This window comes from Oryza glaberrima, chromosome 6, assembly GCF_000147395.1.
Source record: "Oryza glaberrima chromosome 6, OglaRS2, whole genome shotgun sequence".
Taxonomy (NCBI): Eukaryota; Viridiplantae; Streptophyta; class Magnoliopsida; order Poales; family Poaceae; genus Oryza; species Oryza glaberrima.
In genome coordinates, this window is record NC_068331.1 from 2,185,092 (window position 1) to 2,301,794 (window position 116,703).

Sequence of the window (116,703 nt, forward strand, 5' to 3'; positions counted from 1 at the left end):
CCGACTTTCACTCGATCATCAATTCATCACTCGTGATGAATCTTACTCCTACGAAATAGGGGTTGTCAAATCTAACTAAATCAAGGGACTTTTTATTCGTCATGCATATATGATCATATGGCCTACTTTTACCTTTGTTGGAGCAATATAAGTCTTAGAATTAGGCCTAGCTTATAGTATATCATCCGCTATTAAATTTTAAATTTTGAAAATTAATTTTAAAAATTTTGTATCTTAGTTTATTTTGTAATTTTTCACTTAACCAATCGATAAAATTCAACTAGGGAAGAAACGAAGAACCAGTGGTATGATGGTGGAGTCGTGGGTGTATGATTCTACCCACCATGGTTTAAATCATGGTGCCCACGAATATTACGTACATGCGTAGACTTTAAACATGACTTTAGTGAGATCAAAGATGTGCTGTTAGTTTCCGTCTCTTAAAGCATGTGTTAGGGATGCATTTCATGTGATCCGGGGTGAGAGATTTGTTTCACTCTAGTGCAGCTCCACTTGTGAGCTAGGCCAAAGCGAGGCAGGCCGAGCGAAGAGAGGTAGGAGGGAACGAACTGTGCTAGGGCTAAAAAGAAGGAGGGAAGGAGCTTTTGGCCCAAAACTAAGGAAGGATATTGATTATTTTTTTCAATTATATTGTAATATAGCGACCTCAATGTTTCAATTGATTGCTCAGCTCATAATAGCCATTGCACCCCTGAAAAAAATGGCTTTACTTGTTGCAACGCATGGTTTTTTTCTATTAAATAAAATATATGATAGTTAAGTATTTCTTGGTTTTGTTGAAAAAACTTATATAATGATGAATATGTAATGAAGAGAGTATTTAATATAATCAGCCTTATTTTTTAAAAAATAAGTACTGCTCTCTTGTTTTTAATATAATCAGCCTGAGTAGTAGTATAGCATTTCTTCTTTTTTAACAATCCAACCACTGAATTGTTGACCATATGCATGCTGGCTTGCTAGACCGCGAGAGACGTGGAATGGGGGTTTGACCGGCAAACTAGCCGGCCGGCACGTGCACGTGCGAGCGGGCCGCGGCCGTACGGCCGGCCGCGCTGGCGTTTGCCGCGCGCGCGATTCCCCGGACACGGCCACATGCTCGCGCGTGCAACCTCACACATTGCACGTACCCTGCTGTACCCACCACTTTCCTCCTAGCTAGACTAGCTAATTCTATACTCCCTCCATCCAAAAATACCCTAACCTATTATGAGATTGGACATAATCTAATACAACAAATCTAGATAGGAGTCCGTCCATATTCGTTGCACTAAATTATATCGTATCTCATATTAGGTTGAGTTTTTTTAGGACGAAGGGAGTACTCTCCTGTTAAAAAAACTAATATAGAATCAAAGACGATATTTTCTAACAGTACGATAAATAACAGCCTCTTGTCCAAATTCGTTGTATAGACAATGTGATTCTCTATATTTATTGTAGTAGAAAATATCGTTTCTAATACTTAGATTAGTTTTTTATAGGACAAAAGAAGTACATTAAACATCTCAAAATGCAAATGATTTACACATCAGCAGGCAGCAATGAGAGCAAAGACTCCCCAATGATTAGAGCAAAATAGCATGTCGTCCCCCTTGCATCCTTAATTGGCTGTGTCTCGCCCGGCCTGAATGCCCCTGCATTCTGTCCCCCCTTCCTCTTCCATACACAGCTTAGATCTGGAATGAGTACTAGTTGTACATTTAAATAATTACAACTCCTCCAATAATCCGTTAATCATTTGGTCCATTAATTTTAGAGTATTTCGATGCAATTATATATTACATACTCCCTCCTGTTTTGTGAATGATCATTTGTCTTATTTAAAAACTTTATGTAAATATTTCAGAAAATAAATATTTACACAAATTACAACAAAATAAATGATGATTACATAATTTTTTTAAAATAAAACAAATAATTAAACTTATGTTAAAAAAATCAATAACATCATGCATTAGAATACAAATGGTGTACGTAATGAGTAAGCTTGCACGTACTCCTGTAATATAATGCCGACTGGCGGCCAGCTAGTTGCAGTGTTAAGGAGTACTTACTTAGGTTTTAAACCATAATTTAATCTCCAATTACAGGAGGGATTAACTTAACATGGCAGGGCATATGCAAGCGTGAGTGACAGCTGATCGAGGAAGATCATAGGAGGGTAGGCCATGTGAGGCCGGTCGGTCGCACACAATGATTCGACAGTTACGTTAGTCGCCCACTGATGAATGATCCATGATGATCATCGATGACTATTAATTAATTAAAGCTGGCCTTAATTCGATCGATCTCATCTGAGCTGGTTAATTAGACCGGTCGTATCATGGGTCGATGGACCGGTAGTATATATAACACACTGCACGCACGTACCAACATAATTAAGCCCTTTAATTCATTAGTTAGTTAGTTAATTAATCACACTGCAGCAGGAATGATTACCACAACATGGCGTTGTCGGGCGCGATTATGTATCTAGCTACTCACTCAACTACACACATATGAATGCATCCATCTTGATTAACGTATAGTAACCACATTATATATGTGTATATGATGTGTCAAGGGTAGATTAAGGGTATGTTCAGATTGATACCAAAATAAACCTTACCAAAACATGGCAATGCCAAAATTTTGGCAAATTGGTAATATTGCCAAAACTTTGGTAGGATTGGTTTAATAATGTTACCAAAATTCTATACACTTAACAAAAAGACACGAACATTAGGGAAGAACCTAATATCAAATCATTTGAATGTATGATGCATGCTTCGAACCCAGGACGTCTAGCCCACCATCTTGTGGAGCTAGCCGGAAAACCCTGGGTGTTTCTCAATATTTGTTAACAAAAAAAAACGTAGCTATATAATTGTCAATTTTACTTAAATAATGGTATAGTTGAAAATGTCATCAATCTTAACCGGCTCTAGTTTCTCCTCTCTGCACACATGCATGGTAATACTGTAAGCAATGTATATACTGTAGTCATGTGACACTAATGACATCTTCAGAAAGCAAGAAAATTCTCTGATGCATCTGAAGTTTTGGTTAATTAATCCTTCCTATGCTTCTGAGTTTGTTGTCAACTTCATTGTATACCCCGAATTTTAGAAGAGTCAATTTGTTGGAATGGTCTAGCCAGTTAATTTTGTTGGTTTTGTTAGTTATGTCGTTTCTGCTAGATACTATATGTAGTACATTCTTCTGTTTTTTTCTTAATGATGAGTACAAGTGTATATTATCTTCATTCACACTATTTCTTTTCAACAAACACAACACCATGATAGTTAATCCACCTCAAAAAAATGCAGTACGTACGGATTATATGATGTGCACATGATGTCTACCATTATTCAACTAACTGACTATAATCAACCAACATCTGACATGAAATGCATGACTAATATAGGAGTGCGCGCACACACAACATCACATTAATTAAATCATCACTACTGATTGCTTAATTAGGATTATGCACTATATACGGTTCATATCTATCATGCAAAGAGCTTAGTCTCTGCAACTTGCACACTGATCACAAATTGGCTCCTCTCTGTCTCCAGATTCCTTTTCAAGTACAACTACTGTGCAATGAGTACTACCTAAGCAGCTATATAGCATCTTATAATTCAGACACAAAGCTGGCAATATAGTCCATGAAGGGGTTAAGGACCATGTAGTAAGCTGTCTCATGGGGTCGATCCATCATTAGAACCATGATGAAATTGATGAGTTGAGTCGAAAATGATGAGCTAGCCAGCCATGCCACTGTACCATCATTTGATCGATCTGCTGCTTAACCCAAACCGATCGATCGACCGACCGACCGAGCCATGAGACCAGCAGGGCTCCACCCAGCAGCAGCCATCCCGACATGCCCAAACTGGATTGTCTCTCAATTTTCACCCGGGACCAACAATAATGTCGGCATGATTAAGGCCCCCGTTTGGTTTTAGAATGGATTTTTAGGAGTAATTATGTTTATTTGTAATTTTAGATGTGAGAGATCGAGTTAGTGCAGTGGAAAGGGGTGTACGATTCCAACTCCAAGATTCCGTGTTCAATTCCTAACACGCTTATAATTATTTCTTAAACAAATGTTTGGAGGGACGTAGCGCCCTCCAAATCTCTTTTTTTTTCTAGACAACAATTTTCTCACAAAACAAAATTACAACAGTTTGCAAATCTATTCGAGGTTGATTTTTATGAACGATGCTAATGCTTTGTAATAATGAATAGTTGAATGCATGTACACCTTATGCAAAAGCTGGAATATTTCTTTATCCAAAAATACGAATTCATGCTATTACTCTAACATACCAAAGATTGAAATAGGTAGATAGCGTAGGATTTTTCAAAGGAATTGAATTAAATCGTATGAAAATCCTGCAAAATTCCTCCAAATACCGTCAGTAAAGCTTCTTGCACTGTGGCTAGCTTCAAGCTCAAAACTGAAGCTCAAAAATTCCTAGATTGGCACAACTACACAACATCTGAAATCGTGCAGCCGCACTCCATATATTTCTTACACAGATCGATAGCGACTCACCCAAGCACACGTACACAGCAACAAATATTTTGGATGAAGAAAAATATTCTCCCTTGACTGGACTAGTTTAATTAGCTGCTAATCTCACCTGGGACGAAGAATCCCCAATTATTATTATTCAGATGATTGATTACACTCGCAAGCATGCAGCTGCAGTTCTACTACCTTCGTCTTCTTCTCATCAAGCTCTATAGCTGTATTCTGTAATGGTGGCCGGTCAGGTCAAAGCAGCAGCCTCGATCGCAAACTGCAGGATCGTCGCTGGCTGGGCCTCAAGAATCTCCAAAGCAGATCCACCCACGCGCCACCAGCTCATCATTGTCGACCAATCTTCTTTTCTTGATTTCAATCCATGATCTTCTCATCTATTTATACCCCTCGTCTTCTTCTCCTCCTCTCTTCATCGTCTCCGACGCCGACGAACTCCCACTCACTTGTAGCACTTACTTGTAGCTATTGATCTAGAGCACTTAAGACATGGAGAGGCAAGGCTTGGATCTTGGCCTGAGCCTCGGGCTAGGCTTGACGACGGCGGCGACATGGCCGGCTGCTGGGTTCTGTCTGAACTCCGGCATGGCGGAGCAGGAAGTGATCAGGCGTGATGATGTGGTTGCGGCGGCGGCGGCGGAGGATGAGAGGTTCGCGTGCTCACCCGGCAGCCCGGTGTCGAGCGGCAGCGGGAAGCGAGGCAGCGGCAGCGGCAGCGGCGACGAGGTCGACGACGCCGGCTGCGACGTCGGCGGCGGCGGCGGCGGCGGCGCGCGCAAGAAGCTGCGGTTGTCCAAGGACCAGGCCGCCGTCCTCGAGGAGTGCTTCAAGACGCACCACACCCTCACTCCGGTAAGCTTCTTCTCCTACCCATCGCCAATGGTGGATTGGATTGGAGATGGGATTGTATCCGAGAGAATGGCATGGCTGAATTTTCTTCCTCTGATCCATGGATGATGTGCAGAAGCAGAAGGTGGCGCTGGCGAAGAGCTTGAACCTGCGGCCGCGGCAGGTGGAGGTGTGGTTCCAGAACCGCCGCGCGAGGACGAAGCTGAAGCAGACGGAGGTGGACTGCGAGCACCTCAAGCGGTGGTGCGACCAGCTCGCCGACGACAACCGCCGCCTCCACAAGGAGCTCGCCGAGCTCAGGGCGCTCAAGGCCACGCCCACACCGCCCGCCGCCGCGCCGCCATTGACCACCCTCACAATGTGCCTCTCCTGCAAGCGCGTCGCCAATGCCGGCGTGCCCTCGCCGGCGGCGGCGATGTTCCCCGGCCACCCCCAGTTCTTGTGCGGATTCAGAGATCACGCCGGAGCAGCGTCGTCGTCGTACGGCGGCGCATCATCTGGACTCGCGAAGGGGGTCAGGGCGGCGAGGTAGATCGATCGATGCGCGCGCCGCCATGATCGACATGACCAAGCTAGCGATCTCTAGCTAGAAGATGATGACATTGAGCAAGACGCAATAGTAGAACAGAGTTGAATTGATCTCTCGTTTTCCTGTGTATTTTTAAGGATCAAGTGCAAAGTTAATTTAGTTTTTGACAAATGTAGGATGGATCCATGTATGCACATGAAAAGTTGATGAAATAACATGAGAAGAACTAATTAATTGACCTTCTTTTTTAAAATTCGTAATTTAGTATACTCACTGTTTTGAGCTGAATTCTTTTCCCTCTACCAGGCATAGCCTCTTTTTTTTTTCTTTTAAAAATTAAAAATGTAGCTGTTGAATCTTTGGTAGTTAGCAAGCACAAGTGGGAATTGAAGCAACTTTTGACAGTTCATTTAGATTGGGAGTTGGTCTATCGTTTGGTTAGTTACGTCAATTAGATGTGCACACTTGCACTAATGTAGTAGTATCATCTACGTCAGTTTTGAGCAGACAAACAAACTGCAACTTCAAGGTGTGACTTTCGATTTTAGTTACTCTGTTGTAGACTTATGATTTAATTATTAGCGTATTGCGCCAGCGATTTTTGGCCTTACACGACACCTATCTTACATAATGAAGTGTTAATGGGAGTGAGGAAGTGTATACTTGTCAACAATTTTCAGGGCCGGCTCAACAATTTTGAGAGCTCTAGAACACACTTGTCACCAGAGTGTCGGAGGTGGACTAGTACAGTGGAGTTGTTGTGCAGTTGGATGGTCGCACCGTGAACCATCGCAGTGATCGCTCATAGTACGCGCGGAGGTCAAAATGGTACACGAAACATACGACACCTTGTGTATACATGGACCTAGGCCCCTAATCGAGCACGGGCCTAGGCCGTCATACCCTGATCTATCCACTTGAATCGGGTCTAACAATTGTTACTCTCTCCGTCTCAAAATATAAATATTTTTATCTGCGTGTCCAAATTAATAGCTAAAAATTGCTATATTTTGGAATGGAAATAGTAAATAAGAGTAGTACCTCCATAATCTCTACTACTTAAAAGTAAAGTCATCCGTTCTTCCATCCCTCACATCATAGTGCATGCGCTCCTCTTCCCACAAGGTCTTAATGAAAAAAAAAGCTCTGTCCAAGAGAAAAAAAAAGAAAAAGAAAACTGTTGCTAAAAAAGCGCATGCTTTAAAATAGATCACACATTCCATTCTAAGTGGAATGGCCCCTATTCTCATTCTCACAATCTCAGAGATATGGATCCGTTTTAACGTATGAACATATTACTTTTAATGTTATGGCATTGAGAAAACATCTCGTTCGACACTTAGAAACTATACATGCAAGTTCATTTTTCTTGGCTCACACGTTCGATGCTCTTAAAAACATTTTAATTTCCTCCCCCGAGTCAGGCTCACTCATTTTATCCGTGCTAGCTAGTTCATTAGAAAACCGGCACTACTAAAACAATATCATGTGCTGGTTTGTAACAACAAACGACACTAAATATATGACATACGATGTTATCAATATCTTATTTTTATAAACCGGCATCGATGTAGTCTCATCAATGTAGGTTTTTGTCCGTTTGGGATGCATGGTGGGAAACCTTTTATCAATATCGGTTTTTATCGACCTGATGCTGAATGGGTTTAACTATTTGCCATTTTCAAGATGTGATAATTATGGATTTACCACTCATAGTCTATAACATATGGGTCCTCATATATCTATGACATGTGAGTTCAGTGATGAATCTTAATTACCGCTTGTAAGAGTGGCAAAAAGTTAAATATGTCGATGATGATAATTGATAGGGTACCTTTGAGCAGTTGTATGGTATAGTGGCTGTACATACATATATGGGCCTAATTATTCTCTGGCAACACTTCTCTCCAGGCCGGTCGGCCGGTCAATCCGGCCATGGGAGCTAGCTTAGAGCAAGTTTAATAGTATAGTCAACTACTAGCTCCAATTCATCTATAGCCAATTTAATAGCTCATTCGTACAATAGTTATATACTACACTATTAATACCTGGTCCCACCTGTCATACACACTGTGTCTTAGAGTCCGTGCTACAGCTGGCTATAAATTTGTAGCCCACTACTCTTCTCTCTCATCATTTATCTCCTTAAAATATATTTGCAGCTGGCTTATAGCCTGCTATTGTACCTGCTCTTAGAGCAAGTTTAATAGTAGAGCTCACTGCTAGCTTCAATTCATCTATAGTCAATCTAATAGCCAATTTATACAATAGTTGCTTACTATACTATTAATATATGGTCCCATCTGTCATACACACAATATGTCTTAAAGCCCGCGCGCACTGCAGCTGGCTACAGATCTGTAGCCCGCTGTTTTTCTCTCTCATCTTTTATCTCATTAAAATATGTTTACAGCTGGCTAATAGCCTGCCCCTGGTACTGTACCTGCTCTTAGCTCTAGCCGGCTGACTTGTGCATGTATGCATGCACCTGATGGATGGATGGATCTACGGCAGTTTAGAAGCTGGCAATACAATGTGGAAATTCCAGTGGCACGTGCCGTGCGAATCAGATGCCCGTGGACGGACAGGAGAGCGAGCGCACACCTGCAACACGACGACGAAAGTGCCAGGAAAGCGCGATCACACACACACGCACACACACGGCCGATCGATGAATTCGAACGATTTTTATAAACGAAAGGCATCCATTTGGTCATATTCAAATCAAAAAGAGAGAAGAAAAAGCAGAGAGGAATTGAAGCTAGAGCAGAGCAGAGAGAGACAGAGAGAGAGTATAAAATATAGAGTCGGTTGGGGTGGTGATGCGGGCGAATGTTGACCGGGGCAATGCATGTGCACGTGTGGGCGACATGCCCGTACGCCTCGGCCTCGCTGGCCGCCTTGGGATTCCACGCACACGCCACCGCATCGCACATGCTGCGGCAACGACGCCACCATAGCCATTGCCCTTCCTCGGATGCAGGTCGTCTTCAGAGTTATACTCGCTCCGTTCCATAAAAAATCAACCTAGTACTAAATATGACACATCCTAGTATTATGAATCTAGACATACATATGTCTAAATTCATCGTACATCCGGTCCTACTTCATCCGTTTCACAATATAAATCATTCTAACATTTCCTACATTCATGTTGATGTTAATGAATCTTAGATAGATATATATGTAAATATGCGAAATGTTAGAATGACTTACATTGTAAAATGAAGGGAGTAGATTTATTTTTTATGGGACGGAGGGAGTTCGTATTGAGCTACTCACTGACATGTAGGCTCCATAGCCCTCAGACCCATATGTCAGTGAGCAGGAGGATCTCAATTGACCCCCTTCTTCTTCGCTTCCTCCGCCTCGTCGTCTTCCTCCTAGCTTCATCGTGTTTGCACTGCACATTTGCACGATCATCGAGGCATGCACTTATATGCCGCTAAATATAATTGATTATCTTACTTAACTAGGAAGGTAGCCCGCGCGTACGCGCGGGCATGTTGTTAAATCTTGTTTGAACTTTTATTACAAATGTTTATGTGTGGATGATATTTTTGAAATATTTTTTGACTCTATTTTAAACGTATGCTCGTTAATAACTGGTTTGGGCTTATTACTTGAAATTGTATATCTTCAAATTTATTAGAAAAAAATGTGTCACCATAACGAAGTTAGTTCATATCTATTTGTATTATGTGTGATTCTTTTTTAAAAATTTTTGGAGTTTCCAAACTTTATATAACATTTTTTATTTTATACGCCATAGACTACTTTAAGTAGCATTTTAATTTTATTATATATTAATGAAATATATTGTCTATTAAAAATATAGCTAGTGATACTACTTCATCTAATCAAAGATGACTTATATTACTTATATTCCCTCTGTCACATAAATCGAAGGAGTTGAATTTTATCCCAAAACAATAGAAAAATTTATATGTAACTGGGACAAAGTGATTTTTTTTAAAATAACACCACATTAATCTCCAAAGTAACGTATCATATTTTGACAAATATCTATAATATCTATAGTGTAGTGCATGTTAGTTCAATGTCCAGATTGTTTTCAACACCTATTGTTTCTAATCATATGAGACGCCATTGGTAATTTGGAGAATACATATGTACATTTAAATCAGCGTTGTGTATTCCTCAAGTGTTCTTTACACCTAAAATATGATGTGAAATTATTATCATAACATTAATTATTACATGTCGGCTCCATATTTGTGATGTATTTTGGGCTATAGATATTTAGTAGTTTATTTATTTAAAGGAATACAACCGGATCACAAATTGGATATATAATTTTAAAATAATTTAAAAGATAAAACGCTTAAAAGCATTGATTGGGTATTTCATATTTACATTTGCGTAAATTTGAAGATTATAATATTTTATCCTTAAATTGTAGAAAATTTTTTTTTAAGGACTGCCGATTTTTTTGGCTTTATCATAAGTACATTTTCTGTTCTTCCAGCAAATGATATGTAAGCAATATTGTTCTTTTCAATCATATCTATATACGGAGTACTTTTTCTGGTCAACAGTTACATATTTCTCATGTATCCGTATATAGGAGAAATGTATTATTTTTAAACAATAAATAAAATCTAATGGTGTAAAATGAAACAACTAAATTGTGTTGTTTTCATTTATGCAAATGTAGATTTAAATTAGCGTTGTGTATTCATCAAGACACTCTAGAATATGATGTAAAATAAAAAATTATCATAGCATTAAATATTATATATATCAGCCTCGTATGTTAAGATAGAACGAATAAAGATCATTGATGGGATATTTCATATTTATAATATAAATTTAGTTTAACTACGTATATTTATGTAAATTTGTAGAGTAATATATTTATCTTTAAATAGTAGATAATACTATTCATAAGACCATCGATCCTTTTCGAATGATACACATTTTTTGTTTTATTGTTTTTATAGTAAGGATTTTGAAAATAGTATTTCAAAAGACCACCGTGCATAGATTTTTCTTTGTTCCGATAGACAGTAGGTAAGCTTCATTTCTTTTTTTCAAGTCGTATGTACGTACGAACTACTTATGTATTTTTTAGCTTAACAGTTATATAGGTCTCCCGTATACCTACACTGGGTATTAGTTTTTAAAATAAAATACATCTAATATAATGGTCTAAAATATTGAGTTCACCAATTTAAATGAAAATCGATGGTGACATTTACTTAAATTTATAGAGAGCAATAGATTTTATTTTTAAATAGTAGAAAGGATAATCAATTTTTTAATGGTCCTACGTATGTTTTGTTCGCTTTATTGTTTTTTATAGTACTAAGTCTGTGCGTAATTTTTTTTCTTTCGATAAACAGTAGGTAAGATTCATTGTTTTTTAGTCTTACATATGAACATACTTGTGTTTTTGTTTTCTTTTTCCGGTGAACAATAAGATAAACGGTAATAAGATTCATTGTTTTTTAAGTCTCACGTACGTACATACCTACGGAGTACTTGTGTGTTTTTTTTTCTTTTTCCGGTGAACAGGAAGGTATTAGTTTCCTTTTAAATAAAATACATCTAATCTAATCTAATGGTCTAAATTATCGGGTCCACCGATTTAAGTGAAAATCGACGGTGAGATTAGACATTACCACGTGGCAATATATGAGCGTTTGTAGAAGTGCCATGTGGCGGCTTGAGAGCGTTTATAGGAAGTTTAATGGACTTTTAGTATATAATAGATAGATAATAGATTAGCCCGGCCACTGGCATTACCATAATCCGCATGTTGTCGCCCACTTTAATCACACTTAGCTAGCTAGCCTAGCTACCTATTACTACCAGTTTTGTTGCGAAACCGGACCCGGATTTGCTGCACTTAAACTTGCTGTCAATGGCCTGATTGCACGCATGCATGTATGGCCTGTAGCGCGCTGCTTTTCTTTTCTTAAAGCAATACAGTAATAATCTAGGTTACGTAGAATGCCTAGGTAAATTATAACATGCATTTTCGATCCCTAGCTATACATAGCTAGCGTCTAATGCAATGTCATTGTAACTCCCTATTTTTTATATTATAAATTGCTTTGATTTTTTTTACTTATCAATTTTTTTTGTTTGAACAAGTTTACAAAGAAATTTAGCAAAACATCTAAGATACTAAATTAACTTTATTAAATTTTACATTGAATATATTTTGATGGTATGTTTGTTTTTTCTTTTAAAAATATTATTATATTTTCCTACAAATTTGATAAAACTTAAAAAGTTAATTTGATCAGAAAAAAGTCAAAACAATTTATAATATAAAATGAAGGGAGTAGATATATGCTCGTTTTTACTCTCAAACCGTATCTTTTTAAAATATATTTATCATCTACATTATTTTAATAAACTATTTTTAATTTCTTCACCTTTTTACTCTTTAACCGTATGTATTTGTTCATGGCAATCAAGGTCGATGAACGTTGATTAGAATTAATCATTATTTCGAAGCATACATTATACTATTAAGGATGGTATTTATTAACTAGCAAACAAACAAATTAACTAAGACAGCCACGCATGTAGCTAGCGTCCCACGTACACAATTATTGATAAATATATTTGCTGATCGATCTACTATCTCTCTCGCTGCAGGATCATCATGATGCAGGAAATGATTACGAGCAGAGCCACATCCATGTGCAACTCCAGATCAATCCTACTAATAATAATTTAGCAGCAGCAGTTACCGACCGATCGATCCATCCAGCTAGCTAAGCTGCTTGTTACGAATGAAAAAGCAGGCAGGCATGCATGCAGCTTCCCTCCTGTACATGTCAGCCTGTCTGCCACACTATAGGCTATTCAAGAAAACTTTTAACAGCGGCAGCTTCTTAATTGCTCCATCCGTCCAAAAATATAAGAAGTTTTAGAGTTGAACATAGTTATTAAGAAAGTAGATAGAAGTGAGTGGTGAAGAGTTATAATTGAATAAGTAGTGAAGATAGATAAGAAAAGTGAATGGTGGAGGGCTGTGATTGGTTGGAAAAAGAATGTTAGCGGAAAAGTTGTTATATTTTAGGACAAATCATGAAAGCTAAAAGTTGTTATATTTTGGGAAGGATGGAGTATATAATATCCACCTTCTCTAATCTAAACAGTCAAAATTCTAAAAATTTAGAGAATAAATTAGAAATAAATAAACTAAGTGAAAAATCTAACATTTTTATATACTCACAAGTTGATATATAGTGGAGTACATATCAAATACCTTCACTTCTCAAACAAGGACCTACATTACTCAATAATTAACCATCAGCTAGGCCGGCTAGGCTCACACGGCCGGTGTCGTACATGCATGTGTGTGTGTGTGTGTGTTTTGACAGCATGGAGATGTCGGCTAACTGCAGGGTCAAACTAAACCAGCATATGTACTACTCTGCTAAATTAGCTAGCGGCAGTGATAAGGTACAAATGCAACTATATATTCATGCAAATACAAGGCATGCAGCTGCTAGTATTATTGGCACATGTGACAAGTGGCCTATGTGGAATGTGGTGGATATATACCACAATGGAGTAAGTAGACAGGTTCAGTTTGCTGTCGTTACTTGTGGGTTGCTTGTTTGTGAATTTGCTCTGGAGAAAATGGCGGAAAATTAAACATATTAATATGAGTCAATGGAAATGACTTGCAAGCAATTGCTAAACGAGAAATATCGGTTACATGACGATATATATATATGGTCCCTTGATATCATCCATCGCATCCAATTGACCGTTAGTTATACATACCTTTTCATGCACATACGACTCTTCCCAAAATGTTGTCACTTTCTGAAGTTTTTCACAAGGTAAAAAGACTAGAATGTCATTCATCAATTATAAGACTAGAATTTCATTCATCAATTATCAATACCTTGAAGGTACTATCGGTGGAAGGTGTGTGCATGGGTTGTAGAGATGATGGTATTTTAGACGTTTCATTATTACAAACGCGGGCTACTTGAAACATAAACGCACCATGTGTACACAAGTTTTCACGTGTACACACCGTGCACAACAACTAACAAATATCATAAAAAAATTTAGAAACATTTGTATATGTACTTCAATAATATCCTTAAAAAATTTAGAAAAGATTTGTACATGTACTTTTAATAGTATTACATTTATTTGTAAAGTTCCATCTTCAAATTCATCATACACAGCAATAAAAAAGAGAAAATTTTGACAAATTTATATTCTTAAAACTATTATTTTTGTAATTGCTAAAATATAATGAATTTGACTTTAAGACTTTACATGTAGGTATAATACTATTAAAAGTATATGCATTATTTTTTTCTTGAGTCTTTTTATGATATTAATTAGTTGGTGTGTATAGAGTGTGCACGTAGAACTTGTATACATAGGGTATATATGCTGCCGCTTTGGATTTAGCTATAGTTTGGAACAAACTTTGAACAATAGAGGTAATTAACTACATTCTAGAATATACTAGGAAGTATACATATGTATGCATTGATTGGTGGATCCATATATGTCCACAAAAAGTGCAATAATTCGTTCAGTCGTTTAATGTGTGCGCATTCCACCAATCATTCGATTCATCGATCGATCGATCGGCCCAGAGAGAATGAGACCCAATGTAATGGGTGTGTACATGCATTCAAGCTTCGATCCCGTACGTTAATGCGCTTCGATCGATCGATCATTCATTGTTGGCAACGGAAAGCTAACAAACGCCGAGCTGGCCGTCACGCTGCATGCCGGCCACCGTTTTGTACCGTACGCTTCTTGTACTATCATCTACCTATATATACGTAGCTAATTAACTTCTTATATTGCACACACATTTTCACTCTCCAATTAGTTTATAGGGAGTACTATATATAGTACTAATACGTACGTACTGCAAATAATTTTATGTGCATTGCAACATGCAAGTAAATTATTAACTGCAAATAATAATTAACAGAAGTAGTAGACGAGAATTGAAGCGTACATGTATATGTGTAGTACATATGGTGGCGTCTGACTTAGGTAGCTTTCAACTTCCACCATCATTTGAGACCAATAATTCCCTGACTAGCTATCCAATTCTCATCATCATCGATCGATCAACATTTCAACAACAATTAATCTCACCAATCGATCTCCAGCTAATCCCTTGTACCATTAACTATACATGCATTATTACCGGCCAAGTTCTTGTGCCAATTACACAATGCAGCTATGATTATATAAGCAATAATATATTGTCAGTAATAATCAAGCAACCGTCCAAGCAAGTTGCATGCGCAACGACTGAAGAACAAGGCATGATTAGTTGGAGGGGATCTGGGATCCAATGACGAAATTAATCATAAGCTAAGTTGAGAGAAGCTACAGAAATGTATGCATGCTCGATCAAGTGGACACAGAAAAATAAATTAATGTGAAGTAAGCACAGCTTAACTCGTCAAGGTTTTATGATAGAGCTAATCCACCTGAATTTAAATCCTACAACTTATATAGATTCTCACATTTTCGTAGGCGGTGTACTCATGGGGCATGTTCTTGTATTTACGGTTAAAATTATTTTATCAGTTATAGATGATCTATTTTTCGATATGTGAATGTGCGTGCGTTATGAAAGTCTGTGTTTACACTATATTTTTTTTAAAAAAAATAAATAATTGGGAGCGATGTGATGAACGACCAGCGGGCTGGCGGCCACGAGGGAGGCACATGGGGAGTCCCCGGCTGCCTCGTACAAGTGGGCCCGGCCCGGTCGGGGCCCTCACTCGGTGTGCGCATGATTGGGCGCACGTGAGCGACAGCTAGCTACCCACAAGTAACCACCCACCATTTCAGCCACCCCCAAGTGCCAATTGTACTACGACTACTCTACCCCATGCATTGGGGTTTGCACTCCCCAAGGGTAAACAAACTAACCAAATTGTTACATCCACACATACACCTTATAGGAATATACTACTTCCTCCGTTTCACAGTGTAAGTCATTCTAGCATTTCCCACATTCATATCGATGTTAATGAATCTAGATAGAAATATATGTCTAGATTCATTAACATCGATATGAATATGAGAAATGCTAGAATGACTTATATTGTGAAACGGAGGAAATAGTATAGTATGCGGTATACTATGTCACCAAGCAAAATTAATTTCATCAAAAGAAAACCAAGCAAAAGTTCATTGCAAATTAAGGGTCTTATTGTGAATTTGAAGTTGATTTTTTTGTTTTTTTATCGTAGTTTATTTTACAACCTTTGTTTTTGAGTTGCTAAGATAAGGACACGTGTATAGAAGTTTTACTCACAAATGGTCTTTTATTTGCTAATAAGAGATTTAGATAAGCATATGAACAAGCGAAAAAATAATGGGGTTGTAAGTTGATCCTAGCCTTGCATGCTGCGCGATGAATTTGAAGACAAGCTAGCGACAGCGGGATGTTTGTATACACGATACATCAGGGATGGAAGGTCGATTTTTTTTAAAAAAAAACATGATGGAAGGTCGTTTGATCATGTATATATGTGTTTGAGGGGTTTCACGAGGAACGAGTGTCAATTAAGGAAAGTGAATGTTGTGTGGTGGGGTCTATTTTAATTTACATTTGTTTCTTTGATTTATTGGGCTCTAATTGGTCGAGCAAATCCGATCAAATCACTCGCTTTCAGAAGAAAGACAATGGAGCAAGAGCATTAACGAGGAAACGTCAAAAGTATATATCACGGTGGAGATTATGGATATGTATGAATCTCTTATCCCTTTTTCCTCCAATTGATGGAGACATTAGCCACTGAATCACAAGCCAATTATTTGGTACTCCTACCTGATGATACTCTTTCCTTTTCTAATAACCCTGTGACACCTTCTTCATTAGTACTTTTGTTCTGAATAAAATTCTCTCAAATAGTATCAACAACTAAACCATTTCATAATCAAGAGCACATCCACATATATATTTATCTCCTTTTAAAATCCTCGAAATGGTGCTAATCTTTCTTAATGATCACATTCCAATTAGGACATAAACAAATGTGCACTAGTACTCATCAAGTAGCTACTACCATATGCCTTGAAATGTGTAGGGTCAGCTCTAGTGGCCGTTCATCACTGGCTAGCTATAGCTTGTGCATGTAGTGATTAATAATTTGTTCATAAAATTTTAAAAAAAATAGTAGAAAAGAAATCACCACTTGACCCGACAACAACATCTAGGGGACTTGAACGCCACCCTAAGTGGACATCCTATAACCATTATTCAAACACCCCATCTGCTTAATGCAGCTTTCAGCACAAGATTGGTCCTGTAGTCCTCTCTGTCATGTCAAGATACATAAACATGGGACCTATCATTGCATTGCATGCTGCCCATCACCAGTTTCCCTCTGCACAAAGGCAAAAAGTCCCCAAAAGATAATCATATGCATACATAGAAAAAAAAAACCAGCTAGCTGAAGATAAAAAAAAGGAACTTTCTATAACCTTTATAGCTAGCTAGGGACTGTTAAATTGGAAGTCTAATCAGCTTGTGTGAATTGGTTAATTGGTAAAACTATATTATTGGTTAATTGTGGAATGGACAAAAATTTTAGTCAAGGATTAAATTCTCTAATTAATCTCTAGCTAATCCTTTGTTTCCTGGAAGATCCACTCCACCTTAATGATATTTGTGTGGCTTCTAACTGATAGCTCAACTTGTAACTCGAAATTTTGTTCGTTTACTCCCAAAATCCCCCTTACTATGATTATGTCTGGTCAGATTCCACAAGATTAATTATCTCTTCACATTTCTTTATCATTCATGCCTAGTCAAATTGAATAAAACGGCCGGTGAGGAAAAGTGCAGATTTTTTTAGAGCAAAAGCAGAAGTTATCAGGGAAGAGAGAATAAGAAAGAAACTGAGGATGCAATGCAATGATAGAGTGCATCAGGGCAAAAGTTGATGGCCGCACAATCCAGAGGATGGAGGAACAAGAACCACCATTGAGTTGGGAGGCAGGCATGGCCCAGCCAATAATTCCTCCAACCTGGGGTGAGGTTAGTTTTGGTTGGAGTACTAATAGAGTTGGAGAGATAACATGCTAAAGGTTGGAAATTAAATGAATAATGCTTCAAAAGCTGTGGAAATGCGACCGACCATTATGCGAAAAATGAACACACTATCTTGTGTGGATAGTCATCACCAACTACAAGCAACCCCAACAAAATGGCATGCATACTAACAACCTCGGTGACATCGATCGCTACTTTCACAACAAAATATACATACAGAATTCCGTTACGTTTATACACTAAATTGATATTGATATGTTTTAAACGTCAAAATAGTTGTTTCGTGTGAAATTCTCTGCTCCAACATCTGGACTAGAAATCTTACGCGTTCTTTTATAAGAAAAAAATAATGTTGGATAATTATATGCATTTGGACCCCAAGCTTTCAGGTGGTGTAATTTTCGCAATTTTTTCTATACATGAATTCTTTGGAAACTATTTTTTAAATCTATATTTTACAACTTTATACTAATATTTAATTAATCTATTCTTATCTTGTAAATCATTAAGCTATTTAGCACAAAATAATAAACTTTACTAATATATAATAGTGGTAGTATCTAGCCTTGATTCAAAAGCCCTGAGATTATTTATGCTGTAGTAGTAGTGGTGGAGTATATTTCTCTTTTGTTTGGTGTTCAAGATGAAAAAGATTTTTTTTTGGAGGAGTCCAGTATAATTTAGGGGGGTGGTAATGATGAAGGAATGAATAGTTTAAGTACAGCAGTTGGACTGGAGGCCCCCAATGATTGCGGGGAGGTTGTGGGGGTGTCAGGAAAAGTACCGGCAAAGCGAGCCGCACGGCCGGGCCTGTGGGCCCACCCTGTCTTCTCCCCATGTGGGCCCCACTCCTCAGGGGCCGCAGCCCAGCTGGGTGATGATGAGGAGGAGAAAATCATGGCCCTTGCTTTGCTTTGTTGTCTGCCAAGCCGGCTCCTCGAGCCGATACGGCATCGGCTCGAGATCGGCTCGGTTTATTATAGTAAAGCTGATGGAGTGATTTTGTGAGGAGTGAGTTCTAGAATGTTTGCTTCGACTGTCATGCATGGTTCACGAGCACAGCTGGAGAAAAAGGATGGACAATGCTGCAAGAAGAAGATCCCATGATGATGTCGTACGTTGTTGGTTAATCTCCAGCTTAATTCTGATTCTACTCGTCAATAAGTATACAGATGTGTTATCTGATATGATACACTTGGATATTCTTTTTTTTTTGTTTTTTTGGTGTGTTCTTGAGTGTTAGAACAGTTCACTTAGTTTTTTACAAGAAAAAAATCATGGCAATGGCATTCCTTTTTATCTGGATTTTCTTCTAATTATTTAGTATTCATGTGCTAGTAGTAGTACTTAGCTAGCTGACAAACCTGGCTTTGAGTAATTAGGAGGCAGGCAGGCCGTCCTGTTGCTGCTTAAATTGCTAGGCAGGCTAGCTAACCCAAAAATGCAGGATTCATGCCTGTTGCAGCTGTACTATTTCGATCAGTTTAATTAAGCTGGAGTGATTAACAATTTCGTCAGTTATTATTGCCATCCAAATTAACGCGACATCCATGGATTGGAAGGTAAACCAGTGTTGTTTTGCCAGGGGACATCAGCAACCTACCGTCCCAGGAATTCAGACTTAACAGTTAATTAATTAAACCAAATTCATATGCATGCATGCACGATCAGACATTGACCTCTTCCTAGCTCCATCCGTGTTTTGGATGATATGATCCATCCATGTTTCCATGCAGTCTTGTCAGCTAATCCCGGTCCATCGATCGATCTGTTTCCTGCTCCGAGATCGATCCTTCGTTGTTTGCAGGTTTTGCTCCTTGGAATCTGCGTCACTGCTCGATCGTCAGAGGAGAGAGATGCAGCTGATGAGCTACTACAGTAAGTAGGTCGTCTGAATTAGTCTGAACCATTCGTGTGTTTCTTTTCTTTTTTTTCTTCTCTGTCAGATCGATGAACTGGTCAGCAGTAAGATCCAATATTCTTGTAGACGATACCAATGCAAAACATAGCCTGCCTCCTCAAACAGTTCCTGGCCAGCAGCGCCGATCGGCGGTCTGAATTTATTTGTCCCAGGAGTACCTTCACAGCTGCACTTTCAGATTTTATTAAATTCACTGGTGGTAATATATCCCAGTAAATGCTGGAATATCTGAAAACACAAGTGCATATATATGCTACGATTCAAAGGTTTCACCTGCATGCAGTGCTGTGGATTTAAGATATAAAGAAGTACAACATATGTACAAAGTACAAGACCGTCAAATCTTTCTGATGAAATTGAACTGTTTCATGTGAAATTCCTACATTTCAAACAAATCACCACGATTTTAAGCCAGTCGTTTTTCACTTGTTACTAAACTCTTATGCATGCATTCAAATAATTCACCGTGGAACATGAACGGTTAGGCTCCCTTGGATTGTAAGGAAAACATATGAAATTTAAAGCATTTTAATTCTATAAAAAACATACTACGAAAACCTTAAAACAAGAAATGTTGAATCCTACCCTTTCCTTAAAAATTTCTATGGAATGAACATTCCCACAAAGATTTTAAAGAAAAGTTAGCAAGAGCTTAAACCACTTGGAAAATTTTTTTTAAGTCTATCTCATTTGAAGTATGTGTTTTTTCTCTGGCCTAGTTGAACAATCATTCCCATATAATTTTAGTGTTGTGCAACCTCTATTTTGTACATGTATTTCTGTTTAAATCATGTGTTTTTTTTATATTTGTTCATTTTATTAATCATGTGTTTTAAACAAGCCCCTTAGCGTACAACGATGATCGATGCTGCTAATGTTATCGTCAGATCAAACTTAAAGCAAAGCAAAGCCAAGCCGGCAAGATCGAAAATAAACCAAGTTCCAACGCGCACACACACACAACGAGCCAAGCCCGAGGCATTCAGCCTCGGCTCGACTCGGCTCAATCACTCAGCTCAGCTCAGATCGAGCCGAGCTGGGGCCCCACCCCACCCCGCGTCGCAATTAATAATTGGTCGCGACTCGCGACGAGATCCACTCGCACCAGCTCATCATTTGCTCCTCCACTCCACCACTATTTATAACCCCCCTTCGCCTCCTCCACCCCCACTCATCTCCTCCACCTCCTCCACCTCGCCGCCATTTGATCGAACACCTGATCGCCATGATGGATCTCGGCCTCAGCCTCGGCCTCGGCCTCGCCTCGCAGGGCAGCCTCACCTCCTCCACCACCACCACCTCCTCCCCCGGCGCCGGATCATCCTCCCCGTGGGCCGCCGCGCTCAACTCCATCGTCGGCGACGTGAGGCGGGATCAGGCCGCGGCGCATGCTGCCGCGGCGGTGGGGGTTGGGGTTGGGGGCGAGGAGATGTACCAGGGGAGGGCGTCCACGTCGCCGGACAGCGCGGCGGCGCTGTCGAGCGCGAGCGGGAAGAGGGAGAGGGAGCTGGAGCGGTCGGGATCCGGGGTTGACGACGACGACGGCGCGGACGGCGCCGGCGGGCGGAAGAAGCTCAGGCTGTCCAAGGACCAGGCCGCCGTGCTCGAGGAGTGCTTCAAGACGCACTCCACTCTCAACCCCGTAAGCATCCGCCTCCTCCTCCTCACCTTCCATTATTTCCGGTTCTTGCGTGATCTGGAAGGTGTTCGTCCGATCCATGGCGTGCGCTGATCGGCGGTGTTGGTGATGATGCAGAAGCAGAAGGTGGCGCTGGCGAACAGGCTGGGGCTGCGGCCGCGGCAGGTGGAGGTGTGGTTCCAGAACCGGAGGGCGAGGACGAAGCTGAAGCAGACGGAGGTGGACTGCGAGTACCTGAAGCGGTGGTGCGAGCGCCTCGCCGACGAGAACAAGCGCCTCGAGAAGGAGCTCGCCGACCTCAGGGCGCTCAAGGCCGCGCCCTCGCCGGCGTCCGCGTCCGCGATGCAGCCCTCCTCCTCCGCCGCCGCCACGCTCACCATGTGCCCCTCCTGCCGCCGCGTCGCCACCGCCGGCGCGCCGCACCAGCCTAACCACCAACAATGCCATCCCAAATCTAACACCACCATCTCCTCCTCCACCGCCGCCGCCGCCGCCGCCGTCGCCGTCGCCGGCGGCAACGTGCTGCCCAGCCACTGCCAGTTCTTCCCGGCCGCCGCCGCCGCCGCCGACCGGACAAGCCAGAGCACGTGGAACGCCGCCGCGCCGCTCGTCACCAGAGAGCTCTTCTAGAAACAATCCATCCATCGCCATGACAAACTTGGGAAAGGATCAAGCTTTGATTGGTCAAGACAGTGTTTTTACCAGGTGGTGATTTGGTTAATTAATTAATTATAATTAATCACTCAAGAGGAGGGGATTAATTGCCTTGATTTGGTACCTAATTACTAGTATGATTAGCAGTAGTAGTAGTAGCAAATTTGGTTTGGATTAATTCAGTTTGATTCCATGATATGAACAAAGGAACAAAGCAACAACAAAATGGCCGTCTGCTTTTTCTTGGACGGCATTCTTATATGTACCAATTCACCAAATCTGCTGGTTGGTGGATTAACAGCTTGATAATTGGTATATTGATTGTACTACTACCACTAATTGATTGAATTATGAGAAAAGTTAATGAAATCTTTTCTAATTCTTCAGCAACAAGAGTATTATCTGGAGCCATGTCCATTTTGATCAACCAATCAATCAATCATTTGTACTACTATGCTCCCCCTTTTCTGCTGCAATGCTTGCAGGTGACCTAACATTTTGCGACTTCTTTAATCGCAAGGAAATCTTGTAAACAGCGACACCTGATGAAAGTTGGTGATGTTGATCCACACTATTTCATCATAGTACTATTTATTCAGTTCCTTTCTTGGATGGAAAAAGAGAAAAATGGTTGTTGATCTTTAATAAAAATAAAGATAATCTGCAGAGACAGGTGACAGGTTAAAGTCATGGTCATCAGATCTTTATAGGAGATGATGATGTGATTAGATTATAATTAATCCTCTCAGTGATTAGTTTTTTTTTTCTCCTGGGCCAAGTTGTTTTCAACCGACAATTGTATCTTTACGCGATTCGCAGAGATCAAAGTTAATTGAAAGTTTGCTTCCAGCTTTTCAGCTATGCTCACACACAACAACAACTTGCAAAATCAATCAATGGAAGAGGGAGAGCTAACCTAACTCATCATGGCAAAGAGATAAGATATAGATAGATAGCTGCATAAAACAGCAGCAAACTTATTTTGCTTATTGACTTTCCTGTCTAATGAAAAAGCAATCTGCTTTGCAAATGAGCCTGAGCCCAGTGCTTCATCATTATGTCCTATACTTTGCGCTGCAGATTGATATATTAAGGGGGTGTTTGGGAACTAGGGACTAAACTTTAGTCCCTCTCACAAAAGCATAAGTCCCTACCCTAGGGACTTATGTTTTTGAGAGAGGGGCTAAAGTTTAGCCCCTCTCTCCCAAACACCCCCTAAGTCATCTGATTTCCATAAGATCATCAATAGCTGAGATTGTTTTAATTGGTTGCAACTTCTGCTTTTTCACTGAGGATGAGACAGCCCAACAGTATACAAAAATGACAGCATAGAACAACAACCCTATACAAAGCTTCATACTGAATTTTCATTAAGATTTCCTACAATCAGATCAAATGTTGAGAGCACTAATTACAAGCTTACAACACATCATTATGAATGGCAAAGGAGAAAAAAATAATTGTTCACCATTCACTAAGACAGTGAGGTGGAAGGTGTTTGCCTATGAGCTAGTAGGAAACAATTTCTACTACTACTATTTGATAAAGCTGCACAACTTGAACCTCTTTATGAACACCACTTATTTTATTTTATTTTTTATTTTTGGAACCAACATGAAGACTACTTCTACATGAGATCTGCAAAAAATTTACACCTTGAGAAGAAAATCAATCATCAACTGCTACATTCTGGAGAATGCAGGCCAGAATGTGTACCAGCTACTAACTCTTTGTTCTCCAGTCGATGATTGCAGAACGAAGCGAGTGATTTGGTATCAGGCTCTTGTGAGGCAATCTCAGATTTGTCATAGGGGACTTGTCATTCATACTTAGCCACAGCTCGATCGCCTTCCGGTCATATGTGTACCCATCCGATGCGACATATGGATCAGCCATCACTTCCTGAAACATTATTAAGAACATCATCAGCAAAGTTACTGTGATTCTCTTTTTCAAAGGGAAAAGGAGTAATTTTTGCTGTGAGACTGTCACTATCATGATAAGTGTTGATACAAACCTGAAGTATGGGGCAAATGAAGTGACTTGGAGGTGCTGTTTGGTGGCCATTAAAAGCCATTTCTCTGGCCTTGGTTGCAACATCCTTCAGCCGCTCCAATGCTGGAAGAACATGATCGCTCAAGTCGGGCCGGTCTCTGCGCCTCATTTCGGCACACTTTAGGGCTAGGAAAGCCAATTCTTGTGCCTCATTCAAAGGCCACTGCCCAGCAGCTGCATCCAGAATGTCCACGAAGTGTCCATCTTCTAGTGCAGTCTCCACAACATGGGCAATCCCCATTGGTGACTTCGCTGTCAGCAATTGCAAGATCACGATCCCTAGAGCATAAACATCGGACTTCATGGAGACCACGCCACTTCTCTGATACTCTGGGTCTATGTAACAGAAAGTGCCCACTGGAGCAGTGTTCTTGATCATTGTGGACAGGTACTGATCCATACTTGGAAGCAAAGTTGATAGACCTACATCACCTATCTTGCTAACCAAGTTCCTGTCAAGCAATATGTTTGCGGGCTTCAGATCCCGGTGTATGATAGGCTCTGGTTTGGAACTGTGAAGGAACATAAGAGCAGTTGCAACCTCCCAAGCAATTCTGAAACGGTCAAACCAGGTCAATGGCGGTGTATTATTTCTCCGTTGCAGCATGTCATCCAAGCTGCCATTTTCCATGAATTCGTAGACCAAGCAACCATGCTCAGGGCATGCACCTAGCATCAGGAGCAAGTGAGGGTGCCGGATTTTACCTAGGACCTCAAGCTGACAAAAAAAAAAAAGATGAGTTGCATCGTTTAGACTGAAGATGTTATTGTACTTTGAATAAGGATGATCAGAGGATGATTTTGCACTATATCTGCATAAATAGTTTGTGAACTCCTATTAAGACAGTTCAGAGGGTTCAAGAATTTTGTCTTAGCAAAAGAGAAGATTCTGCTGTTTGCTTTTGCACATCACAAAATAAAGGTGTACCACTGGAGAATGCTTTTTATTTTGTCAAATTTGATTGATGAAACCATTGCACTTCGTCCGGGGTTGTTTAATGGTGGTTAGATCTTGCCTTAGAGTACAGTGTACTGAACAGCTAAAAAGGTGAGTGTTGGGGAGAAAATGACAGTACCTCCTGTTGTAATTGCTGAGTTCCACAGCCTTCAGGGGAGTTCAGAACTTTTACTGCTGCAACTGTATGATGAAACTTAGCCTTGTACACTGTACCATATGATCCCCTGCCAATCATAAGATCCTCAGACAGTGACGAAGTCGATGCTTTTATCTCCTCCCAGGTATACCTGTTATACTCGTCAAAACAGCGCACGAAAATCCTCTCTCCTGTCTTATTCTCATCACCTTCCTGATTGCCATTACTCTGTTTTGTTGCTTCACTTTCAGCATTTTCATTTCTTAATTGATCTTCTCTTCTGGCAACTTCCTGTTCTTCTCTCTCTTTTTTCCTTATCAATCTCCTTACCTTTTCTTCTGTCAGTTCTGTCTCTTTAAGCTTAATTTCATCCTCAATGTCCTGGATGCCCAACTTATGTAACTAATAACAAACATTCAACTGGAAAAAGTTAGACATTGTAGGCTATGCCCAAATTTATTGTATAGCTCCTACCATTAAAATGTGAACTTACTTTCTGATTGGCGTCCAATGATTCTTTCTGAGCTAACTCATTAAGCTTCTGAAGATGCCGTAGTTTAACCCTCAGCCTCTCAATCTCAAGCTTTAGATACTCCTGCTTAACAGAAGTTACATATAAGGGTATGAGAAACATGAAATTTTCAGTCATGTGCATATTACTTTGAAAAAGAATATGTTTCATCTTGTTTTCTTGAATGGATTTAATACCTGGTCATGAGAATGTTTCAGATTTGTTGCCATATCTGACACGGATGCCTGATCAGAGTTATCAAATGAACGATCTCTATTGAAGCTCTTATAGATAGAATTCCCACTGCTGCTGCTACTGAACCGTGTTTCTGAATTGATCGAGTGTGAACTTGTCAGGACTGTATCATCATGGTTGGAGATCTCACTCCCACCACTGCCTGAAGGGCTAGCTCTCCTGTTGGATAACTTATTCATGTTTGCAATTGCTTGGTCACGCTGAGATGACAGAGATGGCTGGTGGAATGACACATTTGCTGACCCATATGTGTCTCCCCATTCTGCAGTATTCAACATATTTAGTACACTGACAAAGAGAAAAAGGCATAAATGATCAAATACACAGTTCCTAAAAGGTTGCTACATCTAATCAAATGCATTAAATAGTCTAGGGTGGTAAATATGTTTATAAACCAGATGTTATCTTACATGTTACGCCAACATTCGGTCATTGATTATAAAAAATATATATATTCGGCCATTGAATTTAAAGAGAAATAACATGGCAAGTGCATGAATTGATGAACCTCAAAACATTCACGTGAAAATGATTGACAGTACTCTTCATTGACTTTTTTGCCGGTTCGGCTGAAAGGTTCGGTCGACCAATTTTATTAAGATTGGGAGAAATACAAAGTGAAAAAACATTGACTCTTCATTGACTTAGCTCTCAAGAAGTCGAATTCATTGTATTCAGTTGAAAGGTGTACCAACAAATACACAAGGCAAAAACATACAGACTTGTGTATTACCTGAGGGTACACTGGATGAAAAGCTTCTAGAGCTTGGGGATGAAACAGTTGAAGAAGAAATGGATTCAGGTGTTCCGATGGCATCAGATGTAGCTGAGTGCACAGATGATAGTTTTCCTTTTGAGACAACGTATGCTGTGCAGAAGCTTGGAATGCACTCACAGATTTTGGTCGCAGTCTTACTTCCTTTGTTTTTCCTGATATAGTAGTTAAAATTGTTAGCGATGTGACCAACATTGTACACATATAAAACACATTTTCTAACTCTAGAATGCACATGCTGTGAATTCTCAATAGAGCAGTTTTAAAAGGTCTATCGATTTAGAACGTACATAATGGTGAGTTGATGACCATTGTAAGTTGTATTAAAAAATGATCTACTGAAGAATTGCCCTGAACAAATGAATGTGAAACGTTGGATATGAGAGGAAGGGCTCTCATATCAAAATTTATTAAGAGAGTGGTGAGGCTCAAACCCGGGTCGGCTAGCCCACACCTCGTGGTGCTAGCCGGAAGACCCCCCGGGCCTTTCTCAAATGAATGTGAAACGACTACTCACTACATCCCAAAATATAACAACTTATAGCATTCAAAATTAGTCCCAAAATATAAAAACTTATACCATTCAAAATTTATCCCAAAATAAGTTCACTTTTATACATGAATTTGGATATAGGATAAGTCCATATTCATGTATAAAAGTAAACTTATTTTGAGACGGATGTATCTGCCCCTGCAGTACGCAATGCCTTTTTTGCTGTATAATTGTTCAGTTTGGATTGTTTGTCCACTTCTATTACTAACAAAACTTGCAATCAAGTAGTTGCATTGCAAACCTCAGTGGTAGGCTGGAACGTGGGGCATTAAATGATCAAGGATGATCATTGTACTGAAATCTTAGGTTTCCTTATGATCAATTATAATAGACCAGCTATCTGCCCAAAAGTTTATCGCCATTTGCACTAACTTGCCCAACTAATGCATGCCACTAGAATGGCATTTGTCCACAACTACACAGTGCAGCAACACTGTAGTGTTGAAACTTCCAATGATAGGTATTTTCTGGAAGTAGTAAGTAAGAATTCGAAAGGTTCCTGATAGATTACTGAATATAAATATATATAATTGTTAATTCTGATTTGTGGATCAGAAGACAAATTTTAGTACCCCTACAATTTGCAGTTAGTAATAGAAACATTGAGTAGCATGAGTATATGAATGTTTTTCAAACATTCAGTGATCATGTATATAGATTTATATTTGGTAATATAAATAAATGCTCAAATAAATTAGGTAACGAATAACAGGGAGAATTAACCTTCGGAATATGCTGCTAGAAGAACCTAAAACTAACTTGCAGACACTGAATTTGCTGATTTCTTCGCTTATAGCAGTAGGCACATCGTCAGATTCGAGTAAAACAGCTTCAGCTTCTACCTGTACATCAGATAGAGTAAAGATGCTATTTTAGTCATCAGTTACACCAACCACCGCAATCAGCGCACTTAGACAAATTGTAGGATAACCTTTCTCTGAGCACACATCTTCTTGTAAGGAAGCAACATATTGTTTGCTTGCCATTCCACTTCTTTCTTGTATGCAGTTGCTACGTCTTCACGCACTTGTGTGATTGGAATGAAATTGCCCACTTAAAGGAGTAGGGAGAAAAGAAAAGCTCCGTATTAAATGGTTGAAATGGTAACTAGCAGAAAAACGCACTCCTAAATAGAAATTATCCACAATTAGTACACAAAAGTTATGGGATTCGTACTCTCCCTAATTATCCACAATTAGTACAATCAAACAACCTCATATTGCAGCACCCCAAACTATTTTAGTTGGTACTCGGTAGTTGTGACATTACAATCACAACTTTGTTCATAGATGATTAGATGGTACTATTGAACAGATCTAGATCAATTATTGAAAATTTGGAACTGATAAAAAGCACTTCAATTTCCTGCCTCCCCGTTTAGTTGAAGCTAGGAGTATATTCCTATATGACATCAAAAGATACCACATAGATACCTTGGGTACAGAGCATAATACGTATATATCTTTCCACTAGTTGCAGTGAGCAAAATATTTGTTTATCATCCATTAGTCCCTTCTCGCAAATCAGATTTTTTTTTAAAAAAAAATAATCAAGAGCTCAAGTTTCACACTCATCAATTGGGTTGGGTAGTAGTAGGCAACAACGACAATGTGCATTGTATTTGGCTAGTCTATGCAGCTTTGTGAAACGAATTCCACATTTGGTGGCAATGACCAAGTAAAACCTCTCATTTTAATTCCCCTCTCTGATGTATCAAATGACACCTCCTCCGATCAAAACTTCCTAAACAACAAACCATAGTATTTGATATTCCCCTCTTTAAGAAAAAGGAAATTAAAAAAAAAAAAACTCATCCAAGAGACTAGTCACTTCACAACAAGGTTCATTGCCTCCAAAGACTGCATATTTTTCCCCCCATCCCTGTAAACTGCAAGAACTGAAAATTCAGAGAATCAAGAGGAAGAAATGTCTCACTTGGAGTTGGCACCATCTTGATGGTGGGGCGGACATGCAAGATCTGGAAGAGGACCTTCCCTTCGGGGACGAACTTGTCGAGAGCCCACTTGAGTGCGTGCTTGCTGTTCCTGCTCCCGTTCACCGCAATCGCCACCGTGCTCACGCTCGGAGCCTCCATTTCCAGCTCATCCTCCCCGGCGCCGCCCGCCTCCTCGATCTCCATCTCCCTCACCCTCTCCCTCGATTCTTGATTCCTCCTCTCAACTAATCACTGTCCCAAGAAAAAAAGAGCCAAATGATTAGAACAAAAAACAAATCGCCCTGTCCGTGATTCTTCCCCCAAAATTCCTCGCAACACAATGCATAAACAGTCATGGGAAATAATCTCAGAAACGCAAAGGAAAATCCCTGTCCGTGATTCTTCCCCCAAATTTCTCGCAACACAATGCACAAACAGTCATGTGAAATCTCAGGAACGCAAAGGAAAATCCCAGGTAAAAAAACCCACAATCCATATGGCGAAAAAGGAAGAAAAAACCGGTACGACAAGATCCCCCCTCCAAAAAAAAAAAAAAACAAAAGGCGACAGCTTTCAGCCGGGGTTGATGTTTCGGATGAAACAAGAACTCGCGAGGGGCAGAGAGATTGCCTTGTCCGTACCTCTGAGGCATGGAGGAGACGAGGAGAGTGGCGATGAGAGGGGAGGAGGAGACTGAAGACGACGGGTATAGAGTCAAGCTAGAGGTGCCGACATGGAAGGAGAGCCAGAGAGGCGTCTCCAGTTAAATCAGTTGGGAAGGTAATAATTGCAATAAAGAAGAAATTTGTGTACAAGAGAAAAATACACACCTGTGCTAATGTGCTATGCACACAAACAAATCTACCACATATACAATCAAATACTCCCTTCGTTTTATATTATAAGTCGTTTTAACTTTTTACTAAATCAAGCCTTTTAAGTTTGACCTAGCTTATACTACATCCAACCTAAAATATAGCAATTTTAGCTATGAATCTGGACACATATTTGTCCAGATTCATAACTAAAAATGCTAAAAAAATAGCAACATTTTCGATACAAAACAAACATACCATCAACATATATTCGATACTAAAATTAATGAAAATAATTTGGTATAGTAAATATTGTTATATTCGATCAAAACGACTTATAATTTAAAACGGTGAGAGTTCAAACAAAAGTACATATGATGGAGACCACATATTCTTTTTTCCAAATAAAAAGTATATTCAACCTTTTTTAGCAAGCCGTGGTAGGATTTCCAATAAGATATTTTGGTGACTAGTGATCGATGGTGAGTTGCGAAAGATTTTGTTGGAAAGATTTTCTTATGTCTTGTTTGGGATGCATGGAATTTTTGGAATTATTGAACATGCGTAAATTCTTTTGCCTTATAAGTGTAGTACTATGTATGTTATTACTTCCTAATGTATTGGTGTGTGTGTTTACACTTCTTGTTGCACATACTAATAAATGTGGAAATAGTTTATAATTTCCCCACATCCAAACCATATTATTAACACAAAATACTACTCCCACTATCAATAAATATAAGCATTTCAAAGTACTAGTTGTCTCATTAAATACCACCCTCTCGTCTGCAACTCTGCATCAATCCCTCATTTAACAAGGGACACCAAGTATTTTCTTTTTAATCTTAATCCATACTTAAAATATTTTAGAAATATTTATATTTGTGGATGGAGGGAGTAATTTCTTTGTGGCCAACAGATTTCCCCAAAGACTTTAATTTTGGCTTGTTCTTTACTACATGCAACATGAAAAATATTGTTCTCTACTATACAACATGAGTACGAAATTCCTGGGTCATAGTCTCATTTGCTTTGTAGACATTTCCTGTGTGACCATAGCATTGCTCAACACGAGTACACATGATATGATTGGCAAGTTGATCTTAATGAATTTTAGTAGGAGTAAGCAACTGCTTTGACCAGTGCCCTGAGGGCATCCTACATACAAGTCCATGGCCCAAGCAGGATGTAAACACCATGGAAATGCAGACATTTCTTGACAGCGGCATAAATACCGTGGTCAGTGCAATTGCTTGGAAGCCTGGGACTCTGAATGTGGCTGAGCCATTTTGACCTGATTGCGACTTGAAGGTCGCTGCCTGCCATGGCCAGCTCATCGATCAATTGCTCTTCTGGTCCTAATAACTGGATCGTATGAGAGTAGTTTTACGTGAATTGTCTGTCCTTTCGTTAATACATGAATAAAATCCCCTATATTTTAAAATAAAGATAGTAATTAGTACTACTACCTCAATCTAAAAAAGTCTTTATTTCAGTCTAAACAAAACACTGACGGTAGGACTCAAAGTTGTGATCCGTAACTGTCATACAAGTTGCTCTCATACTCCTAGCTCATAAATAAACATCTCATTTATTTGGTTAATTTCTCGTTTAATTTGACATCGTTTTTGGACCAATTTTCCTGATACCATCATAAAAAAACGCAAGATTTAAAAAATACCATGTCATTGACACGTGGGTCCAAAGCCTCACATATTATTTTCACATACGATAATATTTTACAACTCAAGTATCGTCTCTACTATGCAATATATTTTTTTCATCAAATGTTCTCAAAATTCACTGGCCCCAAGCTATACATATCCATTTTCCCTCAGCTCATGACTCATTTTCAGGTTGCATCGATCTGCATGGCTGAAACGGTCTGAGATCCGGTAGTTCAGTTGCAACTGTAAACTGTCAACGGAGTGGACGGCCGGCGGCGTAGGCGACGCCGGGATAATATCCGGTCGTGGTTAGTTACGGCGGTTGTTGAAAAGAAACCGCCACTGCAGGGTGGGTCCGTCCGTGTTTTCTGGTGGGTTTTCGTTTCGCGCCACGCGACGTGGTCGGGCGCGCGAAACCGCCGGTGGATCCGAGAAAGGTGGATGGGCCGGATTTTGTTGGGCCGTACTTGAGTGGGTGGGTGGGTGGATGGGTTAGATTAGTGGGCCCAATGTGTTTGAAGAATCTGGGCCAGTTTGTTTGGTGGGTTGGTTGGAGCACCAAGAAGCGAAGGGCCGAATGGCACCGTAAAGGGTTCAAATTCTGTGTCACTGACCCTTGGGGCCCACCCAACCACATCACGGAAAACATTTTCTTTTAAGTTTGTTTCACAAAACTATGGTTCCATTACTGGTGCCAAAATAAACCTTACTAAAATTTTGGTAGGATTGACTTAATAATATTGTCAAAATTCTATACACATTACCAATATTTGGTAATAAATTAAACGTAGCCACATAATTTTTAATTTTATCAAATAATGATATAGTTGAAAATATCATCAATCTGAACAAGCCCTATAATTATTTAGTCAATATCATCTTACTACTTCCTCCGTTTCACAATGTAAGTCATTTTAGCATTTCCCACATTCATGTAGATGTTAATGAATCAAGACATATATATGCATAGATTCATTAACATCTATATGAATGTGAAAAATGCTAAAATGACTTGCATTATGAAACGGAGGGAGTACGTTTTAAGATATTCACATTGTCCCATAATAAGATTATTTTTAGCTCCTTCCATTTGTTCTGAAATAAGTTTATATTTTATCAATTATTGCATAGGAGTTTTTGAAATTAGTGGATAAATTAATACATTGGATGTAGATAAAGAGAGAAATAATTGCATTTGGATTTGATAAAGTGAAGGTATTTTGGTTTTTGGTTTTGTATGCACGTGTTGGGATGTATGAAAAATGAATTTATTTTATAATGGAGGGAATAATTTTATAAAACTGTAACAATAGCAAACGATTTTATCATAAAAAATACAATTTTGCTCCCTACGTGTGTATGACATGTAGACGGTAGACCCGATTTATAAGATCATGAGTAGATTTGTAAGATCATGAGTATTTGATGTGTATGTATGACATGTAGATCCAAGGATATTAGAAATATAAAGTCGCAGCTTATGATAAAGTTATATATGTCAATATTGCAGTTCTCTTCAACACTTGACTACAGTTGTAGCATACTAATATTTTTAACGAAATAGCTATAGTTGTCTAAAATTGACTCATCATTTTTTCTCCCTCTCCGGACCATTATCTGCCGTTCCTGCCACATTACACCGACGATCATGGTTTCAGCTTGCAAATTTTGTTCACGGCATACATAAACTCGGAAGAGTTAAGCGTTGGCAATATGCACAGTGTGATTGTATTATTGTGTCCAACTGAACTGGAAGTTTTTTTTTTTTGAAGGAAAAACTGAACTGGAAGTAGAGCATTTGATTCATTCCACACACCAACTATGCATTCTGCAAATTTCTAAAAGGCACAATAATGTACTATTATTATGTGTCCAACTAAACTGGAAAGCAACATTTGATTCCATACACCAACTCTGCATTCTGCAAATTTCTAAAAAGCACAATAATGCGACATATAATTTGACAAAGGAAATATATATGTGGTTTCGTGCATATGATTCATGCTCTAGCTCTCAACTTGTTTTCATTTTAGCAAAAGTGAATGTATTAGTAGTACTTTATTAGTCCTGATAACCTGCTGGTGGACACATTTTGTTATTACATGATTCTGTCTGCATCTTTGAGATTAGCTGGTTAGGTCTTTTTTTTTTTTTTTCTGGGAAGGAAACACAATTGGTACTTTCCTTAAAGAATTGCATATTGCTTTGGTAGTTTGGCTCGTTTGGACATTGGAATGAGAAAAATGAGAAAATAATTCCTCTTTTTCACTTTGATACTTTTCATTCCTCTTGATAATTTCATTGTGATGTACAATTGCATTCGTATTTCTATATTGGCTCTTTTCTCAATATTATTTATTTTTACTATGAATTTCATATATTTCTAAATAAATGGACTATTATCTCAATATTATTTATTTTAATCCAAACTTTATATTGTATTTATAAAAGGACTCTTTTTGATTCCTATGTTTTTATTCCGACCTTCAAATATTTTAAATTGTATTTTGACTTGGATTCTTTGGTTTAAACTACACCATTATAGTTTAGATTCACATTATAATCAATGGCTTAGAATTTTTATTTTTTTCCTGATTAACGTGAAAATTTCTAAATCATGAGAGCGAACGTGTACAGAGACCATCAATAAACCTGTGGTCTCACAAATTATTTTTGCTCACAACATAAGCTTGGAACAGTTAATGATTAGCAATACGTGCTGTATATTATTATGATGACTCACTAAATTGTGGCACCAGCTCTTTGAGTTTCCAAAAGACATAATGATGTGATATATAATTAGAGTAAATCAAATAGAGAGAACGGTATTCCGTTGGAACGGTATAGGTATGATACCTAGATATCAGGCATGATACATAGTATCATCTGTACCATTCCAACGGTATTACCGTTCCCTAGTCTCCCTCAGAAAATTATTCTCCCTCAGAAAATTATTTTTCCTGAGAGAAATTCGTAGCCATGTGCAGTTGCATTTTATTCTACACCAACCTGCCCTACATTTCTAGAAGGGCACAATAATGCCAGATAGAAAATTAAAGAAATTATAGGCCCCAGGTAATGATGTATGTTCTCTGAACTTGATTTTTTTTTACTAGCTAATATGTACATATCACCCCTTCAGCCTTTTTTAAGTAGTCCTGACATACATGTGAATATACAAATTTGACGTTACAGATTCTGACAGCTTCAATAAGATTATGCAGCAGCTTTATTGGTTGAGAAGGAAACAAAAAACTGGAACTATCCTAAAAAAGAATGTTGGACAGAAAGCAAAAGAAACACATTGTTTGACCTGGCATCATCTACCTAGATGCTAGCAATCCTGCAATCTCTTCAGGAAAATTCAGAAAGAAACCATTCACATAATCCGGATCTCCAAATCATTCAGAGAAAGAAATGAGCTCCAAATTAATTATGAATCATCAGCATAAACTGAAGAACAAAGGAACCTTTTCTCTCTATACAACAGAGAACACTTCTTCATTCATCCTATGAATACTTGTTCATCAATACTCTTTTTTTTAGACTGGTGTTCATCAATAATCTTATGCAGGGAGCTGGATAAAACTTAATTTCAGCCCCATATATACAAAAACCGTACATACATAATTACAGATACATGCAAGTGCTTGCATGTACCAAAAACTGAAGATCACAGAGCAAAAGATTCAGAAGAGAGCATCCTTTCTTGAAGAACTAAAACGCACTTAATTCGGATTCAGAAATTTACATCAAGAAGAACTGAAGAAGAAGATGGCAGAGGAATTGAAGCAACTTAATTACAGCTTACAGGATGCTGATCAATCGATCATCGTTCAGACGATGACGGTGGCGGAGTCGAGGCGGTCGAGGCGGCTCAAGACCTCGCCGAACGTCGGCGGCCGGCCGCCGCGGCGGCTCCGGTCGCAGGCGACGACGAGCATGATCCGCTGCAGCTCCTGCACCAGCCTCACCATCCTCCTCACCGGCGCCACCAGCAGCGTGAACGGCAGCAACCAGATGCCCACCTCCAAGATCAGCATGATCGATCGATCGATTGGTTTCTCGCTTTCTTCCTCCTCCTCCGATCCTGTCTCCTCTTGGATTCTTGCTTTCTTATTGGCTATGATAATGATGAACAGCAACAGCAACAAGAACCTTCAGTTTGCTAGCTTCCAACAACCAGAAGATGCATGATTGATCACTATGTCTCGAATTCTCGATTGATTCCTCCTCTCTCTCTCCTTGTAAATAAGATATATATGAATTGTCGTGGTGATCGATCGATCGACTAACAAGTAGCCTGATGGCTGGCCCAATGCATGATTGGCAGGTTGGACCCCAGTTGGCCACACAACATGTCTCCACGTAGGCATCCATATGAAAACTCACCAGATTCTTTCAGATAATAAATACCACTCACCAAATAGTTGTTGCTGTGAGCTTCTTGTGACGTGTGTTTTTGCTTCGCTTGGAGGATTGGATTGGATACGCCTAATTTGGTCGCTTTTTCATGAAAGTTTGCTTTCTACCATGGTTTGTCTATCTTCACCGACGACGACGTTCTTGTAGGCTCCACGACACCTGGAGTGCTGCTATTAGGTTAACGTCCCAACGTGAGCTAAACTCTAAGATGACTAGATGAGTGGCCGACATGTGGTCCAATAAGTGATATTTACCTGAGAAATTTTACGGTATTTGAGAGGTATTAAAATTTATGCTAAATTAATCAAAAGTACGGTACTTTTTAAGTATTATAAAATCACTATATTTGCGTCCTTTGAAGCGAGGTAATTATGAAGGAATTTGATAAATTTTATTTGAAATGCGGGAATTTTGTATGAATTATTTTTCTCATATAAGATCACTCAGAGACAAGTGTATATACCTAGTTGTTGCTTGTTCCAATCCAACCAGACGAGCACATGGATAATTACTAGAGAGTAGATGCATGGAGTGATGTGTGTATATCTACAAGGCAACATGGACAGGTGCGAGAGGTATCAATCACACAAGCCCCAATAATTCAGGCTCCATAACACTAAGACAATGCAGCACAAACCGGTCCAAATACTGTCCCTCACTGCACTTGTACTGCTGCTCCCTGTTCAGTCTATTCTCCTTATCCTGTTCTAATAATTCTGCCCGTAATTCCGATCAAGGAGGAGAAAGAAGCGTTCTTGCACATCTACACTGACTTTTTTTTATCTTGCCCCCAATTAGTGGTAGATGCTGACCTGCTGGGCAGAGGAGATGATCATGATGTCTCGTACAGTAATTATTCTGAACCTTGCAAACTGTTTGTTACTAATCTCGTCAGATCTAGCCACGTGTGATACTAGCTAGTACATTTATGGTGCCTCATGCATGATTGTTCATGTACCTTGATAACTGTTGTTGATGTGATTTTCCAACAGTTTTTGCACATGAGTTTTACGGCCTGAAATCAAAACGATTGGTTTCAGAGTACAGGTTACACCAACTGCATGTTTTATACACTGAAATTAAGCATAGGGACACTCTGTTGGTACTGTATAAGCTACACCTGGAATCTGAAGGTAGTACATGTTCTGACCTAGAAAACATTCCTAGTTCAGAGCGCACCACACAGGCCGAGTTTAGATCCAAAGTTTTTTTTTATACTTTCAACTTTTCCATTACATCAAAACTTTTCTATACATACAAACTTTCAATTTTTTCCGTCACATCGTTCCAATTTCAACCGAACTTCCAATTTTGGTATGAACTAAATACACCCGGGTTCAAAAAAAAAAAGCTCTGAATCTTGGACCCCGTTCGAGATAGATACAGAGAAAAATTAAGTATAAGCGCACACAAAAAAAAAACATTAACACATGATTAATTAAGTTTTATTTTGTTACAAACTTAAAAACATATATTTATTTGATATTTTAAGACAATTTCTATATAAAAAGTTTTTGCATAAAACACATGGTTTAGCAAAAACATGCCAACAAACAACCGAGATAAAATATGTATCTTAATCATAAAACAACGGGGCCTTGATGTGTTGAAAGCTCCGAATCTTGATTTATCTGAAAACGCTTAATCTTGTAGTAGCATACTAACTCCATCTCTTCTGGTCATATATCTACTACTCTGAAAAAAAAAAGAAAAAAAAATCAAACCCTAGATTTCAGACCTAGGGTTTGATTTTTTTTTTTTTTGACGGAGGAGGGGTAGATAACACTAGCTTTTGATAATGTGTATATATATATTTTTTTATATTTTCGTACGGAGGAAGTACAACATTAACTACTCCCTCCTGTTTGAGATTAAGTGACGTTTTGGACATCATGTCAAATACCAATGACAGTATTAATTAGATCCATATTTCCTGTTATACCCCTCATTAATACTCCAAGCAGTAGTTACTTTTTTCTGTTTGCATGCATGCATGAGGGGTATTCTGGAGAAATAGAAGGGAGAGAGTAGTGGAGAAAGCTAAAACAACCCATAATGTCAATTAATCTCAAACCGGAGGGAGTATGTTCTTAAGCCTTGATGTGTCTGAAAACTCTGAATCTGTAGGTGTGTTCTGTTTTCTGAACAAGGTAGCATAGAAACGGAGGGGGGGAGATGCGCGTCAAGATTCGTGCAACGCACTTTGGATATTGCGCGCGCGCGTTGTTTCAGTCAAAGCTTCCCGCCATTATTGCGCTCCTCCTCCTCGCCGTCGCCGCCGACGACCCTGGACCAGAACCAGTGGCCCCGCCACACGCCGGCGACCTCCTCGATGGGCACCCCCTTGGTCTCCGGCAGGAGGAGGTACACGAACGCGGTCATGGCGGCGAGCCACGCGGCGAAGAAGAAGAAGATCCCGGCCCTCATGCGGCAGAGCATGGCGAGGAACGCCTGCGCCACGAACACGGTGAACACGAAGCTCGTCGCCACCGTCACGCTCTGCCCCGCCGACCTCACCTCCAGCGGGAACACCTCGCTGGGGACGAGCCAGCCCAGCGGCCCCCACGACCACCCGAATCCGGCGACGTACGCCGCGATCAGGAGGATCAGCGCCGCCGCCCACGCCCTGCTCACGCCGCCGTCGTCGCCCAGCTTCGCCGCCATGATGCCGCCGATCAGCACCTGCGACGCGAGCATCTGGGCGCCGCCGGCGAGGAACAGCGTGCGGCGGCCGAAGCGGTCGACGGCGAACATGGAGAGGAGCGTCGCGCCCACGCCGACGACCCCCGTCACCACCGCAGACAGCAGCGACGCGCTCTCGCCCATGCCGATGGTGCGGAGGAGCACCGGCGCGTAGAACGCGATCGCGTTGATCCCGGTCACCTGCTGGAAGAAGGGTATCATCACGGCCATGGCGAGCTGCGGCCTGTACCGTCGCTGGGTGAGAAGCATCTGCAGGCCGCCGCCGCCGACTCCGGCCGTGGCGCTGTTCGCCGCGACGATGGTGTCGAGCTCGTCGGCGACGTCGTCGGCGCCGCGGATCTTCTTGAGCAGCTGCTCGACGTCGCAGCGTTCGACCTTGCCCTGCTGGATGAGGCTGTTGGGCGTCTCCGGGAGGAAGAGCGCGCCGAGGGTGAGGAGCCCGGCGGGGACGGCGGCGAGCGCCAGCGAGACGCGCCATCCCCACCCGCCCCTGATCTTCTCCGTGCCGTAGTTGATCACGTTGGCGGCGAGCGCGCCGACGCCGACGCTGAGCTGGAAGCCGTTGCTGAACGCGCCGCGCCACCGCGACGGCGCCATCTCCGACAGGTAGAGCGGCACGGCCTGGTTGGCGAAGCCGAGGCCGACGCCGAGGAGGACGCGGCCGAGGATGACCATGTAGATGTCCACCGACGCGCCGCCGACGGCCGCGCCGGCGAGGAAGGCGGCGCCGCCGAGGAGCATGGACGGGCGGCGCCCCCTCCCCGCCGTGACCCGCGACGCGGCGAACGTGGTGAGGAGCCCGGCGACGTAGAGCGAGGAGGTGAACGCCGTGAGCAGCTGGCTGTCGAACTTGCAGTAGTTGCTGACCCGCACGTCGCCCTCCATCCGCCGGTGCACCTCCGGGAAGAACTTCCTCAAGAACGGCTCCATCGACGACACGCCACCTGCACCACCGCCGCCGCCGCCGCCATTAACGAAGCTTCACTTCTCTCGATGTCTCATGCTACATTGTGTTACACTGTACCTGCGATCCCGATGTCGTAGCCGAAGATGACGCCGCCCATGCCGGCGGTGACGCACGACAGCACGACGAACGCGGTGACCCTTCCGGTTCCGGCGCCGCCGCCGCGGCGCTCCTGGCTCTCGACGCCGGCGACGACGCCGACCGCCATGGCTGATCAGATCAGTTCCAAGCTGCAAGTGATTCAAGTGTTGCATTGCTACTGCTGCTTATTACTCTATCCATGTCTCCATCTCGTTGCGGCTGTGCACCGTGGAAAAATCTGGCCCGCAACAAAGACAGTGGTAGTCAACGGTTTGACTAGCTTGTGTTGACTAGTCAACGGTTGACTAGCTGTGCAGCTGATTGGATGGTTTGCTTCTTGCTTCTTCGGCTGCAATTAGAGCTTGATACGTTTCGTCTAATGACAATTTTGCACATGTTGCTGTGACCACCTCTCTTGTGCTTGAATCAAGTCACTGTGAATCAACATAAAACGTGTCACAAAGTGCAAAATTAGTACTCCTAATTAATTAAGTACTACCTAGAGAGGAACAGCAATTAATTAAGTGCTCCTAGCATATAGTAGTACTGTATATGAGGCTACACCTAATCAGAGTTCCTGCCTTTGTTCTGAACTTGAAAAACTGACGAGAATTCTTTGTCAGTAGTTGGATGAAAGCATAAAAAAAATTAGTACAAGGTGCTGTGGTGTTGCTGTCCAACAGTAGATTTTATGTTGACCAGTTGAAGATTGATGCGGGTTAATTATTGTTTTTGTGCAACAGATTAGTCAAAGATGTCATGTGGTTGCTTGTTTCAAGGAGAAGCTTCAATTATGATTAGCAACAAAAGTCCAGGCACATCACTCTCTACATTCATTTCATACCCCTATACACTGAATAATCAACCCCTGCACAAGAATTCTTGATTCACTTGCATGACAAACAGATGTACTCATGTGGAAAATTAACTTGAATATTCCAGTTTTCTCCAAGCAGAACTATACCAGTCAACATGTAAAAGATTGTCCTCAACTTGTAACAAACCTGGCAAAATTTCACACTTGATGCCAGCTCTTTGAATATGGAAGATACAAACATCAGCACATCTGTGCTGCATCTATACACTGTTACAAATTGTATGCTAAAATATTACACTTGCTCTGTAATCTGTACTCCCCCCAAATCCTCCAGTGAACGTGATGTACTTTTCTTAACCTTTTATTACAACCGGCAATGGACACATTTCACATCTACACTAACAAGAAACTAAGGCATACATGATACATGGGACTAAAATTTTTTATTCCCTATCTCCTGTTGTTGTGTTGTTTAGTGAAAATGAATAACAGGATCAAGGCTCATAGGTTGGAGAAGGAGCTAGGTGCCTTTGGTGCTCCTTCAAAAGCCCATGATGATATGAGGTGGTGAGCAATCGCATAGGGCCCAGGAACGAACATTGGAGCAGGCTCCTCACTTTCGATTTTGAGGTCAGCAGAGATGCTCTGCCTTTTCTCAACACCCTTGCATATTTGATTGACCTTGAGCGCATTTGTTCTCTGAGCTTTCTCGTATTCTGCAAATGTTAGTGCTTTCTTGACATCCTCACGGCTGTGCCATTGGGCATCTACATTGGTAAAAGAATGGCATTCGAGAGATGAGAACTAAAAGGTCTGCGCAGAACTATTATGAAGTTCATTGTAGAAAAGTATCTTCGATGTATTACAGATCACCAATTTAACAATTAGATAAGTTTTACTCAGTTAGTATCTAAATATTCTTGTAAGATTGCATAAGAAAAATAACAGAAGACCGACTGAAACGTAGGATTATATGGATGGACCAGGCCAATCAGTTGCAAAAAAGAGTAGGAAAAAAAATAACATTTCATACTGACAAACCTTCAAGCTCTTTCTTGTCAACATGTATCTCCAATGATTTAGCGTAAGCAAAGAATCCCACCATCAGTTGGCATGGCATAGTACTCGGCCCAACTGAAAAAAGCATCGGAAGCAACATGGATACTATCAGAGTGGGTTAGGGAGATTGTCACTGATTCTATTAAGACTTTTCTCTACAACTCAAGAAAAAGACGATAACAGCTCATAATATATCCCAAAGCACAAATAATTTTGTTTTGAGAATACACTCTAATGCCAAAGGGAGCCCTAATACATGTCTCTTCGTATGCATGTACACCACCACCACCGCCCAAGTCCTCTACCTATTTCTTCTTATTACTTTAATTTGATATAGTTCTTGCCTAGTATCTTTCATTATAAGTACTTCTGTATTTTGATACGATAATTAGAAAGGTTAAAACATATTTCTTATCTTCTAGTGTTATCCTTTCCTGTGTTTTTCATTCGAAAGATATATGGTAAGAACAATTCATTACCAGGCCACGGTTGAGAACTGTGATAAATGACTTCCCCAACTTGAATACCAGTCTCTTCCCACGTTTCCCTTCTCACTGCCTCTTCCAAGCTTTCTCCTGGCTACAAAAAGAACAGTTGCAGCATGTGTAAGCTTCTTTCAGTGCACGGCAAGATGATAATGAAATGAACTTGCTAGTACCACAGAAAGTTGAAGTTAGCATAAGCATAGGACAAAACTTAAACAAGAAAACAAGTTACTTTTCAGTATTTGGAATGAATTCATCATAGTTAGGATAGTGAAGTGCTCTAAATAATCTCCTACAAATTACAAGCATGGCTAATGAGGATATGGTAACTCTTTTTTTTAAAAAATAAATAAAATGAGGATACCCACGGGGGAAGATGAATCCAAGTTAGCCCTAGAGGATCCAAACTTGTGTGGTGGGTGTGTACATACACTCCTCCGGTCCTCCCACCAACTAACAAATAAGATCTAACCATCCCACCAACTCACAAATAAGATCTAACCAGGATTGTGCAGTATGCAGTAACAATGGGTGTAATACAACCAAGTTATCTATAGCATCCTTCTGTTTCATCCAAACCAAAACCAGCATAAGAAAATTACAAGTGAAAGGAATGGAACTAAGCACATATTATTATGAAGAAAAGATCTGAACATTAAACATAAGAAATCATGAAAACTAAGAGCTAATTTGCACCTCTATAAAACCAGCAAGACAGCTCCACATTCGAGGCACAAATCTCGACTGGCGGCTTAAGAGCGCACGATCGTTTTCCTTATCTATGACCAACATAATCACAACCTGCAATACACCAAATAGGGATAACAAAACGTCAAATTCAACAGGTGCCATCTCCAACTGCAAGATAGGTCAGGAATTGAGCACAAATCATACGGGATCAACTCGAGGGTATATCCTCTTCTTGCAGGATTCATTGCTGCACTGCTTCCGTCTTCCGGCTTCAGCAGGAACAGCCCTTGATCCACAAGCTCCGCAGAATTTTGCTGTGCTATGCCATTCTAGCAGCGCCCGAGCCTGCTCGAATCAGAAATCCAATCAACCACAAAAAATGTAGTAATTCGAATGTCTCTGATAACAACAAAAGAATCGCCACGCACGTGGCCCGCGATGGCGAGGTCTCCCATGGCGTCCTTGTCCCTCCAGTCCGTGGCCACCATGAGCGTCCTCAAATCCACAAACGCCGACCCATCCCCGGCGCCCTCCCCGTCGCGCTCGCTCACATCGACGGCCCAGTACGCCGCGGCCTCCTTCCCCTCCTCCTCGCCGTGCGCGCCCAGGAACACGAAGGCGTCCGAGGGCACGTCGGGGACGCGCGCGGGCGGGAGCCACGCGAGGCGCCAGGCGGGAGGAGGCGGCGGCGCCGCGGCCGCGGCAGCGGGGGGAGGAGGAGAGTCGTGGGAGCGCGCGAGGGGGCGGCCGCGGCGGAAGGGGAGGATCTTGGAGAGGTGCGGGTGCGGGTGCGGGTGCGGGTGCGCGGCGTCGGCTGCCCCGGCCCCCGCGTCGAGGAGGGAGCGGAGGGCGTCGGCCGCGGCCGACGGGGAGACGGCGGTGGTGGAGGCGGAGAGGCCGCGCAGAGGGCTCGCCGCGAAGGCGTGGGCGCGGAGGTGGATGGACATGGCGGCGGCGGCGAGTGTGCAGTTGCAGCTTCCCGGCAAGGTGGGGGTAGTAGGTGGTTGGATTGGTAGGAGAAAGCGTAGGGAGGTTGTGTCACTGACATGTGGGCCCTCGTGTTCAGTGTTGCAGTTGCAGGAGGCCTATTGGTCGGGCCGGCCCAATTCTCGTAGTTGCCTAAAAGTTTCAGCCCATCATGAAATAGCACAGGGTAGTGCGCATCAGCCTTTTTTTTCTTTTTTACTTTTATCTTTTTATATAAAATTTACTATTGTGTTCGGGAGCTGGCACGCAAAACGAAGTACCGTTTAGTATATGATTAATTAAGTATTAGCTAAAATAAATTTGAAAGATGGATTAATATGTTTTTTAAAGAAACTATCATATAGAAATTTTTTTTTTGAAAAAACGCATCGTTCATGGTTTGAAAAACGTGCGTGCGGAAACGATGAAGGTGAGTTGGGAAAGTAGAGAAAAGAGCACGGAAAGTTTCATCCACGGCGGTAGAAGTGGAAAGGCCATGGAGAGGGTTCGCCATGAAGACGTGGGCTTGTAGATGGAAGGACATGGCGACAATGACGATGACTGGCGCGAGTGGGTAGTTACAACTTCCCGACAAGGTAGGGGTAGGTAGGGCTTGAAGGTTGGATTGGTAGGACAAAGCGGTAGACTGACATCTGGGCCCATGTGTTTAGTGTTGCACTTGTATGAGGTCATCATTTAGTTGGCCCAGTCCTATGGTCCAATTGTTATTGTTGCCGAAATATAACAACATAGTGTATAAGTAAATGTTCTTTTTATACTTATTTTTTTTTTAAAATATGGCATGATTTTTTTTTTCGAAACACGTTACAAATGCAAGCATTCATATATATGCGTGCATGCTTACCCCTATAAATACGTGCACATGCACATACTTACCCCTATAACACCTCCAAAATATTGGTCGGCATATTTGATATACGAAATTACCATATGCGTTTCATTATCGATATGTACACATTGCCTAAAATTATTAGCCGTAAAAGTGAGCACCCATATCAAGTATAGACTTAATTTGAGTAGGTTTGTTTCACTGTAAGAAACCTAACAAGTTCATCTACATTTACAAATGTATTCTACGACCTGACTTTGAACCTTTTATCTCCATCGAGGATATGATAATAAAGTTGTGATACTGTAGAAGCATCTTTATATGTACTGTAGAAGTACATATATATAAAGATTCAATTTTATATGACAAATATAGGCAATAGGACAATAGGAGAATCTTCTAAAACATCGAGCCTTGGAGATAAACACCTGAGCTGAGAATACATTCTCTCCACACTCGATTAGTGGCCCACTGTGGGCTAGTGTAGATCACCACTTTGGTCCCTAGCTACATCTACGTGCCCTCTTATCTTGTAGAGCTACCACTACACATTTATGTTTGTTTTCAAAATACTACTTATGTCCCAGAAAACTCGTTGTCACGTCCCGAACTAGTCCCGAGCAGAACTAGCCCATGACGCTCTAAATTAACCTGTTAATTGATACCAGTCCCAGGAAACAGTGCTGGTATCACAGGAAGACAGAATATCGCAGCAACAGAGGTCTCTTTATTATAGAGTAGGAGTACAGTCATGTTGGGCTGCGGACAGATCCCGAGCTCACAACTGCATTACAAAAGGGAAGCGGAAGCCAAGACTTGACCAAACATCACAGGCGCGACTTGGGAACTAGGCCGAAACCCTAAAACTCATCGTAGCCGGCTTGCTCCTGGAAGAACTCCTCGTCAGCGGGATCCGCTTCATCTTCTTCAGCAACTAGGGGGGGTTATTTATATAGAGCAAGGATGAGTACGGGAGTACTCAGCAAGCCATGGGAAATAAGTGTTTAATACAGGCTTCAAGGAAAGGCTGATGTTTTTGCAATTGATTTTATTTTGAACTCCTTTCTGAAACGACTAAGTGGGTGCTTCTCAAACGACACGGAAGAGACATTGCGTCTCGTCCGGTCGGAGTATGTGCAATGTATCAGTCTTTTGAATTGATCAAGATTGGCACCCGGCCAACAGCTTTCAAACGGCCACCCGGGCCTGGCTGATCCCATCAGCCGCAGATTTTCCAAACATCAAACCCATTTCACAACAGCAAATTTCACAAGGCAGTAGTCAAACAAAACTACGCTAGGAATCACCTCACATCCGCCCATGACCGTGGGCACGGCTGTTCGAACAGTTTAATAACCTCTGCAGAGGGGGTACACTTTACCCACACGACATTACTAACCCAGATCATCCAGCCCGTGTAGAACGGCCATGATTAGAGACCTTAAGGCTTTCATGACAAGGCATTTCGAAAGCCGACACAGGTTCACCATATGCCAACGAGAGGGGTCCCAGACCAACACCAGATTAGGTCCCAGACCATACTGTGCCAGGAAGCCCAGGGGTCCTCCCCGACACCACCCCGGCGAATCCACATGTCTCTTGGCATCAAGGCTCCCCCGATTAGCTAATTACTCAGCCAGGGGTGTCCCATTCCACCCATGTGGTCGTACTTGTCTTATGTTCGGATGAAATTCCAAGGAAACGGTCCTTAAGTGCAAGAGCGGGAAACCGTACACCCGGTACGTTCCCCGGTCCGCGATTTGGAAATTCATTTAGTTCGCAAGCACCGACCCAAGTGTCGGGTTTTCCAAGTCTTTTGTAAAACCCAAGTTTTACCCAAGATGTTTCTCAGATTTTAAGTTTGAAGGCGACCGTCGATACCTGTGCAGAGTGCACGATTACCGAGGCACAACTAGGTGGTTACAAGGGAACATGGTATAACAATTACAATGGAAGGATCAGATGCAACAAGTTAGGTAGGCACACCGGTCTGCCTTGCAGACGGTGTAAACAAATTAAGTGCAATCCTATCAATGCATAATATTTTTCAAGCAACATAATTAAGTTCAAATATAGGCTCAAGATGTTCAAAGGTGGCTTGCCTTGCTCGAGATCTTGAGCTTGATCCTCGAAATCCTCGCACTGCGGGTCTTCGGGCTCCGAAACTACACACGAAACGGGACAACTCAACAAACGGCGAAAATAAAGCCCTATTATTGACCTCTAAGTGTGCCATTAGATAGATCTCGAGATTTGAGGAATTTTGGAAGTTGAACGGAGTCAAACGGACTTACGGTTGGGAAGATATTGAATTTCTAAGATTATTGGATTTTTGGTCTAAAGGAAAAGGATTTATTTAAATCCTTTTTGAAAAAGAAAAGAAAAGAAGGAGGGAGGGAAATTAGACTTTCCTCGGGCGGCTAGGGCGCGGCCAGAGAGAAATGGGCGGCTTGGTCAAGCTTAATGGGCCGGCCGGCCCAAGAAGGCGGCCCAAGGCGCGCGCGGGCGGGGAGGGGAGAGAGAGAGCCGGTGGGCCGGGTCCATCCCGCGTGGTCCCGGGTGGGACCCGCTTGTCGGCGACTCGGCTCACCGTGAGCGAGGTGCACGCGGGGCGTGCTAAGGTTTAGGGAGGGAGGCGCGGCGCATGCGCGCGATTCGCGGAGGACGTGGTGCGGCGGGCCCACGCGCAGCCTCACGGCTCGCGGTGGACCACGCGCACGGGGAGGGAAACAGAGGGGGCGGCTGGCCGGGTCGGTCGGTCCAGTTGCGGCCGAGGTGGCGCCGACGTGGTGCCTACGTGGCAGCCACGCGGGCCGGCGGGAGGTAGACGACGATGGCGGCCGGAACGGACGGCAGACGGCGGTGGCGATCGGCGGAGCGAACCACGGCGATACAAGTGAAAGCGAGCACACCGGGAGGTTGCACGGGACGAGGGGAGACGAGCCAACGGCTCGGATTCGCCGGGGGATGCTCGACGGCGGCGGATTGCGGCGGCGGCAACCGGCGGCGGGAGAAGGGGGAAACGGCGATGAGGTCACGGGGGGCCGATTCCTGGCGGTGAGAGCATCTACACAGCTACGGGAATCCGTTGCTAGCATCGGATTGGGCGGAGCTACGCCGAGCGAGGCCGGCGACGAGCGGGCGCTACGGAGCTCGGGCGGCAACGGCGGCGAGCACACAGCGGGCGGCGGCAACGGTCGAGGCGGCGCCAGCTAGCTACGGGGAGGCTACTCGTGCTACTACCCGAGTCTAAGGGGAGGAGATGGAACGAGAAGGGAGAACGGAGGGAGACACTACCGTGCGGGGAAGGGGCGCAGTGACGAGAAACCGACGGCACGGGAGTGGTCTCTCCAGCCTCGGGCCGGAGAAGAGGAAGAAGAGGGCGCGCCCGGAGTCCCCTTCCGCGTCCTTGCTCGTGCCGGCTCCTCCAGCACACGCGACGGCGGCGGTCGGCGAGAGGGACGGCAATGGCGCAGGCGAAAATGGGGAAGGTTTGGGAGGGGAAAAGGAAGGGAGGGTGTCTGGGTTTATAGGACGGCCATGTCGGTTTGGAAACCGACCTTGGGGCGGTCAAGGAGATGAGGCGGGTTGCGCGAGCGGTCAAGCGGCGCAGAGGTGGGGGAAGGGTGACGCCGGCGGGGAGAGAAAAGGGGAAAAGGAGGAGGGGAAAGGGGACTTGCCCCCTTGCCACTTTGGGAAAAGGAGGAGGGAGAGAGAGGGCGACGCGGTAGAGGGGGGCGGAGGGCTCTGCCTCCGTCCCTTGGAAGCTAGCGCGCGAAGTGGCGGGGCCAGGTTGTGACGACGGCGATGACGGCGGACCGGCTTGGAGCGGAGCGGCGACACGGGCGGCAGGCGCGGCAGAGGCTGACGGCGGCGGCGACCAGGCGGTCGGCCACCACGGCGCGCGCGCGCGCGGGAAGCAACGGGCGGCGCGGCGATTTGGGCGGCGTCGGCGGGAGGCGGCAGCGAGGGCAGGGCGCTCGGCTCGGCGCGCCTCGCGCGCACGCGTGCGCAGCGCACGGGCAGAGCGGGGAGAGGGAGAGAGAGAGAGAGAGAAAGAGAGAGAGAGAGAGAGAGAGCCGGGGAGGGAGGGGGAGATGGGCCGAGAGGGATTTGGCCCATCGAACCCTAGGGAGGCGAATTAGACTTTTGCGGAGGGATTGATTTGGGGAGGATTTTGTATTCGGGATTGAATTTGACGATAGATCGGGGCTTCGAGATCTGAGAAGGCACGGACACTAGACAACAAGCAAATAAACGGATTTCGCAACTAGGGTTTTTAAGAGATAATTTTCCCGCTAAGTGCCACGACGGAACGGGCGTTACACTCGTCGCTTTGAGTTTTTTTTTGTAACTTTTATCTTTCATCTTATTTAAAAAATTATGAAATTATTATTTATTTTATTTATGATTTGCTTTATTATCAAAAGTACTTTAAGTATAACTTCTCCGTTTTCATATTTGCACTAATTTTTCAAATAAGACGAATGGTCAAACGTTACAAGAAAAAAAGTTAAAGCGACTACTAGTACAACATAAGCTCCGAAGCTTATGTACATACACGTGCATTTACCAACTACAAATACACATATATCCTACCTCTAGAAGACCGAAGTGGTATATCTTGAAATTGACGTCGTCACCACAAACACCTCACTATGGACATATACATATATGCATTTTTGTTCTTATGCAAGCTATGATCTTATACAGCTCATTTACGATGGAGGAATTCTGAAGGATTTTTTTTAGAAGTTGAACTAAATTCTGTCAAATACTGTAAACTTCTTGCTTAATTTTCAAAGGAGTCCTTACTGAATGAATTAGTTCGTGCACCTTTCTTTAACAAAGAAACATGCCCGCTAAAACTTTGCAAACGTTCAACAACAGATAATAATAATGCATAAGCAGTATATAGCAGACTCTAAATAATGACATGAGTAACATACACTATGTAAGAATAACAAATAAAGCCTTCAAACCCAACCAGCTGTAGCTAAGAGCAGTAAGGCACGAATTATTGCATAATTATATTGGATGCTTAAGATTATAATGGATAATGCAAGTACATTACCCCGTACAATCCTGCAATCACTAGACTTATTACTTAAAACGCCAAAATTAAACTCACACATTACAACGATCTTGGAAGCTAAGGTACTTCTACCACCCTTGCAACCATGCAGTAGTAACACTTAGCAATAATATATCAGCACGTTACTACATAGTCCCATCCATAGTTTCTGGATCGCAGCCTGTGAATGTGACAACTGACAGCAGTCACTTTATTCATCCTCGGCCAGCTCGTCACGTCTCACGATCTTTGGTCGCGTCAGTCCTTTCTTACTTCACATTACCTGATATACAGCAGAAAAAATCCTCTTAGGACGTAAAGCATCGGAAGAGGTTAGAACTTAATTGAAGGATCATCTCATAATTATTTTAGAACTTGTAGGAAGCAATTTCATTGCTCAGGTAAGAGTCAGAAAGAAAGAAAGAAATGATCAGATAACTAATTTGACTGCTAGTAGATTTGGCTAGAACTAATCAAGTATTGTTAGCTCTTTAGCATCAGGTATTTGCATGTAGATTTAAATCAGGAGCATATGCCTCTGATAAAAAGAAAACATTCGTGGTGATTTTTCACCACATTAATGTACAATGTGCCCCAGGCGATCTGTTGTCTGTGAATTTGTAATTTGTAAACCTTTTATTCCCTAACCTTAATAAGATTTGGTTGGCCGTGTCTTTCGGCCAACCTAGCTAAAAAAAGGGAACCATCTGCAAGGCAATGTCTATCAAGATTTTTTTTTAGACTGGTCATGTCTAAAGGAATTTGATCGAGTCAGAAAGAAAAATGATCAGATAGCTGCCGTTTGCTCTTTAGCATCAAGTACCGCATGTACATTTAAATCAGGGAGCATGTATCTGATCAAAAAGGCATAGTAAAGGACACCAAAGCACCATTATCTACAAATCTTAGAAGACATGTACCTGCTTCCCTAGGTGCATTGCACCTATAGCACTCAATCCTACTTGCAAAGTTGTGGACGTTGCAACCAGGCCTGGTGAAAAAAAGAACACTGATAGTAAACTTTCATGTTTAAAACAACTCCATAAGATTAACTTCTAAAGATGCTGTCGTTTTATAAACGTTCTGTCTAGCATGCATGACATTGTTTCGGTCCATACATCCGCAGACATAGATGATTGAAATGAATAGCATAGCTTAGCTAACCTTGTGCAAATCCAGTCGCCCGCCTTCCACCCAGCACGAACTGCGCTGCTGTCGAGGGCACGGGCAAAGTCACCGTTGGCAACACCACCACCTTGGCCTGCTGGAAGGTCCTTCACAATGGCGCCACATTTGAAGCAGCTTGCTCGGCTAGCAAAGTTGTGATAGCCGCAGTTGCAGTACCAGTCGCCCGGGCGAATGTCCAGGGAGGTCAGCACACCACCTGGGACATAACCATCGCCAAGCGGCAGGTCCTGGCGTGGGGTATGGCAGCGCTGGCAGTAGTCCCGGCGGCTGAAGTTGAGATGCTGGCACGATTTGCAGTTCCAGTCTCCTGGCTTCCTCTGGATGTTCATTCGCAGTTAAGCCCTGCATGCCATGTATGAAGCGTCAAGAAGCTGTGGTATTGAATGAATACAACATAACACAACAAAAGTTATATGCTAAGTACTCTTAAGTCTTAACTAATCATTGTCTCATTTATTAGTATATTTGTATACTGATCAAAAGACCATGCTACGACCTTGCAGTTTAGGAATATATCCAGGAACCAATGTGAATATGGTCCAGCTAGCCCAGATCTATAAGACCAAGAATAATAAACGTGTGTGCACAAGTCTTTTGCTTCTTTTAGTATACATGCACTAGCCATGCATGTAATCACGTGCAAACTAAAAAGAAAGAACAACGCTAGCTAGACGCCTAGATATGACATGCATAGAGAAATCACAAAAGCTGCCTCAACTAAACTAGGTAGATACATACGATTAAAAATATTTCTAGGTAGAGTGTCAAAATGGAAACAAAACTAAAATGAAAGGCCTTGCAGGAGAAATTCAGTTTTATCCATCTAGGACAGAATTAAACGGGAGTCAGTGGGCCATCACTTAAATCAAACTAGCATGCAAAACATGCAGAAACACTCATCCTTGCAGATAGTATTCTTTTGAGAACTTTGTAGTATATCAACAGCCAGAATGATTGCATATGACCTTTTTCAAGAATACAAAAACCAATGAAATCATCCCAGTTCATAGAGGGGCCACAAGAACAAACGAGGAACACGAAGGGACACATACCCTGCGAACTTGTAAAGCTTTCAGAGGTGGTTGCTGTTCTTAGTACTAGGGCTTTCAGTTCCTGTCTTGTCCTTGTTGTGAGCTTGCTTTCTTGGTGTGTTCTTACTTCTTGTGGATGGTTCGCTTTTTATAGTGGAGTTGCCCCCAATAATTGCGAATCCAGGGTGTGCTGTGGAGGCGCGGAGATGCTCTGTTCTGATCTTAGCCTTTCTAGCTGAGCTATCCAAATTAAACAAGAGGATGAAATGAAAGAAAATTTTGGGAGGGAAAAGATGAAAAAGACGATTTCACAGTGTTAGAATTAAGGTCTATGCCATGGAATATTACTTCTGAATATGTACGTTGACTGATTCTTTCAAAATCAAATGCATTAATATCCATAAGAAACTACACCAAAATTAAACAGTTGGTTCCAGTAGCATAATTTGAACATGATATATATGATATAGAGTTAAATGCTAGCTGATAAGCAGTTAATATATTTAATTGAATACCCAAATATCGTTTGCATTATAGGTGAGTCACTAGTTTCATAACCATGAGTCCATGACATGAATATCAAGTTAGGGCAGTTGTCTAGTTGTGAATGTACAGGCAGGTTACATGATATCAATTAATATGTACAGTGGTGACAAGTCAGAATGATACCAGTGGCCAGTGGGGTGTGCTAGACATGCACAACAGATGCTAAAGTAGTTAAAAGTAAGAACTGCTTGTTATATTCGCAATTATCTAATTCACATACATGTATTAAATTGCTTCAAGACTTAAAACCAACTCCAAGTAACAAGCGATCTGGAAGCAACAAAACAAAAAGGGCTCAAATCAGTCTTCTTGCTCATTCATTGCTCGGGAAATCTGGAAGGAAAGGAACACAAGAATCTTCAGAGGGAAGGAGGTGACAGTACACTAGATAATCAGTTGCATCCAAGAGGAGTTGGGTTGGTGGGGTATGGCCGGCACAAAACACATTGGGAGAATGTTGCCATGAGGAGTAAGGAGAGCTGACGTGTAAGTTTGTTTGCATGCAGGCATGTACAGTCTTTTTATTTTTCTTTGGCCTTTGGCTGTTTGTACTTGAACCCTCTTCTATCAATATAACGCCAGTCAAATCTGATTGGCTGTTTGAAAAAAAAAAAACTCCATAGATATCGCTACAGTGAAGAGTAACAGTTTGCCACAATGACATGACCAGATCAACGAGAAGTTATTTTTTATTCCTCTTAGGAGAAACTTTTTTAGCTTAGGAAGATTTTTCTTTAAGTTATTCGTGGACAACAGCTTTAATAATTTCCATAAGACATGGATGCAAGGAACTATGGATCGAAGGATATATCACTTTATACTTTGATTCTCCCCCAAATATGTACCTGGGGAAGTGCAGAACTAGCAATAATGCACACTCCGTGTGGCTAATAGAAACCCTAATGTTACACAGTTTTGAGCATAGTGCCGCATCACCTACAGAATTCTAGGAACAAAAGAAAAATGAAGAACAAAAAAGGAGACAAATATTAGAGTTAAGCAGAAAGTTGTGAGCGAATCTGTATTCATTCAGAATGTAGATAAAGTTCTGAGTCACACAAGATGCTAAAGGCAAGTCTCAACTTCACTTGGTTAAATCAGTCTTTCTTTTCAGTATATCTCCCATATTATGCAGGCTGTAAGTACAAACTGAACTTATTTCAGATTGTAAATGTTCAAATCTTAAATCAGTAAATGTATTCTCATTTCACAATCACATCCCTTTATGGACACTTAGGATAAAGAAACTAAGGGAACTAAATTTCATGATGCTATATGCAAGTCATCATAACTATTAGGGAACCACATATTAGAGAACTTTGTTCACAGAACTTCGCAGATAAAAAAGAATGTGCAGTTACGCGTTTAAGATGAGCCATCATACGCTACAGCTTTTGATAGCTTCAACCACTTGCCTATCTCTCATAAGTCATAATCAATATGAGAAGGGTGAGATATCAGTTATGAGAGAGGCTTGCAGGTGTGCCAATGGCGTAGGAAGTGGAAGTACATGATAGTAGGTTATATTGTAATATAGCTCACTAATATGGAACCAATTTAAATATGTGGTTCTGCGAAATTGTTTATTAAATAGTATTTCCTACAAAATTATGACATCTTACATACAGTTATCTGAAATTTACTCAACTATGTATGACCTATTGGGTTGGATCGTTGTCAACACTCAACAGCAGTTCAGTAGTGCACAAGGGCGATGAATCTAAAATAATCATTAGGTGGAGCAAAATAGGATATGCACAGACTTGACGGTACTTAATGACAAGATTATGGTGATCAAATCAACAGTTCAATGAAGAACAAGTGCTCAGAACTTTGTAAGCTTATTACTTAAGTAAAAGGAATTGTAAGCTTATTAAATAAAGGGCAAAAGGAGATAGAGAAAATAGGTAAAGCTACTTTACTTCAATTAATCTCTCCACTTTTACTAATTTAATAGCGATTTGCATCTCTTGTCAATTCTAGATGCTTAGTTGCCTCCCAAAGATGGTACTAAAGTTGGCTAAATGTTCGCGTTATATGCCAAGGGCAGATGGGCACAACTACAGAGATTGTATTATTGGAGTTAAATATATATAGCCTTTTGAGAATCAATTCTCCACATACGTGCGTGATCTATAGACATTCACAAAACCTATTCTGATCTACATATATTCTCCAAAATCACACCTTTCCACAATAATTCAAGAGGTTCCATGTTCACTTCTAGTCAGCCATCCGTACTGTTTTGTTTGAAAGAAAAGCATCTATTGTCACTGCCTGTTTTAGTTAGTATTTATGTTCATCTGCCATGCAGAAGTGAAAACCAAGTAGAAATATAACATGAACACATTTGCTCCGGATAGGCAATTTCTTTTCATACCTTCATATGGAGTAATGTAACAGTAGGGTTATCACTTATCAGCAACGTCTCTCTTAAGAAAACTAATTTTGAATTAATATACTTCTATGGGTTCCAACATATTTATTTTGAATAAAACTAACATATCTATGTGACATCCCATAGGCCATAGGTGATGACCTATTAAATACTTAACTTAAAGTCGTGTGATTATGGCATGCATGTGCAGACCATTGGATAAAACCTAACTTTTCAGATTGACTGCCATGGAGACGGATATATCAATTCTTCAGCACCGCATGCTAAAGAATTGCATATATGATGAAGTTCATCTTTTTTAGATAATATATGATGCAATTTATCTTTTTTAGATAATATATGATGGAAGTCCATAGTGCCTATCTTTGGAGGGGCAACCAACCAATAGACCCTATGCCTTTCCCTCCAACCTTGAATAGACACATCAGTAGAGCACTACTCCTGTAGAAATGAGATCGCTCACATAGCATTTATCATACAACTTTTCCCTGTGACTTGGATGCTTTAGCCCCCATCTTTAAATGGTAGAGCAAGTTTATGTCGATGCTTCTGGCCTGCTGACTTGAGGAGGAATCAATTCCACGCGGAAGAGCAAAGGGGAAGAGATTACAGACATTATCAGTTGCAAATACTGTTTCCACTAAATAATGCTGGTTCATGATTCATGGAATGTCGATCCGACGCAGCAAATAAAAGACCAACTTGTGGAGATCAAATAATTCCTTCCTATGAATGGATACTGATTTGATGAAGGTGAAATTCAGTCCAAATTGCAGCTGAATGATACTCAGCTTTCATAAAAAAGTAAAAGATCCGAAGGTATTAATTCTAATTTAATTATGATTTGCAAAGATTGTTCCCTGTGTCCCCTGAAGAATTTCCGTTCTCTGCTCCCTCAGAGGGAGCTCCAGTGTTGAGACTCGTCATTGCCAATTTAGATTTTTCATCTCGTGCTGCCGAAATATCATAGCTGTAGTTTTTTTTTTTTTGTCTCCTACGTATTCTAGTTGGTGATTGGTAATTCAAAACAGCATGAAGTAAGATACCTTAAAGCTTGGGCACAAATGTGAACTAGATAATTATATTGAGATGACAAATTGACAATGACAAAGCTAGTCTTCATCTATGAAGCTCTAAGTTAAAAAAAGTGCAAATCAAAAGCACAAAATCCCCCATTCCCTTTCATCACTATGAATATAATCTACTCGATCCAATATTAAATTGGAAAGCAGCAACACTCCCCCCAAAAAGGGAAAAAGTTAACAAACTAGATCAGTTCATCTTTTGATCTCTTGTTACAGTTAAACAATCTGACTTAAAGTATTAGCAGCTCAACTTTTAATATTCATGGTGATTGAAAGTGATAAAGGAGGCCAAGGGTAAGGGGGGAGGGACCAAATCGGTAGGGTACCTGGAGCAAATTTGGTAGGGTTTGCGACTGCGAGCCGCGCGATGGAAGCGGAGGTCTCGCGGCTACTCGCTTTGCCTCCTCCGCTCCTCCGCCTGCCCGGGCGGCCCTCGACGATCGCCGGAGCGCGAACCAATCACCGGCGAGGTCGTCGACGGCGCCGGCATTCAGGCAGCGTGCGCCTCCTCCGGCGGCGCGATCACGAGTTGGGCTATTTGGGCCGACGACGTTCTCAGTGGTTTTCACTTGGAAAGAAATATGAAAAAATTTCCCCAAAATGGAGAAATACGAATTTACAGTTTCGAAAAAAAATCTAAAGTGAAACAAACTAACAAAGAAAGTTTAACCGGTCTAAAGTGAAAACATGAGTTAAACGGTGATCAAAAGTGAAACATCAGTAAAAAAAAATTATGATCTAAAAAAAATATGATCTAAAGTGAAATTTACTTTAAATTTTTTCCACTCAATTTTCATGTACCAAAAGTTGATGAGGCGAGAAAAGAGAGATTATACCGGAAGGAGGTCATAAAATAAAGGCCACTGTTTTTTCTTCTTTGCTAGAATTAGTCTCTTTCCTCATACTATATGTTGCATTTTCAGATGAATTTTTGGGGAATCTTGATTAGTTATCACCATATCTATTTTTTTTTCAAAAATTGTCATAGCCATTTGAATTATTTTCTAGAAGCTTTTGCAAGTGTTTCTTATGTGGGCCAACTGATGGGCCATATGACTATCTGGGCTACGCCAAATATTATTCGGGCTAGAATTCTACATGGGGTTTCCTGGATTAATATTTCATGGATGACAATTTAAGCCTGCATCACAATTGACAAACAACAATATGCAGATTTCCCCGGGATATTTAACTATTTGCTACTTTTAAGATGTGGCAACTAAGAATTTGTCACTCGCAGTCTATGATATGTGAGTCCAATAAAATATCCTTAATTGTCACTTGCAATAGTGGTAAATAGTTAAAATATCCTTAATTGTCACTTGCAATAGTGGTAAATAGTTAAATATCTCGATTTTTTTCTCTATCTATATCTATATGGACCTTTCTTAGGTTCTATTTAGGGGAGCTTCTAATTGCTGTAGCTTCTTCGAGAATCAGAAGCTCCCCTTCTTCGAGAATTAGAAGCTCCCCCAAATAATCTATCTTTTGCTACAAATCCTAAGAAGCTATAAGAAAATAAATTAGAAGCCAGAAGCTAGGAAACTCAGCTTTTCTAGATGTTGGCTATCAATCAGCTGCTTATCGGAATTTTAAGCTCCTCCAAACAGGCTATTAGTTGACCTCTTTCTTTCATATCCTAGTTGAAGGAATATGCGGTTTTAATCTAAGCTTCAGTATACTCCCTCTAACTTAAAATGGAGTAATCTGGTATGAAATATGATATATTTTGATACTACGAATCCTAATATTATTAGGTTGCTATATTTTAAGATGAAATGACGAGGGAGTATCTGCTAGCATTAACATCATGATCAGTAGCCAGTTATCCACAACAGAGCGAGATAAGATATCCATGAAGGAAGCTCCTGCTCATATGCATAGCTTTTATTAGCACCCACACCTTAATTAATTGCACTTAGGCATATCATCTCACAATTTTCACTGCATATAACACAGTGAACACACACATGCATGCAAGAACACAGAAGAGACAACACTGGTAGTATTCTCTCTGGGATAAAAAGGGCATGTCATTGATGCCATATTGCTGCAAATCTAGTTCGATTTTGTGAGAGTATATTCAGATTTAGCCCTGGCCTTTGCAGCCTCGAGGGAGTGCTTCCTGGACAGCTCCACCACCTTCTTCTCCCCGGCGATGAAGTAGGCCATGCCAGCAGCTGCATCATTAACCAAATCAACCATGAATTAATTTCCCAGAGCTCTTAATTATCAGTTGCTGATCTTTTTCAAGCACTATTATCTGTTGTAGTAATTAGCTAGCATCAAACATTTTTACCGTAGGTGATGATGACTGTCTTGGCGACTGGGTTGCCCAGATTGGCCTTTGCCCACTTGGACATACGAACACTGGCAAACTGCAAGGGATCATATCAAAAGTTGCATTGGTTCAGAATAATTCAGATGTTGTTCGCATCCATGATAAATGTGCATTGCTCTGACAAGAACGAGCACATTGTATTTTTTGTCACAAGAGTAGTTAATTATGATCCTGCTAATTAAATTAATTAATTAATCTGCTTGCACTCACGGTGGGGATCGCGGTGCAGACAGCAGTGACGGCCGCTGCTTTCAGCCCGGCAATGGCCGCCTCTGAAGTCAAAACAAAAACCATCCATATACAACATCAAACAACATCACATTGTTAGAATCTAACATGCAACGATCAAACATACAATCTTAGCAATAATAATCAGATATCGTGTTAATAGCTAGCTAAGCTAGGCAGCAGGAGAAGAAATCACCATGGGAGCTCTGCTTGGCCATGGCGAACTTCTGCTCGATGAGCTGGGAAGAATTCGTAGCCTTGTTCGACATCTCGATCAAAACACACCAGATCGACACACACTATCACACTAACCAACTAGCTAATTCAAGCTACTGAATGCGAGATCGATCGATGGATGGATGATTTGTGTGTAAAGCAGCCATCAAATCCTCCAATTTATAGGCTTTTCAGACAGCAGCAGAAGCAGGAGGAGGAGGAGTGCACCACCTGACGACACATTTCGTCAGGCAAAGAAAGAACAGCGAACCCCCGGTTTTGCCATGGCGGCCGCGACGAAGCCGCGGGCTCCTGGAGCCCGGACACGCCGGTTTCGCAGGATCACGCCGGCGGCGGAGGCGCAAACCACGTCCTCGGGCGCCGGGTGCAACAAGAACTCGGTGTGTTTGCTTGCTGAACTTTTGGCTGCATGCAGTGGCGTTTCTTGCCCTTTTGGTCGTGTGCACACTTCTGTTGATCTCTTTGAGTGTGAGAATGGGATGGATTAATATCCATTACTAATGAGACATATTTGGAACTGAATTCTTTGGATAAAGATTTTGGAAATGATGGCTTTGTAATTTTGGATTAACAGCTTTTTTCTGGTAGCTATTTATGCCGGCCAAGAAACCTACATTGTCCTGTGGGCTTAATTAAGGGGTTCACATGTTTATGTATAGTAAGGAGAACAATGTGCTACTGGTAAGTATAAACAAAAATGAAATGTGGAGATTTTTTTTTTAATTTACCTCACACAATTTAACCGAGCCAATACTGCACTTGTTATTTGTCCACTCGTTTAAAAGGAAAATAGCACCAGCCAGGAGGATTTACATGCTCAAAATGTATTTAGATTACTTACTTGCAGAAGCACAAATATATACACGTGTCATCACCAGCCTAATTAATTGGTAGCAAAATTATGACGAATCTAGAAAAAAGAATTACTAGTGTCCCATATGGTGCTACCAATAGTCCAATACATGTGTGATGAACTAACGCTACAAGTATCAACTAGAAACATTGAGATTGCAAATTTTGCATGCTATTCCTGGGCACCCCCCCCCCCCCCCCAAAAAAAAAAAAAAAAAAAAACACCATCCCCCGCCATACCCTGCCCTCCAAAAAAAAATAAAAAGGAAAAACCCACCTCTAATAGTAGTATCAAAGGCAAATGAAAGAAAGAAGATGTAGCTAGAGGGGAAACAAATTGATCATGCAAGTGTTTGAACTTCAATTGAGTAATCATGTTACCGGATACAGATCGCCTCAACCTTAGAGTCCAACAAATCAATATGGCGATGCCGCAATATTGGTGGCACCCGTTGGAGATGGATTTGATTCTATGGCCTCATGGGTGGGGCAAAATACAACTAGAAAACCAAGGCAACGAAAAATTGAAGTTAGGAACATTGATGGTGGATAAGTGGTGAAGACGAGGTACCATGAAGGAAAGACGAGGTAGCAAACTGGAGGAGAAAGATAAGGGAGAGGAGGATCACCGACAAGGGCGAAGGAGGCTAGGAGCATGCTCGGGGCTAGTCTTGTATAGCGTGTACACGCGCATAGGTATGTATGCACATGCGGCACGAGGGGCGTGAGGTGCACCTGTTGGCGGTCTCAAATAAAGCGGTTGTGGGAACAAAAATAATCCCAATAGGAATTATTTCTAGGTGTGGAAGAAAATCAATATTGCAGCCAGCTTTAGGTAACAAAAAAAAAATATGCCAACATTTCATAAATAGCTTATCTCGAAGAAAAATTTTAAGAATAAAAGCCATAGTTTTTTGCCATCAATTCTAGATCTCGTATACTGCCCAAAATGATGAAAGCAAACATGGTTTGCTGTCCTACTGATTTTATTTTTCAAACACGTGTGCATTTCTTTTTTGTTTGAAAAATATAGAAGCAAAAAGAAAAGATAATACATCAGTATTTTTTTATACAACTTGCATCTATGAATGTCTATGTTGCAACTACAAAATAAAATTGAACTACTTTTTATTCAACAAGTGTTAATACATGTTAGTAGAAAAAAATAATGTAGCACCACATCATACATGTGTATTTATCTTGGCTTTACAACCGTTGTTCAATTTACTTACAGATTATTTATAAGTATCAAACAAACTATCATGCAAGTTAAAGCGACCAGCAAAATTTACTTGACTATTAACCTAAAGGAAAATTAAGTAATTTATTTTTTAAACAACAAGGCTATATGGATATCAACTGCCTAATTATTTTTTCTCTTAATATTTTTTTTCTTTGGGATAGAGGAAGGTTCAGACTTCAGAGAGATGGTTGTCTACCGCTTTACAAATTACAAGGTGAGATCCGCCCTCGTGTTTAGAACGCTGAATCGCGGTTTTCTGGGCCCAAGCTAACCAGCCATAAGTGGGCCTACATGATCTCGGCCCGCAATAGTAGGCCTATTCAGTTACCTTGCAGACTGGGCTAGGAACGAGATTGCCAATCAAATGGGCTGGCCACTTTGGCCCATTATCCGCAAAAGAAAAGCAGTGTGTTACAGGGGTACGGGCCGAACGCTCGGCGGCCCGCATGGAGTGCGGCCTATCCGCTAAGGAATAAGTTCATCCAAGGTCCCTTAACTTGTCAACAAATCCAATTTTCATCCCTTAACCACAAAACCAGATACAACGGGTCCCTCAACTATCAAAACCGGTGCAATATAGGTCCCATGGCAGTTTGGAAGGCGGTTTTGGCTTACGTGGCGCCTACGTGTCTAAATTGACCTGGTCTTCATCTAACGTGGCATAGATGTGGCATTGACGTGACAATTTGATTTGGAAATTAATAAAAAGAGTGACCCCACATGTCAGCTACACCAAAAGAATTAATTAAAAATGGTATGGTCTACATGGGCCCCACTTGTCATTCACTCTCCTCATCTTCTTCCTCCTCTCTCCCCATCTCCCCTCTCCTCTCTCCAGGAGCTGGCAGTTCGGCGACGCGGCCGGCTGGTCGGCGGCGGTGGAGCCAAGGATGACCTCGGAGACGAGGATGCCGGGGAGCTGCGCCTGGACGGGGACGCCGACGGTGAGCGCCTGGGTGTAGACGATGAGGAAGGCGAAGAGGAGGTTGGCGGCGACGCCGGCGGAGACGACGAGGAGCCAGTCGGGGACGAGGTGGTTGCGCAGGAGGTCCGGGTCGTCGGGCGAGAAGCCGGAGTCCGGTTCGTCGTCAGGGAAAGCCGACGGAGAACTTGGAGACGTGGATGCCGCGGGAGGTGGCGGAGGTGACCGACTCGACGCTGGCGAGGAGGTCGGACGGGGGGTCGCCGCGGCGTCGCCGGCCGCCGAACCTCCCTTGACGCCGCATCGCCGAAAGGGCAAAAGAAGAGATAAACAAAAACACCATATTTTGATCTGATCTGATATGATCAAATGCACCTCAAGCTCGATCCCATCAGCAGCAATGGCGATATCGTTGATTTTCACGACCTGCTCACTGAGGAATGGAGGTCCAGTTGCCGGTGCCATGGGTGGAGGTGTACGCTAGCAGCTTGGCGCGCGTCCTCCTCCGCCGTCCATGGCCCCTTCTTCACGTTTGCCTTGTCGCAGCACGGCGGCCGCCCCATCTCTCCCTCTCCCCCTCTCAGCTCCTACCACGGTGAGCTCAACAACAACAACACCAACTCTGAGTCCAGTAACAACAATCACCATCGGCGTCCCCGTCCAGGCGCAGCTCCCCGGCGTCCTCGTCTCCGAGGTCATCCCTGGCTCCGCCGCCGCTGGCCGGCCGCGTCGCCGAACCGCCAGCTCCTGGAGAGAGGAGAGGGGAGATGGGGAGAGAGAGAGGAGGAAGAAGATTAGGGGAGTGAATGACAAGCGGAGCCCACGTGGGTCCCACCATTTTTAATTAATTCTTTTGGTGTAGCTGACATGTGGGGTCACTCTTTTTATTAATTTCCAAATCAAATTGCCACGTCAATGCCACATCGATGCCACGTCAGATGAAGACCGGGTCAATTTAGCCACATAGGCGCCACGTAAGTCAAAACCGCCTTCCAAACCACCATGGGACTTATATTGCACCGGTTTTGATAGTTGAGGGACCCGTTGTATCTGGTTTTGTGGTTGAAGGATGAAAATCGAATTCGTTGACAAGTTAAGGGACCTTGGATGAACTTATTCCATCCGCTAATTTGTACGCGGGGTGGGACCGGAGGAGTGTATTTATGGGCTGAGAACTTCTTGGCCCATTAGAGCGGCGCCCTTTCAGCGGCTCTGAACAGTGAGCTTGTACAGTGATAAGGCCTATGGGCCACATGTTTTCCTCTTGAGGATACGGACCATGTGATTGTAGTACAGTACCTTAATTTGTTGCGGAGTTTTAAAATTCATCCATAAACCAAAATATCAGATATAATAAGGTACATCAATTTATAAAACTAGATCACCTGAGAACCTAAGCAGCAGTATACCTAATTTTAGCTGACGTGGCAAACCAGTCAGCATGAACCCTACATGCATTTCAGTGACCTTTATCTCTCTCCTCCTCCCATTTGTTCCCATCTCACCAGGATGGCGGCCGATGGCGGCCGGTGAGGAGGACGGTGGTCAGCAGGAAGAAGCTAGCTCGACCATTCTCCCCAAACCTACGCTGACGGCCGCGGGGCCATAGGGTGTGGGGCACGGCGACAAGCGACGGACGGTGAGAAGGACCGCATTCGTCTCCCTCCTCACCACACCCCTCCCTTGACATCCTTCCGCATCATTGACCTCCTCGGCGATCGTGGACTTTGCAATGGTGAGGTCGGCATCCGCAAGGAGTTTGCCTCCGGCTTCCTCGCCGTGCCACTATCCGCTACAACTACCACTTCTTAGGATGAGCCCGCAGAGGCGCCATCACTGAATGGTGTGGATCCGGACACGTTTGAGAAGGAGATGATGGGGCTCACTCGCATATTCCCTAGCGGAATCATGACAGTGGAGTAGGCGAGGGCACCGGAGATGGTGGTGCTCGTCAAGAACCCCAAAACCGCCTACCACATGTACTGCGGGATCGTGCAGCGCATCACCGAGATGTTGTCGCCGCCTGTCGTTGGTGTCATCCTCCTCACCGGTCATCGCTGGCTGCCGCTCCTCACCGTCCACCGCCAAGCGCCGCCCTGGTGAGATGGGAACAAAGGGGGAGGGAGAGAGAGAGAGGTGAAGGGAGATAAGAGTCATTGACATGTTGGGTTCATGTGTCCCACGCTAACTCAACTTACAACATCAGTGAAAACTGAATATAATACTGCTTAGGACCACTGGTGATCCGGTTTTATAAATTGAAAGACCCGTTACTTGTGATTTATGAACATTATTACTGCAGCAGCGTTACACATGCAGTTAGTACAAGATAGGAGTACATGCATGTATTCATATTCAGGTGTGGCTAAATAATGCCTAATGGGAAGAGGCCGGGCTGAGCACACTGCACACCACTACTCTACAGAAGCAGCTGTTGTAAACGGTTCGATCTCTGCAGGGGATTAGTACTTGTATTGTATTATTGCTGCTACTACATGATACAGATACTACTCTGATCATGCAGCTACCCAGGTACTAGTATATATAGCATATGTTGTGTTCTAGTAGTAAATTATTCAGGGCCTGAAGAAGGCCGGGTGAGGGCGGCCGGTGCCCTGGAAGGAGGTGTTCTTGAGGTGCTCAGGTGCGTTCTCGAAGGAGTGCCTCCTCGCCAGCGAGAGGATCTTCTTGTCGGCGGCGACGAAGTATGCCATCCCGGCCGCCGTGCAGATGATCAGCGCCTGACCCGTCGGGTTGATGTTGGCCTTCGCCCATGGCAGCATCCTCACGCTCGCCAACTGAAATAAACAACACACACAAACATATGCAGCTAAGTTAGAAAACCTACTCTTCTGATAAAGAATACAAGAAAGAAGAAGCATTTGAGAAAGAAGAGAGAGTACTGACGGTTGGAACGGCAGAGGCGATGGTCGCAACAGCAGCTGCCTTAATACCTGCAAGGTTCGCCTCTGCAGATTGACGAAGCATATATACATCAGTTTGCATATATTCAGTTACCGCCATGGAATGCAAGAAGCTAGAGATCATGAATGTTATTACTGTAGTAGTACCAGTTTTCTTTTGTAAAACACGCAATTAACGTACGTACCCCTGGAGCAGCGCTTGGCGAGGGCAAGCCTCTGGTCCAGGTGTGCACGAGTCACCGTCGTTGCCATCCTAATTCAATCCCTAACTATGATCCAAATCAATATAATTTTCAGTTAACCGCTCTCCACGCGATGAGCAGCAGTGAATGCGTGAGCAGATGATGGAGTGATGGATGGGTTTTGGAGCTAGCTAGGCCTGCGAATTTATAGGCGAGACGAAGCCGATGAAATCGGTGGACGATCGAACTAGGTAGATAGCGCCGGAGGAGCGGCGGGACGTGGTTTTTGGGCGAAACCATGTGTGCACGTGTGGCCGTTGCTTGCCTCGATGATGTGCTTAGAGCAGGTACAGCTATAAACATATTTTAAAAAAAATAAACGGTGAGAGACAATAGCAGTAGGCTATAGATTTATAGCCAGCTACAGCACAGACTCTAAGACACAGTATGTGTGTATGATAGGTAGGATCAGACATTAATAGTGTAGTATGTAACTATTGTATGAATTAGTTATTAGATTGACTATAGATGATTTAGAGTTAGTAGTTGGCTATACTATTAAACTTGCTCTTAATTGATTCCATTCCATATGCCTCGCTCGATGTATTCCTATCCGTCCACGCGTCCAGGGATGGTTTGCTGATCGATGCAACTACAGGTCGGTGCATGGGGCTCTGCCAAAGCTAGGCTAAGTTAATCTAATCTATTGCTGCTACTCAAACCTCAACAATTGATATAGATGGAATCCATAGCATCTCGATCGATAACTACTGGAGTAGTACTAGCTAGCAAAAGAGTAGATATGAAATTTCAAAATCGATGTGAATTTTTGAGCTATCTTGGGCTTAACCATCATATGCATCCATGCACGCATGTAGGTTCCTGGCAAATGCAGTAGTAGGGGTGGTGAGGAAAGTGCTACTACCTCTATTTTTAATAAATGACGCTGTTATTTGATCATTCATATTATTAAAGAATATATAATTAACATTTATTTTTGTGGTGAGTTGTTTTATCACTAATAGTATTTTAAGCACAATTTATATTTCATGCATTTGCATAAAATTTCTTTAATAAAATGAATGTTAAACGTGTGTCTAAAAGTCAACAGCGGACATCTATCTAAAAAAAGAAAGTAGTTAATTAGGAGTAAGCACCACATTAGTAGTTAATCTACTGCTCCGTTTACTGGATGGTCAATTGCTAATCATGTGGGCGGTCAGGTTCAACGTTTCCTGTGGTAAGATGCTGCTACCAAATAGCCACAGAGACACATGTCAACAAAATCAAGCCTAGCTACTCTCAGTACTCACTGTGTTGCGGCTTCTTTCAATTTATTATTTTTATTTTTTTTAAGGAGCCTCACTGTTGCAGCAGCAATGCATGTGCAGCAGACACACAAGTCATGCATCTTCTTCAACTCTAATTAAACATTTGCAAATGACTATTGTAAATAAATACTGGAGTACAATCATTTTTCTGCTTGCTAGTGTTAATCACTTAATTAATAATTTAGCAATTAACCCATGTGGAGATGAAGGGCAATTAGCAATTGCTAGTAGGTTTTTTTTTTCTTTTCTGAAACTGACGGTGCATGGGCTAGATTGGTGCCTTTGCCGTCAGTTTTGGGCATTTTTCGGGCGGCGGAAAACTGTGTGGCGCTCCCAGTTTTCGGCTGGGGTGTTTAGCCGTTGGCCGACGTCACTCAGGCCAGTTTCGCTCTGTGGCCCGGGCTACCACCCTCTTTTCTGCATGCCTTGCCGCAGCCCATTGCTCTAGGGATCGCCTATCCCCATTTCTGATGCTATCTATTTCCGTCCCAATATATAATATTTTAGAATCACATTAGATTCATTTTAGATTCGTAGTTTCAGGATGGGTCTAATCTTATTCTAAATTGCTACATATTGGGATGAAAATTAAGATTAAGTCATATAAAGCAAGAAAGTTATTAGTACATAATTAATTGAGTTTTAATTATTATAAACTTAAAAATGGATTTATTCGATAGTTTAGAACAACTTTTGTAAAGAAAATTTTCGCATAATATGTACCATTTTTAGTAGTTTGAAAAACATGCTAATAAAAACTGAGATAAAATCAGTATCTTAATTAGAAAAGAACGAGACCAGGATACAACCAACTTTGCTTTACTGAAAACTCCTCTCTTTTTTTTTTGTGTTCTCAATTAATAACAACCAGCGGGGTTCACAAAACCGATCAGTTTTCGTGAAACTGCTAGATCTCGATTTGTGAAAACCGATCTGCATTAGCTAGTTTCCATAAGTCGTTGATAGAAAGTCATCGGTTTTTTATATCTGTTTTTGATAAATAAGTGAGGAGCGGTTTTCACCTCGAAAACAAATAAGTAGGAGAAAACTGTACAGTAGTTGTCGATCCAGTTCGGTTAGTAGGGATTAGCAAAGGGTAGCAAGAAGCTAGCTACATGATTAGATCAATCAATCACTGGCTGCCCATGGTATAGATCACCATCCTCCTCCCTGTTTTTCACTGTATCCATGGCTGCTGCTGCTGCTATACAGTTGATGCATACTCTCTTCCTCTATCTGTCACTCAGCATCGATGTACATAGACGGATGAAATGCTGGCTAAAATTAAGCTATAGATATCTCATCAGCGACCAAACCAGCAGCAGTTAGCAGCTTGATTTGGGCAAACAGAACTTCCATTCGTACATCAATGATCAATCAATTTGTTCTCTTTTGGCCGTATTGAGCTGCGATGATAAGGCAATAAGCTGTACCGTCGAGGTGATGTGACGCGTATCAGATTGTTATACCGTTTTTCTGTACGTAGATACTACTACCAGCACTACATTTTCTGAAGGTTCACATCACCTTTGCTCTGCATTAGTGCACAATTGCACATAATGCATACTAAGGCTGTGTTTAGTTGGATCCAAAGTTTAGATTTTGGTTGAAATTAGAGATGACGTGACTGAAAAGTTGTGTGTGTATGACAGGTTGATGTGATGGAAAAGGACTGAAGTTTGGATCCAAACTTTGAATCTAAACACAGCCTAAGTATCTGCTATATTTACAAATCTTTATAAGTATAGCATTGGCCTTCAAAGTTCACACCAACTAGCTAGGGGATGCATCATGCATGCATACAGTCATTAGTAATTTGTAATGCGCTATCACGTGTTGTCAACGTTCATACATAGCATTATGCTGTTTTTATCTTTTTCACCTTTTTCCCTTTGTCCCGGCAAAAAAATGTTCATAGAATGTTCTGAAGAAGGGGAAGACAAGACAGCAAGGAAATTTCAGAGGAAGTTCAGAACCGAGTGAAAAAAAATAAATCAGAGTGCTAGTTCTCATTGATTTTCATCATCATCAAAACTAATTAATTACATTACAACTTATAGAACCATTACACAGCAAGCACAGCTATATTGTAGTAGCAGCAGTTTATTCAGGCTTCCATCAGTCACTGTGAAAGTTCAGTGTTCCTCGTGGCCTGAAGAAGGCAGGGTGAGGACGGCCGGTGCCCTGGAAGGAGGTGTTCTTGAGATGCTCCGGTGCGTTCTCGAACGAGTGCCTCCTCGCCAGCGAGAGGATCTTCTTGTCGGCGGCGACGAAGTAGGCCATCCCGGCCGCCGTGCAGATGATCAGCGCCTGCCCCGTCGGGTTGATGTTCGCCTTCGCCCACGGCAGCATCCTCACGCTCGCCAACTGAATTTTTTACAGCAGCAGCACAGTTCATCGAAAGATCAGTACACAGTGTCAGGAAAAAAAAAGTCTGAATGTCTGAATGTTTCGTCGTCGGTTTAGCTCACCGTTGGGACGGCGGATGCCACCGTCGCCACCGCCGCCGCCTTGGCTCCGGCGAGCGTCGCCTCTGCAACAATTTCAACCACCAATGTAAGAACCAAGATACACTATACATTTTTTATCAAACTGAATGTTAATTAGCATGCTTAGCTCGCAACAAGGAGCAGGAATTCTCACCTCTGGAGCAGCGTTTTGCGAGGGCGAGCTTCTGGTCGAGGTAGGCACGAGTCACCTGTCGACATCAGCTTCTTCTTCTACAACAACAACGACAAGCAGAGAGAGGATCTAGCTACCAACACTTGCAGTAGCAGTCTAGCAGAAACACCAGTCTGAATCTGTATCTGTTCTTGAGAGTGGGTTCAGTTGGCTTGCATCGCCGAGAGAGCAAGAAGCCGTGTATGATTTTATAGGCGTACGAGGAGAGGAGTGGATGAGATGAACTTGGTGGCGCACGGCCACGGTTTTGGGCAGAAACCCACGAGACGGGTAGGTTCAATGGACCTCTTCTTCCGGAGTTCTGGGTGTGTTTAATTCAACGTCAAAATTTAAAGTTTGGTTGAAATTAGAACGATGTGATGGAAAAATTAGAAATTTGTGTGTAGAAAAGTTTTGATGTGATAGAAAAAGTTAAAAGTTTAAAGAAAAATTTTGGATCTAAACCCTTTACTTCTTTTGGAAGTTGGTGGCCAACCTGCGCACGCTTAACACTCCACTCATTCAGATGGTAGCACTGGGACCAACGGGTTTGAGAGCCTGAAACTGTGGTGCCACCCACTGACCCACAGGGTTTGGGGATTCGATTTAACTGAATATTTTGGTTGGTTCCTTTTCTACCCAAATCCATTTTTCTTTATCAGGATGGGAGATCTAACCGAATAAGTCTATTTAACAGAGCATCCACTATAATGTACTGAAAGAAAAATACTACTACTAGTTAGTACTAAATTTTTCGTTGTTACGTAGCAACAGTATTATGAGAGAGATGAATAACTAATACTCGGTCATATGGTTGCCGGCAGTAGTAACTAATTCTTTTCTCGTAGGAAGGAGACACGGTAGTTGGAATTAAATTTGGAAATATACGGTTGATTTATTTTTTCTCATAAATATTCGGGATGTAAATTTATTAGCAGAAATATACCGTCGATCTCACACAATCGTTCCGCAAAAGTGACGTGGACGTGACGACGCGAACGGTCTCGCACAATAACAACGCGAGATTGTTCGGTGTCGCGCGATGATAACGCGAGACCGCACGGTCTCGCACAATGAAACTGCGACACCGAACGACGAAATCGAGGACGTGCGTCATGGCGGCGTCAGACCATGTGGTCTCGCGCGGCCAAACCGCGAGACCGAACAGTCTCGCTCACTCAACGAGCGATAGCGACGGTTGAAATTTGTTAATTAGTTATTAATTATCCTAATTAATGTTTAGTTAATATTAATTAATCGCTAAATAAGATGATTAATCACTAATTATTATTATTAATTAATAATTAATTAGAGTAATTAATCTCTAATTAAGCAGCAATGATGGACAAGACGTTCGGTCTCGCTGAAATACCATGCGGTCTCGTGCTCTCTCCGCGCGATACCGCGTGCGTCGTCACACTCTCATGACTTTTGCACAACGATTACGCGAGATCGATGGTATATTTCTGCTAAAAAGTTTACACCACGAATATTTTTAAGAAAAAAACGAATCAACAGTATATTTTCAAATTTAATTTCGGTAGTTGAGGATTGGTGAGTAATTTTTTAGTGGCCCCACGTTATACTCTACTCCTTCTATTTCATATTATAAGTTGTTTAATTTTTCTTTTACTTAAACTTTATTATGTTTGATTAAGTTTGTAGAAAAGGAAAAAGTATGATTTACCCGATACCATCGATGCCCGCATGACTACTTGCACCTAGCAACTTCATCTTGCCAAGAACGGACGGTCGCAACAAGTATGTTAGCCTAGCTAAGCAACTTCCTCTTCTCCGTTACTCTCTACTCCTTTATGGTTGTTTGATTGCTTTCTTCCTTCCTAATAGTGGAGTAGTACTGGTCTATTTCCGTCTCAACATGCATGATTCCCGGATAGTTCTTTGCTTAGTTTCACCTCCCGATTAATTTCTTGGATACCTACTCGTATTATATAGTTTGTTGATTCTTCTCACATAAAAAACCTTACCTGCTACTTCCTCCGTTTCAAAATGTAAGTCATTTTAGCATTTCTCACATTTACTTACATTGTGAAACGGAGAAAGTAATAGCTAGCTTCTTCTGGTGTGGAGTTTAACTGTTTATAGAGTGTCCTTGACGTATCCTGATAGCTCCACCTGTCGGCTTGAAATTTCTTGAGGAAACTAGCTTAGGTGTCTGTTGCTGCTTCCTGCTAACATGAAGTCTCTAGACCAAAAGAAAAAAAAAAGGAAAAAGAGTGGAGTACTATACTAGTCAATTTGCTCTATCAATCCTACTAGTTACGTGATCACGTAGGCTCTCCACAGCAAATAGCACGGTGGACTGCACAATTGCGCGGCTAGTACTGAACTAAAGTTATATTACGATGTAGAATTATCTACATTTATTCAATTTGAAATCTTTTTTAAGAAACAGAATAATCGACCCGCTAGATTTTACGACTTTCGCAGGGTGGTCCGCGCAATTGCACGGCTAGCATTGAAATAAAATTATATTACGATGTAGAATTATCTACATTTGTTCAACTTGAAATCTTTTTTAAGAAACAGAATAATTGATTTGCTAGATTTTATAGCTTTCTTCACTTTGTTACAAACTCTTTTGTGCGCGCGAGTGTGTTTTGGCTGTGTGCATCCTAGTTATGCAGAGGACGGGAGCGTTCTTTTATAGCTTTCTTCACTTTGTTACAAACTATTTTGTGTACATGTGTGTGTTTTAGCTGTGTGCATCGTAGTTATGTAGCAGCCAGGAGTGTTCTTAGTATGGTTGTATCAATTTGATGTAATTGTCTGAGATTAATAAAAACTTTCTTATTTAAAAGAATTGCACATATATAGGCATATCTATATGAGAGAGATATTATATTGCTTTAACCATATACTCTCTAAGGGAAATAATTAATAAAGTGACAATAACAATTTTCCTGCTTCGGGTTCAAAATATGATTGAGCATCTCCGATGTACTCCCTATCATGCGCCATTAAATTATATTTTTATAAAAAAATGTTCCTTCATTTTTATAGTTTTTAGACCATACCAATTTTCCCTCTTTGACTTCAAAATACTAGTAATTTGCCCGTGCTAACGCTACGGCTATATTTAGTTTTATTTGGTAAGTCGGATATAAAAAGACAAATGTATTTCAGCACTTACACATAAAATAAATCTAGTGAGTTATGTATTATTCTGGTCTGAAAAGACAAGTAACTCAACTCATGAGTAGATCTTTTGCAAGTAAATTCCAACATAATTTCTGTCATGTTCTCATGTTAAGACTATTTTTCATCAAAAGTTTTTATTTAAAAATTTCTTATGGTCAGGCATTTTTTTTTTAAAATGTGTTTCATTTTTTCAGTATAAATCTTAAAAATGTAATGGATGTCTACTAAGGTTGGTATATATAACATAAAATTTACAAGAGGATAGGTCTATAATTGTCATGGCTCGCAGCTACAGCTAAAGCATAAAGACGTGCACAAACAGTAATAAGGAATTTTTCACGCTCTGTTAGCCAGCTGACAGGGTGCACGATTCAAAACTTGCAAAAGATCTACTACTCATTTTCGGGCATGCGTTCAGGCAATTTTTCATTCTGGCAGCTATGACCGAAAAGGTTGTGCAAATCGATATGTGATGCATAGAAGAGAACCTGCAAAATTCTTTATAGAGCATATCCTATAGTGCCCTTCAGTTCTGAAAAATGCACAGACAACACTCTTCTCAAATGGTGGCGCGAGCAAACAGATGAGGCAGAAAAGTTGCAACAGAAAGGGCTACGTTCAGCAGTGGATGGAAAGGAACAATCGCATCTTCAGAGGGAAAGAATCTACACCATCGGCACTTGCTAGCAAGATCATAGATGAGCTTCGTTTGGGGGAAATGGCAGGTGCCAAGGGAGTGAAGTGTATTACGTTAAGAGATTAGGCTTTTGTTTTTTTAGGGAGTGCAGGCAGGAAGAATTTCTCCGGGAACGTCTCCCATGTCTTCTGTTTTGTACAGTTTCTCTCACTTCTTCTATAATATAAAACCAGCTTGCTAGATTCTTTCAAAAAAAAGTTCTGAAAAATGCCTAAAACTCATTAGCATCAAGGATCAATTATTCTAGTGTCATTGCCTCTTAAAAATAATTTATAGAACTCATTAGCATGCAAGGAAATTGACGAACTAAAGGACAGAAGCCAACACAATGGAAGTCATCACAATAATCTGATCCAACTTTTTTTTTTCATAAAACTATTGCAATTCTCTTTCTTCATCAACATCCTGCAAATAATTACACGATGTTCTCCATGATTCATACAAAACAAAATCATCCTGAAGCTTTGCTTTCTCCTTGAGAAGCTGGTTACTATACTCATTCCAAATGCCATACAAATGTCTATTTCTCCAATCTAAAGAACAGATCAATATCAACCCTTACTAAAACCATATGCTTTTGTCATGTGATCTTTACAAAGTGAGCATGATCTAAATAGCTTTTTCCCATGGCCTCCACTTGCCTGAAAGATTGAACAATTTACCATTGATCAAATGCCTAGCTGCTACAACTCATATCATATCATATCTGTATGCAGTTTTTGTCTAAATATAGTAAATAGAGTCATGATGCAGACCAATAACCACATAAATATAATGGAGCACACCTGAAAAATCATGCCTAAATTAAGGAAAACCTGGTAGAGATTGGTTCTTTAATCCTCTCACAGCACACCAAGAAAAGGACTATAGGGAAAAAAATCTCATGTTGTTTGTGCTTGGCAGTGTGGCGATCAATCTCGTGGATCCAGATTTCGGAGTCACGTTGCTGTGTCGGGCAGACTTAGTTTGCATACTATGGTACTAATAATGCCCGCTCCAGTCATTTGAATATCATAAATAGATGAAACTCAGAAATATCCAGATTGAATATATCATGCAAATATCCAGAATCCCAGATATGCACGGTAGGTTGTTCCATCAATCTACAAATCCATGTGTGCCTGAATACTGGAAAGTGCTGAATTTCCTTTGTATTAAATGCCTTACAACCCACAAATTTCCTTTGTTTTAGTTTATCAATTTGACGTGGCCAAATTTCAAGTGTGAGTGAGCAAATACAGTACTGAGCTTCTGAGGGTAAAAACTATGTTATCTTGGGTTATTTTTTTGTATGAATCAGCAAGTGTGAGTGATCAATTTGACATGTTAGACAAGGCAGGATAGCAATCCAGTGAGAAACCTATTTACTGTGCTAGCTCCAAAAAAATAACTTTGCAAGATCACATATTTTTTTCTACTGAAACCATATTCCTGTTTACTTATTGAAGGGAAACCATATTCTTGGTATGTCTGCCTTCGAAACAATTTACTCTGCTAGCTCCAAAAAAAAATGATCAATTGTTATATTTTGTTTACTGACGCCTGCAATTGCCTCCATATCATTCTTATGCAATGATTGTCTCATGAATACAAGTACATTATTCACTACTTGATTTTTTTCATTGGTAATTTTTTTTTTGTATGGAATTGGGTAAGAAAACATATAAATGTGATGAGAGCTGAGGAGAAACATGACCTGGTGGCCTGGTAGGTTCAGGTTTGACAGCTGTGTCCATCAATCTGTAGCTTCAAGGAACACATATAAGATGTAGACAGTGTAGAAAACAGAAAACTGAGAACCATGGGATCATCTTGAAGAGAAACCCGTCAGTATTGTGCTGATCTTCCTTTCCTATATAAGAGTACCCACAAATTATATGGGAGCTGCATATCTATAGATTAACAGTTGAAGGAACACATGCACTGTTAATTATGTAAATTTACTGTGAAACTGAGAGCTGAACTTCAGATAATAGCTTCTGCTTTTTTAAAAGAAAAGAAGAATATAAGAATATATGTTATTATATGCAAGTTCTTTGATTGGGCACTAATAGATGACAGAAGATGATAGAACCTCACTGGGAGACACAAATTAACATGCTCAAGCAGTTCATGAGCAGCAAGGCATATTGGCATTATGTTTATTTTAAACTACAAGAACCAGATGTGATTTTGCGTGTGAAGGGAGTGAAGGGGCTTGTGCTTCAGATTAATTTTGCGTGTGTTTCATGTTGAATTGAATCTTATTTATCCCTAGCAGGGGCGGATCGAACTTGGACTTTTGGGGAAACATATAAACAGAGCTCCATCCAGATCTAGAAGAGAAGCTAGGGTTAATGCAAGCAAATTTGAGACAAAAGTGGGTGGAAAAGAGAGAGAGAGAGAGATGAATCAGAAAGATGATGTGGGTGCTCACCGGGATGCAGCAGGACCACGGCACACCTCCCCTCCCCTACTTTGCTCGCGAGATGGGGGGATTGGCACGGAGGCTACGATGCGGGCAGTCGGCGTCGGGGATCCGGTGGTGGCGACGGTGGCGCGGCGGTGGGAGGAGGGACCAACGACGGCTGCGAGAGAGGAGGGCGTCCGCGATCTAAAAGAGGAGAGGGAGGCGTAGGGGACTGGGAGGGAGGTGCGGTTTCCGCGTCCTCGGTGGCGGCGGGGCTGGGCGATGCGGATGCAGCGGCGCAGGGGAGGAGGGGCGGCGGGCGGAGGGGGGGTGGCGGTGGCGAGATGGAGGGCAGCGAAAGGCGTGGCAGATGGGAGTGCGCGGTGATTTTGCCGTTGGATTTAAGTCCTCGGATGAATTTGGATCGTTGGATGTGTGATATGATGAATGATGAATGAGTAAAACCATTTGTTCAACTATAGGTAGATAGATTTGTTTACACCCAAATTTGGCACCTAGGCTTAAAATAGGAAATATTGCCAAAATTTGGAAGTCTACTGGTTTCCTTCGAGATAGGCCGGTCTGACCGCCGTGTGTTGGGTGGTCAGACCGCCGGTTGAAGGCCGGTCAGACCGGCGGTATGTGGCCGGTCTGACCGGCAGGCCCGAGTCCGATTCTGTTGCGTCGGGTTTCGAGGTTTCCTTGCTCGGGAAGGCATGTTTCGGGTTTCCTTTGGTTTCTACCCCGAGTTGGATGTGGAGAAGGGCCTGTAGTGGGCAAGACCAACCCCTATATAAGGGACAAGGCCGGTTCATTGTAAAAATCAATCTACTATCAATCAATCGAATCGTTCTTTTCATATTGCTTTTAGTTTTCTCTTAGTTTGTCCATCTTTGTCGGTTTGCGCCGTAAACCGTCCGCCGCCGCTGCGAGATTGCGACATCTCTTTGTAGGTTTGTCCTGAAAACCTTCCGTTTGCCCACGAGACGGGTAGTTATCTAGAAATCGGCTCCGCTAGCCGGTTTAGTTATCAAACCCATCTAGGTTTAGCTATTTGCTAGATCGAGGTGGTTGGCGACTCTAGAATCACCGCAAGGCTTAAGGTGCTACGATCGTGCTTGTCAACTTGTCAAAAAAGTTGCCAACAAGATTATCGTGTATCTCCGACAAACTCCCTAACTACACCATTAAATCTATGATTTATAAACAAACGTTTCTCTGCTACCATCCCTCTGCTCGTCTACATCATGTCCCTTCTTTTCATTATTGTGTTTTAGCACCCGCTACCACTTCGCTACTCCGTTGTTGCCCCTCTAATCGACTCTTTGCCCACTACTTTTCTTAATCAGGCACAATACAAAATTGAACCTCACCATTTTTTATAGTTTTTAGAAGCCGTCACCACCAACTTATTCCTCTGCAGCTTCTCAAATTGCTCTCCTTGGCAAGTGATGCCTCCATACTCCTTTACGCCCCTCCGCACCTCTCTACATTAAGCACCTTACAAATCACGCTGAGGTTCTGTTTTTATAGTTTGTAGAAGTCACCGCCGACGCCACCCTCTTCATTTGCCACCCTCTCAGCTTGCTCTCCATGGCAACCACCATCTCGTTGCTTATTTTGCCGCACGCTCACTTGTATGCCTAGTCTGTCATCTTTCATCTTTGTTATCATCAATACTTTGTAAAATCGAACATCATTATCATTATGGTTTATTTTTAGAAGCCGTCACTTCCACTTTACTAATTTATTGCCTCTTGGCTCGCTCTTCATTGGCAACCACCATCTCCCTGCTCTTTTGTCGTCTATCCACTCATTAGCCCACGTAGTCTCGTTTCTGTTTTGTCATCAATGCCTAGCGAAATCGAAATTTATTCGCCGCGATTATGTTAGAAGTTTTTATTATATTTGTGATTGTAATTTTAATGATTTCATCTTTATCCGGAATTCATATGTAAATCCAGTTTTGAACTTATTTTATTTTTATTTCAAAAGTTAGTTAATCCTGTGTTGTGTACTATATGGACTGTTCTTTGATATTTCTTATTTTAATCGCAAATTTTTAGTAATTTCAAAATTATTTTCCTACTTTATTCAGAATTTTCATGATCTCTTAAAGTTTATTTGGAATTAGTGTTGAAAAGCAATTTCAGAAATAATTTTTTTTCTGAGTTTCAATTACTCTTACTTTTGAATATTTATAGATTGTGCTTTGCTAGGTTGTTCAACTTTTATTATTATTTTGAATTTTAATGACCTTTTTATGGAATTCGTATTAAAAATTCAATTTAAAAATTTATTTTATCTTTTACCCAAATTTTAAACAAAATCCGGCGGCTTGGCTCTGTTATTTTGTGATTGCCAGCCCTTGTGTGCAGTAGTACGTTGATTGCAAGTGGCTTGATTTATTGTTTGATTGCCCGTGCTATTGGTTTGCTTGGTATTTATTTGGATGTACTGAATCGTGACCAGCATAGGAATCGGTGAAAGCCTAAGTGGATAGGGCTATAGGAGCATGCAAAAGGTTCTACACTAGAAAAGCTATAGAAATCTAAAGGCATCTCCCTACCCCCATCCCCATGGGCTACTCCTTGCCTAACCGACACAAGGCATGAACGACGGTGGCGGCAACGGTACCCCTCGCCACCACCTCGTCCTCATCCCCCGCCAGCACCTTCAACCATCGCCGCCGCCATTACTGTCCCTATTGGCTGCTTTGCTCCGTCGATCCAGAGAAGGGAAGGGGCGAGGTGAGGGGAGGGAGTGGCAGCATGGTGGAGATGAAGAGTACGGCGCCGGCCAGCGTCCTCATAGATGGTGGCGTGGCCATTGGCAATGACGGCTAGGGAAGGACGAAGAGGTGGTGGCAGCACATGAAGGGCTCCTTTGGATGCACAGGGAGAAAACCCCTGGGAAATAATCCCCCAAGGGGATCTTCCCTGTGACATATGAACTCCCTCCATTTCCTAGGGAAGTTGCTCCCGTGAGGGAAAATTCCCCTACGTTCATTTGGAAGACTCCCACGAGAGGAAATTCCACGCTCCATTCCTTTGAAAATGCTAGCTGCTAGGGTTTAAAATGCGTAGCATGATAAAATATAAAACCCACGATAACTAACGAGCAGGAAAAAAAAATCAGGATGACAAAATAAATTCAAAAATTTCATAGAAAATTTGGAATATCCACAGAAAATTCCAAAAATTCAGACATTCATATGGAGAAGGCATATAAAATTTGGTAAAAATTCAGAAAATTCACAAATAATTTGAAAAATTCAACATTCAGCTAATACAAAATATGACAAATTACATAAATTGAACCTTGGATGATTGGAATATTTTACATAGGCATACATTAAAATGACAGATAAAGCAAGCTAAAACATTAGTGTCATGTCTTTTCAACAACTAATGTGCAATCATTAACAGTTGACACACAAATAGACATACATGTAAGCAAAGGTTAAGTGGAAAAGATATAATCCTTGGAATTTTCAAATAATCATCTCGGTGCAACTGGTCTTAATCTTTACTCTTGTCACCGGTAGATCCCCAAAACTGCAATTTCACAATAGACAATCTGTCAATTTTTTTCTCAAATAATGGTTGCAAATCAAAACACAAGAAACAAGGGACAAATTTCGCGAATCATCGCTGAAGCGCTAATGTATTGCATCCACAATTATGCTTCCAGGATTCTATACAAGAATTATACATCCAGAATTTTGAGGGCTATTTTCATGTACTAGACTAATGTACTTTCTACATGCATACTGTATTATGTTACCAGAATTCTACAGTACTACTCAGGTAAGTTTTTCATGCTATGCTGCATACAAAGTAAAAATTCCTGCATCATTTCCCATTGCATACAACCAGATAAATAACCACCAAACAATTGCAAACAGAGTTTTTAATGGACACTTAACAACATTGGAGACAGGAAGATCATTAAAAACTGATAGTGATTCAGAATTATGTATTGCTCCCAGAATTCTACACCAGAATTATGCATCCATAATTTTGAGAGCTATTTTGATATTTTTCATGTATTCCAAAATTCTATGTAGTACTAGTCAAGTAAGTTTTTCATGCTATGTTGCATACAAGTAAAACATTCTGCATCCTAGGGAACTTGACATAGAAAATTCTGCATCATAGGGAACCTGGCAACAATAATATCTCAAATTCTCAATCAACCAGAACTTAACATGATATTTCCCATTGCAAGTATAGCAGGGACCAATACGAAAAATAGTTCATCATCCTCTAGTAAAAACTTTCTAATTTTCTCGTTTGCAGAGCCCATCACTTTTCTGTTAGAAAATCAGACTAAAATTACAACAAAAAATTAAAACAACTGATTAGTAAAAAATTGAGCAAGATGGGAATCATGGCAAACACAAAAGGGGCAAGAAAGAATTATGCAAGACAGCATGAGCAGGTCTGCCACTAAAATTGACGGAGCAATACTGTACGTAAAAACATCTCAATGCAGTCACTAATTGTTCCTGCAATAAGAGCATGCAGGAAGAACACCAAAACAGGTTTAATTGCAACAATTTCTTTTATGTGCTATGGTTCACTGTCTCATATTCAAAACACAATTTCAATTCAGCCATGTTATATACTACAATTCAGTGATTGACTAGCACAGACAACAGTTAAATCAGCTAGAATACTTCAATGAACAGCCTACTAAAAAATCTTATCTGTACAATGTACTTTGCAAACAAAAATCATCATGCCATATATTGTGCAAACAATGAATAATAACATTATTAGGGGTAAACATGCAGATGCAGTGCAACACGTACTTGTCCACTACTATATTAGTACTCATCATGTCTGCATATAGCTGCTATAATAGTACCCATGAGTGCTGTGCACAATACACTGTACAAGATATGAAATCAACTGAATCCTGAATTTCTGATCATCTCTGATGGCACATGCAAAACTTAGCTAAGCTGCCATTAATTAATTAGACATACTGTTATGTGGATCGATCTTTCGGCGTATCGATGAAATGAACAAGTCAGTGCTAGCTGTATATAAGCTAGTAATTATATGCAGCAAGACAAATCTCTGTGATACTACTTAACAGCAAAACAAATCTAGCATGAAGGAGATAGATAGTCATAATCATCTCTTGCAGTGCGTTCTCACAATCCACAGACCAGAAACTCCATTGAACCCTAGCACCTGCGTGTACCCATCCCTCCACCGATTCAACGCTCAAGAACAACATAAATCTACCGGGACAACACAGAACCAAGCTTACAACGGGGAAGAAACTACCGGAGCAAGAATTCTTTGCGCGCGTGGAGAAACAAACCAAATCAAGAAACAACCAAATTCTTTGCTGCCTTGGATCTGCGCCTCAACGCCTCCTCCGCCGGTGCGTCGGGCCGCCTTGGATCTCCCCCCTGTCCTCCGCCGGTGCTGTGCGCCCGTGCTGCCGGCGCGCCGCCGCGTCACCGCCGCGCTTCTGTGCCTGCGATGCGAGAGATGAGACCGAACGGAGGCGGAAACCCTAGAGGAGGAGGAGAATGGGAACCCTAGGAGGAGGAGAGGAGGGGAAAGAGGAGAAGGGCTTACCCTTCTCGCCGGAGGAAGAGTCCGGCGATGGCGCGTCTCGCCGGAGGAGGAGGCACGGCGGCGCCCGCTCTTGGTCGCCGCTTTTGCGCGAGAGAGCCAGCGGCGGATCGGGAGAGGAAAATTTCCTGACCTCGAGAGGTCAGGTTCCTTTCCCTGGGGTTTCCCCGCGGATTAGGCCGGAAAATCCCTGCCTCGTGGGCTTCCAAATGGACCAGAAATAATACCCGTGGCAATTTCCCCCGCGGGCCTTTCTCCCAGGGAATGGGCTGGGATCCCGGTGGTATCCCGGGCTGCCAAAGGAGCCCGAAGAGCAGCGGCAAAGGCGAAGGCGGAAGAGGATAGAGCGGCGGAAGATACGAGGCAGAGAAGATAAGATTGATAGGAAGTTTTGCAAAAAAAAAAAAAACATGGTGTTTATTAGAATTATAGCGCCAGCACTAAAAATAAAATATTGTATTTCTTATTAGTATATAGGGCTTTTTACAAAATTTATAATGAGTAAAAGCGGTGAAAAGATTGTGTCACTATTTTATAAGGTAGCAGAACTATTTTATAAGGTAGCAGAGTTTTTTTTTTTTGGCAAAATGACATGTGCATGGCATGCATGCGCGCCCTGCCAGACTCAACCGAGAGTCCGAGACACGCCAGAGGCTACCGAGACACGAGAGAGCGTAATCGCGCCTGGAGAATAGTAGGTACTGTGCGCGGCCGGTTCTGCTCACCTAATGGCATCCACAATATGGTGAAATAGTAAGTAGTAAGCATTGAATACATTCCTATTACCAGGTAACATATATTGTGAAAGTGGTAAACAACTACTATCAGAGTATAAGCTTACTACCAAGTATTAGCACTTTATGGTGGGCCTCATCTATTTTTTTAGTTGTGTCATGGCTCATGTTTGAATACTTTTTAAGATGGGTCCCACCTTATTACCCACTTTACACATATATACATTGTGGTGTCTCTCCAACCTCTTATTACCACCTGATATGGGCCCACCTTACTACCTAGTTTTGCAATAAACACTGAGGATGCAGAGCTCTGCCAACCCGAGAAGAAAAAAAAATCAAAAATATGAGAAAAACAGTAGCTTTAGGGCTTTTATAAGTCTTCAAACCTGACCCAAGCTGCTCTTCCCTCAGCGCATATAGTATATTTATCCAGCAACAATCAAGAAACCATACACAGAGGTCCTCGGATGAGAACTAGTATTTTCCATCAGAACTTATCATATTCACATAGCACTATATTCCATCAAGTTAGTGAAACTATCTTTTACTAATTGCTACTTCCTCCGTTTCATAATCTAAGTCATTCTAGCATTTCTCATATTCATATTGATGTTAATATATCTAGACACGGAGGAAGTAAATATAAAGTTATGCCCCTAACATATACTGCTATCATGATTTAACAGGCGTATGCATGATGAGGGTTTATAATAAAATGATGTTCGATTATGAGAGCAACATGGCAGGTATCACTCGATGAAGGTTTGGAAGAGTAGCAAGCTCCACCCCCATTGATTAAAAAAGAGAAGCAGCAAACAGGTGTATTAAGCAATAAACTAGTTGATAAGTTACTGATAAAAAAGAAGGATCATAGCGATAGTTTGGCATTAAAGACTAAGCCCGCAAATTGATAAGTTATAATGATAGAACGGATACATAGTGCATTATAGACTAAGAGATGAATTGTAATAGTTGGGATACAGCAACAAAATGACAGACATTCTTGTCACCCCACCTCTCATCAGAACTTTTCTCTAACAACAACCTAGACTCTTTGCCGCCTTCCTCTTCCTCCCCCACTTCCTGTAGCCTTCCTCTTCTTACCCCCGCTAAGGTTGTGGTTCCTCTTTTGTGGTGGATCTGGTGGATCAAGAATCGATAGCACCTTCTGGAGATGGCTTGCATTGAGTGCAACTTTAAATTCAGCACCTGAACAACCTGTTGCAGGGCGACAATCCTGCAAAATGATACCAATGGTCCTTCCAGCTGTCCCAGCATCCCCCGTACAAAATACAGGGGCACCTGTTAATCTGCTGACTCCTTTGCTGGTCTTTTGAAAATAGCTACAGCTGACCATGAAGTATTCATGTGAATTTGGTACTGCATGATTTGGAGTTTCAACTGGGTACGACTCAACCGACCTACTACTGGTATAAGTGAACACAAACCGGGTTGTACTATGGTTGAGCGGAACTCGCATGAACGTGCGCGAATTCTCCAGCCCAGCGTTGCCTTCCAACAAGTGAATAGGCTGGCACCAAAGGTAGAAATCAGTAGCCAGTAAACAAAACGCACCATGTGTCCTAAGAAAGGTAGCCTTTAACTCTTTTTTGTTCCAGAAAACAACCGTCAAATCGTTCTCTCGACCCTGTACAAACTTAGATGAAGTTATAACCAGTGTGGTTCTGTTTCCGGATCCCCCAACAAACTTGGACCTGACTACGCAACCACAACAGTACTCATTAGGATCTGTATTGACTCGAACAATCACCACCGATTCTTGGGCTCTATCACGAGCTGACTCAGCTTCAGATTGTATGTTCGATGCCATTTTCCTGGAAACATTATTTATATTGGATTACACATGCAGATTCAAATTAAGGCCAAGAGTATCATAAAAGAAAAGGTTAAGGCCAAGAGCTACTAGTTGAGAAGATATTATGCTACTCCAATGTACAGCAACAACTCAATCAGACCTATCAAACGTAAAGCACATGCTTACAAAATCGGTTGGACAAATCAAACGCATAAACCCAGACAGCAGCATCATAAATGGACAAGGGTACCATATACAAAGACGAATCTAAAATCACGAGCAAATCTAGCTTAACCCTAACCAAAAGACCCAGCAGATCATGAGAAGAACTCATCTAAGAGCAGACTACAAGCACAACCCTACAACTCCAGATCAACCACCTAAGCCACAAACAGATCGCACAAGCATGGCAAGCATATCAGAACAGAAATGGCACAGATAAAAAAGACTACTTCTATTGATGTTTGGAAACATCTTTTCTCTTCCAGTGAGTTAGTCAAAAAAAAAAAAGGACTACTTCCACCATCTACGAATAGAAACAATGCGGATCCAAAGGACTACTTCACCGCATGGACCCCTAACCTTCGATTCAATCCATCAGAGCGAGCGACCACAGAACCGATCGATCTAGCGGCGGAGGAGGAGGAGAGGGGGACAAGGGTCAACGTGCCTTAAGCCGGAGGAGGAGGAGAGGAAGGAGGCCGCGCCGCACCCGCTCGAGGTAGACCTATATGAACAAGAAGGGAGGGAGCACAGCACACGCATCAGAACGAGATCGAGATGTAGATCCAGGGTTAGGTTAGGCCGTTAGGGTGAAAAGGTTAGTACCTGCGCAACCGGAGACCGGAGCCGGAGAAGACGACCTCAGCAGCAGATCGACTCACCGGAAACGAGGGAGAAGGCGAGAGTACGGCGGCCGGCGGCGGAGGAGGCGAGGTCGAGCCGGCGCACGTCGAGAAGTAGAGGAGACGACTCGAGAAGGCGGCGGCGCGGTGGGTGGGAAATGTTTTAGGGTTGGGGGTGGCCGCGGGGCCGCCTGTCGTGGAGAAAATGGGATTTATACCATCGTCAACACGGGGCTTCGCTGAAATGCCATTCTACAATTGGGATTCGTCCAAATACCACTCTCAACTGAGACTAACATGCTGAAATACCATCCCAAATCATTTTCATCAAAAATAAAAGAATTTACTCTATTTTTCACATGAGTTGACGAAATTACCCCTAAATCATTTTCATCGTTAGAAATCAATCGGCTGGGAGAGCGAGACGCATAGGGTTAGGGTTATTGTTCCGAGCGCCGATCTGCTGCCGCGCCGTCCTGCCCTCCCCTCCGGCCACGGCTGCCACCCCTCGCGCCGACGCCTCCCCTCGCGCCGCGTCGTCGGCCTTCCCTCATGCCGCCGCGCCGCCGCGCCACGTTGCGGCCGTCCCGTGGCGCCGACGAGGTCGCCGCCCTCCCCTCACGCCGCGGCTCGCCCCTGACGCCGACGAGGTTTCCCCCTCCCCTCGCACCGCGGCTCAGCCGGCGCCCTCCCCTCACGCCACCTCCTCACGCGGCATCCACGACCGGAAGCCAGCCTCAATCCGTCGCCGGCGACCTCCGCACACTGCGCGCCGCATCAGCTCCACGCTGGAAGCTGGCCTCGATCATGTTGCCGGCAACCTCTGCGCGTGATCTCTTTGCTCTTGTTTGCTCTTGGGATTCTTTGTCGTATGTGCTTTGCGTCCTATACACAACTCATGGAAATAAATCATGTGAGATCTGCTTTTTCTTTCTCTGTTCTTCGCATTTGTTAATGCCTTATTGCCTCGTTCCAACGCGAAGGAAACGAAAAAAGAGATTAGAGTGGAATGGATATTTTAGTTTCTCCCATGGAATGAAAAGTAAAGGAAAATTCCTGTGATCTTCCTGTGATTGCTGTGATTGATTTTTGTGATCCGAATGATAGGAAAAGGAAAAAATCCTATGAATAGTAATCCCTAAAAAATCCCATGATTTTATCTAAAAAAAATCCCATGATAATCCACCACTCCGAACAAGCACTTAAATTAAATAAACAGGATCAACTGGGGGCAGTTTGGTCATCAAAGTTGGAAGAAAAGGGGTAAAATGATTTTGATTTACTATAAAGGAAGAAAATGGCGTTTCAGCGAAGTACTCTCAGTTGAGAGTGGTATTTGGGCGAATCCCAATGTAGAATGGCATTTCAGCGAAACCCCATTTTGACAATGGTATAATGCCCATTTTCTCCCTGTGGTGATGGGGTGACGACCCACGCCCAGCACGAGCTACCGGGCCGGACCAGCACGGGCACGAGGATCTCTGGGCCAGGCTGCGCGTCGGCCGGACCAAAAAACCGGGCTCCGTGCCGCGCTGACGGGCTGCGGGCTGCATGGATATATCTACGGAAAAAGTATACTTTTGACTCCCTCAACTATCCCCGAGACAAAACCGGGTATATCGACTCCTCCAACTATTCAAACCGGTGCAAACAATGCCTCTGGTGTTTTCGTAGGTGGTTTTGAATGACGTGGCGGGCTTGACCGAGCTTTGTCCTACGTGGCGCTTACGTGGCATTAGAATAAAAAAATAAAAAAAATATGTGGGACCCATATGTCATTCAAACAAATAAAGTAGTGTGGGACCCACATGTCATCCTCCCTCTCCTTCCCTTCTTCCTCCTCCCTTCCCCCCTCCCCCCTTCTCTCTCTCCCGCGGCCTTTCTCTTCAGTGGGGATGGCGGCGGCGGCGGCGGTACATGGGTGAGCTGAAGCGCGCCCTCGACGCACGCGGCCACGCGCTGCTCGAGATGCCGACGGGCACCGGCAAGACGGTGGCGAGCTCCTCCCACACGCGCGGACGACGGCGAGCTCTTCGCCCAAACCCTCGAGAGAAAACCCAACACATAACATTCTGCCAAGGGGACTAATCGGCGACGAGATCAGGAGAAAAATAGCCCCCAAATCGACGCAACAGCACGTTCTCCGGATGAAAAAAAAATCTCAATCCCCCAAGCCGCTAGATCAAGCCCCACCCACACGGCCGCACCAAACAACAAAAAAAAAGGGGGGGAACACAGTGGGAAAAAGCAGGGATCTCACCTCCGCTGTTGCTGCAGAGGGGAAATTGCCAAGCACCGCGACAGAGGCTCGGGGATCTCTCCGACGAAGGAATCCACTCCACCAGCCGCCGCGCCGATGAAATCGCCCATCGACCAAATCGCCTCCTCCCTCGCGCATCAGTGGAAATCACATGTATGACCGAGGAGCGCGCGCAACCCGAGCCTAGCGCCGGGATAGCCGGAACGATGACCGCAAACAGATGGAGCTCGTCGCCGGCGAGCTCCTCCCCCGCGCGCAGCGCGCTGGTGAACGCCACGATCAAGAGGGTGGTCGTCGTGGTGCCGTACAACATCTCTGTGGTCCAGATCAGCAACTTCGTCGTGCCATCGGGCGTCCTTACGAGGCCACAGCCGCTGCTCCGGACCGCCGTCGCTGCCGCTCCCCAACCGCCACCGCTGCCACCGCTCCCCTCCGCCTCGTCCCCACCGCCACCGCCACCGTTCCCGAGAGAGAGATAAGGGAGAGAGGGGGGAGGAAGAAGGGAGAGGGAGGATGACACGTGGGTCCCACAATACTTTTTTTTGAATGACATATGGGTCCCACATATTTGTTGTATTTTTGTTTTTATCCTAATGCCATGTATCTACATCAGAGATTAGCCTAGACAAACCCAATCCGGTACCTACGGAGGCCGGCAAGAGAGATCTAGTGCTATCTCTGATCTCGTCGAGTTCATATTCGAAGATAAAGGCTACCTCGTCGTCGAGTACGAGTTGGTGTTCATGCCGCCAAGTCGACGATGGCTAGATAGGTTATCCCAATCGTCTCAATTGTTGTATTATGTGATTTTCTATATCAATTCCATATAAACAGGATGTAGGGCTATTGCCTGTCAGATAAGGGGCCTGAACCTGTATAAAAGTCCTTGTCTTCATATCTTTTACATCAATCTCGCATATACCCTTGTCGGTGATATGGGCCCGGGGGTACCCACACTAAGAGAGAAGGGTCCTTTCCTCTAGCCACGTGGCCGCGCAGCTTGTCCCCCCATCGGGGGGGAGGGGGGTCGGGCGCGCGGGTAATGAGCGCCCCTCGGGCCTGAGAGGCTGCGTCGCCCCGAGGCCCTCACTCAGCTGCAACGGCAGCTGAGTAGGCGGAGAAAGAGGCGCTACCAGGCGCATTGATGGGTGGCGCCCCAACCACCGCTGCCGCATTTAATGCGGCATGGCTAGTCGTGCGATGTCCGATCGATTGATGTGCGTCAATCGCCCTTGACCGGGCTGAGACCAGTCGCAGGCGGATGGGACGGGCTGCAGCGCACCCATGCTAGGGCTGTCAACGAGCCGAGCTCGAGCGAGCTCGTCTGCCTAGGCTCGAGCTCGATATAAGCTCGAGCCGAGCCTATAAAATGTTCGAGCTTTCCGACAGGCTCGGCTCAAGCTCGAGCTTGATTTTTAAGTAACGGAATATATATTTCAAAGATAATCTTTTAAAAAAATAATTAATTTCTAGTTCATCGTATTAATAGAAGAGGGAAAAAAGAATAAAATAAATATACGATGTCAATATAAGACATACAAATAACATATTTGATCTCCTAATTTATTAAATAACAACAAAAATCATATATTACTAGACTCGTTAGAAGCTCGAGCTCGGCTCGACAAAGCTCGCGAGCTTAGGGAGACGCTCGGGCTCGGCTCGTCTGGAGCTCGAGCCGAACTCGTATCGAGCCTAGGACGAGCCGAGCTCGAGTAGCTCGCGAGCCTCAAGCTTTTTTGACAACCCTAACCCATGCCCCACCCTGTGTCAGGTGGCGTGGGGGCAGGTATGCCCCGTCCCATCGACGCCCGGAGACCGATGTCCGACCGGTGCATCCCCTGTGCCTGAACCCACAAAGTCTCCAAGAAATTATGAGGGAATGAAAGGGGATGTCCCCCCCGTGTCAGGCGAAAGACTGCGCTGGGGACCACCTGAGGACGGGCGGCCACCTTACTTCTGGTCTAAGGCATGGGTGGCGGCTCGACCCGAGTTGATGTGGGCCCCCCTCCAATGACAAGATGTGTAGAGGTGGTGCATGTGGTAACCCCTTGAACTATAAAAGGAGGACCTTGCCCACCGAGTAAGGGGGATTCGGAAGATCTTGAACTCTGGGGGAACGCTTGCAGATTGCACTCCCGGATTCAAGATCCCTTGTAACAACCTAAACATAAACCCACACACAGGAGTAGGGTATTACGCTTCCAAGCGGCCTGAACCTAAATAATCTTTGGTCTCACTCCCCGTTCACCATCCACCTCGCTAGCTGAGTCCACGGCGATGACACGCTCTTGATCATCGCGCCCTATCCCCTGAGGGAACTCACAAAGGGGGGTCTCACGTCCTCCCGCTTGAGAGGTTTATACTTCGACAACCCTGATACCGACGATCCCCATACAATCCAAATACCCTAGTCGTGACTATCAAACGTGGACACTTCTTCTCTCCACAGAACCACCATGTTTGCATCGACCATCGTTGAAGGATCGACGCCTCAGAGTAGAATTCTAGTGGTTTTTTATAGCATTGTCGGTTCTCCCATCCAAAAGCTTGCCCGCTTGTTCCCATGGATAGCATGAGCGGCAATTATAATCCGGTCCTCCTCTTCTGCACCAAAGATCACATGTTTAACACGCAATGTAAAATATTCTTGCTAGACTGACACGTTGGTCCCACTTGCCAATCTTCTCTCCCTCCTGGATAATCTCTCCGTCCCTAAATATTTGACACCGTTAATTTTTTGACACACGTTTAACCGTTCGTCTATTCAAAAGCTTTTTTAAAATATGTAACAATGAATCAAATGATAGAAAAGTAACATATTTTTTTAATAGGTCAAACATGTGTAAAAAAAATCAATAGTTCGGTGGGACGCGGCCGCAAATAAGCACGTGTATGGGCTATTTCTTTGGGGAATAAGTTCACCAGAGGTCCCTTAACTTAACAGCGAGATTTTTTGAGGTCCCTTAACCACAAAACCAGAAATGTGTACCCCTAAACTCCCTCAAACCGTTCATGGGAGGTCCCTCGGCAGTATTTTTGCCCGGTTTTACTAACGTGGCATCCTAGTCAGCAAAAAATTTTTAAAAAGTACGTGGGACCCACCTGTCAGCTGCACATTCTCTTTTCTCATCTCTTCTTCAGTGAGGCGGCCGGGCAGATGAGGGCGTGGCGACAGGCGGCGGTGCGGGCACAGCGGCGCACAGGGAAGAAGCGGGAGAGGGGAGAGGAGGTGGGCGCGGCGGCGAGCGGCGTGGAGCGAGCGCGCCAGCTGTGGCGGGAGAGGGGGAGAGAGGCGGCTGGGACGGCGGGAGCGGCGGGCAGGGCAGCGGAGCGGCGGCGCTCGTCATGCTCCAGCTCTTCACCGCCGGCGTCGTCGTCGTGTTGGTTGACCTCCACGAGCGTGGTAGGCGGAGCAGCGGAGGGCGGCGGGCGATTACGACGGAGCGGGGGCCTGGTCGGCGAGCGGCTGGGGGGCAAGTGTGGCTGCAGAGCAGCGGCAGGCGGTCGGCGGCGACCTCTTCGCCGATGCGGCGCGCCACCCCCTCTCCCGCCGGCCTCATCTCCGCCCTTGAAGACGAGGTTGATGGGCTCCTCGTCGTCGTCGCCGTCCCCGGGTGGGAGCGGCGGCGCGGGAGGCTCGTAATCATCGTCGTCAGGCAGGGCGGCCTTGGCGCCCTTCTTGCCGGAGAGGAGAGAGAGCCGGCCGAGCTTCACTCGCGAGCTTGTCGGCGGCAATGGTGTCCCTCCGCGCGCGAGAGAAGAAAGGCCAAAAGCCCGTCAGCGCATGCATGCTAGCTATGGGTTCTCAAGTGAGGGATACATGCATGCAGTAGAGAGAAAAAGACCAAAGCAAAAGCAGCTTGTGATTGATTTGCAGGCTGCACGGGTTGAAAGTGACAAGATCGATCGATCGAATATATATGTATATATTCATGACTGAATGCATATATGCATGTAACTCTAGGCCTCGCCCACGGCGACGACGACGGTGGAGAGCCGACGACGAGGGCGGCCACGGCGCACGGCTGCTCCGCCCGCAGCCTCCGCTCCGCCGCCGCGCTCCGCTGCCTCCGCTCTGCCGCCGGACGACCGCGCCGCGTAGCCTCGCGCACGCGGCGACGACGGCGGCCACGGCGCGCGGCTGCTCCGCCCGCAGCCTGAAGGAGAAGAGGAGAGAGAAAAGAAAAGAGAAGAGGAGAGAAGGAGAAGAAAAGAGAGGAAAAAAAAGATGTGCAGCTGACATGTGAACCCCATGTATTTTTTTATTTTTTTTGCTGACTAGGATGCCACGTCAGTAAAACCGGGTAAAAATACTGTCGAGGGACCTCCGGTGAACGGTTTGAGTGAGTTTAGGTGTGACATTTCTGGTTTTGTGGTTAAGGGATCACAAAAAAATCTCGCTGTTAAGTTGAGGGACCTCTGGTGAACTTATTCCTTTCTTTGGTAAGCCGTACCTGTCTCGTGGGCTTCAAAATCGATGGGGGGGGGGGGGGGTGATTTGGCCCGCGTAGCCGATTTCCACGCGGGCTTCCTGCACAGATCCTGTCCGTCCATCCAGTACTGATCCGGTGGCCGTGATTTGCTCATAGCATGGTAGCCCTAGTAGCCCCCTTCATCTGGATGCGTCTCCACTCACCAGCCTCCTGCCCTCCTCCCTCCCTCCCTCTCTCTCTCTCGGCCAGCGATTGCCCGCTAGGATTCCTGCCCTGCATCACCCTCCCCCATCCCTCTCGTTGCCTTGTAAAGATTCTTGCGGTACTGGTGTTTTTTTTTTTTTTTTATTTCTTCCCATCGCCATCGTTGTTCCAGTCGTCCGAGGCAGCGGAGCGGCTACCCTCCGGTGCGGGCTCCGGCGAGCACGCTCCTCCTCCCTCCGGTAACAGGTTAGCTCTTTTCTCCACCGCCACCGTGCCGCCGCCCCGGCCTCGCCGGCGCCGAAAGGCGTCAACGTGCCGGCGCGGCCCCACCCCGCCGGCCTCCTCCCCCTCCCCTTTGCCTCGCTTTGCCCCCGCCACCATCACCGGCCCACCGCCCGCCCTTGTCCGCCGCCTCCCAGGACCTCCTTCTAAACACGATCCCCCACTTCCCCCTCCCCAGCGCCACCCCCCACCCCACCCGGAAACCCTAACCCTAACCCTAGTTGTCGTGACGCGGTCGGAAAACGCGCGCGACTTCTTTTGCTAGCGCGTGCGCCCTAATTAGTATTCCTCGTTTTTTCTTGGTCCGATTACATGCGTCATCTTATTGGAACTTTACTTCAGCGGGTCGACTTCTTTCAACGAGATCGCTTGATTGGGTGGTATAATATTGCTGTCACATAGTATAATTCAAAAGATCAATATCTTCAAGCATACAGTGTTTCTTTAGAAACCCCCTTAATGAATCTAGTACCAGAGTAACAGCAGCACATGGAATTCTGAAAAAAAATATCACCAACTTATCTTACATGGAATATTGTGCAGTTTCAGATTAGTTCCATAATGTTCCTTTTTTTTAATTATGAAGAGCTTGACTGCTTCTTTGGTGCTTTTTGTATGCCCAGTCTTCACTAAGTGGTAGAAGAGAACATGCTACATACTCCCTCCGTTTCATATTATAAGACTTTCTAGCGTTGCCCACATTCATACAGACGTTAATGAATTTAAACACATATATATGTCTAGATTCATTAACATATATATGAATGGGGATAATGCTAGAAAGTCTTATAATATGAAACTGAGGAAGTACCTTCCAATTGGAAGGTGAAGCTAGGTTTGATTAGTGACTACCTTAACCTGCACCCCGAAAAAAAATACGGAGGCTTAAGTGAGCTCTTTTCTTTCTGTTGTGTTTGTGGGAGCAGCCTTTGCTCCAAGATGATACCATAAATGTATGTTTGGGGAACATACTTGGCACTCGAAATAATACAGTTGGACACAACCTAAGGAATAGGCTTGTACATCAGGTGTGACGTTGCACTGTCCTTGTCACGTCAGCACTCCATGCTATAGCTGATAGTTGAGTTAACAGTGGCAGAACTTCATGTCATGCATGGTTTTTGCAAACTCCGTAAGACATGTACAATAACAACTAGCTAATATTTACGAACAATCAATATATCTACTTGTTGGCCATGCGCAATTTAGATGCAAGCTCTGCGACTGCCAAGAAATTATGCTTTTTGGCTACCTTCTTGGTGTTTCAGGCAACCAAGGAAGGATCAGCAACCCTGACATAATTTACATACTTCGCATTCCTGATTAGTTGCTCGGTTATAGTTTTATATTGTTGCTTCACTGCTTATGACCCCACATTTTGCCCCTTTGTTTTTATTTCTAAAAGAAAGTTCTGCTTCAGTCTTGAAAAATATGCGGAAAGCTAAGAGGGGCGGTGGTGATCTCCCTAGAAGCTTTCATAAGAATAGTAGAGCCTTCAAGAATGAGTGGATCTCAGGTCTGCTAGATCTTTTCCTCTTTTCTGCTACACCACCGGCGTTTGCACAGTTTATGTGATTATTCACAGCTGCTTTATGTTTTATTTTCTTCAACTAGGTGACCTCCTTCGGAACTCTAAGCAAGATGTTTGGACTGGTCTCAGTGATGGGCTTAAATCATATTTGTCTAAAAGTGTCGCTTCTATTATTTTGTTCAATGGTGATTATATACGCTTACTCTTCTCAGTTTTCTAACAAGTATATATTGAAATGCCACCAGTTATAAATGATTCAACTTGCGATCTTCTGTAGGAGACGAAATCTTATTTTCATGCTCAGGCATCGCTATGGAACACCAGTTTTTTACAAAGTTTTTGACTACCGCAACTCTGGTTAGAGCTCTTAATGCCACGACCAAACACCATGATGACTTAAAGGTTGGTGCTGACAGTCATCCTTTACTAATCTGTTTACTTCTGATCATTGTGTGCTCATTTCTCGCTTTTTCATTTTTTAGATTCAAGTGCGCCTTGATGGCACCAGACTGTATGATGGGTATATGGCTGAATATGATTTGGATAATGACTTTTCTGTTGTCGAAGTCTATAGTGTCCGTGATGTTCAGGTTGGACCTTTCCAAAGTGCACTTGAAAGTCTGCCCCATGGTGAGGTGTTAGCTGTAGGGCGTGACACCTCCGGCGAAATAATGGTCAAGACTGTGGAGTTGAATGGCGATTCAAGGGTATCTGAGGATGATAGAGATCTTCATTGTAAAATCTCAAAGGTACACTTGCATGATGATATGAGCATTTCATTTTTATTTCTGTTAGGCATGGAGGCAACAGAAATGATTTCTTGTTTGTATTTAACTCTTGTTCTGTACAACTTTATTTTGTTCAAATGTAACCCGTGTTGCTTGTTTTATTTCTTAGCCTTGGGAAGGTGGGCCGCTTCTTTCTGTTGATGGGGATATGGTTGGCATGAACCTTTTTTTTACCAATAGAAGAGCCATTTTTCTACCATGGGGCACAACTCTCAATCATTACTTGACATTCGTGCAAAAGAAGACTGGCCTTGTACAATCAAAAAAAATGAAGGTTCACAGGTATGTCTATTTAATCCTCGCTTCTCTGTCTTGTTCCTTGCCTATGATTCTACCCACATAGTGTTTGGCACCATTTTTCGTATAAGTGCACTGGTTTGATCCATTTTACTTTTTGATTAGTAGTCAACTAGTCATTTTTTATAATCTGCAGGCCTGAAGCATCCATAGGTGAGAAATCTAACAGCCATCCAGAAGGTGAGCACACAGGCACTCCTCACAAGTGCTTAACATCGTATTGTTATGCAAATTATTGAGTTCGTAATGGTACCTATTTAGAAGCTGTGCAAGTTTAGCGTTTACATTTGTACATCAATTATTCCGGCCCTTTCAGTAGTACTCTTGTATTGTTGGATCTTATTAGTTAACATATGTACACTATGGGTATGTTCATGCACGCTGACTTCTAATGCTAATTGTTGCTCAGGCTGTTATAATGATATAACTCATGTTACATGCTATGTATGCGCAGAGTTTATGTGAATTTACTTTCTGTGTATAGTATTAGTATGTCAGTGCTGATCACTTCACCTTGTTGCACCAGTACATGGAGATTTTCTCAACCAGGAACAGTTAGATCTAGACTCCATGGGTTATCCTATGTTACCATCCTCCATGTTAGGAGGTGAGTCAGTGCTTCTAAAATTTGCTGATCTTTTACAGCTCTCATGTAGCACTAACAACTTATTCTACAATGTATTTATCCAGCTGGCATGATCTTGGTTAATTCTTTTGAAGACCCTTTTGGCGACATATATGGTGAAGGTGTCTGGAGAAAATTCAGCAGAAGAGCTTCTATCCTAAATCGCAATGTTGTCGCACTGGCTTCATTCAATGGTGAGTTTACAACGGTGTGACATTTACTATTTCATCTCTGTTTCGATTACAACTAGCTGGTAACCAGAATCATGGCATGCAGGAGAAAAAAGGTTTTTTGCATGCACAGGTTTTTTTATTGAATGGAGTGGATCTAAGATGATTTTGACATCAGCGAGCTTGGTTAGAGATTCTGGTGATGAGAACAAGATTGATGAAAACTTGAGGGTTGGTGTTCATTGTTTTGTGTCTGATGTTCTTCTAAGGTGCTGTTTAAATCTGATCACTGTATTATTTGCAGATTAAAGTGTTTCTTAACAACCAATGCAAAGAAGGGAAGTTAGAGCATTGCAATCTACATTACAACATTGCTCTAGTCAGTGTCAAGTACCGTGCTCTTCGTCCATTAAATACGAGCTTTGATTGCAAGTCTTCTAGAGTAGTGGCTGTAGGGCGTTGCTTCAATTCTGGCACGTTAATGGCTACTAGTGGTCGTCTAGTTCCTTGGACAGGCACACTTGACTGCCAGTTCCTCGCACGTTCCACGTGTAAAATTACTAAGGTAATAACTCTCTTTTTTCTATTAGGTGTAATTTGACTGTCTAAAAGAGAGCTTTGACTGTAAATTCCTGTCATTAATTTGCTTACAGTTAAAATATGGTCATGGTAAAGTACTTTGGAATATGAATCTGACGGTATCTTTTGATGAAACCTAGATAATATTACAATTGTGAAAGCTTGACATTGGACAGACTCTGCTTTGTGTTTCTGACAAAGTATATAGTTGCATTGGAATGAATTAGCTAGCAATGTTTTGAATAGAAAACAGTAAATCACAACTTATTTATGTTAACTTGCTAGGCTGGGATTGGAGGCCCTCTTGTTAATCTTGATGGCAATGTTATTGGCATGAACTTCTATGACACAAGAATTGGAACTCCTTTCTTATTATGGGAAGAGATCTGCAAGATTCTAGCATCGTTTGAGACAAAAAGGTATTAGCATTGTTCATGTCAGTATTCTAGCATTGTTCTTTTTTGGAGCATTTTAAGAAGCTTGCTGATGCATAATCTGACAGTGAATCTGGTGGTGATATTGGCAATGCCTCTCGTGCATGTTTCTGGAAAATGCCAAGAGATGTCAAAAATAAGGTTAACAGGTTGGTATTCCGATCCATGTTGCTATTTATTAGGTTGAAGTTAAGTTTTGGATATATAAGTTATTTCGTTGAAATGAACAGGTGGCCTGTGCCCAAGCCACGCTGGTGCCGTCCTGAAGATGCTGAATCTGATGATGATGATAAGTTAGCTTTTGATGATATTGGCCAGCTTCAATACAGTTATATTTTGGGACGTAAAGTCAAGCTCCTTCGTCTCACAATCCCCATATCGGTTCCGATTGTTGAAGCTAAATCCACTGATGGTTAGTAATTTGTCTTCATGAACCTTTTGCCAACAATCCTGTTGACTGTTGTGCTGACTGGTCTCTCTCCCTGATCCAGTATTGCAGCTATCATATTCATCTGCTTTTGTTAGTCGACTCCATCCAGCAAATTTTCCAGCATTTTTCATATGCAGTGCTTTACCCCCATTTATTTTTTTATATGCAGTCATTTCATAGTTTAGGACCTAAATCTGACAAACATTTTCTTACTATTAATGATTCTTTTTCTAGACGTGCATGTATCCTAAACCTGGTTGGCAACCTGATATACCCTTTTAATCGACAATTTCATTTGTTACAGAGCCTGGAGTTGATCCTTTCGCACAAAGGAAGCAAAAGAAGAAGCGGGTAGAAAAGCAAGGAAAAAACAGACTAGAGAACTTAAAGAAAGCTGCAAAAGTTGGTGCTTTGCCAAGGTTGTAATCCTTTACTCACCTACTGCTTACCCCTCCCTCCTATGAATTCCTTTTCGTACCAGTAAGGAACATTGAGAATTATGCAGTATAGTCATCTAACAGCTCTCCAATATATTTTGTGTGCAGTCATATACAACTTGCTGCAACGTCCTTGCCCATCACAGGAACTAAAGCTGATCTTCCGAAAAAATCTAGAAAAGAGGATCTTGAGAATGTTGCTGGCATGGGATCTGCAACAGCAAGTGGTGGGAAGTTTGATGAGAAGTTGCCTGGCGAGAAACCTCCAAAGCATCCTGGCAAACATAAAAAGGTTTTTATATCTTAATGGCTTTGATTTCTGAGTCTGCCTTTGTAGGCTGGCTTTGATTTCTGAGTCTGCCTTTGTAGGCTGAATTTGTGAACTATAGCTGAATCATGTTGTTTCTGCAGTTTATCCCAGTTGCTGAAGGGGAGGGAATGGGCAACCTGGGGAAACAGCAGAATAACAAAATCCTGATGTCTCTACTTGCCAGAAACTCTGAACAGCTTGATGTTTGCAAGGCAAGTTCCAGGATTCAATGGAGTATATTAAATTGTGTTTTGCCCACCATCATTGGCACTGCTTGTTCTGTTTGAATGAACTAACCGCATCTGTAAACATTTTTGTAAGCAGGCAAACACAATGTACAAGGTGAAGAAGGAAAAGCGAAGAAGGAAAGACAGAGAGATGGCCTCGAGATCTGATAAGCTCAAGCCCCAGAAGAAACCTTTCAAGAAATCATCGAAGAAAAAAGCTTAGGTCAACATCTTTCTTGTGACTTGTTTTTGGAGGTGACCATAGTTTTGAATGCTCAAGGAGACCTGTTGCATCTTCCTATGTTTGAATCTATGGGAGAATTACTGTTGTTCCTTGTACTGGTTAAGAGTTATGAAAGGCCTGAATGATGATACAACAAGATCACAAATCTCTGTTATGCTGCCCTGCTATGTGCGTATTATATTTTCATGTTTGGATGTGGTTTGCAAGTCATCTGTATTGATTCCTGAAACCCATTCCAAAGGATGTCCTGACAAACTGGTTTGTGTGATTGGTTATCCAGTGACAATCTGATGCTTGGTTCTCAAGTGCTAATCTGAATCATCGGATAACCTGATATCCATGCATGTGTCATCGTTTGCAGTTGTATTGATATGGTTTGCATGCATGTGTCATCGTTTGCAGTTGTATTGATATGGTTTGCTTACCCAGCAGCATTAGTGTTGTTGAAATTCGAATGCCTTGGCAAATGGCAACCATATATATCAGCCTCTACGTGAACTGTCTGAAGTAGATCATCTATGATCTCTAACTAGAAATGTGAGCGCGGGTTGCCATCATTGGGGAGGAGGAGGTGCAGGAGGGCGAGCGGCGGCGATGATGGGTCGGCAACGGAGGTGGATTTGAGGGGAGGGTAGTGGTGGTGGTGCTTAGCACGCCCTTGGATTTCGACGGCCTCTTTGGCCCGGTGTCCGGTGCGACGAGCATGGTGTCCGTCTCCGGCGCACCCTGCCATTGGTCACTGGAGGAGTTGGGCTTGAAGTAGCCGGGCTGCCTCCTGATGGAGGCCAGCATCCTCCCCTCCCGGTGCGCCACGCCCGTACAGAAATGTGGGCACTGCGGCGGCGGCGGCGGCGAGCTCGCCATTAGATTCCTTCTTGAAGGAAAAATTGAGGAGAAGAGGAGTGGAGAGTAGCACCAACTTTGGAGCTTGCCTCCAATGTCGGCGGCCACGGCTCCGGCGAGGTCGGCAACGTGGCGGAGAGAGGCATGGGCGAGGGGGTGGACGCAAATGTGGTCGACGGCGCCGAGGCGCGGGTGCGTGCCAGAGTGTGCGCCGAAGTCGAAGGCCTCGAGCGCCGCCCTAACGAGAGGGGAGGGGAGGCGGAGGACGAAGGCGGCGATAGGGGGAGGCCATACCACGGCGACGACGGTGGCCGGGCGGCTGCCCCAGGGCGCCGTGGGGTTGGGGGGGGGGGGGGGGGTGGTTGAAAATAGACATTTGGCCACGTTCAAAAAGCGGTTTCGCTGAAATGCTATCCCAAAACGCGTTTCGCTAAAATATCAGTATAAAGCACGTGATCACAGCCATTTTGCCATTTTCGTCATTTTCAATTCCATTTTCGCTGCAACGTGGCTTGACAAGACCAAATTACCCTTGCTCACCAAGCTGCTGCTGCTTCACCAGAGCGACAGAGACATCTCGGCGGAGCTCCTGGCGGTACTTTACGCCAGCGTCCGCGCCGACCTCCGCCCGGTCTTCGCCTTCCTCACCGACGACCTCGGCGTCCCGGACACCGCCTACCGCCGCATCGTCGTCAAGTGCCCCCAGACCGTCGCCTACAGTGTCCGCGGCCAGCTCCGCCCGGCGCTCCTCTACCCCCGCCGCCTCGGTTTTCGCGACGGCCGTGTTCTCGCCTTCTGGACCCATCCTCGACTGTTCGACAACGAGGAGGCACCCCCAGCCGACGCCGACGCGCGCTGTTCCACCGGTGCTCGGACTCACTCAGCGAGCCGGTGAGCAGCGGCACGCACGCTCCGTGACGCCTACCCTCTGGTCTGCTCGCCGCCGAGCCGCCACCGACCACGTCCCACCGCCTCGTTGTCCCGTGCCTTGTCGAGTCGCCGCTCGCCGGCTTCTCCACAACGACCTACTGCACACCGCACGCATCCTGACAGGATTCACCCGCAAACACCCTGCAAGACACCGACATACTCCTCCGGCACCATCAAGATTTGCAAACTAGTACAAGCGTGTATCCATCTCAGGGACAGAGAAAGCAAGCTCAACCGTTCATATCGATCCCCAACATGAATGCTTCTTTGAATGAGACAAGAGAAACACCAATCAAACAACGGAGCAATAACCATGCGAGGTGATGTGGAGATTGAAAAAAAAAAGGAAAAGCAAAGGGAGATGGGGACTGATTTGTGAGGAGGAAAAGACGGTGCCACCACAGTGGAGCACAAGTGCCGGCAGGATCGTCGGGAACCATGTGGTGGCCGTGAGTGGCTGCGGCCGCCGGAGATCGCCGCGAAGGTCCAGCGCCTCGCGCAGGCGGTGGCGAGGTCGTGGCTAGGGGTGTAGGTGGCTAACCCGTGAAACCCACTTATAGGATAAAATTATAGGATAAAATAAGCCGTAAATCCGTTTATTTTAACCTATAAGTGGGTTCGCGGCTAACCCACTTACACCCCTAGTCGTGACCTCATCGGGCACCAGCCAAACATGTGGGGCCCTGCCGTTTCTTCCTCCTCATTGAAGCTGGAGGGAGGTGGAGGCGTAGAAGCTGCAGAGCGGCATTGCTGCGCGGCCACCTCGTCGTCCAATTCTCTTCCCTCCGATTCGAGTAGAGGAGAAGAGAATGGGGAGAGGGGCAAAATCGTCTCATCAAGCTCTGCCCCAACGAAAATGAAATCAAAAATAAAGAAAATGGGAAAAATGGTAAAGTGGCTATGGTTGTGCGGTTCATATTGGCATTTTAACGAATCGCGGTTTCGAGATGGCATTATAGCGAAACGCGTTTTGAGAAGGGCTAAATGTAGGGTTGGGTGGAGGGGGTAGGTGTGGTTGTTTTTCAATAAAACCCTTGTGTTTATTATGTTTATAGCGCTACCCTTAAAAAGGAAATTTTCTTTTCTTTCGCATTGTATTTCTCTGAAGGATAAGGGGTTTCTCGGGAAAAACACAATAGACTGTCAGGCAAATCGAGGGTTAGTTCAAAATTTTATACATAGACAAGGAATTTTTTGCAAAATTACCAGATCGCACGTGGCATGCATGCAAGGTGAAACCGGGCACCAGTGGTGGAAGAAACAGGCACGCGGCATAGTCAAACGTGAGATTAACAGTGAGATTACCGGCCTAATTAGCTACCCAACCGGCGCACCGGCAACAAACAAATACTCAGCCTCAGCCGAGGAGCAGACTACAGTAAACAGGGACATGTAAATCAACAAGATAGCCAAAAAAAAAAAAGTACCAAAATTATGAGAAAAACGGTGAGGTCAGGGGAGTTATTGATCGATGATTTTGGTGAGGCTGTCTTAGGGCCAGCCTGGCTTGGATCTAACCGACCATGCTAGGCCAAAGCATGTCTTGTACCATGCAATCTTAGCTTATATGGTGTGATGATGTTGTCATTGCTGCGGTGCGCTCTTTGTATGTGATCTCTTTTAATATAAGAGGGTGTTTAGATCCACGCGTGTAAAGTTTTGGCGTCACATCAGGTAATTATAGGGTGTCGTATAGAGTGTTCGGACACTAATAAAAAAACTAATTACAAAATCCTTCAGTAAACCGCGAGATGAATTTATTAAGCCTAATTAATCCGTTATTAGCAAAATTTTTACAATAGCACCACATTGACAATCATGGAGCAATTAGGCTTAAAATATTCGTCTCGCAAATTAGTTGCAATTAGTTATTTTTTAAACCTATATTTAATACTTCATACAGGTTTTCGAATGTTCGATGTGACTAGGTGAAAAATTTTGGGGTGGGAACAAAACCGGACCTAAATTTACGTGCAATAGCAATAAATTTGGTAATCAACAATTTTAGTTTCTATAGATAAAAAGAATAAGTAATCAAATTTCTAAGATAGAGGAAGGCTTGCCGTTTGTGACAATGAATAAAATGTCAGGAGACCACCAAATGCAAATTGAGACGATGAGGGTGTGTTTAGTTTCCGTTGAAATTGTAAGTTTGATTGAAATTGGAATAATGTGACGGAAAAAGTTAGAAGTTTATGTGTGTAGAAAAGTTTTGATGTGATGAAAAAGTTAGAAGTTTGAAGAAAAAGCTAAGTAACTAAACCTTGGCGGCGAGCTTACTGATTATGCGACGAGAGGCCCGGCATGGAGTGGCCTCGCATTTTTTTTTGGAAAAAGTACAGCGAAGGTCCCTCAACTTGTTGTCCGGATAAAAAACGTCCTTAAACCCCAAAACCAGATATGCGGGGTCCCTTAACTATACAAAACCGGTTACACGAGGTCCTTCGGTGGTTTTGATCCGGTTTTAGCCTACGTGACGCGTGGGACCCACGTGGGCCCCACATGTCAGCTGCCACGTCAACTCCCCTCTCCCCCTCTTCGCTTCCTTCCTCCCCTCTCTCTCTCTCACTCTTCTCTCACAGGCTGGCCGGCGAAGCGGAGGCGCGGAGCGGCGGTGGCGGCAGGCGGGCGCGCGCGCGGCAGCCAGCGGAGGCGCGGAGAGGATGTGGCGGCCCCCTAGCGGTGGGCATGGTGGTCGTCGGCGCCTTTTCCCGACGCCGGCCGTACTGCGCAGCGCTCGCCCACGCCGCGCCGCGGTGGGGCATGGTGGTGAGGAGGGAGGGAGGGAGCTGGGGGTGTTGAGGCGGATGAGGAGGAGGAGGAGGTGTGGTTAGGCGCGAGCTCGCCGGCCTCCCCGCCCCCTTCGTGCCAGTGGGGCGAGGCAGGAAAGGGCGGCGGGATGGCGTGGTGACACGGTGGCGGCGGGCCAGGCGCAGGCGGGCGATGCGACGCCCAATCCGACGCGGGCCGCGGTCGCGCAGCTCGCAGTACCGCAACGTCACGTTCTACCGCCGCACCGGGCGATGGGAATCGCACATATGGTAAGCCTCCTCGTCTCCTGCTCGTTCCTTCCATTTTCGAGAGCTCAACGAAGGAGGAAGGAGGAGAGAGAGGCAAGGGGAGCAAAAGACGAGCAGCATGGACGGGTTTAGTATTGGATTCGTCTTGTTGTGGGCATTTCTTGCTTCTGCTCCTTTTACCTTTGTTTTTTCTGTTCCTTTCCCAATTGCAGGGCGTACGATCTGGCGACGATCAAGTTCCGCGGCGTGGAGGCCGACATCAATTTCAGCTTGGAGGATTACGAGGATGATCTGAAGCAGGTGAGAGCAAGATTAACGAGATCATTGCGGATGAGCAATCTGACCATGAGGAGGAGTTCGTCCACGTGCTCCAGCGGCAGAGCACGGGGTTCCCCCGGGGAAACTCCAAGTACAGGGGCGTGAGCTGCGCCGTGGGCACCATCGGCGTCGACGTCGCCGCAAACCTCCTCCGGACGCACGCCTTGTCCTACGCCGCCGCCGTCCGCTCGTCACCCACAAACGCGACGGCCACCAGAGGATAAGAGAGAGAGAGGGAGGGGGGAAAGAAAGATGACGTGGCATCTTGATATGTGGGACCCACGTGGGTCCCACGCTGACTCAGCAGCCACGTAGGACAAATCCGGCGTCAATATTGCCCTAGGACCTTGGGTATAGTTAAGAGGCATCGCATATCTGGTTTTGTAGTTCGAGTACGTTTTTATATCTCGGTGACAAGTTGAGGGACCTTCGGTGTACTTTTCCCTTTTTATTTCACAGGTCTGGAAGGCTGTTGGGCTCAGGCCTTGTTGCCCACAAATCCGTCTGTTGCACCCCATTTTTTTATTTTTTTTAAAAAAATTATTTTCAATACCTTGCCGCCATTTGAATTTGTGGTATGACCCTTCTCTGCGCAGCACGTCTATTTGGAAAACGTTGAACCTCCTCATAACTTTGATTTTCTTGATTATGTAAATTGAACCTTTTAGAGGCTCTCCTTTTCAAGTATTCAACTGACTGTGTTTGAAACACATTGGGAAGCTATTTTGGAAATTCTGGTCAAACATTTAACAATAAAAAGAAAATTCAATGCCCTAGGTTGTGAGTTGAACTATGCTCAAGAGTGACCAGAACCAATCCTAACAGCCCCTGATAGTTTTTTTTTTTTTTGTGAAACAAGTAATGAAAGTGGAAACAATTGACATGATAACTAATCCCTATGCGGGTGTTTAGATCCAGGGTGTAAAGTTTTAGCGTGTCACATTGGATATACAGACACACATTTAAAGTATTTAACGCAGACTAATAACAAAATAAATTACAGATTCCGTCTGTAAACTACGAGATGAATTTATTAAGCCTAATTAATCCATCATTAGCAAATAGCATCACATTATCAAATCATGGACTAATTAGGCTTAAAAAATTCGTCTAGCAATTTACACGCAAACTATGTAATTATGTTTTCTTTTTTTTTTGTCTATGTTTAATACTCTATACATACATACATACATGCATGCATGTGTCCAAGTGTGTAAAAGTTTTGGCTGGGAAAGCACAGTAGCACACATGTTAGACAAGAGGAAACAGCCCTTGCCTCCCACTTGTCTCACTGCGTTGTGGCCCTCCATTGTCAGATTCTTTCTCCCAAAGAGGGAAAAAAAGTAGCGTTTTGGAGCGCTCTCGCTGCTCGCACGACATCAGCCATGGGGGTGGCTCCCTGACATGATCAGACGGCCTCTTGACCTCGCGCCCCTCACCCACCCACCCACCCACTCGCCAGTCCGCAGGAGGCCTCTCCTCTTCTAGAGACTTCCGCCAGATCTGGTTTCTTCTCCGGTGACAATCAGCAGCCGCCCGGGGGGACGAACGAGGATCGAGTTGGTACCAGGTAACACCGCGCGCCTCACCCCTTTGCCCTCACCCCTGTCCTCTGACGACTCTGAGCCGTATGTGTTAAAGATCGCCTCGCTGCCTGCCTCCCCAGTCCCATGGCGCACGGCAGCGGGAGGTCCAAGGAACCCGCTGCTTGCCACCCCGGCTTGCCGGCCGACGGCGAGGTGGGGCGAGATGCTCCAAAACCCCAGTTTTCCTAAAACCCTAGTTAGTTTAGGTTAGATTAAGTGCAGTGACTTGTATGCTTAGTGCTTGATACCCTAGACGCTTCCAAACACTCATGTTTACTGTTCCAGTGACCAACATAAACCAAAACGGCCCTTAATTCTTCTGTCTGGTGGGTGGTGGGATATTATTAGCTTGGTGGGCCGATTGGATGCTTGATTCTTCTGCTGGGACTGTTTTCTTATTTGGGCCGCTTGTGGGCCGAGCAAACTTCCGACGTTTAGCATGTTCCTTCCAATTTTGAGTCTTGGATCAACATGTTTTAAACAGATGTCGAAGACAAATCCCAACCAGTTGGTTGAGACGAGCGCTGAGCTCGCAAGGGACGCGGTGCTCACTGTTATCGTCATCAAGAACCGTATCGTCGACTCTGTCCGATTCAGGGGGGTCGTATTCGGAACAGCTTTTGTCATCAGAAGCGACGACTGGGGGTCGATCGTCCTCACGGCTCAACACGTTGTTGAGGATCTGCAGCCCGGGGATACACTGCGCGTGCGGACAATGCTACAAAGCGGCGTCCGAGAGCTATCTGCCTCTGTTCTCTACGAGCACAGATGGTCAGATGTTGCGATTCTGAGTGTTCCAGGACTCCGGAATGTGCGGCAGCTTACCTTTGAACCATCAGTGCTCAACAGTGACAGTGTAATCGGTGTCGGGTACGCTAATCCAATTGATCTGTTCCCCGGCATCGAAATGGCGTGTAAGCGTATTCCTGATTTGTCACCAGGCAGTGTTGTGTAAGTGACTATTGTTTCAATTCAATCTTGTCCGACATTATTTCTTTGTTTACCTGACCTTATGTTCTCTAATGTTTGTTTGTTTTGTGTGAAGGTCGACTGAATATGTTGGTTTGTACCAAGGTGTTGACGTCACCTTTGTTCATCTTGAAATGGTTGGAATGAGAGGCATGTCAGGCATGCCTATACTCAACGCAACAGGGGTCGTTGCCATGCTAATCGAGGGTGAAGGGGCATACAGTACGGCAGTTTCGTATGGTACCGTCTTCCAGGTGCTTAAGGCATATCTCAAGATCCGTCTTCGCCACCACGTACGTAATAATAAGCCTCAAAATTAGTCAACTTTTCATAATTTTTTTGCCAAATTCAAATAATCTTTCTTTCTCATTTGCAGATGGATGCTCCGGTAGACACAATGACCATGGAGCAGGTCCTTGATGCGCTGCATTGATTCCATACACCATCACCGACCATGACGTCTTTTATGTGACTTGTTTTTGGAGGTGACCACAGTTTTGAGGGCTCAAGGAGACCTGTTGCATCTTTCTATGTTTGAATCTATGGGAGAATTACTGTTGTTCCTTTATAACTGGTTAAGAGTTATGACATAGGCCTGAATGATGATATAACAAGATCACAAATCTCTGTTATGCTGCCCTGCTATGTGCGTATTATATTTTCAAATTTTGTTTGGATGTGGTTTTCAAATCTCTGTATTGATTCCTGAAACCCATTCCAAAGGATGTCCTGACAAACTGGTTTGTGTGATTGGTTATCCAGTGACAATCTGATTTTTGGTTCTCAAGTGCCAATCTGAATCATCGGATAACCTGATATCCATGCATGTGTCATCGTTTGCAGTTGTATTGTTATGGTTTGCTTACCCAGCAGCATTAGTGTTGTTGAAATTCGAATGCCTTGGCAAATGGCAACCATATATATCAGCCTCTACGTGAACTGTCTGAAGTAGATCATCTATGATCTCTAATTTTGGTGAGGCTGTCTTAGGGCTAGCCTGGCTTGGATCTAACCGACCAGGCTAGGCCAATCTTAGCTTATATGGTGTGATGATGTTGTCATTGCTCCGGTGCGCTCTTTGTATGTGATCTCTTTGGTCGCCGGCGGTCCAGAAAACCGCATGCCGTCGACGACCACTGCCGGTGTAGATGTGGATGCCTCGGACGCGTCGCTTGCAATGTCTTGGGCCTGCGCCGCGAGTCTCGGTTGTGTTGAAACCCAACTCTGCTCTCTCTTTCCTTCCTAAAAAGAAAATCTCTCGTTTAATTTGCCTCTCCAATCCCCCTAATTTCAGTGGCCATCGCCGGAGAGAGATCCCCTGAGACAGATAGGACCACCATCTCCATGGGGATGCTGAATCTGATGCGCCTCATGTCCGTCAAGCGCCGCCGCCGCCGCCAAGTCCAAGTTCCCCATGGTAAAAGAACACCATCTCCTTCCTTATTTTTTCGATTATTTGAATCTGTATATATCTATAGTATGTACACAAACAAACAGAACCAAAAAACAAAAGATTTTACTGTTGTTAAGTGGTACCAATTTTTTTTAACTACCTTCATCCCAAAAATATAAAAAATTAGTAATGGATGAGACACATTTTTTTCCAGATTAATACGTTTTTATTTTTTGGGACAGATAGAATAGTACAAATTTTCATACCTTAGAGTATCAGATATACCATCTTATTAAAAACTTGAGCATCATAAAAAGACATGTTTTTATTGAGTGCAAGGTAGGAGATCAAAAGAGGTGGTTTATCTATGATCACAATGGCTGGTGGCCTCCACCTTCTTGTTCCTTTTGCTATTTAACTAGATTGACCCGACGTACGTGGGTAGAGACCATACTATTTATTATGCTATGTAAAATATGAAAAAAAAAACTATATACATGCTGAACTTCAGGTTTTCCCCTTAAGTTGATAACAAGTTGGTTTCTTTTACAAAACTGTTAGTGTTGTTGCACAAAAGGGGACAACAGAAGAAAAAAAAGATATGATTGCCATGTGTGCGATGGTGTGCTTGCTTGAGTTTTCTGTTTTATTACTCAAATGTATGTAAACCAATGTTTTCAAAATCGCTAATGTGGCATAACCAGATGCTTATATGGTATAATCGGCCACTTATATGACTTAAGTAGTATAAGGTTGGTGCATCCATTCCTTGTACACGGCCTTGTAAAGCCTTTTTAAGGGCTTGTTCGGAATGGAGGGATTACACAAGATTTTTGTAGGATTGGCAAATCCTTTGGATTTGGCACTGTTCATACATTCGGTTCATAGGAATCACACGTAGGAATTTTGTAGGAATAATGTAGCAACTTTATGAAAACGTAGGAATTTCACAGGATTCTAAACATCCACTCACACCTCATTTTTTTCATTAGCTACAACAGGGTAGATGCTGATCACGTTGGAGTGACTAGATGGGAACTAATATTTTATTGCTTAATTATACTATAATATATGAGATCAATATTAATTAGAAAATTCCTATGGTTTATATATTCCTGTATTTCGAACGCTTCATACCATCAAATTCCTTTGTTTTTCAATCCTACGTTTTGCATATGCAATCCTATATTATTCCTGTGTTTTTCCTGTTACTATGTTTTTTTTATCCTATGATCCGAACAAGCCCTAAAACACTGATGTAAACCATGCATCTTGTGCTGCAGATGGATTGATTGCCTTACGGGCTAAAAGAAAGGGTTCACCCTGCCAACAAGATGGCGATTCTCAGGGCGCTGCTGACATAGAGATACCAGACCTTCCAGAGGTACACCATAAATAAAATGTTGATGATGAAACATCTTACTAGTAGTACAAGTAAATTATAGGGTAGATTACTGCTTCAATTGCACAAATTGGTCCACCAACGCTATTAAAGTTTATGAACGGAGCACTTTGATGCTGAAACCTCCTACAGCCCTGCTGCATTGGAATCTTCTTTGTTTTGCTGCCATTGAATAGCAACATGCTATTAGACAATTAAACATCATTCCATCCATTCTTTCTGGCACAAATGCAAAGAAACAAATATGTGCTGAGCACTTAACACCTCATTTGGGTAAAGACCATATTTGCCTAATCAGGCAGGTAGCACTGGACCGGTTCAAGTGTTACTCCATAAGTTATCCTTTCTTTCTTCCATCTAATTCAACCATTTGTCTTCACAATTAGTACAATGTTTAACTTCTCTCCCATATGCTTGTGCAAGCAGGACATCTGGCGTCTTATACATTCCTTGATGCCAATGCGAGCTGCTGCCCGAGCTGCCTGTGTGTCTCGTTCCTTTCTAAGTTCCTGGAGATGCCATCCCAACCTCAATTTCAGTAGTGAAGCATTTGGGTTGAATAGAAATGCATGTGGAAAGGAAGAATTGGCTGGACTTTTCTACAGCAAAGTCAACCACATTCTCAAAAGGCACTCAGGCATCGGCGTGAAAAAGCTTACGATTAAGGTATATTCAGATTGTAGTGGGAAGGGCTCTTCATACCTCAACAATTGGCTTCAGATTGCTGTTAAACCAGGGATTGAAGAACTCATAATTTCACTGACCCAGTTCCAGGCAAAGTACAATTTCCCATGCTTTCTTCTGTCGAATGGGAGTGGAGACTCAATCCAATATCTTCACCTTTCTAACTGTTCCTTCCACCCAACAGTCACACTTGGTGGCTTAAGAAGTCTGACGAGACTGTATCTTTGTTGTGTGCGTATTACGGAGAACGAGTTAGGCTGCCTTCTTTCCCATTCTCTTGCATTGGAGCAGTTGGAAATCAGGTACTGCGATAGGATTGTTTGCCTGAAGGTACCTTGCCTACTGCAGCGGCTTATCTCCCTGAAGGTGTTTGGGTGTGACGATCTGAAACTGATAGAAAATGAAGCTCCTAATGTCTCCATTTTTGCATTTCAAGGGGACAAAACGCAACTGAAACTTGGAGAAACTTTGCAAATAAAGAGCCTATGCATGGTCCGCTCTGGTTATGTTTATCATGCTCGTGCTGAACTTCCATCCATCATGCCAAATCTTGAATCTCTTGCCATAAAGTCACGCAAAGAGGTATGAGAAATTTTGCCTGACACATGAATGAGACTAGATTCTGTCTTATGGGTTGTAGCATAATTAATTTGACCTCTTTATGCAGACGGCCTTTGCATCGAAGCTGTGTAGCAAATTCCTCTGCCTCAAGCACTTGAGCATTGCCCTTATTGGATATTTCCCAGCCTATGACTATTTGTCCCTGGCTTCTTATATTCATGCTGCACCTTCTCTGGAGACTTTCTACCTGAATGTGAGTTGCCATTCACATATTATTACTGATATGAATGAAAATTAGTAGCTGTGTGGTGGAAATGTCACTTAAAATTTCTCCCTTTCGCGTCCTAGGTAATGCAGCGGTACGTGCAGAATGTTTCAATTTTTGCACATCCTGCAGATCTGAGATCAATACGAGAAGAGCAGCATCACAGCCTTAAGAGTGTGAGGGTCACATCATTCATCTCTGTAAAGAGCTTGGTTGAGCTGACATGCCATATCCTTGAGAGTACAACTTCACTTGAGTGCTTGACATTGGATGCTTCTCAGACTGGCTTTAGGTGTGATACTCCTGGCAGCAAAATTGGCAAATGCCCCCCACTAGAGAGGGACATTATCATGGAAGGTCACAGAGGGGTCTTGGCTATCAGAAGATGCATCCAGCCTAGGGTACCTTCCACAGTGAAGCTGAATGTTTTGGAGCCCTGCAGCTGCCATTCTACTGAACTTTAGATGACATGTTTATCTTAGTTATACGATGTTTAATCGTGCTTCTGCCGATGATGATTCTGTAGATTCTTAGATTGGGTCATGGTTTCTGAAGTTTGCTCCTAATGAGTACTAGTTGATATCATCACCAAATGCACACGATATCCACCAGTAACTCCAGTTTCCACCTAGCAGCAGTGTTGTATGCACAAAAAAGTTTTACTAGCAAAAGTTCTCAAACGTTTGATTTGCCTAGTTGAGGGTTATAAAAAGCTAAAAAATTAGAGTTTGTAACAAATTTTAGTGTGTAGACTTTAATTTGAAATTTTCACCTATATATGCATGGTTTTCTTAATCTTTGAATTCATCTATGTACGTATACATAACATACGTACGCGAATAGTAGGGCAACTTGTTGCATGCATGAATGCCAGAGTTGGAATTAAGAATGCCCGTAATCGCTTTCATGCATGATTGATGGAATAAGAATCAAACAAAAACATACAGTATTCAATTGTTCATCTGTTGAAGAAAAAGCAACAGACAATATACATATAAAACTATAGCCTGTCAAAACCGTCAGCAAGTGCAGACTAAACCGCCACCCTTTTTTTTTTATCTTGATTGTTCCGTTTGAGACTTTTGAGAGACCTGTCCATATAGGAGGACCGATATATTTGAACCAAGTTAAAAAAAAATGATCCATCATCTGCAGAAAGGTGGTACACAGAACACAGTGCTCATGTTGCTGAAGCTACAAGCCTCATATATATATATACCCATTTTTATCTCCAGTGATTTAACCACTGCAGTAATCAACTTGATTAGTATTTCGCACAAACCTCTCTGTTTACCGACAATCAATACATAGTGGTCGGAATATATAGTAGTACCACTTGTGATTTCTGAACATTATGAGGAGTGCATGCACTCTGCAGTAGTGTTACATGCAGTGAGCCCCAGTGCAAGATAGCAGTACATGTATTTAATTAGGTGGCTAATGGCAGATACGACAGAGATGAGTACTAACACCACTGCTCTACAGAAGCAGCTCTAAATGGTTCTGCAGGGGCGTACATCGATTATTATATGACACAGGGATCGATCGAGAGCTAGATACTGTGATCAAGTTTCAGATTCATGCATGCATATGCTGTTCTAATTGTTCAGGGCCTGAAGAAGGCAGGGTGAGGGCGGCCGGTGCCCTGGAAGGAGGTGTTCTTGAGGTGTTCAGGTGCGTTCTCGAAGGAGTGCCTCCTCGCCAGCGAGAGGATCTTCTTGTCGGCGGCGACGAAGTATGCCATCCCGGCCGCCGTGCAGATGATCAGCGCCTGCCCCGTCGGGTTGATGTTGGCCTTCGCCCATGGCAGCATCCTCACGCTCGCCAGCTGAAATAAACCACACACATATGCAGATAATAAGTTAGTACATGTACCTGATGAGCTCTGCTGATGAATGAAGACTGAAGAAATCACACAAAAGCTAGCAGCAAGAACTGAAGAAGACGCATTTGTGTGTGTGTGTGTGTGAGAGAGAGAGATATAAAGAGAGTTTACTCACGGTGGGAACTGCAGAAGCGATGGTCGCAACGGCAGCCGCCTTAACCCCTGCAATGTTCGCCTCTGCAGATTCACAAAGCACGCACGAATATATGCATCAGTCGATATATATTCAGTTAATAAGTGCCATGGAATTCAATTAACGCAAAGACGAAGAACATTGTAGGAGTAGTTGATGACTTCGTATACGTACCACGCGAGCAGCGCTTGGCGAGGGCGAGCCTCTGCTCCAGGTGTGCACGGGTCACCGTTGCCATGTAAATTAGTTTCAGTCACTTAGTTTTTGCTGAACTGCACTAGAGCAGTTTGAGACAGAGCTAGGCAAGCCAATCGACTAGCGAGAGAGAGGGAGATCAGAGGTGTGTGTGAGAGTAGATCGAGTGTAGCGGCAAGCAAGGGAGATGGCTGAATTGGATTGGGGAGAGGCATGGGGGCCTGCGAATTTATAGGCAGGCAAGCCAAGACCCAAGAGATCGATGTAGCGGAATGAAGAAGGAATCAGTGGACGATGGAGGCAGATAGCGGCGGGCGGGGGACGTGGTTTTGGGGCGAAACCATGTGTGCGCGGGTGGCCGTTGCCGGCAACCGCCTCCGGCCTCGATCTGCTTCACGATGATACCATATATTCCGCCACGCACGTACACTACCTCGCCTCGCCTCGCTCGATCTGTTCCTATCCGTCCACGCGTCCAGCCATGGTTTGCTGATGCAACTACTGGTCGGTGCATGGGGCTCTGCCAAAGCTGGATTAGTTTTTTCTTTTTCTTTTTTGAAGCCCCCGAAGCTGGATTACTTAAGAGTATGGACCCTCTGAATTGTAGGTTTGAAAAAACAATGGGATAAATACGAGAAAAAACATGATTCTGAAATGAATGTGAGTATAAAACAATGATTGCAAAAAAACCATGAATGGCTGATTGACTGCACCGCAAGAAAAAAAAGTAGAAACTAAAGATAGACTTAAAAGAACATTTTCTAATAGGCTGGAGCTCTTATCAAGTTTACTCTAAAATTTATGTGCAATAAGTCATTCCATAGAAATGTTATAAGATTTGAAAAACATCATTCCTTTGAATCAAATGGTCACATAGAAAAAATTACTATAGGATTTAAATCCTATAAGAATCCCTTTGACTCGGAAGAAAAGCATAAAATTTTTGAAAGACTTCAATCCTATAAAAGAATTTTCTATGAAGGTTTTCAAAATAACAGATTGAATCATATTCTATCTTTTGAAATTCCAATGGAATAGTCAATCCAGTAGAGATTTTGAAGAAAATTTAGCAAGAGTTCTAACCTCTTAGAAAATTTTTCTTTAAATTTCTCTCATCTAATACCTGTGTTTTTCCTACGATCCAATCAAGCAATCATTCATGTGTTTTTCCTGTGTTGTGTAATCATCTATTTTGCACTTATATTCCTATCATAATCCTGCATTTTTCCTATTCCTCCATTTTTTTTTCATTTCTACTATTCAATGGGGCCCTAAAATTCCTATCTACTATCTAGATCCTTTGATTCAAATGGTCCCTAAATTAAATAGTATAACCATTCAAATCATTTATAACTAATCTAACAGTATATTCGTACATTAGTTAACTATAAATATATATCATACCATTAATATCTGATCTCACCTCTCATAGCGTCTTGGAGTTCGTGGTGCAATTAGCTGTAAAGCTGTAGCTCACTTCTCTTCTTTCTTCTCTTTATCTTCTTCACATCTGATTATAGTTAACTTATAGTCTATTATGTCAGTTGCTCTCACTTTAATCCACTGCTTCTAATACTCACTATTGATTCATGGAATCCATAACATCTCACTAGATGTAGGCATGAACCAAGATCGTTGTAATTTTGAGCTCTCTCTGGGGACTAATTAATCCTATAACTACTGCGTGCACGTAGATTCGCGACTAATGCAGTTAGTGGGGGCGTGTGGTGAGCAGTTAATTAATTAGGAGTGAGCATTTTGTTAATACTACCTCTCCTATCTACGAACTGCCCTGTTTACTGGTTAGTCAAACTGGCTGAACCTAATCATGTGGGCGGTCAGGTTCAACGTTCCTGTGGTAGATGCTGCTACCAAATGGCCACAGAGACACATGTCAACAAGTCAAGCCTCACTCTGTTGCCGCTTCTTCCAGAATGCATGTGCAACGGACACACAAGTCATCTTCTTCAACTCTTAAACACTTGCAAATGACATATAGTAAGTACTGTAAATACTAGTGCTGTTAATGACTAGCATCAATTAATAATTTAGCAGTTAACCCATGTGGAGATCGAGGGCAATTAGCAACTAGCCTTTTTTTTTTTTTACTTTTTTCCTCTGATAAAACTGAAATGCACCGTGATCTGTGATGATCGATCCATGGTTGGTGGCCGGCCATGGCGAATCTGCCGTCAGTTTTGGGCATTTTTTGTGGGGCGGCGGAAAACTGTGTGGCGCTCCCAGTTTTCGGCTGGTTTTTAGCCTCGCCGACGTCACTCATGCTCATGCCTGTCTTGCACTCTCACTCTGTGGGCTACCACCCGGCCTTGTCTGCTCACTAGCAATGCATTGCTGCCCCACTCAAAGTACGGATCGCTTATCCATTTCTGATGCGATCTGCTCCATTTCAGTCTCTCCCATCTCACCTTATCATCTCCTGCTAGATCCAACCAACTTTGCTTTACTGCTATTCTACTGAAAAATACTCCATCCGCCCCATTTATAAGTGCAATTGTTATGATGCAGTTGTGGTTGTTTGTTTCTAATGTTTTACCATTTATCTTATTTTTAAAAAATATAAAAAATAATCGCATAATGTACTATTTATTTTTTATCTAATAACAATAAAAATACTAATCATAAAAAATTTAAATAAGATGGACAATCAAATTTTGAGCACAGAAACCTACAACTTTAATTAAATGTTTAGAATCGTTATATTAGAATGTATCATTTAATTTAATTTGGTTTTTTTTAACGGAAAGAGAGAGTAGTATGAAGGGTTCGGTACTGTGCGTTAGTTGTCCATCCAGTTGGGTTTGTGGTGATCATCAGCAGGCAACTGGTTGATTAGATCAATCAATCACTGCCCACGGTATAGATCAGATCACCATCCTCCTCCATGTTTTTCACTGTATCCGTGGCCGCTGCCGTTAAACTTTTTCGAACGGTCGCTGCCGTTAAACTTGAATAGTTGATATGCATTGACTCTCTCTCTCTCTCTCTCTCAGCATCTATTTATAGACGGCAAAATGAAAGGGGACTAAGGCCGTCTTTAGTTCTTCCAAAAAAAATTTATGGATACATACGCATATTTAAAATATTAGACATAGACTAATAACAAAACAAATTACAGATTCCGCCTGTAAACTGTAAGACGAATTTATTAAGTCTAATTAATCCATCATTAGCAAATGTTTACTGTAGCTCCACATTATCATATCAAGGCGTAATTAGGCTCAAGAGATCCGTCTCGCAATTTACATGCAAACTGTGTAATTGATTTTTTTCGTCCACATTTAATGCTCCATGCATATGTGTCAGGGTTATGGATACCACATATCTAATAGTAGTTGACTAAATCTCGGCAGGACCCACCACATACTATGTCTTATACGGAAATAACCTTCGGAAATAAGAAGAGTTCCACGTAAGGAAGGAAAAATAGAGTTCTATAAGAAAACGACAAGAACTACTCGGATTGTATCCATATTGGTTTCCCTAGTTCTACTTGGAAAAAGGAACACCTATGGATATAAATACAAGACACCTTAGAAGAAGAGTGGAGAGGGAACAACAGATCAGATACATATCAACATACAAGCCAATATACGCCAAGACGTGCTGCCGGATATCGACATCAGAGATATGCCTGGACTGACCCTATCCGGTACCTACAGAGGCCGGCTGTAGGGATCTAGCGCTGCCTCTGATCTCGTCGGGCACGGATTCAAGGAGAAAGACTACCCTGTTGTCGATACTTCAGTCCGCTATGTCGACAACAATTAGATAAGCTATCCCAAATATTGTACGGGTGTGATCATAGTGAATAAGAGCAACGACCAGCTTCAGCCAATAGGAGTAGGGTTATTATCTGACAATTCAGGGGCCCGAAATGTATAAAAATCCTCCTCTCCGTCTTTTTTACCTAAGTCTCGCATATATCCTAGTACCAACGATCCCCATACTATGCAAATACCAGAATCGCGGCATCAAACGTTGACAATATGTCCAAATATTTTATGTGACGAAATTTTTAAAAGTTTGAATGGAACTAAACACAAACACATCCTAACTTTTAGGAAATGCACTTGGTAGCGTTAGTTGTAAGGGATATGCCATTTTAATTTCAACTCTAAGATACTATTTTCAATTCCTAAACAATTTTTTTAAGAAAAGCATCTGGAGAAACATTTCTTTCTACAAATCTCTTTTTTTTTCGAAGTTAAGCTATAAAAGAATTCATTCTCTATAAAACCAGCAGCAGTTTAGCTGGTTGATTTGGGAAAACAGAACTTCGTTCGTACATCAATCTTGGTTACTTTGGCCATATATTGAGCTGGCGATATGCTATACCGGCGAGGTGACGTCGACGCCACGTATCCGTACCAGTCTACCAGATCACTGTACCGTTGCTCTGTTACTGTATATGCTAGCAGTACTACATTTTCTGAAGGTTCACATCACCTTTGCTTTGCATTAGTGCCCTGTGAAATGTTAGGAGACGATAGGCGAACAAACGATAAAAAATAATAGATTAATCATAGAAGACACGAGATTTAACGTGAAAAACCCTTCTAAAATAGGAGAGAAAAAACCACGGGCGCCAGCCAGCAAAATATCTTCACTATATCTGAGGTGAGGTTACATCGCCGCACGGCGGCTTATAAGATGTATATATATATATAGTGGAACCCTAAAAGGGATGATGATGATCCGGTCTAAGCCTACCGACAACAGGCCTCCGCTCCACTACGGTAGAAGCTGGCCTTTATTAAGTGTAAATAAATTTGAATCACAACTCAACATGAAAAACTGACACTGCTTATCCAATATCCACTACATTATTCAATACGATAAGCAATATCCACTACATTAT

The 116,703-nt window shown here is 43.0% G+C and overlaps 14 protein-coding genes, 2 long non-coding RNA genes and 1 pseudogene across 17 annotated transcripts; 6 read left to right on the plus strand and 11 right to left on the minus strand.

Moving 5' to 3' along the window:
* The first annotated feature begins 4,746 nt into the window (after positions 1–4,746).
* LOC127777270 (homeobox-leucine zipper protein HOX28) lies at positions 4,747–6,201 on the plus strand. Its single transcript, XM_052303845.1, has 2 exons — positions 4,747–5,410; positions 5,523–6,201. The coding sequence occupies exons 1-2, from the start codon at positions 5,048–5,050 to the stop codon at positions 5,937–5,939; spliced, it is 780 nt and encodes a 259-aa protein (XP_052159805.1). The 5' UTR covers positions 4,747–5,047; the 3' UTR covers positions 5,940–6,201.
* A 14,851-nt stretch (positions 6,202–21,052) lies between these two features.
* LOC127776528 (homeobox-leucine zipper protein HOX2) lies at positions 21,053–22,547 on the plus strand. The gene is made up of 2 exons (XM_052302936.1): positions 21,053–21,548; positions 21,663–22,547. Exons 1-2 carry the CDS (start codon positions 21,132–21,134, stop codon positions 22,173–22,175), a joined length of 930 nt encoding a protein of 309 aa, XP_052158896.1. The 5' UTR covers positions 21,053–21,131; the 3' UTR covers positions 22,176–22,547.
* Positions 22,548–23,530: 983 nt separating this feature from the next.
* Positions 23,531–30,133, minus strand: LOC127776527 (U-box domain-containing protein 35-like). Its single transcript, XM_052302934.1, has 10 exons — positions 30,020–30,133; positions 29,378–29,630; positions 28,374–28,495; positions 28,166–28,284; positions 26,848–27,044; positions 26,057–26,376; positions 25,842–25,943; positions 25,331–25,750; positions 24,217–24,972; positions 23,531–24,101 (listed from the first exon to the last, which is right to left on the minus strand). Exons 2-10 carry the CDS (start codon positions 29,580–29,582, stop codon positions 23,922–23,924), a joined length of 2,421 nt encoding a protein of 806 aa, XP_052158894.1. The 5' UTR covers positions 29,583–29,630; positions 30,020–30,133; the 3' UTR covers positions 23,531–23,921.
* Positions 30,134–38,086: 7,953 nt separating this feature from the next.
* Positions 38,087–40,386, minus strand: LOC127777195 (hexose carrier protein HEX6-like). The gene is made up of 2 exons (XM_052303740.1): positions 40,013–40,386; positions 38,087–39,932 (listed from the first exon to the last, which is right to left on the minus strand). The coding sequence occupies exons 1-2, from the start codon at positions 40,158–40,160 to the stop codon at positions 38,518–38,520; spliced, it is 1,563 nt and encodes a 520-aa protein (XP_052159700.1). The 5' UTR covers positions 40,161–40,386; the 3' UTR covers positions 38,087–38,517.
* Positions 40,387–40,942: 556 nt separating this feature from the next.
* On the minus strand, positions 40,943–44,080 carry LOC127775577 (nudix hydrolase 19, chloroplastic). Its single transcript, XM_052301836.1, has 6 exons — positions 43,513–44,080; positions 43,289–43,429; positions 43,091–43,195; positions 42,389–42,488; positions 41,892–41,984; positions 40,943–41,617 (listed from the first exon to the last, which is right to left on the minus strand). The coding sequence occupies exons 1-6, from the start codon at positions 44,029–44,031 to the stop codon at positions 41,352–41,354; spliced, it is 1,224 nt and encodes a 407-aa protein (XP_052157796.1). The 5' UTR covers positions 44,032–44,080; the 3' UTR covers positions 40,943–41,351.
* Positions 44,081–49,909: 5,829 nt separating this feature from the next.
* LOC127775945 (RNA-binding protein involved in heterochromatin assembly dri1-like) lies at positions 49,910–52,393 on the minus strand. Its single transcript, XM_052302265.1, has 4 exons — positions 52,215–52,393; positions 51,139–51,504; positions 50,895–50,965; positions 49,910–50,257 (listed from the first exon to the last, which is right to left on the minus strand). The coding sequence occupies exons 2-4, from the start codon at positions 51,489–51,491 to the stop codon at positions 50,244–50,246; spliced, it is 438 nt and encodes a 145-aa protein (XP_052158225.1). The 5' UTR covers positions 51,492–51,504; positions 52,215–52,393; the 3' UTR covers positions 49,910–50,243.
* Positions 52,394–58,311: 5,918 nt separating this feature from the next.
* Positions 58,312–60,454, minus strand: LOC127776077 (uncharacterized; annotated as a pseudogene).
* A 3,824-nt stretch (positions 60,455–64,278) lies between these two features.
* On the minus strand, positions 64,279–65,299 carry LOC127777371 (early nodulin-93-like). Its single transcript, XM_052303952.1, has 3 exons — positions 65,155–65,299; positions 64,953–65,014; positions 64,279–64,843 (listed from the first exon to the last, which is right to left on the minus strand). The coding sequence occupies exons 1-3, from the start codon at positions 65,219–65,221 to the stop codon at positions 64,622–64,624; spliced, it is 351 nt and encodes a 116-aa protein (XP_052159912.1). The 5' UTR covers positions 65,222–65,299; the 3' UTR covers positions 64,279–64,621.
* A 3,173-nt stretch (positions 65,300–68,472) lies between these two features.
* LOC127776266 (early nodulin-93-like) lies at positions 68,473–70,852 on the minus strand. Its single transcript, XM_052302631.1, has 4 exons — positions 70,838–70,852; positions 69,126–69,180; positions 68,954–69,015; positions 68,473–68,849 (listed from the first exon to the last, which is right to left on the minus strand). The coding sequence occupies exons 1-4, from the start codon at positions 70,850–70,852 to the stop codon at positions 68,601–68,603; spliced, it is 381 nt and encodes a 126-aa protein (XP_052158591.1). The 3' UTR covers positions 68,473–68,600.
* Positions 70,853–72,949: 2,097 nt separating this feature from the next.
* On the minus strand, positions 72,950–75,710 carry LOC127775716 (uncharacterized). The gene is made up of 3 exons (XR_008018022.1): positions 75,419–75,710; positions 74,699–74,854; positions 72,950–73,643 (listed from the first exon to the last, which is right to left on the minus strand). It is a non-coding gene; the product is annotated as an uncharacterized LOC127775716 (long non-coding RNA).
* A 2,967-nt stretch (positions 75,711–78,677) lies between these two features.
* On the minus strand, positions 78,678–81,164 carry LOC127775415 (uncharacterized). The gene is made up of 3 exons (XR_008017971.1): positions 80,992–81,164; positions 80,729–80,887; positions 78,678–78,948 (listed from the first exon to the last, which is right to left on the minus strand). It is a non-coding gene; the product is annotated as an uncharacterized LOC127775415 (long non-coding RNA).
* A 1,416-nt stretch (positions 81,165–82,580) lies between these two features.
* On the minus strand, positions 82,581–84,588 carry LOC127777567 (uncharacterized). Its single transcript, XM_052304172.1, has 3 exons — positions 84,370–84,588; positions 84,212–84,268; positions 82,581–83,560 (listed from the first exon to the last, which is right to left on the minus strand). The coding sequence occupies exon 3, from the start codon at positions 83,554–83,556 to the stop codon at positions 82,771–82,773; it is 786 nt and encodes a 261-aa protein (XP_052160132.1). The 5' UTR covers positions 83,557–83,560; positions 84,212–84,268; positions 84,370–84,588; the 3' UTR covers positions 82,581–82,770.
* Positions 84,589–91,290: 6,702 nt separating this feature from the next.
* LOC127776686 (uncharacterized) lies at positions 91,291–97,978 on the plus strand. Of its 2 annotated transcripts, none has more exons than XM_052303193.1 (18): positions 91,291–91,532; positions 92,974–93,084; positions 93,183–93,284; positions 93,377–93,501; positions 93,582–93,848; positions 93,997–94,169; positions 94,321–94,364; positions 94,711–94,791; positions 94,875–95,003; positions 95,086–95,210; positions 95,284–95,544; positions 95,844–95,977; positions 96,061–96,141; positions 96,223–96,404; positions 96,727–96,841; positions 96,968–97,151; positions 97,271–97,381; positions 97,494–97,978. In XM_052303193.1, exons 2-18 carry the CDS (start codon positions 93,000–93,002, stop codon positions 97,617–97,619), a joined length of 2,325 nt encoding a protein of 774 aa, XP_052159153.1. In that variant the 5' UTR covers positions 91,291–91,532; positions 92,974–92,999; the 3' UTR covers positions 97,620–97,978. The 2 variants fall into 2 exon arrangements, with proteins under 2 accessions (XP_052159153.1, XP_052159152.1); XM_052303192.1 differs by having other exon boundaries at positions 92,989–93,084.
* Positions 97,979–102,068: 4,090 nt separating this feature from the next.
* LOC127777473 (APETALA2-like protein 5) lies at positions 102,069–103,303 on the plus strand. Its single transcript, XM_052304072.1, has 2 exons — positions 102,069–102,454; positions 102,646–103,303. Exons 1-2 carry the CDS (start codon positions 102,357–102,359, stop codon positions 102,854–102,856), a joined length of 309 nt encoding a protein of 102 aa, XP_052160032.1. The 5' UTR covers positions 102,069–102,356; the 3' UTR covers positions 102,857–103,303.
* Positions 103,304–104,211: 908 nt separating this feature from the next.
* Positions 104,212–106,122, plus strand: LOC127777685 (uncharacterized). The gene is made up of 4 exons (XM_052304294.1): positions 104,212–104,321; positions 104,822–105,288; positions 105,383–105,599; positions 105,683–106,122. Exons 2-4 carry the CDS (start codon positions 104,822–104,824, stop codon positions 105,737–105,739), a joined length of 741 nt encoding a protein of 246 aa, XP_052160254.1. The 5' UTR covers positions 104,212–104,321; the 3' UTR covers positions 105,740–106,122.
* Positions 106,123–106,329: 207 nt separating this feature from the next.
* LOC127776395 (uncharacterized) lies at positions 106,330–110,577 on the plus strand. Its single transcript, XM_052302748.1, has 6 exons — positions 106,330–106,511; positions 106,601–106,723; positions 107,983–108,083; positions 108,528–109,367; positions 109,453–109,599; positions 109,695–110,577. Exons 1-6 carry the CDS (start codon positions 106,427–106,429, stop codon positions 110,073–110,075), a joined length of 1,677 nt encoding a protein of 558 aa, XP_052158708.1. The 5' UTR covers positions 106,330–106,426; the 3' UTR covers positions 110,076–110,577.
* A 321-nt stretch (positions 110,578–110,898) lies between these two features.
* LOC127776398 (early nodulin-93-like) lies at positions 110,899–112,187 on the minus strand. The gene is made up of 3 exons (XM_052302752.1): positions 111,804–112,187; positions 111,612–111,673; positions 110,899–111,439 (listed from the first exon to the last, which is right to left on the minus strand). The coding sequence occupies exons 1-3, from the start codon at positions 111,865–111,867 to the stop codon at positions 111,218–111,220; spliced, it is 348 nt and encodes a 115-aa protein (XP_052158712.1). The 5' UTR covers positions 111,868–112,187; the 3' UTR covers positions 110,899–111,217.
* Between the last annotated feature and the right edge of the window lie 4,516 nt (positions 112,188–116,703).

Bases quoted from the DNA above. Each gene is read 5' to 3' on its own strand.
- LOC127777567 (XM_052304172.1), bottom strand. From the start codon at position 83,556: ATGGCATCGAACATACAATCTGAAGCTGAGTCAGCTCGTGATAGAGCC.
- LOC127777685 (XM_052304294.1), top strand. From the start codon at position 104,822: ATGTCGAAGACAAATCCCAACCAGTTGGTTGAGACGAGCGCTGAGCTC. The intron at 105,289-105,382 runs GTAAGTGACTAT...TTTTGTGTGAAG, and splicing joins TTGTCACCAGGCAGTGTTGT to GTCGACTGAATATGTTGGTT. The intron at 105,600-105,682 runs GTACGTAATAAT...TCTCATTTGCAG, and splicing joins AGATCCGTCTTCGCCACCAC to ATGGATGCTCCGGTAGACAC.
- LOC127776395 (XM_052302748.1), top strand. From the start codon at position 106,427: ATGCCGTCGACGACCACTGCCGGTGTAGATGTGGATGCCTCGGACGCG. The intron at 106,512-106,600 runs GTTGTGTTGAAA...CCCTAATTTCAG, and splicing joins GGCCTGCGCCGCGAGTCTCG to TGGCCATCGCCGGAGAGAGA. The intron at 109,600-109,694 runs GTGAGTTGCCAT...TTCGCGTCCTAG, and splicing joins TGGAGACTTTCTACCTGAAT to GTAATGCAGCGGTACGTGCA.
- LOC127777371 (XM_052303952.1), bottom strand. From the start codon at position 65,221: ATGGCAACGACGGTGACTCGTGCACACCTGGACCAGAGGCTTGCCCTC. The intron at 65,015-65,154 runs GTACGTACGTTA...GTCAATCTGCAG, and splicing joins CGCCAAGCGCTGCTCCAGGG to AGGCGAACCTTGCAGGTATT. The intron at 64,844-64,952 runs GTCAGTACTCTC...TGTTTATTTCAG, and splicing joins TCGCCTCTGCCGTTCCAACC to TTGGCGAGCGTGAGGATGCT.
- LOC127775577 (XM_052301836.1), bottom strand. From the start codon at position 44,031: ATGTCCATCCACCTCCGCGCCCACGCCTTCGCGGCGAGCCCTCTGCGC. The intron at 43,196-43,288 runs GTATGATTTGTG...GGTGTATTGCAG, and splicing joins TATACCCTCGAGTTGATCCC to GTTGTGATTATGTTGGTCAT. The intron at 41,985-42,388 runs GTAATGAATTGT...TGCTTTTTTCAG, and splicing joins CAGTTCTCAACCGTGGCCTG to TTGGGCCGAGTACTATGCCA.
- LOC127777195 (XM_052303740.1), bottom strand. From the start codon at position 40,160: ATGGCGGTCGGCGTCGTCGCCGGCGTCGAGAGCCAGGAGCGCCGCGGC. The intron at 39,933-40,012 runs GTACAGTGTAAC...GCGGTGGTGCAG, and splicing joins CTACGACATCGGGATCGCAG to GTGGCGTGTCGTCGATGGAG.
- LOC127776527 (XM_052302934.1), bottom strand. From the start codon at position 29,582: ATGGAGATCGAGGAGGCGGGCGGCGCCGGGGAGGATGAGCTGGAAATG. The intron at 25,944-26,056 runs GTATTAAATCCA...TCTGTTAAGCAG, and splicing joins TGAAACATTCTCATGACCAG to GAGTATCTAAAGCTTGAGAT. The intron at 24,973-25,330 runs GTACTGTCATTT...TTTTTTTGTCAG, and splicing joins CTCAGCAATTACAACAGGAG to CTTGAGGTCCTAGGTAAAAT.
- LOC127776266 (XM_052302631.1), bottom strand. The intron at 69,016-69,125 runs GTGAGAATTCCT...AAATTGTTGCAG, and splicing joins CGCAAAACGCTGCTCCAGAG to AGGCGACGCTCGCCGGAGCC. The intron at 68,850-68,953 runs GTGAGCTAAACC...TAAAAAATTCAG, and splicing joins TGGCATCCGCCGTCCCAACG to TTGGCGAGCGTGAGGATGCT.
- LOC127775945 (XM_052302265.1), bottom strand. From the start codon at position 51,491: ATGAACATCCAGAGGAAGCCAGGAGACTGGAACTGCAAATCGTGCCAG. The intron at 50,966-51,138 runs GTTAGCTAAGCT...TTTTTTCACCAG, and splicing joins GGCGACTGGATTTGCACAAG to GCCTGGTTGCAACGTCCACA.
- LOC127776686 (XM_052303193.1), top strand. From the start codon at position 93,000: ATGCGGAAAGCTAAGAGGGGCGGTGGTGATCTCCCTAGAAGCTTTCAT. The intron at 94,792-94,874 runs GTGAGTCAGTGC...GTATTTATCCAG, and splicing joins ACCATCCTCCATGTTAGGAG to CTGGCATGATCTTGGTTAAT. The intron at 95,545-95,843 runs GTAATAACTCTC...TTAACTTGCTAG, and splicing joins CCACGTGTAAAATTACTAAG to GCTGGGATTGGAGGCCCTCT.
- LOC127777270 (XM_052303845.1), top strand. From the start codon at position 5,048: ATGGAGAGGCAAGGCTTGGATCTTGGCCTGAGCCTCGGGCTAGGCTTG. The intron at 5,411-5,522 runs GTAAGCTTCTTC...GATGATGTGCAG, and splicing joins CGCACCACACCCTCACTCCG to AAGCAGAAGGTGGCGCTGGC.
- LOC127776398 (XM_052302752.1), bottom strand. From the start codon at position 111,867: ATGGCAACGGTGACCCGTGCACACCTGGAGCAGAGGCTCGCCCTCGCC. The intron at 111,674-111,803 runs GTACGTATACGA...GTGAATCTGCAG, and splicing joins CGCCAAGCGCTGCTCGCGTG to AGGCGAACATTGCAGGGGTT. The intron at 111,440-111,611 runs GTGAGTAAACTC...GGTTTATTTCAG, and splicing joins TCGCTTCTGCAGTTCCCACC to CTGGCGAGCGTGAGGATGCT.
- LOC127776528 (XM_052302936.1), top strand. From the start codon at position 21,132: ATGATGGATCTCGGCCTCAGCCTCGGCCTCGGCCTCGCCTCGCAGGGC. The intron at 21,549-21,662 runs GTAAGCATCCGC...GTGATGATGCAG, and splicing joins CGCACTCCACTCTCAACCCC to AAGCAGAAGGTGGCGCTGGC.
- LOC127777473 (XM_052304072.1), top strand. From the start codon at position 102,357: ATGCGACGCCCAATCCGACGCGGGCCGCGGTCGCGCAGCTCGCAGTAC. The intron at 102,455-102,645 runs GTAAGCCTCCTC...TCCCAATTGCAG, and splicing joins CGATGGGAATCGCACATATG to GGCGTACGATCTGGCGACGA.